General features: G+C 36.4%; 2 protein-coding genes and 1 long non-coding RNA gene across 7 annotated transcripts in view; 2 read left to right on the forward strand and 1 right to left on the reverse strand.

The window, feature by feature from the left end:
* Nucleotides 1-19834: 19834 nt before the first annotated feature.
* On the reverse strand, nucleotides 19835-105973 carry SLC16A7 (solute carrier family 16 member 7). Of its 2 annotated transcripts, none has more exons than XM_042017887.1 (5): nucleotides 105761-105973; nucleotides 57101-57344; nucleotides 35062-35205; nucleotides 32796-33608; nucleotides 19835-30441 (listed from the first exon to the last, which is right to left on the reverse strand). In XM_042017887.1, exons 2-5 carry the CDS (start codon nucleotides 57312-57314, stop codon nucleotides 30170-30172), a joined length of 1443 nt encoding a protein of 480 aa, XP_041873821.1. In that variant the 5' UTR covers nucleotides 57315-57344; nucleotides 105761-105973; the 3' UTR covers nucleotides 19835-30169. The 2 variants fall into 2 exon arrangements, with proteins under 2 accessions (XP_041873821.1, XP_041873822.1); XM_042017888.1 differs by lacking the exon at nucleotides 105761-105973 and adding an exon at nucleotides 85512-85595.
* Nucleotides 105049-113579, forward strand: LOC121659621 (wiskott-Aldrich syndrome protein homolog 1-like). Its single transcript, XM_042017889.1, has 4 exons — nucleotides 105049-105746; nucleotides 107447-107551; nucleotides 109029-109138; nucleotides 110199-113579. Exons 1-3 carry the CDS (start codon nucleotides 105049-105051, stop codon nucleotides 109135-109137), a joined length of 912 nt encoding a protein of 303 aa, XP_041873823.1. The 3' UTR covers nucleotide 109138; nucleotides 110199-113579.
* A 28212-nt stretch (nucleotides 113580-141791) lies between these two features.
* Nucleotides 141792-144179, forward strand: part of LOC121659622 — a 21068-nt gene continuing 18680 nt past the window's right edge. For 3 of the 4 annotated variants that reach the window (XR_006014394.1, XR_006014392.1, XR_006014395.1), the window contains exon 1: nucleotides 141795-141875. This is a non-coding gene — a long non-coding RNA (uncharacterized LOC121659622). Of the gene's footprint in view, nucleotides 141876-144179 lie in introns of all 4 variants that reach the window. The other variant, XR_006014393.1, reaches the window with a different exon arrangement.

The raw sequence follows: 144179 nt of genomic DNA on the forward strand, positions 1-144179 counted from the left end.
TTACCTGCGATTTACCTGCGATTTACCTGTGAGATTGATAGTTATCCCACTGGCATTACAGCATATGCTTTTTGTTCTTTATTTTGTTTGTTCACAAGAATATTTAAGGAAAAAAAATTATCTGCAACTTTTACACATCGCAGTACAAACACTAGTAATGTTCCTCTATACCTGCCTAGGGTGGTCTGAAATGCATGAGTTACAAAAAGAGAAGGAAGTTAGTTTTCCAAGCCACTGAACAACCAATTAAAATGAGTAAGGAGGAGGAATATAAGGAGTGTCCTTTGCACACAAAGGTCTTTTGCTGGAGAGCATTTGTTCATCAAAAAAACAGTCCACCATGTAGCTGGATAATAAGACAATTTGAAAGACTGGATGTTTCTCAACATGAACTCTGTATAACTGCACTCGTGCTGACACAAGGTAATGGGCTTCCTGACTAATTCAACCAGTCAAAGAGTTGATGCAAAGGAGCAATAGCACAAACAGTTCTTTTCTCAGGAAGCACAAAACTAGGAAGAAAAGAAGAAAAGGAGGCATAGAAACAGAATAACACTATTTCTAACTTGTGCAACACCCTTACAGTAATATGAAGGCTGTTGAATACTTCATCATACTGTCCTCCTGTCTTCTGATTAGCATCTCATCTTCTGAAGTGCAGGTCGCTTAATTCCCAAACAGTAATTTTAAAAACAATATTTGTAACTTTTATACAAAGTTTTCAAGTTAGAAATAGAAATAAATTTACAATTTATTTTCAGAGATGTGAATACCCATCACTGCAGGCACAAAAAGGCAAAGTAATACTGTCTTTTCTATTGTCTCCTTAGACGTCTTCAGGCAAACATCTTTTCTATCTGTTAAATCAAAGTTAGATGCAGCCATGAAGTTGAGATGCTATGTATGTCCAGAAATAACCTGTCCAGACAGCTGTCAGAAAAGGAACTAAAAAGAAAACCTTTATTTTCATTTTGCAGTATGAATGAATATATAACCTGGGGCTTTTATTCACTCTTTACTATTACTAACATAGACCATGACAGTATGTGTATGAAAACACACATACATAACCATGCAAAGTAGGAAGAAAGAGCAGACGAAATTGTTACAACCACAAAAAGGATGAAGAAGATGCTGTGGTGGGTGTCACAGAGTTTCCACTGGGCATGGAGCACTGATTTTGAATAACTAAGACTTATGAAATGAGAAGGAGAGAGTGGAAAAAGAGTTCTGACCTAAAACAGGAAAGAAAAAGAGAGAAAGAGAGAAAGAGAGAAAGAAAGAGAGAAAGAGAGAAAGAGAGAATCAAATCAAAAAAGTCTAGAACAAGAATCTGAAAAATAAGCTAACAAAAAACATACCCAGGAATTTTGGATAATTTTATCAGAGAAAAAGAATGTAATGGTGAATTAATAGAGAAAGTCATAAAAAAAATTGCTTTTTATTTATAGCCCTATTAGTAACTGGATAAATTATGCTAAGCTCCCTCAGCCACCACTTTATTGTGGCAATATTTTTATTTAGCATGATTTATTTTATGTTTATCAAATGTTAATGATGGGAACTTGTCTCAGAACTCTCTCTTAAATATTAGTGAGGTTTGGAATTTTAAGCACTCAAAATTGAAGAAAAGAAGACAACTCTTTTCAGATGTTTAAATCTGTGAGATAAACTCAGAAGGTGATTGTTTTCCCCCTTGGTGCTAAATGGAAAAGATTGCATTTATTTTTTCTAGATCTTTAACCTAAGTTTTGCTATGGAATTAAACACCAATGAAATTAATAGGTAAGAAATTCCAGAAGCTTTTGAGGAGGTAAAAAATGAACAGGAAAATATTCCTACATTTTAATTACACTATATTAATACATTATAATTACATTTTATTTATTGCCATGGTGTTAAAAATGTGAGGGAATCCACCAAAAAAAAACCAAAACACCCCAAAAAAACCAACAAAAAACCCACACCAAAACCAAAACCAACAAGATGATAAATGCCACAGAGCTTGTGCTTTATTCTTGCTAACACAATTTTCAGGACATCTCTCTTAGTAGTAGTACTAGTTCTGTCCCTGGGTAAGATTCTAAAGGAGAAACCAACTTCAGTACAGTATATTTCATTAACAGGACCTGTCATTCATAGCTTTACAAAACACTTTTGTCTAGCAGATGCTCTCTCAATGTAAAGTCTCCAGAGAGATTAATTAGCAATTGAATGCGTGATTAATGAATGAAATTCAGCCTTCATCTGCCTCAGTTCATGGATAGATATCAGTACTACAACTTCCTATGGAAATGAACAAGGAAACTTTGTGTCCCCATCATCTTTTCTATTTCTGTTTCCCCTTTATATTTTCATCTGGAACTGCTTAGAAAAAAATGATCGTAACTATGGACACTCATATATAATTGGCTAATCTGAATGGAATGTTATTTTTTATGTTTAGATTTGGAGAGCCTCTTACAAACCTTAGCAGAATCATATATGGGTAAAGTTCCTTTACCTTATAGTAAATAAACTTTTTAAATAAATAGAAAAAAATTAACCACATTTATTGTTCAAACATGTACATCTTTTTTATAAAGAAACATTATCAACACTCAAAGGTAAATCTGAGTTATACTTTCATAAATCATTTCCAGGAACAATGTAAGACATAAATATGACAGTCAAAGGTTATATCTCTATGGGCTTACACAACATTTGATCTACATGCAAGAGAACTCCCTAGGAAAATGTGCTCATTTCACCCCACTCTAAAGCATGGTGTATTAAATAAAAAAAACCCCTGCTAAATCCATGGGAGAGAAAAATTTCTTAAAAATATATAATATTTGTTGTTGTTTTTTTTTTTTTCTTTTACTATTTACCTGTTGGTTTCATAATTCCATATAAATGTGATTTGGTCAAAATCAAAAAGTTTTCTGTAACTGTGAAAACCAGAATAATGTTTACAGAGAAGGAAATTTTCTAACTAATTTCCCAGTAAAACTTCACAAAAGATAGCAGACTTCCATTGTATGCATACAAGTATTTCCAATCTCTCCTAGAGAGCTGCCTTCTCTCTCTGCCTTCAGAAGTGTCATCCCATAGGCAGGAGAAGATTGAACAAGTTTCTTGATAAGAAGCATGTGGAACGCATTGCTTTGCATTAAAAAATCACAAAGGTTCCCTATTATGTCAAATGCAATTTTCTTCTTCAACTCCTAGGAGGTTTTGAAGATGATTCCATTCCTATAAATTTTACAGACATGTCAAGTTACCATTTTTCAATAAAATAACTGTTTATTCAACTTCAATGCAGCAATTTTCAGGGATCTTTGTTTTTGGCATAATCTGCATCTCTTAAAATTCTACAACAATTAATTAAGCCATATTTAATCACACTTAACCAAGAAGTTGCTGATTCTTAATGAAATGAGGTTGCAGGAAAAAGAAGGTTAAGGTAAGAAGGTACTATTTTACTATTATAACTTCTAATGTCAGTGGATTTAAACTGGAATTAAAATTAAATTTCAACAAGTTTGAAAATGCACATTGGCACACAGTGCAAGCATTACTGAAGATAACCACAGGAGTCTGTTTTAGGAACAGGCATGTGATTCATCTTTGGGACACACAGTAAAAGGCTAACATTCACAAATATCTTCTCAGAGTCTTTTCATGTGCCTGTGGGAAATGATTAAGTTGAAAGCACTAATGTCTTTCATTTTCCTTTGTAAACAAAGACAGCCTGTAAACAAAGGCTTTCAGAGATTAAGTGAGATGTATTGACTAAAAGCATCATTAGCTCCTCACATTCCACATGCCTGGACTTGAAGAATATATTTCTGATTATAAAAGTACAGTCTCTTAGAGTAAAAATATGTAAATATAGTTTACTCAAAAGAGTAGCTCAATAGAGTTAGAGCACTGTAGAATCATTGAGCACTTGGCAAACTGACTCAAGGAAGTTTGACTTCCATAACTCTCTGTGACAATGGGAAAGAATTTTGATCTCTATGGGATTTTTCCTGTCACATATTTGTCACAATATTATCACACCCAATTCTGTACTGAGAAGTATGTTCATCTAATTCTGTCCATCCTTATTGTCCCATTAGGTTACATGACAAAAGATGGCCCCACACACAAGGGAATGCAGAGGAAAATCATAGTTGTGGGAATCCCAGCACCTGGATGCATAACCTACTCGTGGAACTTGTGATAGAGGCAGCATAGGAGACACCTGGAGAGAGCAAGGAGCCAGATCCACCTGCTGGACAGGCTGAATACCCATGACTTGGAGATGCATGGTGTGTGACTGACTAGACAAGCAAGATCTCACCAAGCTGGCACACACTGGCAATGTGTACACAACTCATGTTTTTGATATACACCATTGACTCATCTATGGTAATACTAACCAATGAAAGAGAAATTACCAAAATAGGGACTTTTATATTTCAGATTTGAATCTATGTCACAAAATCATAAATGGTGATTAGTGCTGTTTTGCTCTTTTGCCTTTTATAAAGTGATTTCCAACAGTTTAAGAATTATTTGGTAATAGGGAAACTCTTGAAGTAGATTTAGCCTATCTAAGGACTGGATTCAGATAAACCAAACCAGAATATATCTTCTGTTGCTTAAACTTTTAAAAATTCATGGGGAACTTGAAGGTAAAGTGTGGTCACTTGAAAGAGAAGTGATGGGTTACTATGATATGTGTCTTGGAGTGACTTTATGATGTGTATCCCATATCGCTGCCCTATGCCCAGGAATTAATTCTTGTGCCTTTCTATGCCTTTAAACTGAGCCTGAGAGGGGGGAGGAAAACTTGAGCAAAACTTCTTCAAAGCAGTATGCAGCTTGTTCAAGGTCACACAGAGATAGCGACTTTTTTTCCCAGCTGCAGCAGGGGAGCGAGGAAGCACCCGGCTGGCTGCTCCCGGGTCAGTTCCTCACCAGTTGTTCAGTTTCTTCTTCTCTGGAGAGAGACTGAGAGTTGAACTTTTTTTCCTTCCCTGGAATTTCAGATTTTCTCCCTTTTCTGCTGGACTTCTTCAATATTAGAACACATCGGGAGGACTTTCCACCAGGCACAGAGGGCCTGGCCCTGGGCCAAGCCCCAGCTCCGAGGCGACCAAAGGGAGGACTCGAACACTTTCCCAGGTTTTTTTCTCCACAGCGAGAGATTTTATTATCTAGCATTATTTTCCTTTTCCCGTGTGCTTGTTAAATAAATAGTTTTTATCTCTTTCACTTTCCTTTGAGGAAAATTTATTTTTTCCCAAATCTAGTGGGGGAGGGGTGGTTTGTAACCTGCCTTCTCTCAGAGGATATATTTGTAAATTTGGCCAAAACAGCACATATGTCACCTCACTGCTGAGACGACCAGACCTGTTCAGCCTGAGAAGAGAAGGCTTTGAGGGATTCTACCAGCACCCCTTTAGAGCCCATAAGGAGATGATGAAGAAGATGGAACTGAGGTCTTCACAGGGGTGTGTGGCAGGAGAATGAGGGACAATAAACACAAGCTGAAACAGAAGAGCTTGGATCTGGACACAGGAAAACATTTCTCACCATGAGAGCAGGCAGGCAATAGAGCCAGTGGTCCGAGCAGGCTCTGAGGTCTCTGGCCTCGGAAGTTTTCACAGCCTAACTGCATAAAGCCATAAGCAACCTCATCTGATTCCAGAGATGGCAGTCAATGTGCCCCAAAGCCAATGGGACCTGCGGTCTGGCTTTGGTGGGGGAGCAACAGGGGCCCACAGGCTGGGTTGTCCCATTGCCCCAGCCAGGAGCAGGCAGCTGGTATTTAGTAGGAACAATTATGTGTCGTTTCCAGGGTTTATTGAAATTATGAATTAATTTAATAAAAAAAAATCAGATTAGATTTCTATCAATCAGCAGTGAAAAACCTTGAGAAGTTAACTGCTTAATAATTTATCTCAGTTTAAGCACTGTTGTTTTTCATAAGCTATCTTTTCCTTGTTAGAAACTCTATTTTTCCTTGCTTAGTAATCTGTAAGGTTTATCTTGTAACACATTCTGAATAAAAGTGCTAGGCTCTAAGGTCCAACAAAAATAAACCTGGTTATAAAAATAATTTCCATGCTGTGGCCTAATAATAATTTTGAATACCTATACTCTTTCAGAAGCCTGTCAAAATAACAAAAAACTATTTAATTTTCAGTACTGATCTTGACTATCTACACTTTACAATTTGTGACGTTAAATTAAACTAGTGAAGAAATTCGGGATGAATTCTACATAAACATTTTGCAATAAAGACAAAACTGTTCTGTGGTATTGACAATAATTTTTGATCTACAATCTAGCAAGGTAATATTGACCACAGTTTTCTGCAGTATTGAAAACTATACTAACTCAGATAAAAATTCCAGAATTTGCTTTGTTTTGTTCAGCTTTAAAGAGCAACTTTCAAGAAGGTGAATTGCAATTCGTGCATCCAGTACCAGGTCATTTTCTAAAACAAACAAATAAACAAAAAGAAAAGAAAAAAGAAAGGATGATCCTGTGGTTATACCATTATGTCTACTGGACATGTACACAATATTAATCTTTATAGAAAAAGAGCAAAATGATTAATTAGGTGACTTACAAAAGTCCAAGTTACCACTGAAATAAAACTGTATACAGCAGCTGCTTACATGTCAAGGTTTTTTGCAGATATTTTTGATATGAGACTTCCTCTGACTTCTGCACACCTGGTTCTAGTGCACACACCTGGACATGTGAACTTGACTTTTGCCTAAGTATCAGTGAATTCTAAAGACTATAGGAATAACACAAAGGTCACTTGATTTGTACACTGAAATCTTTTCCTCATGTCTAGTGACACTAACAGGAATCAAGCATTCATGAATGGAAGGCACAGGTTCTTGATACTACCTAGTCTACGCACCATAGTGATTAGATTCCCAAAGTATTAAGTATATATTTATTTTCCTACTTTGGAGGGAAATGGAGAGTTCTAAAATTATATTTCTGTAATTTCTGTATCTCTTACAGAATAAGGTTTAGTAGGCTGGATAGCCTCCTACTCAGGAAATTGTATGAAAAACTGCAGTTTAATTGTTAGACTACTGACTGTCTTCAGTGTTACTAGGCACAAATCCTCAAGCACTTCTGCTATTGAATGAAACAAAAACAACAACAGTGTACTGGCAGACCAAAATCTAAGAGTCCCTTTGGCAGGGAATTTTTAATATAAATTAATTAATTATATCTATAATCTATAATTAATTATAGATTTTTTTTCTCATCTACTGCCTGCAGAACAAGGATTCAGCATCTCAGGAATTACACAGGAGAGAGATAAAGCATTCTCAGTCACTAGTCTTTCTGCTGGAAGTTAGGGAGCTTTCTTAACAGGCAGAACTTTGAATTCTAGTTTCCCCTGCAATGCTGAACCAGAGTATCACTCTCATTGACAACCCTTTAAGTTATAAGAAAAGTATAAGGAAAACCCTAGACTTCTTGTACCATTGCCATCAAAAAAACCCCACCAAAACCCAAAAAAAACCCCCAAACAACTCCCCCCCAAAAAACCAAACAAACAAACCCAAACCCCCTCCCAAAAGCCCCCAGATAAATTCCAAGTAGCAGCAAGTAGCAATCCTCTGAATTTCAGGCTCCAGTTTCTAAGCAGTAGTTTTGATACTTGAGGTACAGTACAGAGTAGTACTCAGTAGCCTGATGAGTAGCTCAGAGTCTGATGGTAACTCTGGAAAGGAAGAATTGTTTAAAGGCACAGTAACTGCCTGTTTAACTTGAAGGCACCTAAACATTTAATTTGATCTAGTCTAAGACGATATTTTCAGGACTATCTTCTAACATGTAACCAGCTCTGCTTACATGTAAGGGACAAACACACCAGAACAAAAAATTGGTAGTATCTTAACTGATAGGTTGCTCAAGTTATTATCCCTTGCTATTTTGAGAAAATTGTTTTTCTTTTCCATTCAATTCAGCACCAAGTGGAGATTATTTCATATTTTGACTCAAAAGAAATGTGTTATTTAATAACTGCCAATACTGATTCCTCGATCATGCGTATTTTCCTTGAGAGTCTCCAGATTGAATGCCTGCACCTTTCCTTCCTTCCACACATTAGTTATAAGATCAGACAGGACCACAATTCACCGTAGTATGGCTGCAGGGCACATACATAAATATTCAACACCTACAAAAGAAATTTATTTTTCATGATAATGCTAAATTTTACAAATGCAAGCCAGAAGATTCTGCAGATGCTCCATGGCACAAAAATGAGCTCCTACTCATGTGATGGAACTTACTAATATTTTCTCAAACTGGAAAAACAGTCCTGAGACCAGGACAGGGGCTCCGAGCGTCTGTGATGGGTGCATTGGGATCTGCCCATCATGGCATTTCTATTCTATTTCTTGGTCAAAAAATGGGTCTTTCAGCACTCCATGAGGTCAGACTGTGGTTAACATAAGCAGGGTTTGCAGAAGCACTCAAAGAATGGTGGCACGAAATCTCAATTTTTCTTCCACTCCTCCAAACTGAGGGAAGCACAATTATAGGGTCATTGATAAAGGTTTAGGACTCCCTTTTTTCAGAGATTTGAGATCTCATTATCATTCCACAAATCAGTTTGGCTAACAAGTACAGATGTATCTGTGCCTTATCTTTTACACACAACCTTCTTGGATTAGTTCAAAGAAGAAATATGGTTTGTAAATGTAATACTCTTCTCCTGTCTTCAAAGTGATTTTCTCTATCCCATAAAACACAACTAGTGAGACTGCATTTCTCAAAGTAAATCAAGATTTTATACTTTAGAGCGTATGTGGAACCCTGCTGGGACAGAAAAGAATGCTCCTAGAAATACTTATGTTCTTTCTGCCTCTATTTACATTAGCCCGTTTCCTGAAGTGTCAGATAAGAACAGATATTCTTTATAGATTTTCCAGCTAGGACTCTAAGACTTATTTTCTTTTTTTTTTTTTCTTTCTTTCTTTTTTTTTTTTTTTGATAAACTTTTCACTTCTGGCTTACACATACTTTACCTGTATGCCATGATGTATCCTTAAAGTGTTTTATGTTCTTCCTAATACTTAAAAGCAAAACCTTTCAGATTCCATTATATATGTATATGTCATTACATTGATCAAAAGGTTCAGGGGCTCATTAGAGTCAATAATAATAATTAAGAAGAGAGAAGAGTTAAAAACTCCACAAAAGAAGTAAAAAGAAAAACGATCTTGAAATATAATTATAGAGTTAAGACTGAGCAAATATGTGAGAGAAGATGAAGCATAAAGCAACAACCATTTTCATATAACAATAGTTCACTAAATTAAAGCAATAACCTCATTTCATCTGAGCTGGTTGATCTTTTATTCACTAATTAGCTAATAAAAGGCATTTTATACGAAAAGTATTTTTGTGTAGGAGATGTTGCTTAGGATTTTTTTGAGAGCAACATCCAAGATAATTTCCATTATCCCATTATAATATTAATCATAAACAAATGTCATGTCTCAAGGGGTTATTTAGAAATACTTGTTTCTTTTTAAACAAGCAGTATAGTTCATTCACGTTATTCTGTAATAATTTCAGATTTAATTCTTTCTGATTATTACAAAGGGAAAGCAAACTGTACTTTGTAAACATATATTCCCTTAAGAGACACGAGGATTAATTTATGACTTATATTTTTGTTTTGAATTGGATTAATTATGAGGGATGATGCAAAGACCAATGATGGGAAACACTTTTCAACTCTTAATGTAGAGATTTGAGTTCAGTACATGGATGGCAGTTACCCTTGTTCTATTTTCTCTAACCCCTCAACCCTTGCCCACACTGCAGTCATTATGTGTGCCAGTGACAAGTGAGAAAGAATTAGGAACAAGTGAAAACAAAAGCTTTTTCATTCCCTTTGAATTTGTAAAAGTGGCCAAAGTGAATTCTGTGATTTGTCTCTTATGAAGTCCCATTGAAAAAAGAAAAGAAGAAACACAAACAACAAATAACCACAGTATCTCCATACCCTATAAACATCACTTACTGCTGAGAAAATAATTTCAGTGGTACAGAAGATCTAGAAAGAATTTTGTAGTAGAAGATGCATAAGAATAAACTGAGAAGAAAATTAGGTACTAGAAAAAAACCTTGAAACTAGAAAATTAAAGATCTTGAGTCCGATTTGAAGATGTGTATATGAGTCGATTCCTGTATTATTTTAGATTTATTTGATTATTGTCTTATAATTGGTTCAGCAGAATCTGATTCTTAACAACGACCAGGAGGAAACAATAGTTACCATTACTTCTCTTTCACGTCTGAGATAGTGTAGTAAAAACCAGCACATACTTGTAGAGTATAAAGAAAAAAGAAGTGACAGGAAAGCAAAGCAACATGACTGGGAGAGGAGGAAGAATATTTGCAAATTGGAAAAGATTGAAAAATCACACAGATTTTGGTCATTTCTTTAGTGACAAAGAGACTAGATAGGGTGGCGAGCCATTTTGGTTTTCTTTCTGTTCCTCATCAAGGCTGACCCAATCTTGCACTTAGTAATTATATCTCTTTTATCACAAAACAAAAGTGCATCTTTGAAGTGAGGCTCCAGAAGCCAATTAGGCAGATTAGTTTCAAAACACACAGGATGCAGCAGTTGTCATTTATTGAGCGTTGAATAGCTGTGCTAATGATTTTGTCTCTATATCATCAATGTCTTAGTTCACTTGTGGCTACTTAGGTTTTAAAAATGTTAGGAAGTTGATTAGCTACCCCAGCCTAGCTGGAATATGTGGGCTGACTGTCCAGCTTATCATCTGTTGCTGAGTTTAAAAAAAAGAGGACAAAATCAGTGAAGTGGAGTGTCAGGTCAAAGTCCAGGTCTAAATGTTCCTAACTGTGAGTGCTTTAATTGGCTTTATCAACAGAAATTTCCTCTGTAAACAAAGTATTGTTTATCTAAGATAGAGCCAGCAACACTGTCAGAAAATGTACATATTTATCTCTTACTACATAAAAGTGATGAATGAATTCTAGCTCAGTTTATTTTTTTTTTCAAAGCTTTTAATTTCTCTGGTTTTAATTTCCATATTGTGTTATTTGTAATAAGGTAAGGAATCTACAGTCATCCCTTTCCCTGGTAGCTAGGGACAATAGTAAGCTTGCTAACAAATAGTAGAACTTCAGTTTAACATTTCAACAGGAATAAGTCAGTATATCATCATATCATGTCACATCATATCAGATCATATCACATTTCATATATCATATCTTCTCCTCAGCCTGTTGAATATTAGTATTGAATCTAGTTAAAACTGAGAAAAAACGAAGAACTGAAACATATGATCTTCAATATATACAGAGCAATGTGAAGGTTACTACACCATTTCCATCGTTGTTAATGTTATAGGGAAAAATACCACTAGACCCAGTTTCTGTTATCACATTTGTGTTGGTGATCACTGTACTCTGAAATCCATCAGACAGCTCCTGAAGGGAGTAAAAACAGTTTAGGAAGACTGTCCTTTGCAGAACATCATCAGGGTCAGGGTTCTGTCAAAAATAAATTTATGAACCTAAGCCTGACCTAGCCCTATCCCAGGGATAAACTGTGTTTATAATACTGAATTTTACTGCTTGATAAATAAATAGGTCTTAAAAGACTTTGTACTTTGATAACTTTGTTGATTTTATTTTGTTGATGACTGATGATACCATTTTTTGCATTTAATGAAATCTGAACACTGTGAAGAAAAACTAAAATTCGCAGAAAGAAAATGAGCTAGGGGGAAGGAAAGAGAGAAAAGAGGGTGAAGGAGAGGGAGAGGGAGAGGGAGAGGGAGAGGGAGAGGGAGAGGGAGAGGGAGAGGGAAAGGGAGAGGTATTCCACAGTCACAGTGTGCAGGAAGTGATAGGCATCTTGAAAAGTAAGTAATCTCACCTTACTTAGAGCTCTGAGGACAGCAGAAATCCTCTTCCAGGATTAATGACAACAAAAAGACAAGTGGCTTGATGTGCTAAATGGCTGAGGTATCAAACACAAACAGTATACTAGCAGAGAGATATTTCAAATAGTGTAAAACTAGTTCAATTGTACAATATATCCATAAATAACCATTAGGTTTATTGTTAATAGGATTACAACTTCAGATCTATCATGTAGCCAATGCACTTCTAGTGAAAATGTTCAATTTAGTTACTGAGCTCACAGGGATTAGGCGCTCCATTTATTTTCTTGGAATGTTTTCCACTATGACTTCTTCAACCTTCATAAAGCCTGTCTTGTAAACTTTGCTCTTTTTCTTGCTAGCTGGGTGTAATTATTTTGTAGGAAAAAAAAAAAATTAAAAAGAGATACATTGTGCTGCAGAATTATAGAAGTAGTGTTGATTTCCATCAGAATTATAGAAATAGTGTTGATTTCCATCAGGCAAAGGTCTGAGCTCTCAAATGCCATTACTTAATCAAACTATGAATACAGTTTTACTTGGATCTATTTTTACTTAAAACATGAGTTCATCTTTTCTGTATATATTCAATCACTTTCACAGTTTAGGCATGTGACACATCAAATCTTCTCATTTTTTCCCAAATTATTTGTGTCAAATTGACAGCTCTTAGCACCAGGCTTGTAGTGCTTTATATGATGTATGACTTAAACAGTGAGTTCCTCAAATGGTCAAATATCAGTTGATATAGCTCTTTTATACAGCAGTCAAATCTCATTTAATTCTGGGAAGGTAATCTTAACTATTTCTTGCATTCTGTCAACAATTTATTTTTCCCCCACAGTGTTGAATACAAATACATATGTCAAATACAAATATCTATCAGAAATAAGCCAAGAAATGTCATGGAAACTTCTTTGCCTCTGGAGTGGAAAGAAACTCTTACTAGCTGAGAGCCATGGCTATGATATTTTCCATAATGCTGTGGAAATAAACAGATGATTGCTTCCTTTGCACAGGTATTTACTGCAATGCAGTGGGCAGCACACCGGAAGACCAGGTTAACAGAGAGGGTGAGAAAGCTGTAGATGGACATAAAATTGAAAATTCTCAGATCCTTACATAAAAAGTTGTTTCAGCACATTAACCTGGCCTTTGATTTTTTTTTTTTTTTTAATGCATGCAATTTGTTGTACTTTAGTGCACCTCTTGAAACTACTTTAAAAGATGTAGAAGCCCAACTGGACTTCTTACAAGAAGACTTGCATCACTCTTTAATGATTTAAAACTAAGTTTCTATTCTCCTGAACTCAACTCTAAGCTGCAGTTTTGAAGTTTGAGAAGGCCAAAGATACCTTTCATTTCTTTTGTAAAAGTATGGATTTCATGAACAGAGCAGCAAGTACGCTTTTTGACTTTACACAACTTTGATTGCCAGAACATTTCAGGGCCATTTCTTTAATCTTCTGAGAAGATTCTCTTGATGACTCAGATTATAAAGATAGATCTCATTTACTGATCCGTGCAAGCAGATGAAGTTTCTGACACTTTCATATATGCTTTTTTTTAAATAATCATCCTAACAGAAGAACTTAAGTAGTTGAAATATGAAATAGACAGATAATTATGAATATAGAAAAACTGCCTGAATTTAATGAGGATTGTTCCCTATGAGCAGGAAAGCTTTAAAAGTTGAAACATGAAACTTTCTTAATGATTAATATTTTAAAATTGAAGGGAATCAAATGGAAATTCAACGGAAAGTTACCTGGAGAGCTCCATAGAAAGTGTATGTGTACTATAGCAGATTCATATGGAACTTTGCACATACATACTAGGGAAAATGAAAGTGAAGTGATAAAAGCCGTATTCAGAATGGAGATTTTAAATTATTTGATTGGGATGAGAATTTTTTGTGTTAGTGAGTGAGTGAATTTGACTGACTCTTTTTACAACCCTATTTTCATTAAATGTAAAGAAATCAGGAAAATAGCTCTGTAAAGTATTTGCTTTCTGAAGCAAATGAATTATTTTTCTGTTTATATTCATTTTTTACATATACATATACATAATGTTTCTGGGGATTAATTTAAAAATTGCAATTCCCTGCAGTCACAGTCAGTTTCCAGAACTGCTACCTGCATAACAGCTGATAGATTTCAATCGTAAGATTTACCCAAAGAAATATATGGCTGGTAGTTTCAAAGCTACTCCTGACATCTCCAGCTGACAATCATCCACTCATTTAAATCAGACTGCAATTAAGCAAAAAAACTGTTGGACAAGTCTGAAACTTCCAGAGATCCATGAAGACTCTTGGCTTTCATATGTATTCAGAAATTCAGTAAATCCAATGCTTTGGATAAACATCAGAATTGGCATGTTCATTCTTGCTCTGCATTACAAGGTTAATTGTAGAAGGCCACAAACTATGGTCTTAAAGGTCTATTTGTTTCAGCTCTTCTATAATGTATTGAAAATAGTATTTTAAATAAAAGGTGACATTCAGAACTCTGTCACAGCAGGCATAAACTCTACATTGAACCTGTAAACTGAATGCAGGACACTAATTGTGGTCTTCATTAGCTCATAAAATGTTTCAGAAACACTATTGTTAACTGAATCAGAGACTGCTACACTTTACACTTCGTAAATCACACATTAACTAAGAAACAGAGCTGATCGTGTCCTCTGTGGATTGCACTCACTGTTTCCTTCCTCCCTTCTCCTTTTATTCATGCTATTGAAATCAAGTCTTTGGAGAGCAGCTGATTTCCTAATCCTGAGACGACACCGACATTTTCATTGTAGTGTCCCAACAGGAGACTCATTTATGATTGTCCCACACACACATGCACAGGCATGTGTGGGTTGGAAAAGCTGAAGCCACCACAACATGTGGATCTAGAAGACCTCCCCATTCTCTCTGCTCAGCTCATAGTCTTACTAACAAAGCTTGTTTGAAGTGTTGCTCATCAGTCCATACTCCTCACAGACACACCCTGTTCAGGCCTGCTTTCAGGAAGATGCAAATAGCAAAAATAATGTGGTTTAGAGAGCTATTTGCTTGTTGATATGGATAAGAAAGGTTTAAGAGGAGCAGAACAGAGAGGATGTGAACGATGCCTAAGCAGAGATGTAGGTAATCTGTTTCTTCATCTTGAAGCAAGTGGCTACTGTGACATAAATATTTCACTGAGTGACTACAACATAATATGTGACAACCTGTCATGCGGTAGTAAAATCATGTTGCAATAAGAACACTACTCAGCAGTAATCACATATATTTTCAGTTAGAGACCATTTTGAGAGACACAAAAGTACATTTAGAAAGTGCCTGTGACAGAAAAATATGAGAGAACAGCTAGCCAAGTAAAGACCAGCTCCTAGACTCCACTTACCTGCTTTTAGCTTAGACATTACTCACATATTAATGGGAAAGCAGAGATTTTCCCCTTATTGCATCTTGTCTTGAGACTAGGAACTATGAGAGAGAATGTCCTATCTTTTGAAATGCAGGAAAAGACGGAAAAAAGTCACCAGTTTAGCAGCATATGGCCTTTTCTTCAACCACTGGCAACAAAAAAGGAGTTGTCACAGCAGCTAGGAGTGCTCAAGGGAGTAGGAATCTCTCTGGACCTTTCCTTTGCTCCACATCCTCTGCAGGTCCCCAACACTGCATAATGTTACTGACTGATTCAATGTGGGGGTAACCAGATGGATTTACAGATAGTTGTTTTTGTAGTAGAAAAGGAGATATGGTGACTGTAAGATGACTTTTCAGAAAGATTAGAGGCAGTTCCTGAAATTGGTGCTTGATTTATATTTTTAGCTTCAGAGAGCACAATATGTTCTTTAGCAACTAATCCGTTAGCGCTGTTAGAATGTCCATATCTATGCTTTCCTATGGTAATAAACCCCACTTAGAAAAAAAAAAAAACAGATGAATAGAGAAATGTCTTTAAATTTCTCTGAATTTTGCTGAACTATTAAGTTCTTTTTAGGCCAGAGATGTTAGAAAGTGCGTAGCTGTGTTATACTCTTTCTTCAGGGATGCTAGAAATCTCATGCTGAGAATTTATTGCCTGCAATTCTGTAACAGGGGAAATGGTTCTTCAGCTGCTCAAAGGTGACATGGAAAACAGTATGTGTTCTGAGAACATAAAAATATTAGTAATCACTGGTATTACCCCTTGAATTCATAGGTTTCACCTTTCTTTACTGAGGACTCTAGCCATGACTTCTTGTACACTTAGAAAGGTAGGGAAATAGATCAGGTCCAGAAAACTGCTTGGAAATTGCCTGTAATAATCCACAGTACAGCTGTGAAACAAATTTCAGTTATCTAGCATTTAAATTTCTTTTTATTTATACTGTGACTCTATTCTAAAAGGACAAGTTTCTAAAGGTATAAGCTTTCCCCTAAACTCTGTATAAAAGAAGAAAAGTTTTTCAGGAGTGGAAGAGAGATGTGTGGAGGTGTTCTTCCATAATCTTGTTACAGTTGATACTTGTTTTTTGTTCCTTCCATCCACCCTAAGGTACTTCCAGCATGTGATTACTAAGAATTTTCCCAGTCACATGTGTTAGTCAAAAAATTTTTGACCAAGAATGTATTTTTCCATAAAGTGACTGAACATTTCTTGGCAGAGAAACCCTCCTAGGTACAGGCACCCTAAGGTGCAAAAATCTATTCATAAAGATCTTTGATTGATTCATGTGAGTTTTTTCATGGTTTTGGTAAAATCTATCAGAAAGAGAATTCCCTAATTAAAAACTTTACTTTTTAACTTTTGCCTGTCTATTATGTTCATCCACACTGAAGCTTACAAACAGAAAAGAAAGAACGACACAAACCTTTCAGCCCAAAAGTTTTGTGATCATCCCTCCTCACTCTTGGGGCAGAGTGAGGAAGAATCTGGACTCTAAAACAGATACTTTTTGATATAACCCAGTGAGACAAGCCCCTGACCTGAGCACCTTGCAGCACCGAAGCAAGGCATTGCTTCCTGGTGTATTGTGGATGCTTAGCTGTATTCTGGAGAATGTGCAAAAAGTGTGAGGCCAGCAATTTCCACTTCAGGCTCTACAGTCAGCTCTCTCGTCAGCACTCCAAGGAAGGTGAGAGAAAGGTTGTCGTGGAGGCCTCTCAGTGACTGTTGCTTCAATAAACAGAAAACACATTGCTGAGTCTGAGGACATAGACGTGGGAATAAGTTATTAACAGATACTCAAAACGGGATTGTAAATGGCTCCAGGGTGTTTCATGCTTGTTGTTGATGCCCTACACCAACTGAAGAATTTAAAGCAGTCCTTTGGCTGCAAACTCGTGTTAATGTCATTCTTAAGGACAATTAGCTACGTCACGCTTTCAATACCTAGGACTATATATTTCTGCTAACAGCCCACTTGCAACCCTTTGCCAGATGCACTGAATCTCCAGGTTGCTGCTGCTGCTTTTACATAGACAGAATTTAAGAAGGAGTTTTTAATATCTTTTCTTTGATTAATTTTAAGAGAAAAATCTTGCTTTAATAAACTTGAGTAGAACCCAGAATTAAGATGATTTGATGACACTGTTACTTGTGGGAATAACATTGCCAGAAAAATTAACTCTCTTAGAAAATAATTGCTGCTTTGAAGCATTATTTCTCATTTTCAGTAACCTTTTGCATCCAGACCAAATTTTGTGCCTCTGGGCTTGTGGATGGGAAGAAAACCATCTATTTCTGTAAGGAATCATTTCCAATTAGTGTGGCCTGGCAGCCAGGAGGGCCAACCATGTCCTGCAGTGCATCAGGAACAGCATCGCCATATGGGCAAGTCCTACTTTGCTCTGCACTGGTGTGGCCTCACCTTGAATATTCTGTGCAGTTTTGGGTACCACAATATAAGAAGAATATAAAGCTATTGGAGAGTGCCCAAAGAAGGGCAACAAATATGGGGAAGTGTCTGGGCAGGAAGCCTTATGAGAAGAGGCTGAAGTCACTTGGTCTGTCCAGCCTGGAGAACAGAAGACTGAGGGGAGACCTCATTGCAGTCTGCAACTTCCTCATGAAGGGCAGAGTAGGGGCAGACTCTGACCTCTTCTATGTGGTGACCAGTGACAGGACCCAGAGAAATGGCCTGAAGTTGTCAGGGAATGTTTAGGTTGGATATCAAGAAAAGGTTCTTCACCCAAAGAGTGGCTGGGCACTGGAACAGGCTCCCCAGGGAAGTGGTCATGGCACCAAGCCTGACAGAGTTCAAGAATTGTTTGGATCACGCTCTCAGGCACATGGTGCTGGATTCTTTTCCAGGGCCAAAGCTCAATGAGTTGGACTTGATGATCCTTGTGGGTCCCTTTGAGAAATTGTACCTCAAACAAATACAATAAATCCAATGTCAGTGTAAACACAAAACAAATAGCTATGGATTTTATTAATACCCAACAACAAAGCCTTTTATTATTTGCAGTGGACATCAGCTGAGTAAAAAGAAATAGGAGACTATCAATGTCAATCTACTTTTTTTTTCAGTGTTTCAAAAGCTGTGGTTCTTGTAACTTTCAAACCAATGCATTTGCTGTGATATGCCCTAAACACTATTTCATAGGGTTTTTTTAGTGTGCAGGTACTAGCAATTAATTTTACTGGTGTTCCTTCACCTTGCATAAAATATTTGATGCTGGAAGACATATAGTCCAGATAGTATAGTATCACTATGTAAAATGGAACAAAAGATTGCTCTCTTCCGTGGCAGTAAAAGATATGACCAGGAGAGAAATTCAGTCCTGAATCCCCAGCCGCTTTAGAAGAGGGAATCATGGGGTCATTCACGTCAGGCAGAAGAACTGAATCTGTCTCTCAATATGTCTGGTGAATAATGTAATCATTGCTAAATTCTGTTGTTTTAAAAATTATATCCAATTTTCCCTTTATCTCCATTTAGAAAGTTCAAAATGGAATTGAAAAGCTTTGTTTTGCAATTAAGGCAAATAAGCACTTTTTCTGTGAGGGAAAAGAACCTCTTCATTTCAACCTCAACCATTTTCCTCCAATTATTCAGTTCAGTGATTGAACTGAATAATTATAGTGCCTAACTGTTACTCATTTATCATTCAGGCCAAACTGGAATTGCAGTTATTAATCAAAGTATATTATGATGGTTGGCAAAATGAATCACTGTTCCTCCAAAATAAACTCTTTGTCAGTGAAAACTGATACATGTATGATACATCAGAAAATGTTGTCATTTCTTTAGGTAGCTAGCTACAGCTTTAGGGTTCTACAGGACCATTTCCGAAAATATTTATTTTGTGGATAATAGAAGTACTAACAAGTTAGGGATATCCAAACTAGATTACATAAAATAGATGTTTTCTTTTAGTACTCAGTTAAAACTTATTTTAAAAGAAAGTTTTGAGAGTTTTAGTATGTTCGCATAACACATTTTCCTAAATATTTCACATGAATTTTTTGCTGAGAATTTAATGACATATAAAAGTTTAATTAAATGCTCATGTAGTTTGTAGGTCTTCACAAACTTTGATGAGCATAATAAAACAAAAACAGATTGTGCTGATGAACTTCTGCTTGTCTTAAATTAAGAAACAAGTAAAGCAGCATTAGCAAAATTTTCCATTCCAACTTCACAGACATTAAAAGTGTTTGAATAGATTGCACATATTTCCAGCTTATGAAAAATGGTATGAAGGGGAAGTAGGAACAGCAGTAAGAATTGACTTGAACTCTATATAATTGATATAGAAGGCATGAAAACTATTATGCTGTCACAGTTATTATATATATAAAAACATATATTGCTTGATTAACTATGGTTACACAATTTCCAGGGGAAAATATTGTAATTGAACTCTGGAAAAAAAAAGAGACATAGCAAAGAAAGAAAATTAATAGGTGTTTTTAATGAAACAACATAAATGTTAGCTACTACTCTTAAAAGCACTCAAATTTAAATTGACAATTTCCAACAATAAAATCTAATTCAATCTTAAATGGAAATATGTGCAGGACTTCAGGATGATATCTGCAAATGCTGAGCAGTATCTCCTCCAGGCATGCATTTTGATTCATTTTTTCTTTATGGAAACTTCACCATTTCGAAGAAATTTCTCAGAGGTGCTTTCTGTCATGTAAGGTCCAAACAGTTGGAAAAGAAGTTATGAAGTTTTTTTACTTACTGTTGTTGTTGGGAGGTTTTACAACTGAGACAGTTTGTGTATGGGTGTTCATTCCTTCTGTCACACCCCCAAACACTCTCCTCCTCTCCCTCAGCTGCAGGGGGAGTGTGCGCAAACCTGGCCTCAGCAAATGAGCCTGTGGGCTGTGGCCTCTCCCACCCTGAACTCAGCCAGAGATGATTTGTATCACAGCTGCTGAGTTTGGCTTTCCTTGTGGATACACTCTTCTCCCTCAGCCTTGTTTACTTCTCCTTAGACCTGAGATATTTGGACAAAAGTACCACCTTTATGTTATCTCAAGTTTCCGTCAGAGTCCAAATTCCTGTCAGGAGGCATATTTGGGAAGGGATGGGCTTCAGTGGTCAGTAGTCGCTACAATGGACAAAAGTCCTTCGGTGATCTTAACAATGTTTAAGCCAGTAGCCATTTTTAATCTCTCACACTTGCATGACCAGTACCAGTGAAAAAGTTAGGAGAAGAACACATGAAAGAAGGGAAGTAACATAATTACCTTCCAGGCCCATTTACTCTAAATTTTGACAAAATCCTAAAAAAGAAAATAATCTAAGATTAATATTAGTTTTGACAAATTTCTTTATATTCTCATATATTAATGTGAAATATTGGTTTGAGGCAATTTTCACACAATACATGAAATCTACAATTATAAAATTTTAAACTGAATTCAAGACAGTACAGTTCAAGATGTTTTAAGATCCATTTGTGCTAATGGATAAAAAGTGGGTAAAATGTCCTTAAAATATCAATCTGACTCAGTGTTTTTGGATTTTCTCCGGGTGTATCATCTGTTTTTTTATACCTTGTGAGAAAAAACAGTGGAACTTTGGATTAGGTCAAGAGTTCCTTTGTACAGACAAACCATCAAGATTGAAGTCTCATGCTAGTCAAAAAAAGAACAGAATCATATTGTCACATACAAGTTTTGAGGTAAGAACATCATTATGTTATACAATAGGATTCTGTAGGAAGTTTCCATGAGAAAACCAGTTGTTCAAGAAGTGGATATTTTTTAAACAAGACTGACTTTCAGTTTGGTGTCACTGGGCACTGGTAATTAGAGGTCACCTTATGAAATGGAACTACTTATTCAACCAGTGAATCAAAATCATCAATTTTATATATATATAATTTACTATTACTATATATTTAATTTACTATTCACTATATATATAATTTAATTTTCTTTGACCTATGATTCAGACTTCATATTTAAAAAATATTGTTGGTATCTCTGATCTCTAGGGCACTGTCTTATCTGTAATATAAGAAGATAGAGCAAGACATAATGTGCTATGGCAAGCACAGATGTTTGTCAGCTTCCAGTCAGCTGGGTCCTCTTCAGATTCCCAAGACTTTTGAAACATAATTGATAGAGGTCTTGGATTGACATCAGCCAGCACTTTGAGTATTCTCAGAGTAATCCCATCAGGTCCCATAGACTTTTAGGGAACCGGCTGGCACAGCAGATCCCACACAAGTTCAAGGTTGAGTGCATTTTATAGATTAGGATCTTCAATGAATCACAATGTTTTTAAAGTCCTGATCAGAGGAATAAAACAGTGGAAGCTATTAATGTTGAGTTGCAATGGCAAATGCAATCTATTTACTCGACCTGGAATAACCAGCAGTTAAAAGGGTTCATTATTAGAATAAAATAACATTTGTTGGAAACAGTAACAGCTGTTACTACAGCTGTAACTACAGACTGAGGTCTCCATTTATGTTGCCACTACACTATCAAAGCACAAAACCTCAGTAACAGGAATGATTTTTCTCAATTCAGTATCCATTTCTTAGCAATATATTTTAGTCACGCAATCAGATTCAGTGACACAACATATCCTTAGGCACAAAAGTGATACCAGCTATGTATTTGAGCAGGGTTAAATATCATATCTTGTTTGTTGTTCCAAAGGGACAACTTCACCACTAGATATTTTTAGCTTTATTTTTATTCTTTTGCTTGGTCAATGCCTGAAAATGGATTTTTATTAATATTAAAATAGTCAGATACGCAACTATTATGAGGGTTCATAATCTAAACAAAATCTAAACATATTTTGGTAGCTGAATCAAAACTTCTGTATCACAAAGATTGTAGGCATAATTCTTTGAAAATAGATTTTACAGTTATTAGAATTATAACAATCATTTGCTTTGAAAAAATTCTTTCTCACTCAATAGTTCATCTTTTACATCTTTGTTTCCTAGTAGCTTACTATGCATCTGTATGAAAGGTGTGTAGACAGTATCCTAATACTGTCTTTAACACCCCCATAATATCTTAATTTTAAATATCAAATCACATTCTGTAAAAAACAACAATTTAACTGGGGCAAGCAATCATAGACTGAAGTCAATTGACAGAAACACAGGAACAGATAAGATTTATAAGGATGATACAAAGTAAGGCTTATCTACATGCACTATTTCAAGCCTCTTCTGTAGCAAAATGAGTATTGGTGATCAAGCAGTAACATTGCATATACATGGAATATAGAAATATCCCAGTTCGAGTAATGAGGAAAAAAAATCTCTGGTGTCCAGATGATATTTGAGTTATGTATGAGAATAAATCCTAATTATGCTGAAATTAGGAATAGCAAGGGGTTGGTACAATGTTCTGCTACTAGTAGTATCTTTTGTCCACAGGAAATCTTTAAGTTGTGTTTCTGTATGCAACAAGAAGTGATTTTGAGATCTTTGCTACAACTGAATAGTGAATCAATCTATGTATCTATGAATATTTGCACACTCTGAAGGTGTAAATAATTTACTATTAAGGAGCCTAAGAAAACAGAATTTACATCCTTTCAGAAACTTTACATGGAAATTTTATTTTCATTTTTCTTTTTTTTTCTCCCAATTGCTTATTTTACACAATTTTCACTGTAATTTCCCATAAATATATATGGACAAACTTGACATATTACACAGTAGTACAAGCCTGGAATAGAAGTTAATGAACAAAAATGCATTTAAATACAATTTAATGCAATGCATAAGCATTTTACAAGGTTAATATATGTTAGGAACAATGAATTTTGTCAGGTCAAAAAAGGGATTTGGCATCTAGAAAGAGGATGTTATCATTCACTCTTATATCTTTGGAACATAAATAGCACCTCTATCTAATAAATGGTTGTCAAAAAAAAAAAAAATCTAGCCAATATATTCAAGTAAAAACCATACAGTATTGCAAAGTACAGAAAGGAAGAAACAACTTTATTAGTCAAAAACAATGGTTACTGCATATTTAATTATTAATTATTGCATAGCAATACCAGGTTCTGTTGATAAACTGCAGATACGGTGAACTTTCCAAGTAGGCTGTAAGTGGAAAATGCAGCTATATCACTTTTCAAGGAAGGGAATTTATGTAAGTGATTTATGTACCACTGTGGAAAAAATCTCCCAGTAATTTCATGGTATAACTTTTTTAAAGAGTGAGAGCCAAATGTAGACTTTTCATGGGCTTGCCTACTTGCAGACAAATTAAAGCCACCAAAACCTGTAAAAGGTATGATAAATTGTCAGTGGTTTTAGTGACTAGTGTTCTGGACAGTTTCACATATTAATCTAACAGGATTATTGTTTGCAGACGCCTGAGTATCCTCATTTTCCATACTTGTTACATAAATATCATGTCCACCAATACTTTGTATGAGCTTGTCATACATACCACAGTAGATGAAAACTCAGTCTGTTGGTTGCAGCCTATTCAGAGATCATTTAGTTAATATTTCCACAGCAACAACACCCCACCACCAAGCTCACCAACAATGTAGATTTTGCTGTCTACATCAATGAACATTCTCAGTGATCTTAGGCTGCTTTGAACTGAGTCATAGCTGGAAACCAGTGTTATGTAATACTGCAGCTTTTTGAATGAATTTCTACTATAAATAAATCTAGCAGAAACTGAAAAATAACATATGCCCTTACAGAAAAGCTTCAAATTTTTCTGTCATTTGTGGAAGTTTTTTATTTGCTTACAATTATGTTTCATTTATCAGGCACAATATGCAACTTACTCTAAAACCTTATATATATTTTATATATACATGAATATATATAATATATATAAATTAGAGTTTTATATATAGGGGAATACGTATATACACACATACCACATCTGCATATATATTCCCTTATATATGTCCATATATACATTCACAGAAGACATAAACCATTTTCTCTGGAAATAAGAAAAATGAAGGTTATAAACTGCTCAAAGAAGGCTTGAAAGGAAATAGATAATTTCCTTTGGGGTTAACAGATGTGTTTGGATATTTATTTAAATATATCCTCTGTATTTTATAATTTACATTCAGAGTGTATGGTGGGATTTTTTTAAAAATTTATTTACATATACTGTTAAAATAATACATACTGTGCGTTAATTTAGGGACTGATTCATTAGGAATATTATGCAGGCATAGCAAATTTGCCAGTTGTAACAAATCCTGCATTTGCTGTGTTATATCTGACAGTCCTGAGATTTGGAATGGAGAAAATAAGGCTGAAACCTCCACTGAAGCCAGATCACCTCCAGTGTCTGATAAAGCTCTTTGATTGGTATTTTTATGTTGGCTTTAGTGGTCTTTGTACTAGGTCCTAGAAGGCAAGAATGATTTGAAGAATATCTTTGAAGGAACAATCATCTCTGTTTTTGTAAAGAGCATGTGAAGAACAGTCATTATTCCTTGGCCCCAACCTAATATTTTGTGAATACCTACTTCAACTGCCCCATGAAGGAAAAGCAAGCTAAAATTTGGTATTATTTCTAAATCAGAAACACAATTTTTTTTCAGGGATGTAGAATGTTCTGTAATACTTTTAAAAGCTGTTTCGACATATGAACTTTGTTAATTTCCCTAACTCAGAAATTGTAAGAAAACAAAAAAGAAAGGAGGGCCAGCATCTCACAGAAAGAGAGCAGACTTTGGATATCTAAATGACACGCTGAGATTTTATAGAAGATCAGTGATACAAAAACTTTACAAGTATGGGTTAAGTGTTCAGACTTAATAAAGATATGCCAACTGGTACAAAGATGTGGTTAGACATATGCACTGTCTTAAAAGCAGAAGCGTAAGCAGCTTTAAATATTTGGGAGACTTTCTAATACTCTGTACAGGTTTTACCATTATGCATTTTGTTAACTCTATTCTTCCAGGGTTGTGCAAGTCTCCAAACTTCAACTGAGAGGTAGATGATGAGGAAAATTTGAACTGAAAAACTACAGCATGCAAATTATGTTGAAATCACACAGCAATGCTTATGCAAATTCTGACCAAAAATATGATAGTACATGCAAGCACTTTAATTATATATATATTTGCACAAATATCAGAAGTTCACCCACCCCCAAAAAATCCAAACAGCCTTATTAAAACTGGCATGCCATCTCTGAAAATAATTATTTTAAAATTCCCTTTATATTCCTCTCTGTGAGTAGAAAAATAGTCATCTATAGAGAAACTAACAAAAATTGCCTGATTCCATTTTGTTATAGGCAAAATTGTCAGTGTCATTTATAGCATGTTCATCTATAAAAGTGGTGATTGGCTTTGTTTAGTGAAATCCTGATAGCAGCCCAAAATCTGACTGCATGTGGTATCTGTAACTTATGTATCCCAGTAATACCTCTCCACTAATATTCACAACCAGACATGAAAGAAGCAAGTGAAAAATGTTGCTTTTGGCAACATGGCTAATGTGGCATTTCAGGAAAAACAACAACAAGAAAGAATTAAAAATAAGTCCCTACATACCCAGTCCAAATTTTTTGTGTTACATCAAAATGAAGTATGGCATGGTGGAGATGGGGAACTTTTAAGAGAATTCTCTGGGAGGAACAATCATGTACACATTGCCAAATGTTTTTTTAAGCACAATGGATACTGATATGCAACACTACCATTAAAATGCATGTGAATTTTGAAAAAAAAATCAGTAAAATTGCTGCACTTCACTTCAGCAGTAAGTAAAGCTGAACTTCCTCTCATAAGGACAGCATGACTTAAAAAAATCTATTCAAAGATGAAGTCAGATTTCCCCTAGCTCTGTCAAAACAGCTCACAAATCATGTTCCTGAAATCATTGTAGTCTTCCATATAAAAATATGCTTTTCTGAACTTCATGGAAATACAGAATAAACTGCAATCACAGTTAAATGGGGAGAGATGGGAGGGTGTGAAATTTCGATACGTTCTTGAAATAGTACTGAGAATTATTAGTGATGAATCTTTCTCTGGAGTTGGAAAGGGCAATACAGGATAACTTCCCAGCTAATAAAGTGTATGACATAAAAAACCCAAAAGAGAGACGATGTGTACTTTAAAACAACTTTAAATTTAACCTTGATATTAAATAGGCAAAAATATTATTGATGCTATCCCACCTTGCTACTAATTTTCAAATTTTGGCATTATTTTTTCTAGAAGAGAAAGAGGATAATTAGGCTTAGTGATACTATGGCAGAGAAATTGAAAGAATGAAGCATACATGAGTATAAATAAGAATAAGACCAATTAAGGATTTGCTTGCACTGACAGAGACTACAGATTCTTATCGTGCATAAGAGACTCATGTGCTATGAAGTTTGAGAACATTTCTTCATCACTTATCAGAGGAATGTCTTAGTCCTTACCCTTCAGTGTTTCAGACTGAGGGTGAGGTAATTAAGAGAAACCAGAAGAATTTAGAGAGATGATGTATATATATACCCAGGTCTAATCTTGAAAGCAGAAATGTAATCTTGAAATGATTTACAGTACAAATTACAGGTCAGTGCAAGTAAGAATGATATTCAGGAGTTTGAAGGCAAGGTATACTCATTTTGCTACTTTGATGCTCAGAATAAAGATGATTCAAGGCAATTTGTTTCCATCATTACTTTTAGAAATAAGAGCTACCTATACTAGGCAATTGCCCCTTTAGGACCTGTTATTTGGAAGACACAGGTTTTTAATTTGAGGCAGTTTTTGCATAGATATGGTTCCAATTTTCTTCCCTCATCTCTGGATTTTAACTTATTTAATATTCAGTAGTATCAAGAGTATGCTGATGGGTTTTATTTTGTTGCTATTATTAAGAGGAAGAGTAATGAAAGAGGTGTAAGTAAATGTTTCACTTGACTCTTCCTACTTTATATTGCTCCATTTGCCTGCCACATAATTTTGCCTTATGGGATTAGAAATTGCACGTTGGTGAGTGGTGGTAAAACAGCTCTTGCACTCCTATTATCTTTTAACATAATTTACCAGAGAAGAAAGAGTAGCATCTCTGTAGAGTGTTTATAGAAATTTTTATCTCTTCTGAGATAGTAACATAATTTTTGCTACTGGTGGTCAGGTGTGTCTATGGCTCGAGGAACCTTGTTTTTCCCTTATTTCCTATGCCACGTTGTTTTGTATTCTGAGATCCTGCATAGAACAGGCAAGTTGCCTGCATATTTCCTGAGAGACTTTTTTTTATCATCATTTTTCTGAATCCTTTATTTACTCAACAGCAACTTTTAACAGCCTTCAGTCAAAAGTTGACCCTTGTTTTCTTCTACCCTGTATTCTTAATCATGCTGCTTTTTTGCAAAGAAATAATAAGCACCTACAGTGTTGCCTCAGACATTTTGGTTCAGCTCCTGTACTAATCTCTTTTCAAATAATCTCTGCCTTTCTATCAGTGGCTGTCAAGAGCAGAGTGATGTTCCTGATGACTACTCTTCAGCTAAAATTTCAGTTCATCTTTCACAATCCGGTATTTATAACTGATATTCCCCACTGCATGAAAGCTTAGTGTCTGTGAAACTCATCACTTTCTGGCTATGGGTGTGCAGGGCCTTCACAGATCCTGGAATTCACTCAGTATATTTGTACAGCCAAAAAGAGAGCAATGCTTTCATGTCATGGGGTGCTAGCAAGGCTAAGGTTCAGAGGGAGGTGCAATGTATTTATTTCCTCTCTGAAGCTGGGGGTTGGGAGAGGAGCTGTAATTTTACTGGGACTGAATCATTCCCCTTTACACAGTACACTATTCAAATCTGAACATGTAACCAGTATTTTCTCCCAAAACCCTGAAATGCATATATTTTGTTTCTGTTTCTCTTAAAAAACTACAGGATTTGTTGGAGAAGCTTGGTTTTCCTGAATGTAATTAGGTAAAAAGCAGGTATTAAATTCTGTACCATGCTGAGAGTAGATTCATGATGTTTTTCCCCAAAACAGTGATGAGAACATTAAAGAATTCAGCACTAATGTGGAACTTTATAAGATGATAAACCAGCAAAACAAAAGCAAGTACTACCAACAATTTTAAAAGAAAAATTAAAATAATATTGAACATGATAATATTAAGAAACAACTTTCTTAAAAGCCCTCTCATATCTACTAGATTTTACCATTAATTTTTAAATTTTGTTATTGGTACTTCAGAGTGCATTTATCACAGCTCTCTGTCCAATGTATTTCCAACTTTTTTGAGATTTAGAAGACTAAAATGAATGATATACTTTTCCTGGAATTGAGTGTAGGTGTATCCTGCATAAACAGTGTCTAAATGTTTTATGAATCAGACCCTTAATTTTCACAATTTCTAAAGGCATTAATAAGCATCCCTCCAAAATGAATAGCACTTTTCCTTACCTAGAAATAGAACAGAAATAATTTCACATATTTCCTTCAGAAGCTTGCACTTTTAACTTTCAAATGCAATACTAAATGATTTCTGTAAAGTCAGATTTGTAGATTTATGCTTTCTTTTGTCTAAAGGAAGCGGAACAAATGTGTACATTTTAATTTATATGAGTGTCTGCATGAAATTGTAGACACAAGACTAAACATCCTGCATGAAGCAGATATGTCAATACAAAGCTTCCAGACTGCCATTGTCAAGGTGCTTTACAGCATTTTTGCTCAAAGCAGCATTACAAAAAAAGAAGTAGCTTTTTACTAAATTCCTGGGAAAGGGAAGTGAGCAGTGGTATGAAGCTACCTATCTGCAAAGATCTGAAGTTAGATCTTAAATCTCCTCTCAGGAAACCATCAAACAACTAACGACTTGTCAATAAAGCCAAGCATCTACTTTGAAGTCATTGTCATGAAGCTGATTAAGGCCACAAAAGCCAAGGGTTAGTATCCTTTTGACATCAGCACATTCTGAATCTAGTCCCTTTAGGAAAATGGCTTCACAGTCCGATCCAGATCCTTCAGCTACACAGGAATACATAATCAAACAAACTAATTGCCACTCTTGTTAGAAATGTAAATCTTGGGTTTAAATCTTCTATGTACAGGCAGATTTTAGCTTGAATTAGCAAGGTCTGAACGTACTTTGTATTCAAATGTATATATTGAAGTACAACGTAATCAGCTATCACTGGAGGAAACTACTTCTAGAATATATTATAAATCAGCTTTTTGATGTATTTTAGAGATATGCTCACCAATTATTTATCTCCTAACCTTAACTTTTATATCCATAAATGGTTGTGGCTTATGCAGCCATATTTTTTATCCAGTGGGCATACAAAAGAGTACTGAATGTTTCAGTGTGTTTCAGTCAGGTATTATGTCTCTTTGACTTTATGTTCTCTTTAATATCAGTGGTAAGTAGAGTTTGGGCAGATTATTTCAATAGCCTTTAACCACATCCTAAAGAGGAATGCAAGCATCTTCCCAAATAAGAGTAGGAAATACTTTTGCATTAGATATACTTTTGAAACAAAACTGTTTGTCATTGGAAGGCTTTATAGCCTGGTTTACCTGTCTCTTGATTGTCCAGAGATAAAAATTAATGGACTAATTTGCATTGAGTCACTACCTCTGTAATTGTAATTTTGTATCACTGAAATAAATAAACTATAGATAGTAATTTAGCTTAGAGTCTTGCCATAGGGCAAAAATCTGTTCCCATCCAATATTGTGACTGATCATTATTACCACAAAACCTGGCCTGTGTCTTGAAGACAGATTCCTAATGGAAGTCATAAACGTTGCCTTCTGAGCTATATTTCAGATTAAATATTGGTTTCTCTTTCTGATGGATCTTCAAGAGCTTTATCAGCTCTGCTGGAAGCATCTTCATTCTCATTGTTTGTTAATGGTTCTGCTTCCTTTGGGTCAGCATTCTTCTGTGCTTTCTGCTTCTCATCTTCTAACTTCTTTTCTTTTGCCAAAAGCCTGTAGTTGATGGCATTGCCAATGAACAACCAGATACTGGCCACAGTCACAATTACTCCGCAGACAAAATACATGTACTGATATTCACCAGTAACATCTACTAGCCAACCTGAAAGACAAGAGGAGAGAAAAAGAGTATTTAGATTAGGATACCAAATATAATCCACATATTTCCTTTGGAGAAATATCTATATATTTCTTGGTTTTGAAGTTGGAGCAGAAACACATTTTCAACATGTTAAAGTTGTCTAACAGTGGAACTCCTAAAAAAACCCTGTATTAGTCAGGATAGCAGTTGTCATTGAAGACACTGACAATAAAAAAATATTGAAGAACAAAGCAAGTAAAGCTTAATGAATAATGACAGACAGTTTTTCAGCTCTTTCATTTTCATTCTTTCATTGCCGTATTATTTTATTCACCTCCTAATTGTGTTTCCTATTGTTTGGAGTGACAGTCTGCCACTCACTGAGGCTGCATAAAGACAGTAGGATGAAGAGGTATGTGCCTTTTTCAGCTGCTGTCTCCTTGCATCAGCTGCCTGCTTTTTACATGTGCTTTCCTGTGACTGGTGAAAGAGATAGAAAGGTTTTTCCCTTCAGCCATCACGCTCAACTGCTGAGTTTTAAACTCTGAGCCTTCTACCTAAAACTTACATTCAGACCTCTGAGATTAATTTCTTCAGGACAGGGAGAATAAAGATAACAGTTCTTCCAATTCATGAGCCATTCCTTTTAAATTTTCCCAACTCCCAAATTAACATTTACACATATCCAAGTATTTAGCTCTGAACTTTCCTACAGTATAATTGAAACTCACAGGGTAACATGCACACTTCAATTTAGTACCTATTTAGATGCTTTTACTGAGTTGAAACCATAATGCCAGCCTATTCACCTGATACACATTTACAAGCCAGCAAATTATTCCAGACTTTTCTTTTTTTTCACAAACCTCATATTAGGAAAAGCTTGAATAGCACTGCCAGTGTACAATTCACCTATTAGTGTAAATAGTGCAGTCTGCTGATTTTTATCAATAAGCAGTCTCATAAAAAATGTTTAAAAAACAAAATTCTGAATTAGCATTGCTTCAGCATACTAGTTTAAAGGATATGAAGTAGTCAAAACTGGAGCTTAGCTTTTCCATGTTTTCATCCCCTTTGTTGCCTCTGTTTAACAAGTTAAATCAATTATTCATAGTGTTATAGCACAAACAAATGTTTTCCAAAACTCCAGAAAACCTAATATACTGAAAAATAAATAACTGTGGAAGCTACTGCTCCATAAATATTAGATTTGAGTTGATGCTGAACCTGACTGAAAAGGTTGGACTCCAGTGGTTACAGGCTCAGACCCCCCACTAGGTGGCATAGAAAGAGTCTGTGTGAGAATATATTTTGCTCTACCAGAGTGGATTTGTCTGTTAAATGATGAGAAAATTATGGAATGCCTTTAGAAGTATTAAAAATTTATTTGCAAAAATATTATTGTACTGAAGTGAGTGGAATTGTTTTGGCATATTTAGAATTGCACACAAAAATGTTATTTTTTGTAGAAATACTGAGAGTAATTTGAAGTACTTCTGTATGTATAAATGCTTTTAGGCACACATAATTTTGCTGACTTCTGAGGCAGTGCTAATGTGAGTATGGTATATGTTCATAAGGCTGCCAATCTCACTATCTTTATATTCTTGTATTGTTGGGCTTATACTGCAACACACACACACCAAGATACACACCAATGCTTCTCAATAAAATTTGAGCATCTATTTTAATATCTTATATCAGCAGAAATCTCAATAATACAAAGCTTACTATCAGCTGAATACTGACTAAAAAGCTAGCAAACAGAAAACACTTTCTGTACTTCATCATTTTTGTTGCTAGAAGCCCAAGTGTTATGAATATAGCCTAAGCTGTACAGCTAGGCTCCCTTTAAGCTCCCTTTAAGCTCCCTTTACACTTGAAAGAGAGAGGCTGGCAACACTGATCTTTCAGCCAGTTCACACTCTGAATTGCCTTGCCTGTATCTTTTGGCTAGAGAAACAGGCTAAAGGACTGGCTGTGAGCAGAGATAGGGTGGGAAATCATGCCAGGGCGCAATGCTCCACAGCACCATGATGGAATCCCACTGTGTGCGCACCCTGCCTGAACAACTGAGCATGCCTGTGTTCCTTCTGACACCTTCCTGCTATTTTTTTTTCTCTGGAAATGGCGATTCTCTCTGTTTAGACAAATTAAAGTTGTTTAAGCAAGCGTAAGTGAGCACTCTTCAAGCTGCCCCTAGGTTGGAGAAAAGTAACTGATGCAGTTACGTTTTACTATCAGGCTGTTACAGTACATTTCTAGTCACAGTGAAACCATTAAATAACATAAAGAACAATGTTTATATTAATTCAATGTTACATTGCAAGTTTATGCTGTAATGTCTGAAAAAATAGGAAGAAATAGATTCTTACCTCCTAGAGGAGGGCCTATGAGCACAGGACAACATTCCACAATGGTGACGAGTCCCACTGCACTGGAAAATCTGGCAGCTCCAACAAGGTCCATCAATGTCTCAAAAAGAACACTGCTAACCATTCCAAATGCAAACCCAAAAAACACAGCATATATCACCAAGCCAGTGTAATTTTTTGCCAGAGGGCACAAGATATGACAGACACCATTGTACAAGACAGCAAAACTAAAAAAATACTGAATCTTTGGCCGGATAAACCTGGAGTTTGCTACAAGTCCCATGGAAGGCCTAGCAAACATGTCTACAAAGGCTAAGATCGAGAGCAAAAATGCAGCAGAATATTCATCAATTCCTTTGTGCTTGGCATAAGGAGCCAAGAATACTATTGGAGCAAAGAAACCAATAAACATAATGACATTTCCTGACAAATATATCAGAAACCCTCTGTGTTTGAAGAGGGACAGATCTAGATACTTATTCATAGTTTGCCAACAAGACTTCTTGTTGTTTTTGTGCAAGGCAGAATCTCCTGTGCCTTTTTCAACATCTTTTTTCATAGGAGGGACTTTTTTTGGTCCAACAGGTCTCATAAGTGACCCAGCCACACAGCAGTTCAAAAGAAGTCCTCCCAGAATAAGAAAGCTTCCTTTCCAGCCAAAAGCATTAAAGAGGAATTGATTGAGAGGTGCCAATGTGCTCAGAAACACTGGACTTCCAGCCATCGCCAATCCATTAGCGATGGGACGCTTCTTATAGAAATACTTGCCAATCATGGTCAAGGCAGGCTGTAAGTTGAATGCTAAACCCAGACCTAAACAACACATAAAAGACAATATTATTGCAGGTCATGCAGTGAAAAGCATACCCCACCTCTTTCAAATTATTTTTAAAATGACCAATATCCAATCCAGTGATTCTCAGTACAGAAACCAACTAGCATCAGAGAATGAAATACAGCCTCATTGCTGTCTGCGAGGGTTAAAACCAAGACTGTGTCAGGGTGGCATTTGGTCATTTTCCCCCTGTAGCACTGCATTGAAAGCCAAAACTCCTTGCTCTGTTTCAGCAGTAATAGAGACAGAGGAATCACATACAGAAGAATGATGGTATCAGTGCCTTGACTCACCATTTTTATATTTGCTAAGGTATAATACAATTCTCTCTTGGCTCATTTGACAAAAGCTATTAAATGTCACCTCAGCTACAATGAATGCAGGGTTTATTTAAATGCATAAATCTCCTAATTTCTTATTTCCAACTCTAATTAAGAGCCAACTTGTCTGCAAAACTGGAACATAAAATGGCAAATTATTTTCCAGCACATTCAGTTCCCCTTCCCCAGGTCATTATAAAGGAATTGTAAAGGACATACATGGGAGCAGGCCACCCATCCACATCAGCTGAGTGTATAAACAACCCTAAGCTGAACCTCTAGGCCTTCTCTCTGTATTAAGACATCTAAGCTATAAGCTCTGATATGGATCTGCTTGATGGTACAGGAGAGATGCTTTCTTCCCTAATAGGCCCATTCCTGGACTCTGACTCTACTCTTTCAGTAGGTACAAGGTTTAGGATGTCAAAAATAAGAGATTTAAGGACTAATCACTGAAGAAAGAAGGACTCCTTTAGTTCCAGCATAAAGGAAGATGAGCCCAAATATTCAAGTATTATCTCATTCATTTATTACCGGCCAATATGCACCTCTCCTTCCTTATTCAGAGATGGGAATTTTAAAAAATCCACAACTTTTGATAAGGAGATTCTTTAATTTACTGGCATGACAATAATTTTACTTCATTACTTCAGACCTTTGATAGATGATTATGAATAATTTTATTTGGTGATTGACCCTGGGTGATTTTAAACAGAAAACTATTGAACTGAAAGTTGTAATACTTTTCTGTGATGGTATGTGTATGTACAGACCTACAGGAAGCTGGTACAAGCTTTCACAATTCTACTAGAATTTGGCTAGCCTCTGCCACCCTGTTTGCAGTGCAACATGATTGAAAGCTAAAACAATGAATGTGAATTCATATATGCAGTATTTATTGAATAAATTCATCAGTTTTTTCTGTATTATCCTAGAAAAAATTCAACATCATACCAGTTAATTTCAGGTAGCTGAAATTAACAGATCTTACTGCCTTCTTGGATTGCATCTGTACACAAAAAACTCTTGATCAGTGAGGCTTATTTGTAGAACAATATTAGAAATAGTTCAATATAACATAACATAATATAACCTTATACAGGACTCTTACCTCCAACCACACCGATACATATGTAGAGTTCAAGGACACTATTGCAGAAAGAGGATGCAATCATTCCAAATGAACACAGGATACCCCCTGCTATCATCACAGGCCGGCTACCATACTTATTCACCAAAATGCTGCTTATGGGACCTGTTGGTAGAAAGAAAATGCAATTTCAGGTAACAGGTAACTCTATCTTTGTATTTACAACATGTTGAAATGCTTTACTCTTCCATCTGGAAAAATGTTAAATTGTTTCTATACCAATCTGTCTTATAAACAAACTCTGTGAGTTTGCAGACACAAGACTCGATGTGGATATACTGCCTCCATGACAATATAAATATTGATTAGTTATGGAGATGGATAAAAAGATTAAAGACATCAGACAAGCAAGAGGGATTGTTACAGCTCACGAACAATCAATACCGAGATTGGTCAATGGAAGTTTTGAAAGTGCAAGGACTGAAGAATTTCACGTATGAGACTGGTATCAAAACTCCACAGAGCAGGAGGAAGCTTCTGGCAAGCAGACTAAAATTACTTAATACTGCAGCATGTCGTGCACCCCCACTTAGAACCACACACGGGCTTAAAAATATTGTCAAACCAGAACATAAATCTCTGGCCCCTGAGACTTGTTTTCCCTTGCCTCATCAAAAGGGGAGTGTTAATGGCAGTAAGATGACTATAGGCTGTCCGGGAAAATCTAAAATGTGGTTTAGCATAAAGACCTATAAACTTTTAAAATATTGCTGCAGGTTCATTTTTCAGTTTCAATTGCAATTCAGTTTATGGCATAATTACATTCATACTAACCAAACAGCTAACGTGCAATTTAGCATGACATACATTATATGTTTTTGAACAACCATGGCTAGAATAGATGGTGTGCTACATATCAAGATTAAGAGGTTGTCAAAGCTCTTTAGGTAAACCTGCATAGCATCTGATTACACTATATTTGGCCCAAATCATTACGAATAGTCTTACTTTTGCAATAATGAAACTTATCCAATACAAAAATTTTAAAAAATAAAACAAAACAAACAAAAAAAAACAACCAAAAAAAAAACCCCAAAACCCCAACATCATAAAAAGCAAAGCATTTCAAACTTAAGATAGAGCTGGCACCTAACATGAAGTTGAACACCTTGATTTGCATCTGAGTCCACTGCAAGTTATTCACTGTACTGGTGACAGTTTTAAGTGTCTGTTTTTATAAATATCTAAAGGAATAAACTTCACGCTGTGAAAAGCCAAATCCAATGAAATTTAAGTGTGCTTTCATAGGCACAGTTATATTTTGGACTTCACTCTTCGAATTACCTTAAATGTATTACAGTATTATTATTGATAGATTTCAAATGTTAATTACTATTTGCATATCCACAACAGAAGTCTTAAGGATATGCCAAATGATCAATTTTTAGCTTCCTTCCTTAAGGAAATAAGCTTCTACAATAGAACTGGCCTGTGCTTGTCTGTCTTTTCTAACAGCTCATGAATACAGAGATCAACTTGAAATTAACTTGACTGGAAAGCAAAGATTTGAGTGATGTTTGGATCTCAGTTTGTATATTCATCAAATAGCTTGAGTCCCCAGGAGTCTTAAGCATAACTGTATATTGAAGCCAACAGATTTAAATATCCACAGCATGGAATGGACACCCAAACAGACAACAGCCCTGTGATTTATTAAAAGACTTTGGAACACTTATGAAGCACTAAAACATTAACTGACAGCTTATATGGTGACATACCTAACATTTCTTCATTTCCATTTGAGGGGAATCACTAAGCAGAACTGTGACAAGCAAGGCTTTCCCCTTTGAGACCATATGAAGAAAGCAGTGAAACACAATTATTTTTATTTATAGAGCTACGTTTGGAAAATCAGTGGTTGGGCTCATGTTTGCGTTAGAAAGCAAGCCCTTTTGCAATATGTAAACAATATAAATAATTCCTCTGACTCAAAAGAAAAAAAATCCCTTTTAACTGGAAATCTCTTTTTAACTCAAAGTTTCATTCCAAGATCAAGTAACAGCTATAATTTTGAAAATAAATTAAATCTAAGGCAATTAAAAAAAAATAATTTTTGTTGCTAAACACAGTAACAGTATTCACTTAAGAGATATCAAAATAATCATTTTTAAAATTATTTTTAAAATGATTTTCCAGTTCTTCTTCCTGTGATGAGATGGAAGTATTTGCAAAATTGAAAATGAAAAATTTGTTTAGTGTTTGTTAACAGACAGTTCCTCATCAGGAACAAGAAAACTGCATCTCTGCAGATCTTCACTGTGGCAGTTAGACCGGCACTGTAAGTTACAGCTTTCCAGATGAAAGCACCTAATGTTAGCTTCACCTACAAGACCCAATAGCTGAGCTCAAACATGGATGTATTAATGTAGGTAGGTAGTAGATACAGACACCAGAGGAAAGGCAAAGACGTCTGAGACTGACTCTATACTTCCAAATGACATAAATCTGGAATGTATGATGAATTAAAAAACCCTTAAACACAATACTGTCTTTGAGATATTTTCTTTAAGTTAATTATGTGTATTTACAACGAAATTAATCTCCACTTAATTTGAGGTTTTCTTTATGGCTATTCCAGTATTTTGATTTAAAATTTGTGCATGTGAGAAATATTAATTGTTCTATAAGCCAGAAAGCAAGTTTAAGTTCCCTGAGTGTCTAGGAACTCTTCCAATGTGATAAGTAGGTTAAACATTTTATTCTGACATCTGTGCATACACTTGGTTATGAAGTCTCATAAAATAATGCATATTCATACCTTAACATAGAATCTACATAAATTCCAGCTGTTTGCCTGCCATCATATGTTTTATAGCCTTATACAAATTTCAGTCACATTTAACATCTCGTACTATTATTTAAGCAATGCTCAAGTGCCAGCATGGGTCTATATTCCTTGTGTATTTTTTCTTTTTAGACGAAGGAAGATTAAACTGTTTAAATACTATTAAACTGCCAAAATCTTGCTATACATTAATGTATGTTAATGCACTAAAGGATCTCTGTATCTGCTTTCCTGAAGCCTGAAGTAACTGCATAACAGATGTTAAGTCAGGAGACCCACAAGAATATTTATTCTGATCTCTCCCTTAACACCTACAAACCATCAGCCACAAAAGATTATATACTCCCTAAACCAAATTTAAGACCATTATCATAATATGCTAACACTCTCACAGCTGTATTTTTGTTTTCTATCTTTTTGTTTCAGGCAAATGACCAGGCTGTGAGAAGGTATAAGACAGCAACTGTGACCAGTACCACTGAAAAACAGTCTCAGGAAGGGCTGAGCTTCAGAAGAAAAGAAAAAATAGCCACTTTTCACATTGTTTGTCATTATGCCAAGGGAAAGATGGCAAAAGTCATTTCAGCTGTGTAAGCAGAGATGGGAACATGCATTTTGGAGCTGTTTATGATGTTTCATACAAAATCTATAATAGTGTGACACCTAAGTTCTATCTCAATGGCTCAAGAGAGCATTTACTTGCACTTGTGCACAGAGAAATTGTGGATGCAGAGAGTACATTTAGATTAGATGTAGGGAAGAAAATCTTCCCTGTGAGGCTGGTGAGGCACTGGAAGGAGTTGCCCAGAGAAGCTGTGGATGCCCCCTCCCCATGAGTATTCTAGGCCAGGTTGGATGCGGCTCTGAACAATCTGGTCTACTGGCAGGCGTCCTGCCCGTGGCAGGGGGGCTGGAACTAAATCATACCATCACAGTCATAGAATGGCCTGGGTTGGAAGGGACTTTAAAAGTCATCTTGTTTCTGACCCTTTAAGGTCATTTGCAAAAGGTATCTCCCAATCTTTCTTGTAGGTTCCCTTCAGGCACTGGAAGGCCACAATTAGGCCACCCACAGCCCTCTTTTCCCTATTCTCTCAGTCTTTCCTCACAGGAGAGATCCTCCAACCATCTAATCATCTTGGTGGCCTCCTCTGGACTTGATCCAACAGGTCGATGTCCTTCCTGTGCTGGGGGCCCCAGAGCTGGATGCAGCACTGCAGGTTGCAGAGTATAGGGGCAGAACAGAGCAGAGCAGAGGGGCAGAAGGGCAGAATCCCCTTCCTCGCCATGCTGGCCGCACTTCTTCTGATGCAGCCCAGGACACAAGTGACTTTCTGTGCTGCAAGCACACAGGGCTGGCTTGTGTCCAGCCTCTCCTCCACCAGCACCCCCGAGTCCTTCTCAGCAGGGGTGCTCTGATCTGTTCATCCCCAGCCTGTGTTGATACCAGGGGTTGCCCTGACCCAGGTGCAGCACCTGGCACTTGGCCTTGTCAAACCACATGAGATTCCCTTGGGCCCACTGCTCCAGCTTGTCCAGGTCCGTCTGGATGACATCCTGTGCTTCAGGTGTGTCAACTGCACCACTCAGCTCAGTGTCATCTGCAAACTTGCTGAGGGTGCACTTGATCCCTTCATCCCTGTCATTAATGAAGATATTAAATATTATAATTTACTATAATATTAAATAAGGCCCCAGTGCAGACACCTGAGGGACAGCATGTGTCACAGTTGTCCATCAGGACTCTGAGCCATTGACCCTGAGCCCTCTGGATGTGGCTGTCCAACCAATTCCTTATCTATCTAAGAGTCCACTCATCAAGTCCATCTCTCTCCAGTTTAGAGACAAGGATGTTGTGGGGGATCGGGTCAAAGAATTTACAGAAATCCAGGGAGATGACATCTGTAAACCTTCCCTTGTCCACAGATAAAGTCACTCCTTCATAGAAGGCCAATAGGTTGGTCAGGCAGGACTTGCCTTTGTGCAGCCATGCTGGCTGTCCTGAATCACCTCCCTGTTCTCCATGTGCCTTAGCTTCTAGGAGGAGCTGCTCCATTTGTCCTAGCTTGATTTCTCACTGTCGTAATACAGTGATATAATTAAAGATCATTCTGTTGCTCGTTTTGCATATTGCCAGAGCATTTATGCTTTTTATTTTGCTACCTCCATGAATTTTAGTATGGAACTAGAGATAAACTTTCCTGATAAAAAGGTAATTTTTTTTAACATATATTGACAATGTCATTGCAGTGTTCATAGTGTCATCAACCCAAAGCAACATGGGATGACTCAGTCTGAACACTATGACATTTATTTAAATGAATTGCTGAAAGAAGTTGCAAATAAATGTAATAATACCTCAAATTGCACTAATGTTACATTGTAGATTGCATCCTGTCAAGTCAAGTGGTTTAAACACATTTTCAGCCATCTGCTCTGCAGAGTCAATGCAGCTGTCTTTCCAGTCAAGGTTTATCTTTTATTTCTGTTTCCTAGAAGGCTAGAAAAGCCCAAGGAGCTCCAAGAATTAATATTAGTATAAACTATTTGATAAGATCAGCCCAACTTTCTTTTTCTCTTTCCTTTTTTTTTTTTTAATAAAATATGAAGCCTTCTAACAAAAACTCCTCCAATCACAAAGGCTTTAAGCAAGTACTTAGTACTACTATTGGAATCCTATCTCTGGTATTCAGAGGAAAAGGAACTCAAAATGCTTAAAACCCGTTCATTAACTTGGAAAATACTTACAAAATATGCTGTTTTTCTCAAGGAGGACCAAGTCAAAATATTACGCATTCTGTGACAATACTATCTCTCATTCAAAAACCTTTGGCTAAATTCTTTCAGTACTCTTGGACAGGCTTTAGGCAGAAAAAAAATATTAAAATGTCATTCAACTATTTTTGTATTATTTTGTATATTTGTATTTGTCATGTTTCTGGGAATGGTAACCTGCATTTCTGACACATCCTATGTATTTGTGTAACAGCAATGAAGGTAAATTAGTTCAAGAATTGTTGGAAAGTTTTCTCTGTAGTTCCTCTGCGCATTTGGCTGTATTTTTTTTTTTCCATTTCATATAACATTTACAACTGGCTGCACCGATTCCATAAACCTAGATAACACAGAAACCCTGGCAAAGTAACACTGACAATGAGAAAAAATGCACTTGCAGCAAATACCACCAAACAGAAATGTGTAACACTGAGTTAGGGTTGTTAATCTATGAGTTGGGAGAGCTCAGCAGCTAAAAGCTCAAGCTGCCAGGGACAATGCACTCACTCGTTCAACTATCCATCAAACCTTGCTCTCCACTTCCCCTGCTCTCAGTGTCATTACCCTAAATGCTCACGTTCTCACTTGTGTCCTGAAGAGGCCTTGTATTCTATCAAGTTTTTATCTTTTAATCGCTAATGAAGATTAATTTGACCTTCATCTATTCCTTAGGAGATATATAAGAAATGCAGTAATTGTGTGTGTGGTTACACATAGGAGCTTGACTGATGGAAGAGTGCTAAGCACTCCAGCTGCTTCCTCGTGGTTCCTCCTCCCAAAAAGGTTATGTCTCCAAGTTTTGAAATGAAGTGCTCAAGTCAGAAACACATATGTCTGACTACAAATATAAGCTGTTTTTTTCCTGAAATGTTCAGGAGAAACAAAATTAGCAATCAGTGGTGCTGGTACTTGCTCTGCATGTATTGCTTTTATGGAGGAATCACAAACCCTTGATCTGCTTTGGTATTTTGTTTTTTTCTAGCAATACATCAGAGACATGAATCAAGGGCTTTACATATTTTGATTAAAGCTCTTGTTTGGCTGGCAGGTTTTTTTCTTGTTCATTAGGGCGCAAATGTGTATGGAGTTATGGGCCACGTAATTTAGAAAATGTCTTCAAGTTAGCAAATTACTCTATAACTGTGAATTTTAAAAAGTTGGAAAAATGCCCACTTTTTAATCAAGGAGTAGCCATGCTGATTATTATTTACATGGATATGCATCAATGCTTTATATTAATTATGTTTTGCATGCTGTGCTGCAGAATTTTTTTCATGAAAGACTAAAACACTTGGTCAAAATGCAGAAGACTTTAAGATAAATTATGACTTTTTTTGAAACGAGAAGTATAAAACTTCATCATATTTAGTAGGAAATAAGTGTAATTCTATGAGCTACTGAACACTCAGCAGATTTCAGAAACATATATGGTCATTGACTAAAAAAGTACTGTCACAAAATTAACTGCCCAAATTTCACATTGACATCTTTATTATTAACAGAAATCAGATGCAGAAAGACCTTTCAGTATTTTTAAAGCTTTTCTTGTATTTGGTTTCCTGTTACCTTCAATATCACTGAGTAGAGAGTGAAGCCCATGCATACATATTTTCAAAAACTAGTCTTTCAACTTAGAAAAGGGTAAGAAACAAGAAAGAAGAAAGGAGAGAACAAGCTAATGATGAGATGGAACAAAAGCACCTATAAGAGAGTTGTAAACAGAGACACTGTAACACCAAGTACATATTATTCCAACAATGGCCTGCATGCCTCTGTAAAGGGGATAGCTGGAAATAGCATCAGTGCATGATATGTGCATTGCAAATAATCTTCTCAGAAAAATGCTAATTTCTCCACAGAAAACCAAAGCAACCAGCTTGTAACTTGAGCATGTAATGTATCAACAAGAACATTAGAAAACTGGCAAGTGGCAAGTAATGAGGTACTGGGAAAAATTAATGAAAGTTTTCTGCAGAAGAAAAGACAATGAATTTTAAAGCTTAGTATTTAACAGCAATTAAGTCCTCAGGATGTCATAGGCTTGCATGATTCTAAATTTAAAATAGCTTTTCTGACTCAAAAAATGTGTGGGCATTTCACTTAAATAATATTACTGTTAAATGCACAATGAACCTGTGCCATTAAAAGCAACTTCTCCTTCAAATGAAAAACCAAACAAGGACTTATTCACTATTCCCTCCTGGAAATACAGAAAAGATAATAATACTAATATATAAATATTAGTAAATGTAATTATCTACAGCAGTATACACTATAGAAGGTAATAATAAATTAAATTTCCCTTTCTTTCAGGGATTCATTAGGAATGTCATGAGGCATAACTCTAAGGTATTTCATGAGTCATAACGCAAATGTTCTCATGAAAATGTGTAGTCGGGTCTTTTTAGAGATATCATCTTTGGAGTGTTATCATTCTTTCTCTATGGACGGCTGATATGAAAGCCTAAGTTCAATTCTGTGTTTGAGCACATGAACAGAAAGCATCCCATTTCTGAATATTTAAAAAAAAACCCTACTAGGTCTACTTTCAGGGAACAAAGGGAAATTAGCACTAATCAGAAATTAGAGGTTTACTTATAGCTAACCAGTATTTCTATCTAATAGTTTTTCTGTCTCTGTTAAAGAGCTGTTATGGTCAGACATGGAGACTACATGCTCACACAAAGACACTCATAAAACCAAAAATACCCAATGCTTTCCCTCATCTGATTGATGGACTCAATGATAAAAATGGGTTGTTTTTTTCCAGGGATAATAGAAGGCACTTAGCCCATATATAAGTATTTTTCACCTGAAACCTTCTGAACTCATTCTTTCACTTTAAAAGAACTTGGAAATTTCTCATTGAAGACTTAGTTTTCAGTACTTTGTGCCTTTCCAAAGCAGGTTACAATTTTTAGCTATCAAACTTGTCTTTACAGCTTGCTAACTGTGAACCAGATTGCCTAACAAGTTCTGTATATTCTGCTGTTACAAAGGCGGGGTGATTTTCTGAAGATTATGAAACTGAAAAAAAAAGGCAGAGGTTACACTCTACCACTGTAACAATTATAAATATAGCAACTTGAAAATAAGAGATATGTAGTTAATCTAAGAGACAACTGTTGGGAATCAGTTGTCTGAATCAAAGAATCAAAATAAAACAAAAAAAAGACAGAATAACCAAACTGAAGAGTTCATGCAAATATTTATTTTAATTCCTCATAGACACTTTTCGTAAACCATGTTATTGCATAGTTACAAAGGTTTTCATTTTCTTCTTACTTCCTTCCTCTTTGAGGAATGACTGTCTTCTAAAAATCCGTGTATGCACATGTGAACACAATATTTGTAAATGTTCATTAATTGCCACTTCCTATTTAGTATTCCCTATTATCAGTCATTATTTTTATACCCCTACTTAAAAATCCCTGGCTACTTTTCCTGGAAGCAGAACAATTAACTTTGTCAATTCTGCCTAGCAGAATTTTAGAGAGCAAAAAGTCGTAACAAATACAATAGCCCAGGCTATTGAATAGTTCTTTGGAATATAGGGTATATTGTCTCCAACTCAAATCAGTACATTTTTCAGATAATGCATTCATTATCTGAACTGAAAAGTTCGGCCAACTTCAGTTAAGATTAATATTGTCATTTGGATTTCTCTGTCTTCTACAAGTTGCTCATCATAATAAAGTTCATACAATATCTCATTTTCATCTTGCACCTCATCCTACAGTTTATTTGTTTTCTTCTAGAATAATATTATAACTAACTCAACTTGGAAATGATTCCTTATATACTGTTACAGACAATAATATGTAATTTCAGAGAAAGCACAAAACACTTGTTTTTTTTCAGTTGTTCTTCTATCATATTCCTTTCTGGTCCCAATTTTGCCCTGTATAATTAAACTTCAAGTTGAAAATACTGAATCTACTACCTATGATGTTTCTGTGGACCACTTACTGTGACTTATGGATCATGAGTGGATCATTAAATCTCATCTACATACTTAGAATAAATGTGATGAGAAGTATAAATCTGGATGTATTCATAACTTGGAAGTGTCCAGAGAAGTAATCAAATTTAGGCCATTGTCAATAACATTGTAAGATTATTTCCAGATGCATTTAACACATTAGTATCATCAGGCTTAAACACTATTTTTTAGAAAAAAAAGGTAAATCATTATTTAATCTTTTAAATTACATTCTTTTAATAATATCCAATGAAATTTGGTTGCTTTCAGTGCTAACATTTAGAAGCCTAAGTGAGACAATTTCCCAAATTCCTTTACAAACCATAAATTAGAACATTTCTAAATATTTTGATAATAAAATATTATATTTAGTAATATAATAAATATTTAATAATATGTATTTCCCTATGTGCTGAGGGAATGGGAACAGGGAGGGAAAGGGGAAAAGGCAAGAGTGAGGGGAAGAGAAATGACAAAAAAAACCAGAAGGGAGAAGGGAATTTATTTGTGTTTTTGGCACCTATTTAGAGTGTAAGTGCAGACAGTAGTAGTGTATTAATGGGATCATAATAGACACAGAAATTACATTTTTCCCACTATTTTTCAAAATACATTCAGTTGCCAATTAAAACTGAGAATCTTTGTGAAGCTTCATTTACTTTGTTTTTTCCCCTGTTTCCAAACAAGTGAAAAAATAACGTGTTCATATTGAGAAAAATCTGTTAAACTATACAATAATATGTAAACTAACGCTGAATAATTGTCTTCCTGGTCAAAAAGACTAAAAGCAATATAAACTTTTAAATGCCTAGAAACATGATAAAAAAAAAAAATCAAAATTAGAATAATGAACAGCCAAAAGTTGTCAAAATAACTCTTGATCCAAAACAGTAACAAGATTTATGTGATGTTTTTCATTTTTCAATGCATTTTCATTGCAAATGTGCTCAAATTAGTAGCCTTTATTACATGCTAAAAGAAGTGGAAACTTTGAGGACAACTAAGTCAACACATACAAAATTCTCAAAGACTTCCAACCCAACCATTTTATGAGCCTGCTATTTCCAATTTGCTTAAATTTAAGACAACCCAAATTTAACTGCTTTCTAAAAATAATATTCAGGAAAATATTTACTGATTAATCAATAATTTAAGAGTGGCTTCTAATTTCTTCTCTCCTCATTCTATTTTCCTTGCATCTCTCTAGCCTTCTACAGCCAAATACATGACTCAGAATAACTCTATCCAGTAAAACTGAAGGAGAAATCAGATACATTTTTAAAATCTTTACATCTGAGTAGTTCAGTTTATCTCTGCGTATTCCCATATCCACCTCATATATTTTTTTCTCATCAGAGTTGAATTTGCCATTGAGCTGTCACTTCTAGATTTCCTACATTAGAATCTACATTAGAAAGAGCTTTACTTGATGATCTTTCAAATTTTTAGTGTTCTCCGTGTATTGTCACTTGTCATTTACTTTGTAGACTCAACCAAAATTATCATAAATTATGACCAAGTTAGGAGTCAAAGAGTCATGAAAAACTAGTAGAAGAAGCCTGGGGCTTGGACAATGGAAAAGAAATATATTATGAGGGACTTGAACAAAGGCCTTTATGGCATTTGCATTTTGGCTGGACTAGAGAGGAAACAATGTTTATAACATTCTCTACATGGTCCTTTCCCTTGTAGCAGCAGAGGATACACCTCCATAGACAAGGTTTTCTGAAAATGTGTGGGTGGGCAAGTCTAGGTTGGGTCTGCTTACATGAACAAGGAGTATTTTAGCTCTGCTTCAAAAAGCAATATGAAGTGGCTTGGTGACCTAGTCCCACCCTGTTGCACTTGAAGATAGTATTTGCATGGCTTTCGAACAAGGGAGGGGTTTTTTACCTGCTGTGAAGAAATAAAACAACCTGCCACTGGCAGAAACTTCATTCTCCACCTAGTAATGTGAAGCATCTTCCTTCTAATGATTGTGATACATCATAAATTCAGAATAAATTAGTGCCCATTAAAATACAGGCTTCTCATGATTTGTATTACAGATACTGCCTAAGCATCGTGCATTTCTGGAGCCACCTTTCAACTAAAGAAATATCTTGACATTCTTCAGCAAGAACACATTAAAATAATCCAGTGAAATATACCTACTTCTGCAAAGATTTACCTTGTGTGCCTGTGAGGAGAATATTACTTAGGTTTACTGAGGAAAGTAATACTTTCTTCCTACAGGAGGAACTATGTTTCTTTAGTAATTTTTAATACATCTTACTGGAAAGCAATTAGCCAGAACTTTGATCTAGGCAATGTGTATATCTGAACACCTTGTCAGGTAATTTTTTTATGACATCAGGTGAAATAATCTGGAAGAAATTCCATGATACAAATTTGTTCTTGTCTTAATCCCATTTGCCACTTCAGCTCTGTTTCTCTGAGCGCAGGGTCAAGTGCTTTGCACTCAAGTTACTGTTTACATTTGAGTAAGTAAATATGAAGAGCTTCTAAATCAGAATGGCAAATGTAGCCTTGCAAACTCTTTGCACAGGTATAAACTCTGATGCTGTGTGAAAGACAAGAGAAGCACTCCCACATATAGTATGTGGCATGTTAGCTGATTTTTAAGGAATAATACAGAAAATTAAAACAATCATTGCATGAACCAACTTTATGCTTTAACATCCATTTTATTCCCAAGCTGAAATAAAAATTTCAAGCCTCAAAATTTCCAGTTAAATTAAAACTCTTCAAAAAAGTCACTCTGAAATATCTCAAATGTCTTCTGCCATATAAATAAACAAATTAAAAATATAACCGTGGGGCATTACCATGAACTAATTCTCCCTCTTAGCTCAAAATAATTACAAACATTTTGTTCAAGGTTATTAGGTATCATATTGCATTTCATTACCAAACAGTCTTAGAAAACTTGCAACTCTACACTTTCTTATTTTAGTATAAGCCCAATTTCTGGACTGTGCTTTTCATTACTGTATATGCAGTCGCCTAATACACACTGAACCTTTCTCTGAGATGAACTGCAACATCTCATTCTGTGAGGTGTAGTCCTCCAAGTCTAGCCCATAGGACACAGTGGCTTGTGGGCATTTTTTGTTGGGTTTTTGTTTGTCTATTGTTTTGTCAAACATTTTTTTTTTTTTTTGCTTTTCTGTACCTTTCTATTCGAACAGAAACATGTTAAGCCAAAGTGATTGTTCATGCAAGGGGACATGAGCTCCTTAGAATCATCTCCCATGTTAGAGTCATACAATTTAAGATCCCTATCTGGAAGTGTTTTGTTACAGAATCTGTTGCTTCAATGAATAATCAGAATAATCCTCATAGTCACAAGTGTCTGATTCTTGACTCCACAGTGCACTTTGCAGCACCAGAACTCTATGGAATCCAATAAAATAAAACTGAATTTAGGAGACTCATACTTAAGGTCAAATTGTACTGTGTCCTTAGATTTTTGTTTTCCATTTACAAAGCAGAGATAAGCTTACTAACAAATAAGTCAAAAGTTTTATCAATTACTTCAATAAAGCGAATACCACCAGCTTTGCTTAAATGCTGTAAGTTTTCAAAGCTAGTATTCTATATTTTATTTATATTTTACTTGGGGAAAAAGATATGAATCATTTATGGATCATGTCTTTTTAAGGTGAATATAAAGAAAAATGACATTTTAATGAATGCCTCTGTGATCACTTAAGTAATTGAAGGTACACTGTCAAGAAATCTTGATGGTGCAAACACCTAAGGATGAACATATTTGCATAAATATATTAACATACTTATATGTTGACTTAGGTAGGTAAAAAAAAAATTGAATTTTATGAAATAGCTAAGGTATTTAAAATGAAGTATTTCTTGCAGGATAAGCACCAATGCCCATACTTGGAATGGAGTTCCAGTCAGTTGTTTTAGATGTCCCCGATAAGAGTGTAACATCATCAGTGAAAATGTTCCTTCTCACCATCTTTAAACCTTTATGTTCCTTAATTAAATGTTTCATGGTAACAGTTATGGATTCTTGGCTTCTTATGGATTTTATAGTTCCTCTAAAGACAGTCTTTAAGTTAAATATCCAGAAGGAAAACCTCCTGCACTTTGTTCATTTACTTGCTGCTCTGAAAATTACAACTATTCTGATGAGGCAAGTAATAGCAGATTCATACACTCTATTACATACAGTTAGCAATGCCACAATATGGAGAGATTAATTCTGCCAGTTGGTTATATGCCAATAATTCAAACAATTTAGACCAGAACTGCTCTAGAAGCTTTTCTGAGTGAAATTTTACTTCCAAGAACATAAGATAACTCCACCTTCTAGGGAAGGCCAAATAGGACATCTGCTGCCTTCTCTTGTGCCAGTCTTATCTTGAAAGCTGGTGCAGAGTTCTTAGGAAATCCTGCAAATCTGGAAGAAATATGTGTGGGACAGAGAATCTTATCCTTGTAAAAGAACTAAAAATTTCAGTCAAGTAAGTTCTGTTCCAGGAAGAGCAAAGGATTCCTCCATAGGAGAGCAGTATAAGCAAGGTTTGTATAATGACAAAATTGGTGCTGCCAATTTTACCAGCTGATACTGGTAAGTGTTTGGGGATCTTGTTACAAAGAGATTGAACTGTATTTAACTTTTAAATCATTCACAGAACATAAGAAAATATAACAGATCCATAGATTTCTATCAGCTTATAATCAGCTACAGAAGAATGCAAACCTGGCCAATTATTAGACAAGCCAGTTATTCTCCTAGTAGTGTTTTTTCTTAGCTGGTTATGGAAGAAAGTGAATTACAGGTATGAGGAAAGTCATTGCAAGATAAGAGAAGATTTACAAGCTAAAAAGGTGGTCTTAAAATTACCAGGTATTTTTAAGCGCATCAAAACTAATGCAACTGAGTCGGTGTCACTGGAACTTGGGAGAATTGCAACAACCTAAGCAACACACAAGAAGAAGATAAAAGAAGAAAATCAAACCTTAAACACAACAAGCTCAAAATCACTAACCATGGGTGTTTATCTCTAATAAGAATGTTCTTAGATTTCAAGGTCTCGAGGTAGCAAAATATAATGTATTAGTATAGGGCAACAACCATGTAGGATGGCATCAGCTCAGATTTGTGCAACATGGACATCTGAACTTGACCTCTAGATTCTTTTAGCTCTCAAATACAAAGACGTCTTTAAAATACAGTTTATTTGATGTGTTTTGGACATTTAACTTAGGAAGGAATGAATTAGAAATTCCCATCTTTATTGACTGACAACAGAAGCTGTCTAGACAACTGGATCAGACATAGGTGCCTATGCTGAGGAAGACTAAACACACGAATCCTGTTCATCTTATCTGCAGCTACTATTGATAAAAGCCTGTAAGGATACCACTGCTTTCTTCAAAGTTTTCTAAAAGCTAAAGCTCTTAATGGTATTTCAAAGCATTACACATAGAAAACCAAACAGGGCACACGTTCCCATCATCAGTGAGAATGTTGCAGGAAGTGTTTGGATGATATGAGGAAATCAACATCTTAGTTCATAACACAGTTCCTGTATTTAATTGTATTATTATAATACAGTTCCTGTATTTTAATCACATTCTTTCATTTGGATGCCTAGTCATAGTAGATATTTCCCCAAATATAATCAGGCAGAACTGCAATGCAAATACTTAACTGTTTCTTGACAATGAAAAAACACCTGCCAAAATTTGTGGAAAAGAAAGCTAGGCTTTTCTTTGGCTTGTATACACCAATAAAACATGTATAACCTACTAAAGCTGCATTGTTTGTATTCTTTGACATACAGAATCTTAATAGAATATCACTATTAGATTAAAAGCTTCTGACTCCTCAAAAACTCTTCATATTGTTTATACATTTAAATACATGGTCTTTGCAAAAATCTTCAGAACCAATAAATCAATTAAAAGATTGCTTAATACAATCATAGAATACATTCTAAACCACCTAAGTTTTTGATTTCTGTCGTTCCTCTGGCATCACCATAAACCTGTCACTAAGTCCCTGGCCCACTTACCTCTTCTAATGACTACAGAACTACATATCTTTATGAATCATGGTACGTCTCAGCTGTTGCCATTTGATACTGGCTTAGAATATCTTCTAAACATATCAGTACAACTCTGTTTTCCTTGAATATACTCTCCAAAATAAACAAGGGAATAGTTCTTAGACATTCCAAAACAATGGACCAGCAAAATTCTATAATAAGTTCTTTGTAAAATGTTGGGTTTATTATTTCATTTGAAGTGCTGAGTGACTACAATGGTATACACAGACTTTTCCTTCCCCAAAGTTCTCTGGTATCTGCTTAAATATCTCATGATTCCCAGTTGCGCTAGACCATTGTTTCATTACCTTTGAATTACCCAACACACATCAGGAACACAACCATTGTATGACCCAGTGAAAAACTATATGGGAACTAATCCAACATTTGCAGTACACACAAAATAAGCATTCTTTCGTCAAAGTTTTACAAGCTCAATGAACATATCAAAGGCCTCAGTTTGTCCCTTGATACCTTTTTTAAACAAACCCGAAGTTTTAGCCCCTTAGAAAGTGATGCATGTTATTTATTATTGTTAGACTTTGACCTATTACTTGAAACTAAGTGGGAATCAAAAAAAGAATCATCTTTGCAGATAAAAAAATCTGTCAATATTGATTTAGTTATAGAAATCCCTGTCTATAAAACCAAATTAAGATCAAGACAAATATAAAGTCTTACAAAGGGAAGGAGGGATTAATAAATGTTCATCATGTAATCCACATTTCCTACTTGTATGTAAATGAGACCTGTTTCAGAAAAAGGCTCAAGTTAATTAAACTTAAGTTACCACAAATATTTCTACAGAATCATGGAATTTTTAAGTTTGGAAAAGACCTTTAATATCATCAAGTACAACCATTAACCCAGCACTGCCATGTTCACCACTAAACCATGTCCCCAGGGGATCATATGTATCAAACCATTACTAAAACCTTATGGCTGGAACACTAAAAGAGGTTCGTAGAGGCACAGTGGGAACTCTGTATCATGTAATGTCTTTCTGACAATTACTCAAAATTAACACAAGCATACAATAAAAGACAAAAAACTCCTTATTTCTCTCAGTGGAAGCATGTCCTTAATTTTGAGACTGGCTTCCTGAGTATATCTCAGTAGATCCCAGCGAAACTTTTGTTTCATAAAAACTTGACAAAATCAGATCCCCAAAAGGCACTGAATATTTAGCAATTAGATCTTTTCTGTTCAGCCAAATGTAACAAATTGCAGAGTGAAAAACCAGCTTGTTCCTGTACTAGGATGACAAACCTGTTTGAAAAGAAAATGTATAATACCATCTACAACAGATATGCTTTTTTTTCCCCACCTTTCTTCCCATGACCATTTTAAAGAGTGTTTTCTAAATATCTAGGATGGTCTCTGTTTAAAACATTCATTGCTACTGCAGAAGACTACTCCACAAAGTCCAGTTTTACTAAAACTCAAAGCCTTCCAAGAAATGTAAGACCTGGCTCTATTACCTTTCACAGGCTTTAGCATTCCGGTCTTGTTTTTTAAGAACTGAACTAGTTTACTAGTTACTCTTACCTCCATTTGCTAGTAAGATTCAAAATGCTCTGTTCTTGTGAAACCTCATTATGAATCCTTTTTCTTTCTCTATGAGTCTCAAATTAACTTGACATAGATGTTTTACATGTATCTTAGGCTAAAAGTGAAGTATTCCCTTATGCCCATGAGGTACTCAGAAAGTTGGTAAGTTCTGTTTTCAAGGACACTCTAAATGAGGTTATTAAAATTCAACACTTGCATATTTTGATGGAGAAAAACACTTGCCCCTGACAACAAAGGAGATAGGTCAATTCAAGAAAGCTTCTCAATCTCCATATGGATAGCCACTGAATTCCTTGTGCCAGTATGTGGAAAACCAAAATTAGAAAATGTTTTCAGGGAGGAAGAAAAGTGTAGGAAACCAGGTCCTGCCCAAAAGTAAAAATCCATAACCATCTGTTGTTTGTGTTACATGGATTTCACAACTGTCATCTCCACTGTGCACGCCATTTCATCTTCACAGCAATATCACCAAAACACCCACTGAGATAAAATCACAAATATTTTGAACATACCGTATGACACATTATTTTCCAAATTAATATTAGACAAAGTCAAAATGAGGACTTGTCTATAGATTACTTTTGTGCTGTCACATGAAAAATCCTTTAAGGGTTTGCTACTGTTTGGAAATACTTAACTTCAACCTTGACTAACTTAACCAGTACAGAAGAGAAAGGAAGATATTAAATGCTGCATTTTTAAAGTATAAGCGTGTTTTGAAAAATTATATTGGCCACTCCATGCATTTATATAGCATCTTTCTTCAAAAGCAGTCTAAAGATGACTTTTAAATTATTTACTTAGAAATATCCAGAATTTAAATTTATGTTTTCTGAACTCCAGACCAGCAAGACTGTCCCACATTTCAATCCTGGGTATGGCTTGAAGGATTTATCAGCTCTCAAGGTAATCTTTATAACCCAATGTTATACCCAAGAAGTTCTTTTTGAGAAAAAACAGACAAACAAAAGAAACAAAAACCCCGAACTGAAACTGTCCTTGGAAAAATGACAGAAAATGAGTTAAGGACCAGTGAGTAAACAATCTACTTTTTCCCTGAGGAAATCTAATACTCAAGGTCAGCTCTGTCTGAAATCACCGGACCTGTCACATGGCTTTCATAGCTGCCACTATGGCTCCTATCAAACCCACACTGAAAGCAATGGAAACATTTTTACTGGAAACAGATTGAGGTCTGATAAGAAGTTCCCTAATCACCTTTGGCTGATAACGTTGCACAAAGCAAGAGGTGAAGTTTGGAAAAAGTGAAGAATGAACTAAGAGAACTTGAGGTCAAATGTATTTGATCTTTTTCTTTAATTCCTTAATGTCTCTGTGTGTTGGAGCAGAAATATGACTCTGCAGGTGTATGGATACATATATAGTTTGTATACATAAGAATACATACATGCATATGCACTTTATATACATATCTGTTCACACATGTACAGGAACACAGATTGCGCTGTCAGGATAACTCAACTAATTCAATTTTATCCCAGATTCTGTCCTCCAGTAACAAAAGTCTGATGGTCCCAATCTCAGCCCCTTGGGTGTAGGAATCTAGCACAAAACCATCACCCTTAATTTAATGCAATTGACAGTCTCTGCTCAAGAGAGGCAGAAGAATGAGTTACCATGGAGACTGAACTACTGCCCTTCTCCAGAGGATGCTTTTATCAAGCATGGCCTGAACAGTAGAGACTGTGCAATACTTATAGCCTTAATCACATCACTGGATCTTGCTTTTTGGGATGCCTTCTTAGTAAACTCTAACAAACATCAAAAGGTTGGGGGGTAGGGGAAGAAGGAAGAGAGAGCTTAACAAAACAAACAAACTAACCCCCTAAAACACAACAAAAACCAGTATGAAACTGCACGTTGTGCCAGATTGAGAGAGAAAGGAGTTTCATATTGATTTGATTTATCAGATTTGTCACCTCTGCCTGGTGTTTCTTAACGTGGTGAATGCTGTGCTTGACCTATTTGCTGGAATTAACCAGGACTGCAGGAGACCATATGGATTGCCAGATGGTCTGCTATAATTTAATGCCATTTATTCTAAGTATGAAGTAAGTGATAAATATAATTAACATTCTTTTAGCTCCTTACTGGAGCTTTTTTCTCAGGCATTGAAAGGTAAGTTAATACCTTGTTGCAGAAACACAGATGCCAGCTAATTACTGCAAGAGGCTGCAGCCTCCAAAGCAAAAAGTGTCTGGGCAGATTCTAACTTATTCACTGACCCCACTGTGATGATTAATAGGTCGAATGCTAAGCTGTAATGAGGATGACAGATCTTAGATGTTTTCAGGTTACCGTGATTAGTAGTATGATGAACATCATTTATTGCAGATATATGTATCACACTTCATAGTAAACAATACACCTTGTACTTGCAGGCTGAACGTGTATTTCACATGACAGTACATCAAATATGAAGGAAGAATCAAACCACCGTCAGACAGTAAAAACAACGAAGCGATTTCCTTCAGAAATGTTTTTCCAGATTGCTATTTCATATTCTGCCAGTGATTGTCTAAATGGCCTATTTTTTAGGAAGTGGTCCTAGAGAAGCTTTGGCTTCAAAGAGTGTTTATATCAGGCAGGGTCGTCATTCTCAGCATTTTAAGACTATGAGTCTGTAACAAGATATCCAAACAACTTTGGCCACTGTTCCTGTGCTGATAATCTTTGTAGTAAATGGGGTAGGTGTTGGCAGAATGAATTGCAAACAATTTTGTAGCTTTTAATGTCAATATACAAGTGGACTTAGTATCTGGTAATCAGAACAGTCAAAGAAGTATTAGAGAAAGGGAAGAAATATGGAATCTTTTGTATTTAACATGAAAAGTTGTGCATGTTGAACCTTGCAGATAAAAATGACCACAGCTAAATGTCCTGAGATTTTCATGTGTACCATTAATAAAACCTGGGGGAACTTTGACCTGATAGAAATGGCATAAATTAAATGCTGTGCAGAGAATACAACATAACAGCACCCGCACTACAGAGCAAACCTTCTTCACATTGTTAAAGGAGCCCAGTGTCAGCAAGTCACAACATATGGAAAGCAGAAAAAATCCAGCTTTTCAGCACCTGTGTTCTTCCCATGCTCCAGATGGGTTCAACACTCGTTCAGAGACCTCCACAGTTACTCAGGTACACTCCACAGTGCAGGTGCTGATGCACCTTTAAGGAAGCACTACTTTAGAGGGGACCTGAACATGATGAGACACATCCTCTTTCACTTCACTCTTGATTGCATCAAGTTATTTCTTCACCTGGTGAATTTTGGCGAATCACTTGACTACTGTCGCTGGTCCTATGAAATCCTTTATACTTCTCCACTGACATATGAATAACTTATGATTTTCTATTTGTACATGGATTAAAAAAGTATCAAAATGTCTGAACAGTATGCTTCTGTTGATATTGATACCATTTGTCAAGATGTCTTCATAAGGTCTCTGTAACTCCCAGTACTGGAAAAAAACCCCATTTTTCCCTCCCATCAGCTGAAAAATATTTACCTGAGGTGCTAAAGCTAATGCTATGATGGCTCCAGCTTCCTTATTATACTCAGAGGGGAAAAAGAGGTAGTTGGAGAGAGCAATCCAGGTAGCCTGATTTTCTTTGTAGACAAGCTCCTCACTTCCCTGACTGCTAAATAAGCTATGGCCATTCATGTGTCAAAATTCACGGAGACTGAAATAAGAGATAAAAAAACTACCATGCTAAAAATGAGACTTCATGCATCCTTCAATAGATCATTTGTTGGACCTGATAACACTGTACTTTACTATTGCACAGATGCCACTTCTGAAAAATTCTGGAGTGATACTCTTCAGTGACTAAAGAGTTTCAGTATCAGTACACTATCGGCACAATGTTTTCAGTCTCTATATATATACACTCACACACATGTACATATTCATAAACACACACATGTTTATAAATCTATGCATTTAATTGCTCCATCAGTGCAAATAGTCAGATGTTCCAGGTGGTCACCTCTTAATACTAAAAGAAAGGGAAATACCAGATGTGTTGCCTGAATTAATGTAATTCACACCTCTGAACTGTCTAAGTGTTTTGCCTAAGCAGCATCTAGCTCTCACCAATAGTTAAAAAAGAAAAAAATTCTGAAAAAAGAAGAAACCATGCAGAATTTAACAAGTTAGTCCTTTGGGGTTGATAGACACAAAGCCTGTCAAAGCAGATTTGACACTTAGTTCTTAAACACAGTTTTATACTTTAAAATCCTTTTTCATCTGTCTTGTTCTTTACTTGCTTGCTTACAAGAGAAAAGGTATCAGAGAATATATGTTCACTGTTCAGTCCCAAGAATAAGATTGTCTGCATCTCAGCTGTCATACAGATGGCATGTTTGAAACATCACTCTTGACCTAAATGGAAAATATGAATTTAGGACAAATAAGGACAGGATATAAACCCCCCGTCTACAGAGGAATACCTGTGTCTCGCTAATGAACTCTCATTGCCATAAAAATTTTCTGTGATTAAGCTTCATCATTGGATTTGCTGAGAGATCTCACCAAGGCAGTGGAAACTGACTAAATTTACCCCTAGACCCAGAAGAAATTATTTGGGCACTGATTTGTTGGAAAATTGTACTCTCAAAAATTGTGACTTTAGGGAAAGATTGCAAAATCTTTTTTTACCTAAATTACCTAAATCTTAGGTAGAGGAACAAAGAAAAGGCCATAAGGGGAAAATTGCTTTAGGATCATATGAAAAAAACCAACCAACCAATGTTATTTGCTAATTTCACAAATGTCTTACCTCCTGCATACATGACAGCCAACATTATCGATGATATCCAAGCTATCTCACTATATGATGTGTGGAAGATCTCTTGTATTTCTTTGAAGAATACTGTGATGGCTTTGGGGAAGGCATAGGAAAATCCAATGGAGATAAAAGCCCCAAAGACCACAACCCATCCCCAGCCTCCATCAGGAGGTGGGTAATCTGGCGCTCCTGCTGCAGGTGGCATTTTTTGGTCTCTGTCTCTTCTCCAACTAGACTGAAAAACAAGGAAAGAAAAAGGATGTTAATTTTTTTCCCCTTTTTCTCCATATCAAACTACAGTATTCAAAAGTCATCTGCAGGGATCATAAAGAATCCTCAGAGCAAAGACCAATTTCCAGCTTTCATGGGACCACAGAATGAGAGTAGCTGTTTCTAGAAGCAAAAGCTGTTCTGCAAAAAAACTTGTGGCAAGAATATTTCCAAGAGCCTAGTCAATATGTGGCAACTGTTACAAATCACTGATCTCAGTCACTGAAGCTGTATTTGCAATTAGTCACTTATTGCAAAGTGACTAGTTTGTGTGGGTTGATTTACGTAGCTCTACCATCTACAGTGTGGAGAAAAAACAATGGAAAAAAGTTACACCTAAATTATAACTAAATGCTATAAATAAGTGTTAGTGAGATTTATTGGTACCACAGCAAAATCATCAGCAACAACAGAAAGGAACAAATTGCAAATATCTGAAAAGCATGTTCTAAGGAGAGATTTCTAAGCTAAAATTCCCTGTGTACCCATAAAATAAATACACAATATTAAAATTCCATGTTGTACTCTTAAGATTTTGGTATTTTAATGATGATAGTACTTGCAGGAACAAGGTGGAGCTTGATGGTACTAATTTTGCTCTTTCCACGGCAGAAGACATCAGGAAGCCTTTCAGTAATAAACCTCACAAGCTTTCCACAGCTCTTCTCTAATTTAGAACTGGCCATAAGAGCTGCCACCAGAATGATACCTTACAGAGGTTCTGAGAGGTGTAGCCAACACATTCAGGCAGCTCAAGAAATCATAGGAAATTCACATAAAAGGCCTGAAATAAATTTTGTATTGCTAATATCATCCTCATATCTAAAACTCTAAGTTTTTTACATTCTGCATTGCCTTTTTAGAAAATATGTAGATGTGAAAATGCATTATTTTATTTCTGAGATTTTTTTCCACTATCAAATCCCTTTATTATTAAATGCTGAACTGGAGTCTGCTGTGGTTTTTTCTGTGTAATCCAGCCTACACAGACAGTATGAACTGCAAATTCTCCTTTCCTCCCTGTTTCTTTCTTGGGCATTTAGGCAACTTATTACTCTATTGGTCTCCTGCCATACTAGTATTGAAAACTGTGGATGATAACAGTGAGTAGGTTACTGTTATGCTTATGATTACCAGCAAGTCTCTACATGATTTCTTCTGTGCCACTTACAGCATATTCCAATTTCTCACAGTAAACTGCATTAGCAGTGGGAGTGAGATGATTACCTTAAAAAAAACAAAAAAACCAACTGTGTCAGCTTATACTTATCTCTTGGGATACTGCCTGGAGTACTTTCAGGGTAAATGCTGTGTATCACTGCATGCAATATATTCCACAAAACAAGAAAAATGTTGTTTTTAACATAACCTATCACTAGGTTAGCCCTGTAATAGAAACCCAGTGTACTTATGATTCTCCACTTCACTGAAGCTGACTGTAGACATCAGCTACAATCTCATGTAGCTGCCACACCTCTAGGGAAAGCTAAATCAATGACTAAAACATCTGGCTTTTAGGCAAAATTTTAAAAACCCAGGTAGTTTGGCTTCTGCACATATAACAGAGATTTCCTGCAGGCAGAATTAGGCATCTATTGCTCTGTACACAGAGCATACAAATCTTTTTACATGCATGTCCAGAAAGAACTTCTGTTATGTACTTTGTTTCTGCTTATTCTAGTCTCAGTTTAATATTAGTTTACAGAGAAAACAGAGAGGAAAACCTGGGCCTGCCACTAGAACAAGTTGGACAAACAGAAACAATTCTGGTCGCTGAGACTTAACTTTGTCAAAAGTGTTAAATGCTACTTTGTTTTTGATAATCAGGATCCATTAGAAGAAAAGAGTATCTCAGAAAGCCCACGATCACACGGAGCACAAATAAAAATGATCAATTGCATGTTCAAGAGCACAAACCCTCAAATTTGCCATAAAAAGCAGAATTCTGTTTCTGTGAGTTAAGTGGAAGTAAACAACAAAGTTTGCTATCTATCCCAGAAAAGCTGTTTTTCCGCTCATCTGAGAATACTTTTGGTTGTTTCATGAACAAAAGGTTAACTATTGTTTTCTTACACTTCAAGGGCTTGAGCATATTTGTTTTCATACTTAATATTCACATGACAACACTTCTATCGCTATTACAAATTTTCGTAATGGCAAACAACATCAACATATTGCTCTTCATAAAAATGGAAGGGGTTTATCAATTTGCTGAGGAAGCACTCCTTTTCCTAAAAATAATACAAAAGCACTTCGAAAAATCACAGCCACCACATTAGTCAAAAGAATGTTGAAGGTTCCTGAATGTCACTAATGAATGGTTTGGAGAGATCCCGCTATATCCATCCCTTTAGGGTAGAAGAACAGGCTCTGACAGTTCAGTGCTTTCCTCCCTTCAAAAGCTTCACAGTAAATTACAGGAGCATTAAGGAGAGAAGCAAAGGGACATAGGCTGCTCCTGTGCCTTAGCCTAGAGGCAAACTGGTGCAAAGGCCACTGCATGGTCCTGTCTGCCAACCTACACTGGGCATTACGCTGTCACAAAGGGACTGGATCATTGTATCTCACACCTCCTGTTTATCCCATGAAGTAGAGCTAAGAATAGTTTCCCTGATATTCCTTTATGATCATCATGGCAAATATTAGCTTCAGTTAATAAAAGGTGAAGAGGAAAAAAATGATAAATATAAGTTTGTACCAAGATGAAAATAAGTATTAATTTTCTCACAAACATTAAATCCAACATCTCAAACATTCCATATATGCTATGGAGCTAAAGCAGTATTCTCCTGTAAAATCTGCACTTAATATCCTTGGAACTGAATCCCCTAAAGAAGTCTAACCCATTAATAAACCCAGCTCTAACCTAAGCCTAACTAGTAAGATTTGGGTAGTATAGGTAGTATTAAGACAAGTGTAAAATCCACTAGCAACCAAAAAAACCCCAGGATTTTACATGAGTAGATACAAATGTTGATAAAGGAAGAAGCAAAAGATGAAGGAATGAAGCAATGACAAGCAAAATGCCTTTTCAGAACTTTTAGAGGTTATTATGGGCTGTGAAGAATAAAAAAAAATATGGTAGAAATCATAAAAATAAATATGTGTGATGATGTTCACGTGAAGGACACAGTACCAGACCAAGATAAGAAAAAAAGAAACAGCACTTGAGTAAATAAAGGTCACCACCAGTGTTTTTAGTCAGTCACATGAATTCCATCATGTGCCTAAAACTAGCAAGGCAGCATTGCTTGTACCTATGCCTTTCAAGGCAAGCAGCGGCCTTCCCTCTCCCAGGGAAGCAGCAGGGGAATAGTGACTGGAGTGGGTCCTGAGTGAAGCCATCAGTCTCACCTCTTGCTGTCAAATATACAGAGATTGCTCAGCCCTTACATACCCTGAGTCAGATGTGCACAAGGATTTTCTAAGCTCCCTCTAGTTCCCATGTATAAATCCCATTTATGTAAGCAGTGAACAAGAATGCAGCTTACTGTAATAAGAGCTGCATGTGTCTGCTAACAAATAGGGGAGAAACAAGACAGGGGCACTTTTATAACATCTGATACACAACATTTTTATTGCAGTTTTCAGCACATTTGAACTTAATTAGGCATATGAGAACTAGTGAACAAAAGAAAGAAAGAGAAAAAAGGAAGGAAGGAAGGAGGAAGGAAGGGAGAAAGGAAAGGAGTGAAAGGAAGGAAAAAAAGGAGAAAGAAAAAAGGAAAAAAGCAGCAAGCAAGCAATAAGGTTAAACTAAGAGCAAATGCTACAAACAAATAATGTATCTTGATATTATGCATTGCAGACTTCAGTCAGGTATAATCAACCTGTTCAAACTGCTCATGCACCTACCAATACCTCATTAATATTCTGCCATTGCCAGCTGCCTGAATCAGCTATCAACACAACAGCTTGTCAAAGACCCTTCTGAGAAGGGTTTATATTGTTCTCTTTTTTACTGAGACTCTCATTTTACTGTGAGTTTTAGTTTTGTTTTTCTGCAACATTAGAGTAACTTTGTTTTTCTGCTTGCATTTTGCCTGCCTTGTCCTCAATGTGCCCCATCATCAGTTGATTCAGCAGCCACTTGTCCCAGAGTAACAGAACTGGCATGTGAAAAATCTGTCCCCAGTTGCTGTAGGATAGTAGGAATAGTTGGCATTTGTGTACTGCCCTCCAGTTCCACTCAGTAAGCCAGGAACTGCAAAAAGCTTTGCAAACTTGAGCACAGTTATAACACCCCTGTGAGGTGACTGAGAAATGACTTTTAGACATGAGAAACAAATGTGATAACAGACTGAGTAACCCTAAGTCTTGTCCCAGATCAGAGCTGGCATATGGACTAATGTCCAAATAAGATGTGAGTTATGACTGAGATTTTTAACTGTGTTTTTTAGAAACTCATTAAGTAGCAAATGCAGATTATTTGTACCTCTTAATACTACAACTAGGAGCTCAGGTGGGGTACAATGTTTGTTTTATAGGTTTGAATAGTCTGCTGCTCCAACTTAGCCTTAACACATGTTAATTACACTGCTGTATTTGAAATAAACGCATTAGAAAATAATGAGTTAAATAAGAATTATAGTCTTATAAAAGGTCCTTGCTTAAATGCTGCAAGTTTTTCAATTTTCATGAACCGCTATTTTAATGAGTTCTAAGCAGGATGGCAGAACAGCAGGTACCATCTCATCAAATGGCATGGCCTCACCAACATTTTATAAGCTATTGTCATGATTCTGGGAACAACTTTCAGACTTTGAAGAAAAACGTATCTTGTTAGTTTTGTGAGAAGGCTTTGCTCCTACTTGTGACTTTTTTTCTTTTGGAGAAAGGGAGGATGCGTAAAGACTCTTGATTGTAAGGTAACAAGAGAGTCTGTTCTCTGCTTTTAGCTCTAACTACTCAAATCTGGAGGCAGTGTAGATCCTAAGGAGGTCTGGTACCTAGCCTTAAAGAACAGGCTAATTGTTCTGAAAGGGGAAAATAGTTTCCTTTTTGTCTATATTCAGAGACTAAGGGTTGTGTGATAAATAAAACCCAGGTAGATGAAAGATGCACTCACAGTCTGATTTCACTTCCTTTTTTCCACTAGGGTCTAATCTTCAGGACAAATACACCCTGTGTGAGACAAAAACAACTAAAAATGCCCAGGCTAGTTAGCATTTTAGAAAGATGCTGGGTTTTGTAAAGTATCTTCAACAGGCTTGGATCTAAGGGTCATGTCTGTAAATGCTTTCCAGACCACTGTATGACAATAACTTACATATAATATATTAAATTGCATTTACGGGGCTTATATTAGGATTTGCTACTCTTGCTAAAAGTCTAAACAAAAATAATCCCAAAAATCACCATTCTTACTTAAAGCCTATTTCACTTCATTCTTTAACAGCACAATATCCAACATTATAAAAAATATATCTACAGGTATTTTAAGTCTAAAGCTCCAGCTTATTGACAAAAAAACCTTTTTTTTTTTCTTGAAGAAAAGATGACGGAACTAGTTCTAAATATTCATATTTATGAAACAAATATGGAGTTATTTACAGTTAAGAATCAGTGCAGTGCAGTGTACTTGTCATCCCACTGCAGCAGTAACAAAACAAGTGTTTGAAGCAGTGTGGGAAAGTAAGAGCCCCTCACACATCCAGGGCAGACATATTCATATCACTGTTCCAATTGTCTAGGAGGTTGGCAGAGGCAGGCTTCATGGAGGGAAGCAGAGAAGAGTGAGAGGCTCATGATGTAAGATAAAATTAAATGAACAATCCCCATAACTCTTTTTTCTTAGGGTCTAGCATTTTAATGGACTGATTCTTAGGGACAGCATCAACTGGGCAGATAATTGGATGTTAAATCAAAAACTGTTTGCTGAGCTATACAAGGATGATTACAGATGTGAGTTCCTGAGGGCTGTGGGAATATTCACAGAATCACAGAATATGCTGAGTTGGAAGGGACCCACAAGGATCACTGAGTCCAACTCTTACCCCTGCACGGGATACTCCAAGAGTCACACCATGCACCTTAGAGAATTGTGCAAACGTTTCTTGAACTCTGTCAGGCTGGTGCTGCAACCACTTCCCCGGGGAGTCTGTTCCAGTGCCCAACCACCATGAGGGTGAAGAATGTTTTTTCTAATATCCAACCAAAACATCTCCTGAAACAACTTCAGGCCCTTCCCTCTGTCTGTCACTGAGCACCACAGAGAAGAGATCAGTGCCTGCCCCTCCTCTTCCTCACAAGGAAGTTGTAACTGCAATGAGGTCACTCCTCAGTCTCCTCTTCTCCAGGCTGAACAGACCAAGTGACCTCGGCCACTCCTCACACAGCTTGCCCTCAAGGCCCTTCACCATCTTTGTTACCCTCCTTTGGCTCTCTAATAGTTTAATGTCTTTTTTATATTGTGATGATCAAAACTTCACACAATATTCCAGCTGAGGCCACACCAGTGCAGAGTGTATGTAGAGGTCTAGTTCACTTTTACAAAGAAGACTGAAATAAAGGCACATAATCTAATTTCTTTCTTCCTCTTAGAGGACTCAAAATACAGTTACTAACACAGAAGTGAGTCTTATAAGATACAGCCCTATAAAAAGCAAAAACATATAAATTATGCTGTTAGTGTAATTAAAATTCCATTTGCACTAAGGCCAAAGCTATTACTAAGTCAGTAACTAAAGTGAGTTTTTTGCAGTACTGGAACCCCCATCTGAGAGAATTATATTCTAAATATATTGGAATTGTTACATCACTGAAATCAGATCTGCAGCATTGCTGAGTCAGTAGTGAGATGACTAATGTAATTTGTCAAAACTAATATTAATGCAGTATTTATAATTAATTTGATTTTTGTTGGTGGGTTTGGTTTTTCAGTTGTTTTTTATTTTAAACTTCTTTTGTTGTGCTGCCACATTCTCCTGGGAAACCATTATCTGTATTCACAGTCACAGTCACGAGTTGGACTTCCATTCATCATGTCTTCTTTTATTACCTTTTTTCATTGATTTTAAGGGAAACCTATATGACTGGCTTACTCTGGATAACTCAATACCTAGACGACTAGAGTTAAGTGGAATGAATTCCAACTGAAGTGATTACAGTTCTGTTTTAATTACTGGGAAAACACAGTCAATAGAATATCTAACCTAAAGAGGTTGTCACTCCACTCAAATTGAAGCACACTGAAATGAACTGTTGATGGCTAAATTTAAAATGCCAGTGATCCAGTCTGAAGAATTAATCAGATATAACAATAAGTTGATTGAAGTTGATAAAAAATTCTGCAGACCTGAAAAAAAAACAAACCACCAAACTAATCAACCTTTCAACAAAATGCAACCCAGAACTTTCTTCTGCCATTAAAGAACTAGTTTTAATAAGCTTAGCTAAACTTTCCTTTATAAGTCAAAGTCTTAGCTCCCTACACTGCAACAGTATTGATAAACTTATTAATTAATTTCTAACCACTTGTACCATCTCTCAAATTCTAGCACTACTCTCTCATATTTAAGTATGGTAGTTACCAGCTTTAAAACTTACAGATCCTTGGTATTTTAACTCTTTTTACACCAGTATTGAACATTTTTTTGGTAATATTAGCCTTTCAACTACATCAGCACACTCATCTTCCCCAAAACTCACACTGAATAAATGTTTTAAAAAGAAGACTTCCCAGAATAACAGAAGTCATGTAAATTTGGAATGGTATGCTTGATATATATTTTGAAGAGTTCTGATGTTTGGAAGCAAGGTTATATATTCATGCATTTGTAATATTTTATAAATGGAAGAACTAAGGTTTCAAGTCAGTGTTAATGGAGTTGTCTGCACAGCTGTTGCACATTTTTTTGATAAATAAACAGCAAAATCTTTCTAAAGCAGCAGATTTTCCATTATCAATAATAACAGATACTCATTTTAATACCATTCTCTCAATACTAAGTTGCAGGAAAAAATATCAGTTATGGGAAAAGCTAACCTATACTTAGGCTGCACCTAATATTTTCAAAATCTAAATTTGCATCTTTTTACATAAACATGTAATTTGGAGGTGGAAATATTTAATTCATTTATTGCTGAAGATAATATTCACATTCATCTGTGAGCTGAATATTTGACATTAGGAAGATTCAATAGATTCCAATTGAAATTCTGCTGACATTAATTCCTGTAAATTTTATGAAAGTTACTCTGGACTCTTGCACTTAGAATCCAACCCTTGGCTGTCTTCTCTGCTCCAGCATTATGGCCCAGTGGGTTTTTTGTATATGTCCCACCACTTGTCTAAATCCTGGCCTGAAAGAATCATCTCACACATACTGGGAAAATATTTTTCTTCTATTCTCGTGCAACACATGACTCCCATGGGTGGAAATAGTTACTAATGCTTAAGCCTCAGTGACAACTACTTAGATTATATAATAGGAAGTAAACTGATCTGGATTTTTTTCCTAAGAGCATATGACGGGGAATATATAACAGGCCAAGGCTGGAAAACAACTCCAGATTGCAAAAGTTTATACAGGGGTCACATTTCATTTATTCCGGCCAGTGTGGAAATTGTTACTAGTTTAAGAAATTTTTCTCTATTACTAGTAAAATGGGCAAACTTAGGAATGCTTCTGATGACATAGTCTTTTAGAAGTGTGAACTGGGAAAGCTAATGAATTATAAATCATCTTTTAGCAAAGCTACAGTTATCTTATGTACTTTATAGAAATATAAGTAAATCAGGCAAAAATGAAAAGGGCAGAACTACCAAAATTTACAATGAGGAAAATATCTTTTAAAAAAGAAATTACTTGGGGACCACTGCATCTTGAAAAAGCAGCAAAATTTCTGCTATTCTGAGTACCCAGTTTAAAAACCTCCCCAGGAGTTAGGTCATAAGAAGCTGTTCAGTTAATACAGATTTTAAAAGTTGTATTAGAGTAGAGGAAGTATGCCATCTATTTGTATAAAATAAAACTAAAAACATACAGATAATTGAAACTGAAAAATCCAATTGATTCAGCTGTGCCTGTAAAGGTTTAATGTGTGACCTCTTTCTGCCAGTGAAAGTTAAAATGTGAGCCACTGATTCCAAACAAAACATAGCCAAAAAGTAGATTAATCCAAAAGTTGTTCTGGAATTACTAAAACATATTAGGTTACATATTTGGTTAGCAGCAAGAGAGGAAGGAAGGCAGGAAGAAGCAAGAAAGCAAGGAAAGCAAGGAAAGCAAGGAAGGAAAGGAAGGAAAGGAAGAAAGAAAAAGAAAGAAAGAAAGAAAGAAAGAAAGAAAGAAAGAAAGAAAGAAAGAAAGAAAGAAAGAAAGAAAGAAAGAAAAGAAACAAAGAAAGAAGGAAAGAAAAAAGAAAGAAAGAAAAGAAAGAAAAGAAAGAAAAAGAAAAAGAAAGAAAAAAGAAAAAGAAAGAAAAAAAGAAAGAAAGAAAGAAAGAAAGAAAGAAAGAAAGAAAGAAAGAAAAGAAAGAAAGAAAAAGAAAGAAGAAAAGGAGGAAAGAAGGAAATAAGGAAAGAAAGAAAGAAAAAGAGGAAAGAAAGAAAAGCATTTTTAGTACTAAATCAATGTGGCTTTGCAAATCAAAGTGGAAGAATTGTACAACGTCAACATTTTCCTCACAGAGATGTCTAACTGAAAGTTTTTTCAAGCCAGAGACACTAATTTTCATTAATTTTCGTTTCATGACCAGTGATAGCCATGGCTCTGAAAAAGCAACACGTGACAGCAAGGTAAGTTCTCCTCTCCAACTGTTTCCAGTTCCTGGAAAATAGATAATCACACAGGTATGCTAACATGGTGCTCATGCTTGGGACCAACTGGGAGCCATCCCTGAAGATGCAGTTGCCATTTCTTCAGCGCAGAAATCAGATGGTAACAGCACCTTGAGGACTGTGCAGGGGAATCTAACTTCTCTAACCACCTATCATCGAAGTTAACAGCTATGTCCAGCCCACTCAACTTTCAGCCTGTCTTATGCTGACATTTATGCTGGTAAGAGATCATAAAAGAAAGTCTACTCCTATTTAATAACCGACAACTTTGAGCAAACTGCTACACAAATGGGGAGGCATACATTTACATGGGACAGTGTAGTATACACAGATACCAGATACACTTGCCGTCTCTTGATGACTGAATACGGCTAGTAGAAACAGAAAAGCTGTGTTAGCTCAGTATCCCATTGATGCAACTTGGCTCTGTTTGAGTATCATGGCATGGTGCTACACAAAATAAGTACACATATGATGTTTATTTGTCCAGTCTGCAACACGATGATAAAAATATTCATTTGAAGTATGTACCAAAACTAATATAATTTAGGTAGTGGCAATATTATAACATAAATAAATACAGGGAAGGAAGAAGCTATGATTGTATTTGATTTCCATGGGAAGGAAGAGGATGTTTAATTACAAACTTACTATGTACTTTGTCCAAGTGTTAATGAGATGACCTGCTGATATATATACAAAACAACTTTAAAGACCAAGATGGTTTGATCAAATTCTGACACGTACTCCTCCACCCATTGTAAGAAATTGAACATGGGGAGATCAAAAAACCTCTCTTGATTATTAAAGAGGACACTTTTTCCTAACACAGAAAGTACACAACACCCAAAGAGTACAACACACTGCTGCACCTCTTAGAGAACAGTTCTACAATGCTACAGCAAAAACAACCTTCAACTAATTTTCAACAGGCTTTAGAATTTATCAAGGATTTTATGTAAATCATATTGTTTATACATGTATAATTTGCAATGTTTTTACTCTGCCATTTACTAACTCCTCATAGAATACCCAGAACATATGCATGAAAGCCATGGTTCTGCTCTGGCACAATGGCACTGAAAAGTTGTTTGGTGCTTGTCAATACACTCAAAGAGATGACCAACCACTGAAGGATGTATGAGAAGTGCTAGATCTTTCTGAAAACCCTCCCTTTTCATGCTGACATCAAGAATTTCTGAAGAACCTAGAAATCGATTTTTTCCTGATTTTTTGGTCATATTTTCCATATTCAAATTTCCCATTATAGATTTTCCATTTATTCCCAGCACCATTGATTTAAGTTGATACCATCTATTTTCCATTTCATTTACAATGAGAAACATAAGCCTTTTGGAACATAAGCTTTTTGACCAGCTATCTCAGGCTGGTAGGAAAGTGCTCCTTTCAAACGTTAAGAGGAACTCTTTTTCTTACTATGCACAATCAAAACAGGCTACTGCCTGGGTTGCAGACCCAAAAGGTAGACCTGAAAGATGAAGCCCTGAAGTGCAACAGCCTGTTAGTTACAGGATATGAACTTGCTAATGCATTAGCTGTGTTTTAGCTAGCAAATTTCTCATTTTGCTTGACAGAGAATATGGGGTAGCATTGCTTCATTGCTCAAAAGCAACCTGATAAATCCACTACAAGATTCATTGTTGTTGAGTTATGCTGGACTCTTAACTGTGAAACTTCTCCCATGTACCAAAATGGTTTGCTCTACATAACCCCTCTTTGCCAAAGTCATACCTATGTAAACAGACTCACAAGCATCAGCTTTTACATTTCTGCATCATCACAAGAAAAGCTTTACACTTCAGATTATTTTTCTGCAAACTGAGATAACATAACACTCCTTATTCTCATTCTTGAGTATCTAGAATAGAATTAAAATCCTCAAAAATTGACTATAATAGCTATGTAGAAACAGTAGTAGAGTTTACAAAAATATATATCAAATGAGACAAGAAATAAAAAGATCTCTGTGGCATTTGCATCCTCCCAATTAGCAAAAGGGCACAGGAAAAAATGTTCACAGAAGACACTAGTTAAGCTACATTTATCTGGAAGCCTAATAAATCAAGAGCAAACCATATCCACTGTAGGGCAATGAGCACATCAATATAAGAAATGAGTCTACTGTCCCTTTCAGGACAGAAGTTTCATCAGTTCAGAGGCAAAACACTGAGTTGTGTTTTTCCTTGTAAAAAGCAGATATATATACACGTTTGGTTGTTCATGATACACGTTTGGTTGTTCATGAGTTCTACTGAAGGCCAATGGACTCATAAGAGTTTAGCCAAACTTTCTATATACAAAATTATTTGTAACGCATAAAAACACGTACAGCACACTCCACACACCTATTCATTTTGTCTTGATAACAAGAAAAAGAAGTGGCAGTGGAGTTGTGTAAATCTCGAGGTTTTTCCTTGAGAAAGCAATACAATGCTGGGATTCAGAGCCTAAGCATTATAGTCCCCTGAAGACCACTTTCAGTCTTCAAGACAATAATATTCTTCTTTGTGTACAAAACAACTCTGGAGTTTATGTGTTTTGCTAAAGTCTTTAAAGACATCTCTTTTACTTATTTTCACGGAAGTCTTAAACTATTATCTGCCTATGCATAAGTATGCATAGACTATGCATACACTTCCTATACATAAACTTTCACATACAGCCCAACTGACTTCAAAGGGGAATAAATGGATTTGAACTCCATTCAAGTTTTATTTAGCTAGATCCTTTCTCAGTCAATAGCTGCAGATGAAACAATCACTACCTTCTGGGATGACTGGGTTTAACTACAACTTTGTTTCTTTGCAGATTCTTCTCCAAACAGATTTTTCAATACTTCTCTTACCTCTCAAAATATTACTAGATACACTATGAGGTGTTCCTGTGGGGAAGTTGTTATTGTTGTAATCTGATTCAAGCATAATACCTATTTGCTATTCAATCTTAGCATTATTATTCCATTTTCGTGACATTTTACAATTTGAATATTAAACATGGAATTTGTGTCTGTCCTTTTTCTTTTCTTCCCTTGAAGTTAAGCATTGTGAGATTCATCAGTCAACAAAATGTTTATATGAGAAAAGAACCATTGTGTAAAACAAACTCTGCCCGAATGAGGCCCAAATAAATCTGTATGGCTTTTATGTGTAGAAAAAGCATGGGTTGTTTCTTTCCTTTTTCCCTAATATAACTTAGTCATCCAAAAACCATGTCTGTAAAACACCACATGCATTTATTACACCCTTTATATGATGAAAGAAGCATGTGATGGAAAAACATATTTGAGGGTTTCTGCCTGTGCATCTCAGGAAATGGTAAAAAGCATGTAGATGATAGCACCTATGGAATGAAATTTCAATGCACAGAGTTTTTCATTTGGCTTTTGTAGGAAAAAGTGTGATTGGCCCCTGCATAATAAAGATGTCTGTTAAAAGATGAAGCACTGATAAATCTTGAATTTTTAGGAAGTGAAAAAGGACAGTAACAGAATGCACCTGTTCAGATTTCCAGAGAAAATGTCAGAGAGCAAAAAGATGAAGTAAAGAGTGTTGTTTTCACCTTCAAAATGTGAGTAAAGCAGTAACTCCTCTGCAAAACAAAACAGGATTTTGAGGTGGGAGTGCATGAGATGTCATCTAGCTCTGGCTATTTATGAGTCTTTCAATTGGCTCTAGCTTCTATCTGTTCTGCATCAGACCCAAACCTGCTTTGTAGGGTTAGCTGTATTCTTGCATACATTCCCAGTCAATATGCATAACAAAATAGGTATTATTACTACCCATGATAGCTGAGAATATTTTAAATGGTAAATTAACACAAAGTACTGTTTAATTTCCACCAATCAAAAGAAAACCATCACCTTTTTCTAGCACCATCCCTAAATAAAACTATTTTTTCATATGCCAGTTCATAGATTTTTTTATAACTATTAAAAGGAAAAAAAATAGAAATGCAAACATGATGTACAAATTCTGAATGTAAGTAATAAAATGTTTTCTAATACAGACTTCTTCAGTGTTATTTCTAGAAAAGACAGAGTGGGGATTCCATACCTTACACACCAGTACAAGCAGAGCAGAAGAGCAATAAGATGTAATGCAAAAATCTGATTTTGAATGATGGTGAACTTTTAAGTACTGTTGACACTTTTCACACCCCACATTTGAACATGCAGGTAGGTGGTGGTTTCTAACAAGTGGATGTTTATGTATCTACCTCCTTCAAAATAAAACATGAGTGCTCACTGAAGTTAAAAAAAAAGCTCCCTTGAACTTCATTTGGATTTGAAAATTACTTCTGATCTGGAAGGTTGTCCCACAAAAACAAAGATTAAACGTTTTTAAACAGAAGAAGTACTCTAATAATTGAATTGTTCTTAGATATAAAATAGAATGCACTTAGAATATTTGTTCTGTTATACTGAATTTGTACTATTAGAAAAGCCAAAACCAGACCTACAATATAGTTCTTAGTAAGAGTACTTGACCAAAATTGTGACCAGAAGCCCTGTAAGAAAACATAAATACAAAACCAATCAAACCAGCACTCCTGTCATCTGAAGTTGCATGCCTTCTGTGATCCAGGAAAATATATAAAACAAAGCAGTCACCTCCTTTGAGGCACATAGGATAAAATTTCATGTAAAGCTAAAGCAATGCTTCAGTAGATTCAAGGTTAAGACTGAGTGATTACTCATTAACTCATGCTAAGCAGACGTGTTTCAGACCAGTGGCATGATCACCTAATATAAATTGGTTTTTTTAAAAAAGCTCTCGTTTCTCCTTGTTGTTGTGACCCATCCCACTGCGGGGCTGGGGCAGCATGATGCCAATCAATCCCAGCCCCTCCCCTGGATCAAGTTTCCCAAAGAGCAGACTCAGAGGGTGGGTCGAGGGGCGGCTCAGAAGCCTAAGCCGCACCCCCTGGGCAGTGCCCAAGTCCAAGCCGCCTCCCCCGGTTCGGGAAAATTCCCGGTTCCTCGGTTGTTCACTGGTTCTCTGTTATAACTCCCGCCTCTCCGTTTCCCTCAGTGGTTCTTGTTAAATTGTATCCTCCCCCTGGCTTGTAACTCATTGGTTGTTTTCCCCTTTCACCACGGTTTTCAAACGCTCTATAAAACTGAGGACAAGCCTCGGGGGAGGATCCCATCGCATTCCATCCCTTCCGAGCTTGTTCGGGTTGTGAAACTTCTAGTAACAAACCTGTTAGGAGTCAGACCAGAACAGCCTCTCTCTTCTTTGTCTCTGAGCTAATGTGAGCCGATCCCATCGGCTCCTGCCGTGTTCCCTCTGCAGAGAAGCCAGTGAGCTAGCCCAGCCAGCAGCTCTTTTCCTGATGCCGAAGTCGCTTCAGCGACGCACAGAAGAAACGCAGCTGGGCTCTCTCTGACCTGGGGCACGGCAGAGCTCGTGCCTCGAGCACAAGTACTGCGTTATATCCTGATTTCTTAAATATCAAGAAAAAAACACCTTCTAGAAGAAAATACTACATCTGTCTGCATTTCTCATTGCTATGGGTTGCTTCTAAGTCAGTGTTGTAAAAGGCTATTCTGTCCATTATCTGAGCCTTGAATCACCCATGGTCAACCTCGTCAACACTTTTATATCATTCACTGAAATTCACTGTATTTTGGTTTCTGCATGAGGAATGCCTCCAAGGTTCATTGGAAAATAAGTTAATGCAAATACTGTGGAATTATTTAGTGTCATGTTTTTTTGATGATTATGATAAAAACATATTTACAAGTTAACGCAGTTTGAAAGAAAATCTTTATAAACAGTATCTTTCTCTAAAAACCTAAGACAGTGAAATAGGACAATATCCTTTGTCAATAATGATTATATAATGTCAAAAATCATTCAAAATTGTGAAAATTACTTAGCCATAGTAATGATGTTGACATAAGCTAAACAAAAAGGATGTACTCAGGCCTCTCACAATCACATAAGAAAAAACCCCCAAACTTATCATTATGTATTTCACATACCCAATATATCTACAAGTCTTTATGATGAAGTTATGCATAGCTACACCTTACTTTAAGAATTTTTTTCGTCTGTTAACAGAGCAAAGTGATGGTTTATTCACTATAATATATCCTACATACCTGCTCTGATGTAAAATAATGCAGTATCACACTGCCATTTGCTGCCAAGTAACTACAGAATCATTGGTAATTGCCAATAAAGCACTTGAAATAAAGTGCTTATTTAAGCACAGCAAAGATGGCTCTAGGGCATATTTGCATCATGGGACTGACATAAAATGGCTCCCATACAATTTGAGATGGAGTCTTTATCCATATCAATGACAAAGAAAGATGTATTTTACTAACAAATCATTATCCAAAATAGAATTATTACCTCCATTCCAGAATATTACACCTCACAGAAGAATGTGCATAAAGATAAATTTAAATATAATAATTGGTCGTAGATTTTTGTTTTATCTGGATATCAATGCTGAGTAGCTGAAAGTGAAAAATATGCAGCCTTTCTGAAAAACAATGTTTATTTTATTAATAGGCTGATGTACCCAGCACAGGAAACACGGAGCAGAGAGATGTACTGAGTCTTTGAAGGTGTACATCAGCTCTTTCTTTCTGTTTGTAACATAATTACACTCCGGTATGAGTTGATTAGTTTGTATCAAGTTGACTGACACATTTAATTCCTCCTTTTTTGAAAATTCTTGCTTTTTCATAAATTTCACTTCATTTTTTCTTTCATCTTAATATGAATTTCTCATCATCTGTACTTGTGAGTGTACCAATAATATTAAGTATACACCTGACTATTTTTAACTGTACCTAACATATAAGCACAGTCTTCCAGTCAAGGCAATGACTTAGGTTTCTGGTGACCTGGACCCATTCTCTCATTCTGCATCAAACTTTTCTTGTACTTTTAGGCAAGACTTTCATGTATCAATTTAACAAAGACCTTAATAACATGTATACATCCATTTGTATTCCAAACAAAACATTTAGGCTTAAGACCTTTGCAAGCTTGTTGGCTGCAGTTGTCTAACACCTGTAGAGGAAAGGCAGTCCCTTCAAGAAAACTTAAAGTCTACATATCCTCCAAAGCGGCAATTTTTCCTGCTCAGGGTACATTTTGCTAGTACTTGTATTTTCAGCAGCCAAGGAATATGAGAGTATTTTCTTCAAAATAGAACAATTTTATCAAGATCAACTGAGAATGTCCTCCTGAATAGTCTCAGAATTAAAATTCTCTCCTGAAAGGTGTTGCGAAGTCCTCTTTTTTCCCATACATGATTTGTCCCAAATTAAAATGTTGTCAATCAGATTGTTGTTTCCCCTCCCCTTTTAGCATTGTATATGCCCTGCTCAGTTTGTCAATCCTCCGTGTATACCACCCCTTTCTCCTCCCCTTTTCTAGAAAGCTCTTCACCCCTCAATGTCCCATTGGTCCCTTTGAATTTCTCCCCTCCCCAAGCTTGCTCTCATTGGGTAGCTGTGTACAGCCCCGCCTGTGACCCCTCCCCTTCACTTCTTCTATTGGCCCTGAAGTTGTTCCTGCCCCTTGCCCCACCTTCCTTTAAAATCCTGTGTAACTGCCTGTTTGGAGCTTTTCAGTCCCTGGTTCCCCTGAGGGCAATAAACGGCCTTGGATGCTATACTGGAGCCTCCTCTTCCTTCTTGCCTCTGCCTTTGTGCACAGACCACCTAGTGGGTCAAGAGCTTTGCCCAGCGCAGTGAGACCTGTACCATCCAGATCTTAGGAAGCTGACGCTGTGGGCTACCGGGCAGCTCCCACTGCTACAGAAAGGGAAAAGATACTGGCTAGAATCTTCTTGCATAGAAAGCAAACATTAAGAAATGTCCTAATTATTGTGCAAGTGCCTAAAAAAGAAGTACCAGTGTCTTAAAAAATCCAACAGTGTCTTGGCTCCCTATTAGGCAGGTAGTCTCTAAAATGCAGAACAGTCCCGACTTAAACAATGACCTCATTCTTTATGTAATAGACCCAACAGGAGCAAGACATCCAGTATAATTAAAGCTGGGGCATTTCTGACCATGCTAGAAGCAGAACTTTAGCCCTGTAAGTCAACTAGGAAAAAAAATTTAAGGACCCTCACAGCAATTTTTTGAAGTTTTGATTACTAGAGTTTACATGTATTTTTATTTTTATTACCATGTATGTATGAAACATATACCAAGCTTACATATAAAACTTATACTCCTTTCTGTATCCAAACTTTATTGTAGTGAATTAAAGGATGATGAGATTATGAGATCTGGTTAAATACACGTCTCCAATGCAAGTAACAAAAAAGACCATTTTCCCCAACTGTGAAAACCTCACAGTTTAAGTGTATATATATATTGTATATATATATATATGTAATTGGTGGTGTTATCTTTGTTTTGGCCATTGTGGGAATTCAGTGATGAGGGGGGCTGTTATAGAATGTATTGTCTATCAGCTTCTTCTTTCCTCATTCAGTTTTAGGTGTGGGAGCCTATGTATTCTACTCAATGCAAGGTCTGTATTATTTTTTGCCCTTTGAAGCTGCCTTTTGCACAGATCACTGTCAAAGCTTACTTAATTTATCTGCATTTTTAAAGCATTTATTGCTGTGGCACTGCCACCAGAGTGGTGTCAAAGATTAAAAAACAACAGGCAGGCTGTCTGCAGGTAGGCAGGGGAATCTATGTGTTCTGAATGCTGTAAGACAATGAAGTTTCTCTTGAACAATCAAGGGAAACATAAAAAAAATAGTATCTGCAGAAAACTTTCCAAAATGAGAGTGGTAGTGGGGAATCCCAAAATTCACATTTTTGTAATGTATTTATTTTCCCTTATTCATGAAAAGCCATCAATGGTTTGTTTATACAAATAACCTTACCTCAATGGAGAAAAGGTTATTTCAGAAACTGCTTTCTCTCTTCCAAATGAAATCAGAATAAAATAAAATAAAATAAAAGCTACAAAAAGCATACAAACTTCACCCCCAGCCGCCCCAAAATCATAAAACTCCTGTATTTTTTAATGCAACTTTCTTATTTGGTCTAGTACACTCAATTCAAGATTTATAGATGCATATACTTTGCAGGGTAAACAAGTCTGGGTTTAGCTGAAAAAGAGACAAAAAGCATTAAAGCCAACATTTTAGGTGAGAACTTTTAGTGATATGTGAAACCATTACAGATTAAAGCCAGTACTTTAGTCTTTGAAAAAATATTCCCCTTTGTCTTCAGTAAAAACTTGGTAATTTCAATGCCAATCACACTTTTAATTGCAAGTGAGTGAAGCCTAGTAGCGGTGTTAATTTGATTGTATGCTAGCAACAGTCACTCTGCAGTTCATCCCACGTTATTTTTCCTAGGCAAAGAAATATATATTCTTGATTATTCTGAACAAAACAGATTTCATCTTCAGTGGGTCATGTGGAAATCCAATATTCAAGTTGTTCTACTGGAAAAATATGACATCTTGATTTTGAAAATCTGGAATGGTAACATAGCAAGCACCTTTTCCTTTTATTTATTGCAAATGAAAGAAGAAATCTGTAAAAAAAGTCCAGTTTCACATTCATCCTGAAATGTACTGAATGACTGGAAAAATTGAAATCAATGCTGGCTTTCATGTTACACATCACTTAGCTGAAACCATACATGCAAAGTCCACATATTCAGCACTAGTCAAGCTAGTGCCTGTTTGCATTCTGCAGCTTGAGCAAGTCCTTGTTTGAAGGACACATACAGAAAGAGGAGCAGATTAGCATTTTTCTGTGCAAAGTTTAATCTACTCATAAAAAAGAAAAAAAACTGCCATGAACAAAACAGGAAAGCATTCTGAGGTATTAGCAACACATACATAACATTTTTTGAAGGCTTGATTTCATCATCACATTTTTCTTATTTAAACAGTCTCTTATTTCTCTAATATTTTAGTATTTGTGCTCACATCTCAAGGATCTCTCAGGAGGCCTCAGCTGAGATTTGACATCATAGCATAACAAGGTCACCTTTTAGCCTCATGACCAGAGCTTTTGGTTCACCCTCATTGACCCTGCCTGTACTATATTCTGAGTTAAGTCATGCAAGGAGGCGGAAAGTATTATGCAAGAAAATGTGGGCAGGCTCAGTAACATGTATAAGCTTACACACTTCATAGAAAAGAAGTACTCGACTCTCCCCTCTCAGCAGGGTTTGCATCTCTCTGTGGTGTTCAGTTGCCTTTTTCATTCTGTGCTTTTCTAGTCAAGCCAGGTATAAATTCTGTGCTTTCACACAAAATTAAAGGCATCTTTCTTTTGCACGCTATGGCACAGTCATAGGTATTTTAGAAAACTATTTGTGGCTTGCTGACACCCTGAAGCACTTTTTCCAGTAGCCATTCTCACCTCAGCTGACCAGCACAGAACAACATGCCATTTCTGGAGAAGAACTGCCATGCCGAAAAGCTTTCAACTGTGAAATCATTCAACAGGTTTAGGAAACAATATAGCCAACTGGGCAAAACTGCTGGGTTTTATGTGAAAAAATTTATCAACACAGAATTTCAGGGATATTTAATAGCTGATACTTTCTTCATCAAGCAGTCTAATTAAACACTAGATTTAGGAGCAAATATAAACTAAGTTTTATTCTCTGTAATGGTTTTCCTACTCTTTAGTTTGTTTCCTGGCATCCAGCATAAACCCAGTTCCTTCTCTGCAATTATCAGATTCCTTATTGCCTGCGAGATATACAGATGCATGGGCATCTCCAAAATACTGATGGGCAACAGACTAGTATGAGCACAGCCACAGATCAGCTACAATGAAGGAAACACAGCAGCAAAGTTGGATTTTACCTTGAACAATCAGATCCTGAACCAAATTAGGGAGGAATATCAGAGGAATTAATAACTAGGGTCAGAGCATAGGAATACCTACCATAAACCCTTTTGTCTTTCCCCAATTTCAGAAGTGTTACACATGGCAGAGGGAGACGAAGGTAAAAAAACAACCAGTCTTTATTATTGGAACAAAATTATGCAAAACTTTTCACAGATTCTTTTAACAGCAGTTTCCAGCAATTAAATCTGTATGAAACTTGGGCATTGGATTTGTTTTTTCCCCAACATTTTTGTCTGAGACAAAAGTCATATGAAATATTAATGTTGATGTCAAAGTTGTTGAAGAAAAAATACTGCTTGAAACAGGTAAACAAACAAAATCAATATGATTTTAAAACCTGTTGAATTAATTCTCCAGATTAATTCTCTCTTTGAAGCATGCCTGTCTCATCTGTGCATGCAAATGTTTAAAGAAGGTTCTGTAGAAAAAAAAATGCTTAACAACTGTTGAGCTTTCAGTGAGGACTCAGAAATTATTTTTTAAATTAACTAGTTATTTAATGAATCTCGGTATCTGAGTGTTCAACTCATGTCATGACAAAAAAAAGACTTATTTTCAGAAACTGTAGAAAACACATTCTGCAAAGTAACATGGTGTAGTTAGGATGTAAGGCAATAGAAACGTGATTCCATGTATGCAAGACACTGACCAAGTATTTAAAAATTATCTCTTAAATCAGAAATTGTTAAGTAGCCATGATGTTCATTTCACTTTTCAATTTCAAAACTGAAATTTTCCTTTCAAGTAAATATATGAAACTTCACCTTGATAATGCAAATGAAGAATAGGATCAGAGTATTTGATACCCAAGGCACTGGTTTACTTGTAGCAAAACCAATTTAAGCATGTCACACATGGTATGTAGTATTTTATGAAACATGAGCAACAAGGCAAATAAAGCACAGTGAGAAACATTGAAAATTATGTTAAAAGGTATAAAAGCAAGCCAAAACCAGACTTATTTTCGTTCTATTCCACATAAGCTCAGCAATAACTCTACATCCTACAAAACCTGTTGCAGGACTTACACTACAAAACCATTTGCTTCTACCTGACAAGAGTAATTAATGATCCATCAAACGTGACACGGAAGTAAATTTTATACTAACAGAAAACATGCTGAACCACCCTCAGCTACCTGAATCCAGATAAATGAACCAAGGCATGCTGTACTACAGCACGGCTTAAGTACAATTTTCCTACTTGCATGGTGTGCCTGTGACAAATACAGCCTGAGGTTTCCAACAACATACATGCTGTTATTATGGCAACTGCACAAAAAGAAACCTTGTGAAAACCACACATGACAAAAGTTGAAAGGAAAGTCACAGTAAATAATTGCTTCCCTGAAGCTGGGCCTACTGCTTTTCTTTTAATTATTTTCACGACTGTTTGTTATTCTGTAGATTACAGTAATTCAGCAATGAAATTATTTTTATTAGTAATACAGGTATGCACATCATGTTAAATGCTAAAACGAGGAATTTGTAAAGCAAGCTTGAGGCTTGAAAAATGTATTGATATTTGATTATTATATCATGATAGCATCAATCCATTATCCTTAATGGACTTCATCCTCACAGGGCATAGGAAAGAAAAAAAGTTGGTTGTCTATTCATAAATATGTTAGGATGATCATAAACTGAAAAAGTTGTATATGCCTTTGAGACTTCCATGAAACACTTTATCCCAATACCTGTTTAAACAGATAAGGCATTTCTGATTTTTATATAGAAATGTGCAAATTTGATGAAAGAGAAGTCAAGGTGAAAATAAATCAGTAAAGAATAGGAGATAAAAAGATTAAAATAAGTACAAAGAATTTTGAGGACATGTGCTGATATAGCAACAGGTAACTTTGCAGCAATATTAAAGTAATGCAAATTATTTTTATAACTTGTAATGCTGTCAAGACTTCTTCCTGACATCTCTTCCCAGAAATACTGTCTATGAAAATCTAGCACTTCTAATGTTGGACATACCTTTTCAGTTCTGAGCAGGCAGAATCACATTTGTACTGTTCATACTGTACAACAAAAGATTAACAAGTGGCTAAATGTCAGTACTTAGGCACTTCTAAATCAGGCTACAGGTTAAGAAAAATCCTCTTTCCAGTTCATTATAGAGTCAAACATACTTCAGAAATTGTAGTACTCACCATGAAAAAATAAACAAGCAGTGCTTTCAAAGCAAGTTCTGACACCGGCCTCGTAAGAAATGAGGAAATAGTGGAAGTAAGCCTCTGTGCAAAAGAACACCTCTTGCTTGCCTGCCATTTTGAGATACCACAGCAAGGTATCTCAGAAGCCAAGAGCTAACTCTGTAGCTTAAAATTACCCTCAGATCCATCAACAATGTTTTTTCATCTGTTTTTCCTGGCCCGTACATGTAGCCATCATGATACAGACATGAGGACAGTTATTTACAAGGAAAAACATTTTCAACTTCTTAAATATTATGGGTAGCAGGGAAAGAAGGATGAGGAATTTATATTTAGCTAAAAAATACATTTCCCTAGTATCATAAGGAAATTAATGCATATGTACTTTTCTGTGAACTTATAAATTGCCCTTCAGCAACCTGCTAGAAATTAAATGTTCCCCAAGAATAGATATCAACTGTTACCCCAGGTTTTAGAAGCAATTTGGTGACTCATCTGATATAGATGCAATAACTGATGAAGCTGCACTTCTGTCATTGTTCTATTTCTATGTTCTGTGGTATGTAGAATGCTTCTATTTGTGAAGGACTTGCTTCTGTAATTTCTCTTCAAATCTTCTATTTCAATCCTACAATACCCAAATCATGAGCCTTACAGCATGATTTGATTGCACACAGGGCTTGCAGCACTATTTTCCTCTGTTTGCACCAACTGCTTGAATTACAGTAACTTTTATTTTGGAACTAATGGTATTTTTCCCATACCTAAAATGTTTCTGCTTTGTCAGTCTGTTTAATCAGCATTACACAAGAATACTGGGCCCTTGAGCCTAAAATTATGTATATTTCTATGCCATTTTCTTCTCTTACTGCTATCACACAACTAATTCAGCTGCACTATGTGGCCAGATGTTAGTACATACTGTTGATCTATATCATTCTTGCCAAATCAAAAATTAATATCATGGGATCATTTGGAACAAATAAAATACTTACTAAGGGACAGAAAACAATGTGTTCTATGTGAAGGATGCAATGCATCCCACAATGCTTTTTTTTATAGACTGTAATTAACTTTAATATTTTCATACATTATAAAAAGTCTTCCTCATAAGTCAGAGATAAAATATTAAACAAAAAACTTCACTGTTTTTTTCCAATGGTGCATTTCATACTGTGTCCTAATAATACATGAAGAGCATACCTTGCTAAAGCAAAAATTTCTAGTCTACAGAATTACATCCCTGTTCACCTCTTCTCTTATTTACATGTTAAAAATTACTCATTTTAAAATGAGTAATTTACCTCAATTTAAAACTGAGGACATACCAGTAATTTTATATATTGCAGTGATACTAAAATTCAGTTCCTAATCTCTGAAAAGTGAAAAGAAAAAAGAAAAGAGAAAAGAAAAGAAAAGAAAAGAAAAGAAAAGAAAAGAAAAGAAAAGAAAAGAAAAAAGAAAAGAGAAAAGAATGAATTCAAGCCATTTAACATACAGAAGTAGACACCCAAAAGCCCAAACAGCCCTAAAAGGTTGTTTTGTTATATCCCTATTTTAGTACAGCAATGGTCTGCTTGTGATTAGTGATTTAAACTGTCTGCAATGCCATCTTTGGTTAAAATACTTTTGAAAGATTCCCAATTCCATTAGATGGGATTTCTTCTCTCTTTTCCATTTTTCTTTATTTCTCAATTCAATATCTTAAAGTGCCTCTTTTGTGGGCATGAAGGTGCATTAAAAAAAAAAATTGCTTCCTCCTCATACTATGCTTATTCTTCTGATTTGCAGAAAGTGTAATTTTGCCCTCCTTCAAATAAATTTTATCAAGTGTTGGTTTTCAGTCTTTAGTGATTTTAATAACGGGGAGAAGGGTGATGGCTTTCCCTCTTGCAGCTTAAGGACTTCTGCATTGAAGTAGATAAACTTAGCTAACCATGACCCAAAACAGCTGATTTTTTATCTCGTAGTCCCATCCCTTTGTCCTAATCCAGAAAACACCAAAAGGAAGGGGATTTTGGCTGCTTCTCATGGAGAATTCTTCATAACACATAATGTAATTCATATCAGATACTTCCCCAGTTCTTTTGCCTTTCAACTGCATCTTTCAAGATTCCGCCTGGCTTTACATCTGCCATCATTACCTTTATGCAAAAGAGCCGATCCTAAGGGGCTCAAGAAGACTTTCTTTCCCAGATCAGCTGCTCTAGTTTTGTTTTTCTACCTCATTCTCTTGACCTAATGCACTCTCAGCACATACTGCTTGAGTTGCACACCACCATCAGGCTGTCAGCTGAAGTTACAATGACCTCAGGCTGAAGTTATATCAACCTGCCATTTCCAGTTTAGATTAAGTTTTTCTGGTGCCCAAATTCAGACGTCTTCAGGCAAGGGCTAGCCAGCAGCAGAGACATGTGTGTGAGTTACCTCCTAAGTTCTAGAAGTGCTGGCTGCAGTGCACAGCCTGCCAGGAGCTTCCCTTCCACCACAAGCCTTGGTACCCAGGCTGCACCAGCACGTTTCCATCTCTTCATTCCCAAGGAAGTGTAGGCTCCAAAGCAAACACACAAGACAAACCCACTATGTTATCTAATGAGTGTCCTTTTTTTTTGCAGTATCTATTTATGTCATACTCTTCTTTCACACATACCTGGCTTTTACTGTCAACCAGGGAAAGCGCTTCAGCTTTAATGAATCTGACAGCAGTGAGGGAGGGTGGAAAAATGAATTAACACTTGATACAGCCACCACAGATAGACACCCAGAATGAAGTGAAATACATGAAAAGGCTCCTCACACTCAATCTAAAGATGATGTAATGACATCAATCACATATTCTTGCTGCTCTGTGTCTGCGACACAGTAAAAACAAAATGATGTACAGAAGGATAGTAGGTGACAGCTACGTGCTACTTCTCTCAATACAGGGATGATGAGCTACTCAAATAAATGATAAAGCAAATTCTTTAATGATGCATGTTTTTAGGCAAATCTACAAGGAGTGAATTGTATTTCATTATACTTCCCTAAATAAACTTTGAACCTTGTTTGAAACCTGAGGTGGGGGCACGGGGGGTGAAATAACAAACACAAAACTATCCTTTCTTTAGAAATCCTACTCTTCAAATAATCCTTACAGCCATGTCACCATCCCTTTATCTCAAAACAAACATTAAAGAGGTATTTCTTGGCATTTTATCCTGCTTGCACAGGTTTAGATTTCAGAAGACACTGTGAATTGCCACATTTTCACTGTCAGAGCATTTCCTAATTACATTGCAAAATTAATAATTTTGAAAAAGGGAGAGTAATTATTATTTGTGAATGTGGGAATAAGTCCTTAGAGAGAGTGATGAGAGCTCTCTTGACACAAGACAATGGCATATTTGATGAAATATAAAACAGTTGGTTAGTTACCAAGCATTGTAAACCAGTGGTTACCTGGAAAGCACTTTCTTCCAACAATATTCCCCATAACAAACCTCAATAAAAAATCTCATTATCAAGTCCTAACAAGGCTTTTAATCTTCTCTCCAGGAAAAGACTTCTCAGTTATTTAGTGACACAAACAAACGCTAAATATTTTTCTGGGTCAAAGCTAGAAAGCCCAACGCACCCAAGAACTAAATTTTAGACAGGAAAGTGACTGTGAAGTGCACCTACCCCTTGTGATTCATGTTTGCAGCTCAGCTGCATGACGGCTCAAGAGCATAACTACTGCTGTCAGGCTGATCTCATGAAAAGGAGGGGGATGTACAGGACAGCTGGCCAGCAACAGATGGGAATATGCTGCTCCATCTCACAGGTTGGTAGACTTCCTGTTGCAGCACATGCTATCCAGAAGGAATTCTAATTCTAATGCAGCACCCGTCTTCCAAAGGAGGCCTGGCTTTAAGCCACAGTCAAGTCCTAGAATTCAAAGAACTTCTTAAATTGTCTATCAACTCCTTAAACAGTTCAGTCATTTATAGCTCAGATCTGTTATTTGTGTTGAGAATTAATTAGTCGGTCCTTTAAATTCTTTTTGTTTGTTTATTTAAGATAAGGTGAAAGGTTTTATGAGCAGAACTTGATATACCTGTTGACAGCTTAAAATGTTTTGTCCTTGAAGAAGAAAATTATTTAATTTTCTAATAACATGATAGATGCAAAAAGGTCATCATCAGTTGCAGTCACCACAAGGATTATTGCTTTCACTCGTTCTTCTTTAGGGTAACATTAGCTTTGATTATCAATTGACTTCTAAAACAGGTAAGCTGCATTAAAATTAGACTGTTGTTTTTGCAATTTACTATGAAATCGATTTACCTTTTATTCATTCTCTTAACTTTGTATAGACACTAAGAATTTAATTTTATTCTTTTGATTTTTCAAATTAAGTATTACTTAAAAGTGAAAAGGTAAAACTCATTTGAAAACTTAGAGAAACAGAAATTAAAACTTAGAGAAACAGTTCATTTTGACCTTCTGAGTGGAAAGAAATGAATAAATGAAACATTCACCTCATTATCAAGGTGTCTGGACACAACTGTAGGGAGCTCATTCCACTATGCAAACTCACCCTGACCCAACTAGTCATTGTGTGTCAATATAAAGAATTATCATCTCATCTCCTAAAAATAGAGATAGTGTTGTGGATAAGGTTATCTATACAAAGGCAGTATTCATTTGTAGTGCTAGATTCACACCAGGGGTTAAATTACAAGACGCTAATATAAATTAATGGAAAAGCAGGTTAAAGGGGATTACAAAATAGGATTTGGCTGAGAAATATTGCTTTTTTGCATTATCATCTGTAACACTGTGTACAAAGAGTGTTACGACTTCACAGGATACAACAAGACACCTTGAGCTCATACTTGGCAGATAATTAGAATTTCTGTGTAAACAATGCCTGTACAATTCTATACATACACATAATTGTTCAATAGGACGATTTTTTCCTTTATGCATTTTTTTCTCTTTTCAAAAGTCTTTCAAGTAAAATTTGTAATATATTAACAGTGATTTATAAAGACAACTCAGTAATAAATCCTTTTTAAGCACACGAATTACAAATTAGAAAAATTGATATGGTCTAATAGTCATTAAATACCATTTTTGTATTATGTATTTCCCTTCTTTTAAACTCAAAGATCATTTCACAGAAATACATATACAGTCTGACATTCTGAAATGTCTCCTGACATCAAAGAATATCTGCCTAAGAACAAGAACCTATGTTTTACAGCTTCTTCCTCATTATCAACAAGTATTTCAGTATTCAAACTAAAGGAGCAAGTCTTGTGAATACTTACAGCATTTTAGTAATTGTGCATATTCTTACTAGACCCCACAGCATTATATTTCACTCTGATGAGCTTTTTAAAGAGGGTTTTGATGAAAAAGACCCATAACTTTGTATAATACGCCCTACAAAAAAAAAAAAAGCAACTGGATAGTCTGAGTACTCACACAAATAAAACTAATATTCAGTCTAAATGTTTACAAATATGAACCTTAAAGAAATGCAGCAAGCTAGAATTGAGTTTACCTCACTCTCTAAGCCACTAATTCATCCTCACCACAAACCAGAACATTAATATGATACAGTTCTACTCAGAAAAAGAAGTTGAACTTGCCGAATGAAATAATGCTAGTTTAATGTTTTCTCATTTTCTGCAACCTCAGAGCCAACCCTTTTCCTTTTTTATGGTCTACCTGCTCTTAAATTTGAGACCTATAGAGCACCTTCAGCTTATCAACTGTCACATATTTTTAAATTATTATTAAAAGAGTTAAAATTATTCTAACCTGTTATTTTCTCTAGTTTCTTCACACATCAGATGTTATTGGTATTGTTTTACACCCAAGAGCTAAAATATGACAAATAATGTATCAGAGTTCAAAATCTCATGTAAAAGGACAAACATGCATAACTTCCATAATTCATATAATTGGTATACTGCTTTTGTGTCAGCAGACATCATACACACTGACATTTCTGTGGTTACTGTAATGCATTAATTATGATTTACTGTTGCTAGATATATAATATAAATTTGCTGCAGTATAATGAAAGAATAAAAATTTAAATGGCAATCCGAAGATGGAGATAGTGGAGTGTTTTGTCAGTTTTAAGGATCTTCAGGACCAAACATCACATACGGCAATTTTATCTGAGGTTGATGACCACTTCCATTTGTCATGTCCTAGAAGCTGATTCCATCAATTCTGTATTGTTTTGAATCACCAGATGGCTCTTCTGCCTGTTCTGAAGATTTACCATCTGAGCATGAAGGAGTTAGATCTGAGACAAACATTTCCAGCTGAACTGAGATGCTGTATAGATGTCGAGATCCTTACCAGTAAAGAAGCACTTGTCTTGTTCCAATCCCTCTCTTTAACTGAAAATATCTTTTCTCAAATTAGTTGCTGTAGACAAGCTATGTCTACAGAAGTGAAAAAAAAAAAGTATTAAACCCACACACACACTTTTGTCAACACATATGCACTGCCCAGGGACATTTTTAAAAGCATTCTTTCACATTCTCCACAAGATTATATTTAAAGCTGCACTTCTAGCTTGAATAAAATAATATTGACAACACAAAATGAAACTGTGTTGAAAAGTTTGTCCATTTCTAAGCAGCATTGTAATTTTGTGGCTTCTATTCTGGTAATGTTCTTCAAATAATTTCTCTCCCTTGTTTCCATGTGCAATCCACAGGAGAAGAAAAAAATCAGAAAAGTATGCAGTCATGGCAAGAGCTCTCAGTGAACTACAACCATGATTCATTATCATCACATACTAATGGAATATCTCGGTGGAAACACCATAAAACAATGTTTAAACATCATGCAGTGATTGTTTTATAATGTCTGTAACTACACTGCACACACATCTTTCACTCTCCTGCTTTCCTCTGTTACGTGGGTCAGGCACAGTTCTTCCTTTTCTCTGGGACTTTGGACAGGCTGATTTAGATTCCCCCCCCCGCCCCCCCATTCCTTTCCTTCTTGTAGCTTTTTAAGGGGATAGGGAGGTGTACCAGTAAATAAATTTTGTGTGAAAATCTGAAAAAAACCCCCAGGATTTTAGGAGCTAAGTTAAAGGAATTTTCCTCATATTGAAATTTCACTAAAGTTGCATGCAGCATCATGAAAAGTTGTTTGTTCAAGCACAACTCCTTTACATAAGGACTTGGGGACCTCTCTACTATTACCTTGTAGAAATACCTTTCTGTTATCTCCTATGTCTCCTATGTTGTTAGTCAAGGCAACATTTTTAGTGTTGGAGAGCTAGAATACATCAGTTCTTCATGAGACTGAGACTTTGAGAATATACACTGAAGTTTCAATCACTGGTGAAAAACAAAGTATTACATATTTTTTGAACTTCCAACTACTTTATTTTTAGAAACAATTTATGAATAATATTTCATGTAGATTTATTGAGAATCATATCATAATCAAATACAAATGAAAAACTATAAAGAAAGGTATAAAATATCCATTGGAAATGTTTGAAGACTCCATTGAGGAGTTTTGTCTTTTTTTCTTTTTTAGAGTTTGACCCACTTAAGTCTACAACCTTACTGTGTGATAAGCCCCTACAGTGCTTCTGACATCAGAAGAATTGTGAAGATGACAGCCAAAACTCTGGCCTCTAAGCCACGAGCCTACTCTGGTGAAGTCAAAGACAGCTTTAAACTCAGTTTTGAGCTCAGTAAACAAAGATTTAGACCTTTAAGCTTTAATGACAGGGATGACAAAATCACCAGGTTATCTCCATGAAATAAACTTGGCAAACTTTTCTCCAAAATTATGTTTCATCAGCCATTTTAAAACTGCTAGTAGACTAACTATTTGCAAAACTGTTTAGGTTGGCTGGAGATTTTAGAGGGGTTGTTATAATGAAAAAAAAAAAAACTAATTGGAACTTTTGCACTTGATTCTAAGGAATTTAGTAATATTTAAGTGCCTATATCTGAAATGGGGCATAGGACACTAAGTTCTGACATTGCAAAAGACTGACAGTTACTTGTGTCAGTAAAATACACCCCCATGTTGCTTGCTTTAAAGCAACCCCTCATCCTTTGTTATAGAAATCTCTGGTGTTGCAGAAGAACTGTCTGTGTAAGTGCTCAGCAAGGATGAATAACCTTCATTCCAACACTTGGTTTCATGCAGGGGAATTATGCTATTGCTTCCCTCCCAAATCCTTATGAAAATAATATGTTTATCATGAAGACTTCCCTTGTAAATAAAATTGATGTTGCATTTATAAATTATATGTTACTTCAGAACACGTGGCATTAATTCTTCCTATCTGACCTGAGCTACACTGATGCTTCCCTTTCTTTAAAGTTTCTCTTTAGAAGACTCATTTTTGAGGTCTTTATTTTCTCAGAAATTTTGACAACCTATATGAACAAAATATGTCCATCAAATCCATGGAGTGTGGTTAGACTGGGAATTGTCACCAAACAGTTGTTAATCCTTGTTAAAACTTTTTAGGACTTGACAGAGTATAATAATATTTAAAGTACTTCACACTGTTTCAGCAATACATGTTAGATAATCATTAAAAAGCCAACAGCAAATACTGTGCAACATGTGCTGGTGCACTGACTTGTCTTGCATTTAATTAGTCAATTAGTTTTGCATGGATTACCACAGTAATCTGAAACTACCTATTGCTACTAAATAAAGCTAAAAGGAAATAGAAAAACAGCACATTACCTGGCAGAGAGCTGCTGTCCAAGACAATAATCGGAACTTGAGAGATACAGAGCCTTTGTTCAATGTGAACATTTAAAGACTCTTTGGAGACCTGATTGGCTGATTATCACACATGATGTTTGGACAGTTTATTTTGTGTGACCAATTGCCAAACCAACAAGCATCTCAAATTACTGAGGCACAAGAGGTTGTGGTGAAGCTCAATATTCAGAACACAATCCCACAGAAGGACATTCTTGGTTTATGAACATTACATCACCTGTTTAGACTTTCTTTCACAGCTTCTTTGTCTGGCATGCAGGATTTTTCCTTATCATCCTCTGTTCACTTTCAAAATTTTATTTAGATGCTATAGCCTTTAAAATGAGTGCTAATATCTGGGGACATCTGAACATAGTTTGTGTCTAATGCTCTAGGAGTTCACCCTACATGGTGAGGCTGGTTGGGAAACTGCCTTTCATAACATACACTAAGATCAACATTAATATTATTTCGTTGAGTAAATAAAAAGTATAATAAAAATGCTCTTAAGATCATCAGTAAAAGCTTAAAAGGAAAATTAGAGGCACTCAATGCAACTAACATGTTGCAAAAGTCCAATTTTTTTCTCATTTGGACAAAATTGTCCAGCAATTAACAGTAACTGTGCAATTAACTTAGATGTTTTTAGACTGCTCAATTAACAATCTAAGTATAAAATACTGCATTAGGCTTTATAGAGTAATTAGAAACTTTCTATTAATAAGCAATGTTAGCCATGAGAATATCTAAAAAGCCCTGTTTTGCTGGAGATAATGCAGAATTTGCTACAGAGCTCCAAAAATTATTTTCCATTATTTCTTAAATTTTACAAAAACTCACTATTTTTGTATAGGAAAAAAAAATTGAATCATCTGCAAAAGTGATGACAGAATAAATATATTAGAACCAAACCACTACATATACTTAGAAGGTATGTTGTGCCTAAGACCAGATCATACCTTCACTCAAAAATTTTGAGTAAAATGCTTTTTTAATTTCACATCAAAAGCCTTTTCTTTTTAATTGCAAAAATGATCTTAACTATTTTGCTGGAAAACCAAGCAACAAGGTGTGTATGTCCTCACAACTGTTATTTTTTATCAGTCTCACACACCATACTTGCCTTGACCCAAAAATTGCTGGAAAGGATGAAACTGCCTGGCCAAAAGAAACAGAAAGACATTGTGACGACTCAGGCTGGAAAAATATTAAAAATTTCTCTTGTCCTACATATTAACTAAGCTACTGATATTAAAGCCTCAAAGCTCTTAGAAATGCTTTGTTTGGGAATTTTAGGCCGTCTCTGGGACAGATTTTATGGGCAAACTGCTGTTACTTTCACTTCTCACTTCTTTGAATGTTCATAGGCAAGAAAGCGATTCTCGGAATAAATTTCTTAATTTATCTGAAAATAATGATGCTAATGATGATCTGCATTTCTAAGACGTGTGGCATTCTCACATGAAAAGTGAGACAAGGTCTAGAATTACTGGAAACTAACCCAATAGGAGACTTGCTTAAAGAAAAAGACCAGCCTAATAATGAGAAAGTATTATCATTTAATTGATCTCTGTATTGTCTAAAAGTTTAATTTGAATCTGAAATAGTTCTTTCAGGAAGTATGAAATATACTGGAGATAATGCATGGCAGTGATGGGTGAGGCGCTGATGCCAAACTGTGAGGAGGGTACTTGCAAGGGGTGCTCATCTCAGCACTGAGGACAACAGCAGGAAGGGAATGTGTTTGCTGACACAAGCACACAAGACAAGGACAACAAAGGAAATAAACATGGGTTGCTGAACTCTGACAAAGACCCTGCAGTGACAACAATACCACATTTCCTATTATTGGAGAGAAGTAGGAAGGGAGGTATTGTTGTTGCTGGACACATTCTGTTACATTTTGACAACTTGTGTTTAGTCCCAGGTACAGCTTCTCACTTGTGTCAGCAAAGCTGCTCTCCCCCACTGTGCCCTTCGGTGGCAGGCCCTTCCTTCCAGAGGATCCCCATCCCACCCCAGATGGGGGAAGAGAAAATCACCACTGGCCCCAAGATTTCTGTATCCGTGAGAAATAGCCACAGAAAGATGGATTAACAGCAGGTACCACTGCAGTGTCTCTAGGGATGATGACCACAAAGTCCAAATGAGCAAGCACAGCCCAGCATCACGGTGGGGGACCACAGCTGCCTTTTGCCCACTGACTTTAGAGAGCAATGAGAACTAAAATCTGTGCCTATCCTGTGTCTGAGCTTCTAAATTCAGGGAACTGAGCATGAGGTAGAAGGTCAGAACTAACACTAAAGTGTACTTCTAAGTGACAGAGCTAATTGGCACGGGCATGCCAATGGCAGGCAGCTGGCCTGCAGTCTACCATCAGCTTGAACTTGACAAAAACAGAAGTTAATACAGTCTTGGACCACTGTCTATAAAAACATATCAATACCAAGAGGGCTATTGCTCAACTCACCATATGAGACTGTATCTGGCAGTGTATTTTGTGAATAGTAACGGCAGTGGAGTTTTACATAAAATATTCAGCTACTCAAGAGCACCTCTGAGACAGGGTGCCTAGATCTGGCTCATTTATTGCACCTTGCTGCCCCCTCACACATAGGCACATATTAGATGTAACTATTCCTCCCTGGAAGAAAGCCAGACACCAGGAGGAGACTGAGAATTTCTTTTGGGATCATAAGATTAAACTGTTAAAATTGAAGTAAACTCATCACAACCATTTAGTCTGGCTGCTGATCTGAACTTCAGCTCAGGTTTCCTACACACAAACATCTGTTTCACTATGTCTTTTTATTAATAGACACTTGAAAAGAAAAAATCTTTGCTGCATACAGTCGAGTGCTACCATTAATATTGCAGCATAATTTTTTCTTCTGTCTCAGTCCAAGTCTTCTTGAGAGAATGCCCTATGTTAGCAGAGGCAATAATACCTAAAGCTTATAGCAGTTTGTTCTAATAATGGAGGTTTGATCACAGACTATTTTCTTTTGGTGTGAATTTTTACTTTTTTTTTTTGGTATAACTCCCTGCAAGACCTCAGGTATTGGGTGATAATCTTCTTCTCTCCTACTAGTATATACTCTAGATTTACACACTTTAGAGAAGATTTAAAATTTTAATACAGATCTGCAGGTATTCTTTGACTTACACACAGTTTGACTTTTTCTCAAGTAAGGGAGCAATCCATCACAAGCATATTTTGACATTGAGAGTGCTGACATCTGCATGTGATTAAGGTTTCACTTATAATCAATGGGCAGAAACAAAGTTCTGAGACATCTCTCCCCAACTTGTTTTAGACATCTGAGCTATAATGTAATGATATGTGGGCTACCAGTGCCTATATCTCTCCAGTAATTAAAGAAATATGGTACATCTGGAAAAGCTGTTCAATTATAGATGCATATGCTACTGAACTCTGTGTTTGGATGAACCCAGCCATATATATAGCTGTAATACAGTTTCTTGGTACTGCAGTGGACTGAAAATAGTGACCCAGTCCTTTTTTCCAGTTCAATGCTCTTGAATCTTAAGTGTTTTGGGGAGGGTAGGACAAGGGTTATCCTGTTGGCTTATTTAGCTCTTACAAAATAAGAAAGTGAAAAACGTATGCTCTAGATTCTAAAAATGTTCTTTTTGTCTTCTTTGAAACAGATCCACAGCTTAACATGATGTCGAAATCTGAAATTCTGCAATCTTTTCTGTACTGTTGAGAAAACTATGTCCAGTTTAGCTGAGTATTGTCTCTGAAAAGCATGTGCTGCAATACCTATATTTTGTCTCTGTTTGCAAAATGTGAAACTCAGAACTGTTGCATCACAAACATTTTTGCGGTTATCATGGCTTCATAGAAGAAAATTTATGGAAGGTGCAGATAAACTATCTTGTGCTTTGCATACCACAGACAACTACCTTTTTGAAAGTAAATATTCAAGTCAAGTCTTATGCAAAAAAGCATAAGAAAGAAAATCACTGCTATGTTAAACAAAAAGGTGAAGAATTTTATATGTGCAATTTTAATTGACAATTTACTCAACTAAGTCACTGAATAAACCATTCCATTAAAACTTGAAACGATGTTCAGTGCCTTATAGAAAAACATAGAGGACAGCTTACCTTATGTAAAGGCTGGGTACTTGCCCTGAGCTGCAGAATTGGAGAGGCAGCATTTTTAGAGGCAATTTGTGACAGCACTGATTAAATTTCTAACAAGACATCAATTTTTATAATGCATAAATACTTTGTCTCATATTTTTATGTAATTTTGTGAGATTGTATTTCATAAGATCTGAATATGTGGCATTCTACAATTCTATAAAAGTACCTGGTATTAAATACAATTTCTTCCAAATGTGGAATAGAGGCAGCAGAAAATATTTTATTCAGGCAACAAAATAGCTAGGGCTGTCTCTGATGATGTGGATACTGAATATGCATCAAGGACTGCTCAAAACTTAACAAAAAACCCAGTAACTTTGCCCAAGATACTGCCAAGTCTTTTTGAATAAGCACAGGAAGTCCATAGCAGATCCATCTGCAGAACAAAAAAAACCAAAAAACCCCCAAAAACCCCCTCCCCCAAAAAAACACAAAAGAAAAAAAGGCTATGCTAATTTCAAAACTACTCTCTGTGAATTATTTGAAAAGTATTATCATACAGCTTGAAGTTTTGTAGGCTTAGCTAACTGCAGATACACAAGAGTTTGAGTAATAAGATATGCCAGAGTACAGTTTGAATGTGTTAGGTATGAAGGAAGTACAAATCTGAAAGCTATGTCATGAGTCACATTGCCCAACATCCCAGCCTTTGGGTTGCTTCTTGTCTGCTTCTGTGTAAGCATTCTTTTTCAGTGGGTAGATTCAAGGGATATTAAGGAGTGAATGGAGAATACAGTCAGGAACCATGAACAGAGAACAGCAGGACAAGACCTGCTGTAGCTGGGCAATGTGAAACAGATTTTCTCATCAGTCTCCAAAATGGCAGTAACTCTCACCTCTTGTACACCACCCTTTAGAATGAGCCACACACACTGATGGGTTAAAAATCACCTGTCCAAAATGTATGAACACAGAGGTTAAAGAGAAGTATCGGTGGTTTCCTCCTCATCAAGCAGTACATAAACACTCATTGCAATGGTATGGTAATGAAAACACGCTCCCCACCAGCTCCTTATTCTGCCAGCCCTCTCCAGTCTGTCAGCCCTCTCCAGTGGCAGACATTGCTTCAGTCTGCTCCACAGATGGTCCACTGCCCTCCCTCCACTCTTCCTCCCTAATCCCCCAGCTTCACCTGGCTGTCTCACCCCTCCTTGCTCTAACAGCTCTATGCTAGCATACAAAGTCCAAGGTAAGGAGAAACTACTCCACAAATGGCTTACAGCTTCTTCATCACAAAACTGGTATTTTAGGTTTCCCCTGGTTTCTTGATTTCCCTTCAGTTGTCCTCACTATCTTGTCTTTAAATGTATCTGTATGAATGCATAGATAATATACACAAAATAAAAGAATGCAATACCTTAGAAGTAACTTTTAAGGCTACTCTATCAGGGCAAAGTTTAGCTGTGATTATTTGAATATCACTTTCTGCCTTAAATAAAGAAGTACAAACTTGGCCACTAACATTCTTACTTTTTTAAAACACTGCAGTAGCTCATGAAGACCAAATATGTTCAAGTTATTAATATATGATGGTAATTTTTCTCTTTTGTTCAGATCACTTTAGATGCTTATATGAAATCCATTTCTTTGTGTTTTATAAATCACTTGTGGGCCAGTGTATTTTTTTGGGTATAAAATCTTTTTCTAGTCAGATTAGATAATGTATGTGAGCCTAATTCAGTGGAACTGAGTGTGTACGAGACTGAGTATTAAAAACTAAAGGATTTTTTCAGAGGTGAGAGGGTGATATGAGGGCATTGCAAAAAGAGGATAAAGAGCTTGAATGCAATAGTCCTACTGCCTTTACTAGCATCTTAATTTTAATGGTATATGTCTTGTGAAAGCTTGTGCCTCTTAACTTATCAATCTTTGTCATTGCACAATTATGTTGTTAGGCAAAAAATACTTGTTTCTCACCTGTAAGAAAATGCAAGATCTTATCCAGCTTGAAATTTTATGATTTACATACAGATATATAAGTTGCTAAATATGTGTTATATTTGTTGGAGGTACACTCAGATTTTCATCTGGGTTTGGACCATGATTAAACAGGCATTTAAAACAAGTAAGCAGTAAGTATAGGTGTATGCTACAGTGTGAAAATGACAGTTTTCCTTGGGTATGTACTACTTAAATAGACAAGCATAGTGATAAAAATATTCAGCAATTGATGAAGTAATTTTGTTTAAAGACAAGAAGGAGACACAACCCAAACTGATTAAAGGGTGTAGTATTTAATGTATTTCTACTTTGCCTCAAAGGGCAGCTATGCTGGCAGAAGTTTTCAGCCCTGCAGGATCAGCTCTTGACTGTAGCAGCTACAAGGCTAAAGCAGGTTTCTTTTTACAGGAAGAAATGCACACAAATCCTGCCAGCTGAGGGTCCTTGGAAGTCAGATACGTTTTATGCAACTCCCTGCAGGCCTGAATACTGCAACAACAGCACCTTTCCCTTGCAGCTTACTGGTTTTGCCTCTGGACTGATCAGTTTCTTCCAAGCCACCCTGAGTAGGTCTATTTGAGAAAAATACAACATTTTTAGCTGCCACAGGTGAAAGATGCAGATCAATGTACAGTTTCACTGTAGCTCTACAGCAGCAGGCTATTTTAGAGATGGTAACCTTATCAGTAACACAAACCACCTCTCACAGGCCAGCCCAATGTCCGCAGCAGAACTGCTCCATCTATTCTACCTATGCTGCTGCATTTTAGGATTGAAACTAAAGCCAGTGCTTTGACAGCCTCCATTCTGAGGTACAGTGGGCTTTTTAGGTAGCTCATGCTTTCCTCAAAAGTAGGGCAGTGCATTGCTGGACTGCCCAAGGATTAAAGATCAGTAGCCTGATAGTTTATATCATGTACCCTTCCTTCCTTCTTCCTCTACCTTCAAGACCCTCTGTCTTCTCACTGCTGTCACCAGCCTTCCTACTCCTGCTTAAAGAATCACTGCAACACCCTCTGGATATTATCTGTTCTCTGAAGGAGAAAAAAAAATAATTAGAAAACCTCTTGGATACGCTTTTCTCTCTTTAGGACAAGAGTCTCTCATGGTTCCTGTTTGCAGCAGAAAGTAGGCAGCCCATTTCTATCCTCAGCAGGGCCCAGATAAATAGTTCTATCAAACCAAGAAACAAACAGGGATTCCCTCTGTCAAAGTCACAAAAGCAGAATAAAATGCGCCTGGGAGCATGAGTTCAACCAAATATAAAAGGTTCTGTGCTCAGTGGGGTTTGGTTAAATAAATCAGGTCTAAACTTTTAGGAACACAAACACAAACCATTCTCTTCTCAATGGGGTAACAGAAACAAACACACCAAGTTAATGAACGCAGCAGGGATTGACCAAACAGTTCAAACTTTTGCCCTTTGGAGCAATGCGAATAGCTGTGAAGCTAACAGCCTTAGCCACTTGGCACAGGAAAACAGAACCTGCTCTGCTTTGGTTGGATGAGTAAAAACTTCCTTGATTACACGAAGTCCTTCATTCTAAAATGAGGGGCTAAATTTACTATTAACTGCTGACTAAAGAATCATCCGTTCAACTCTGACAGTTCACATGCCAAGTCAAAGTATTGGCACTGATATGCCTCCTCCAAGCATTTGATTCTGCTGTGTTCATAGCTGGCCCAAATTCTCCATCTCCTCACATTCCTGTACTGCCAACATCACCCATCAGTACCCACTACTCCTTCCACTCACCTGGTCATAGAACTGTTCTGAAGAGGTCAACAGGATCATGTGGAAAATACATACACATGTGCATATGGTATTTATGGTTGCTCACTACAGGCTATAAATACCATACTGCAACGCTAGAACTTCCCAAAACATCAAAGCAATATATCTGCACTCTTCCAGGGCTCTCTTCATTTCCCCACTTCACCTCCTAGTAAGCACTACGTTACATATTTTTTCCTATTTTCATATCACCTTGTGTATTTGTATATACACATACAATTATTACTATTAGAAAACTATCTGCTCACTTATGTATAGTCAGCTGCCATATTGAAAAGTAAATGCTTCCAAGAATGCAAGATTCTCTGCATATGAAACAGCTATAACTGCTGTTCAAAGTACTTATAAAATAGGCTGTTCAGCATACAGTTATAACTTCTCATTTCAACCAGTACATGTTTGTTAGTAGAGGGGATTGATTTAAAAGTAGGATTTAAGCTTCAGTTATTAACAGACAACAACCTACTTGTTACCTACTTGTTGATCCTACAGGATCCAGTAACAGAAATTAGAGGTTGTAATTTAGGTGGCTAATTTAGGTATCACAAGAGTATAGCCCTGCATACAAAAATTCTTGCATTTATACATCTGGGATAAAACTGGTAAATGGGGAGAAAGACAAAAAACAATAAGGAAGAAATTTGTAACTAACTCATTAAAGTTAAAAACATATCTTGCATACTTAATAAAACATTATTATTCAGTGCAATTAAGCTATCAATTTAATAATTCCAAAGTAAGCTTGGATATAACAGCTACAATAGCTTTGCTAAATTTTCAGGAAATACATACAAGAAAAAAAAATCATGGCTTCATAGCTAAAATACATTTGCATTGAGAACAATACAATTTAAGTCACCATTTTATGTATACAATATTTCAGCAATGTTAAAGTGTATCCAGAAATGCAAGCTCATTACCCAATTAAGCAACAACATCTTGTTTCATTAACACCTGTCTATGCTACTATATTCAGAAGAAGAATCTATTTCAATTGCGGAAAGGACAGGCTTTTGTATCCTATTATGGTACTATTCATCAACAACAAAAACCTTCCTATGGCCTACAATTAGAATAAAGAAATCATAAAAGCAAAGGCCAATATCCTCTGTACTCCTTTCTCAAAAAAAAAAAAAAAATCAGAAGACAACTAAAACCTGCTTTGACTGAAAATATGACATGTAATTCCACTTCTGCTAGGTTGAAGATATCTTCCTCTGTGATGCTCCTCAAAACAATATTTCCTCAGGTTAATGTGTTCTTCCATCTACTCTGTTTTCACCTTCTACATGTGTCACTCTTCCAAGGCTACATTTTTTTCTGTACCCTAATAATGACACTTTAAAGGCAGAATTAAAAGTCAGAAGGATAAAGAATGTAAACATTTGTAACTCTAAATATAAAAATTATATCAGTACTTGTTGCTATGGAGGAGCATAATCTGTGCCATATAAAAGCTGCCCTACAAGTGACAACTGCCTCTGACAGTTTCCAATTTTAGTGTGGAAAACCCATTATGCCAGTAGGATGAGCAGAGCAGAATACTAACTTGCTACTGTATCTTGAGGTTTTTTGTTCTAATAAATGGGGAGAAGGACAAAGTTCTCACCAAAATAAAGAGGGGAATGGCAAAGAAGATGGACACATTAAAGCATTTATTTGGAAATAGAGACATCATTTTGATAATTATTATATCATTAGGAGAAATAATTTCCATTTAACTAATCAGGAAAGTCAAAGCATGCAATCCAAAAGACTAAGTAATGGAGTCTTAAGAAGCAGTCAAAGACTCTCCATTACTGGGTGTAAACCATGAGTAATCCCTAATAACCCAGTAGAACTACACCACAGGAAGGGAGCTCAAGTGTGGACCTGGAGTCACAGAAAGAGAGGAAATGCCAATCGAGCAACAGGGACGTATTAACTGACTGAGAGAAAACACCATAGTGCTTCTAGGTGTCACTTAAAAATGCCCTTCCTTGATTTCTCTACCTCATGTGAGCTTGGCACTTACATTCATTAGCTTATAAACCACTTCCATTATTTCATAGAGATAAAACTGAAACAGACCACAGGCCATGCATGGCACTCAAAATGTTCTAGTGTTGTTATGTATGAATGAGGAAATAAACTAAATTGAAATAATTCACCCCTATTTCCAGCATAACTACATCAAAACATCTCTTTTTGAATAACTACATAAGAAAAACATGAGAAAAAACCCTTACCTCTAGCCAACCTTATTATATCTGCACAAGAACAAGAAAACAGGTTCTCTTTTTTTTATTCTTCACAAATATAAAGCATACTTCATGCTTTGTAAATACAGGCTATTATGGCATATTCTTTTCTACCTATTTTCTTTATATATATGACTCAGAGGTCAAAAAATACAAAAGCTTTTTTCATTCCTTGCTAAAATATGTTGCTGTGGTTTCTAATCATGGGCTATTGAGTCCCCCGATTTGCCTTTTGTAATGTTGGTGAGAAGGGAAAGAGGCTGCCTAATGGAAGATAAGGAGTTAGGATCCCTGTGTGATAAAATGAGTAGAGATCTTACAAATTCCTCAGGGCAGAAAGGAATCTTTTAGTTTGGCACTATATACAAATTATTATAAAGATGCACATCCTAAAAAGGGGCTGGTAATAGGATGATAGGCCCATTGCCGCCTTCAGCTTCCAGCAGCGATTTCCTTCTTAGTCTATTTGGTTCTCTCCACCTGTTCCCACATGCAACTCCCTTGCTCAGCCTGCTAGAGTCTGTCCTAGGCACACTTTCTTCTGTTTTTGAAACCAGTCTTCAGTTCTAGTTTGCAGTATATCTCAACAATTTTCATTTCTAACATCAGCAGGCGCCACTGCTGAGAGCACAGGGTCCACTATCCAGATTCAGACCCAAATCCATCTCTAGCAGAGCATGCAAAAGCAATTAAATTCTAGAAAGGATCTGTTCAGTGGAAAGTATACTCAGCAAAGGCTGAATTGTCAAGGAATTTAGCACATAAAATTTCAACTGTTGAGAAATCGGACACCTACATTACCAAGGGGAGTTGATTTGTATCATTATGTTGTTCTTTTCTTGGTATCTTTTGTGAACCTATCCTGAGGGCCATATTAAGAATGCAAACTATAGGAGCTCATTCTAGTAATGACAACTCCAATGGCATTTTAATTCAGTAGCACAGGTAACTGTTGAAACATTCCATATTTTTAGGTTCTAACTTCCATCTCTCAATAAGGTTAGCAGAGAAAAGCAGGTATGTCTCTCAGAAGCCAAATTGTTAAAGCTGGTAGATTGAACATAGTCTTGTATCACTTCAAAAATCCTCATCTTCCCTGCCAAATATTTATATTGTTATCCCAGTGATTTGGAAAGAATACTTCACAGCATCTAATTTTAATGTTTGAAAAACCACTCTAATACAATTAATTACAAAAGCATATGCTGGAAGGGAGTACATTGCTCTGTCTGAAATACTAATCAAATACGTTGCAGTAGGAACTAGTTATATTTTTAAAAAATCAAATACGCATTTTGCATATATGCTTTCTCCATTTTTGTCAGCACAAAAATGGGGAGTTCTTTTTCGCTTCTTTCTTCACATGTTTTTAGTACTTTAAAATACATACTTGTTCTCAGTATTTCTTGATTTCATAACACAAGCACTGAAAAGTACAGTTCTGATGACACTATGAGGTCGAAACTCACACAAGAGACAAACTGAGATTTCATCTCTTTTTGTCTCTTTTTTGCTTGTACCATAGACTCCAAGAGATTCTAAGTGCTGGGTGGCAAGTATGAATGTTAAAACCTTAATTAACCTATTTCTAAGGAAAAAAAATTCTATCTTTTGGGATGATGTACTGCTGTTTTGTGACTGATTTTACTCATTTTTATTAGGAAAACTGTAGAACATATGGAAGAGGCAATGTACCTCATTGCACTTCACAAACAGAAAGCATACTTCATGCTTTGCAAATACAGACTATTATGGCATATTCTTTTCTACCTATTTTCTTTATATATACGACTCAGAGGTCAAAAAATACAAAAGCTTTTTTCATTACCACCACTGCAGTGACAGCAAATGCTAAAGTTCTTTGATGCCAAACACATTTTGAACACCATTACAACTCTTTGTTTTATATGCTATCCCTAGGTGCCAAACTTGGGAGTGTTGCCAACAGCTTGCTAATCCTGAGGCCACATGATGGAAGGGCACTACACAATGGTCATGCCTGAAGCTGCAGTAGGAGTCTGCTTGCAGGTGTGGGAAGATCAGCTACTCTAAAGGACCAGAACTTTTAAAATATATAAATAAGAAAAGCTATGAAATACAGTTGTTCTGAGCTGCCTTCTGTGCAACATGCTTTCTGAACCTTGATCATCACCTACACCTGAGTCTTCCACTGGAAAACCTTAAAGAAAGACAAAAGTGAAATAACTACCAAGCTTGCTATCAAAAAAACTGGGAAGTGTTCTTTTGGAGGATACAAACATTCACACTGAAAGAGAACAAACACTGTTTAAACAATCTTGCATGTTTGGGCAACTCTAGTCTGCAGAGTTGTATACTTTGACTGGTTTTTGTGGAATTTGATGCTTTCTTTATCTTTCATAGTAACCATATGAAAATAATGTCAAATCCACCTATTCTCAAATATTCCAACTTCTCCAATGTTTGGGCATCCTGTGGTTTGTTGACAGGTGACTTAAAAGTACAAGTTTCCTACAGTCTAAAGTTCTTAGCCAATTTTATATGATTTACACTATTATTCAAAGCACTGCTTTCTTGTTGGGTGGAACTGAAATACATTCAATAGTTAACATTCAATAATCATGACACCAACTTGAAAGAAAATGCATCAGCACTAAAAAATAAACTGGCTTAAGTTTGTTCTCTAGTGCTTCCTGCTTTTATGAATTAACATTAATTCAATTTCTTAAGATCTTAAGTATTACAACTACAAAGGAGAAGAGTATATTGTGATAAGGCTCAATTCTTTCCCATTATTTTCCTCCTTCACTTTTGGGAACCTTTTAAAGTGGCCTAGTCATGTTCATATTCTCTTGGAAATGCTTATTCATTTTTATTAGCAAATGCTTTTTATGGAAACCTCAGATGACATATTACTATAAGTGTCATAAGACAGAAAAGCACTGTGGCCCAAAAATAAAAAAAATATTAGCATGGAACTGGAAGCTTGACCTTGAAAAGGCACAAATAAAATAACTACTTAAAAACAATACATAAACCAAAACTAAGATCTATGAAAGGAGCTGAGGATGATCAATCTGCCCCCTCACCACCACCTCTCCCCAGCTCCCCAAAACTAATATTATGAATTAAAAATCTTTCTAGTTTGTCAGCCACTGTGACCTAGTTAGATAGCCCTTTGCTCTTCAATAAGAGTTTAGCAATATTTTGATTGCTTGACCTTAAGACCAAAAAATATAAAAAACATTGGATAGATTGTAAAGCCAAATAGAGCTCTGCAGTCAGTTTGTCCAACATCTTCTACTCCTTAAGTCATGGAATATTGTCTTCTTACTCCTGTAGCCAAATTACTTTTGTTTGAATGCTGCAAACTTTTCTTCAAATATTCCAAGATTCACAATAAAATCAGGAAAGTTGGCCCAACAAATCACAAATACATGCAAGTCAAGGAATGCAGGTCTGGACTGAGATGCGTATGTGGGACTCGACCAGTTTCTCGTACTCATTTGACACATAAAACAGTTGGTCAATGACATCATGTTTTCCTATCTAACCTCCTCCTTGGTGCTGTGCAAACATTATGCCATATATACATTACATAAACAGACACAGAAACTGGTAACATTCCCTATCAATGATTTATAGCTATGACCTAACCATTTTAATAAAACTCAAAAGATAATTACATTTGTGCAATTATACCAACTTTGAAACATAAAATTCATTTAACAACACAGATTATTAGCATGGATCTCCTTCTTGATTCTCACACAAGAGAACTGACAGCTTTAATTTTGGCGATGATGTTAAGGGATACAATTAATTGAGAATTATATTCAGACACCATCTTTGCAAAAGCAAACTTCTCCTCAAGAAAAAGGCAACTCTTCAAAAGCCTCATGTAATTCTGCAATGGGAAATAATATAAAATGAGGCATAGCCTCTTTCCTTGAAATAAAATGGGTCCAATGGTAACCATATTTACTGGAAATAAGACCACCTGCTCATTGCAAAAAGAGGAAAAGATAATTTACTTAAGAATCAAAGGGTACCAGAGAGGACTTTTTTCTAAAATGAAGAAAAAAGAAAAGCAATGTGTGCCAGAAGAAAAGATATATAAAGAAATACAAGTATGATGTAGTGAACCACATCCAAGAAAGAAGAGTAATGAAAGAAATATCTTTTTAAAAACACCAGCTAATGATTCAAGAAATGTTCTTTTCTCTCATTTAACTTGCCTGACCATAAATTTAGGCTGCCCAAAGATCTCCTGCACTGATAAAACTTGGATTCTAGAATGAGAATTCTGTCATAGCAAGAACTGATTGAGCTTAAATGTATACTACAGAGAAATGACAGATAGAATTATGTTAAAGACCTGGAAAGAAATTTTTAAATATACTATTAACAATGCATTTATTTACAATGAAAATTGCTGAAAAGGAATTCCTTCACTCCTTACTGTAGCTTAGTAGTAAAATAGCTTAGTTAATTACTGTAGTATTTAACTACACTCTGGGGGCTTTTTGATATTTCCTTTTGTAATATTTCAAAGTCTCCCCCTTTACATGTAACATACCTGTTCAGATCAGTATATCACTACACAATCCAAAGAGTTTTCCTATCTATAAAATGTGTGAATTTGGTTTTCCACCATTCATGAAGACCTTCCATGAAGACCACAGTTTGTATTTAGGCTATTCTACATCTCCATCATATTGATAAAATTAGCCTGCCTTTATTAACCAAAATTATTTAAATCTGCAATAAAATAAAACCCATAACCTCCAGCCACCCCTCTGCCTATTCAAAATGATCAGCTGTTTTGCTTTGAAGCCACTTACACTGTAAACACTATGCTGCAAACTAAGCTAGCTGGGCCCTTCCACATACATGGACTTACAGTTCTGTAACAAATTGCATAAATAATAGAAACATCTGGAGTATAATCTCTTCTCTTAATTTATTCCATCATGGAGAAGTTCAGCACTCAGGCTCGAGTACAATACTCAAAGTTAGCAGACAATAATGCAAGAAGAGAGAGCTGATTTAAAAATAAGAAAGTAATCACTTATGTATTATTCCCATATTTAATACTTGTACATAAAAGTATATATCACTTTTATTGAATTATTGGTCTGTTTTCTCTTTTTAAATATAAGTCTACATCCCTCTGTGTCAATGACTAACTTTTCTGTCATGATTCATCTAGACAGAGCTAAGGCTCTCGAGTTGTTGGCTCAATTGGTGTGTGATTAAGTTTATGGCCCCATTCCTGCAGTGGAAGCTGCAAGCACCTATTTCATTACTATTTGAACAGTAACTTGAGAGCCACAGATGGGTGCCACTATAGAAACACGAGCGATTATTATGGAGATCAACAAAACAAGAATGGACACCTTCATGAGGCATCAGCTTTCTTTAGTTTCTCTCTTTTTCCCAAAACAGCTTTCAACAACAATTTCAGTAAGACTCCTTTACCGAAAGCTCAGGCTGGCACTGGAAAATCCAGGTATTGGCAAATGTTCTTCTGTTTTGTTTTGTTTTCCTACCGACCTCACTGGAAAAGCAGTGGAGAACTTGTGCCAGTTCTGCGACCCTGCAGGACTGAAAGGTAATGTGCTTTCCCGGGAGTACCAGGGGACACTTTGGTCTCTGAAATGTGAACAGGGCCAACTTCTTGGCCTCTCCTAGGACTTACTGCCTTTTAGGGGCCACTTCAACAATGATGAACCCTGGACGATTGCTGCTTGCCAGGGAGACTCTTCAGACCATTCCCTTCAAGGACTGTGTACTAGCAGAGGTCAAGTAAAGAGAATGATGGAGGACTGTTTTCCTGGCTCTGGTACTACTTACACCAGAACCATTAACTAATTCCAGCAGTGTTTCGAGATAATAATGCAAGAATTGTGGTACTCGGAGCAGCCCAGAGCACGGAACTGCAGCTGGCATGGAGCAATGGTGGCTCCATCCAGATCCACCTTCCCCAAGGTCACCTCGACCGCAGAGTTTCTTGCAGGCCCGTGTCTGATGACGGCAAGCGCGGCGGCACGGTTCGCGCTCCGCTGCTCTCCGCCCACGTTTCCCGGAGGAGCTCCGCGGGGCGGGGGCCCCGGCCCGCGGCTCCGCTCCGAGTGGGCGCTGCCTCAGGGCGCGGTGGCAGGCTCGCCGCCCCGCGGGGATGCGCGTAGCGGCGCGGGGGCGGGATCGCGCCTCGCTCCCCCCAGAGCTGCGGCCTCAGCCCGGCCCCGCCGCCCGCCTCCCTCCCTGCCCCGCTGTCAGAGCCAGCCGCCCGCCCGCGTGGCAGCGGGGCACGGAGCGGCGTGCGGCGTCTCCCTGCGGTGGCTGCTTTGGTGCCGGGGGACGACAGCTGCGTCCCACGCGGCGTCTGTCCATTCGTCCGTCCGTCCATCCATCCATCCATCCGTCCATCCATCCATCCACCCATCCATCCATCCCTGCGTGGGCGGCGGCTCGTGTGTGTGTGTGACTGATAGTGAGGCGCGCACAGCGCGGGGGCAGCCGCTCGCACGCTGCCCGCCGGGCCACGCCGGCGCGCCCCGGCTGCGGCAGCCACTTCTCCATCCCCCGGAGCCCTCCCCGGTGGGGACAACCTCAGCGGTCTCGCTGCTCGTCCTCCTCCTCCCTCCTGGCGGGTAGGTTACATTACCTGGTCTCTAGCTCGGACTGGATCTAATGCCGCGGCCGCCGCCGGCTCCTCTCCCGGCCGCGGGAGTGAGTGGGGGAATTAATTTATTTATTTTCCATGAGGTGTCCTCGGCAGCGGCGGGAGAGCCCGGGCCAGGCGGCAGGGTGGGAGGCCCGGGTGCTGCTGTCCCGGGGGTGCTGCCGGGGAGCGGCCGAAGCGCTTCAGCACCGGCGCGGGGGGGCGGGGGCTGCGGCGGAGACGCCTCCCGGGCTGCCCAACCCGGCTCCGCGGGGCTGGCGGGGGCGCGGCGCCCGGCCCGGGGAGAAGGGGATGGAGCCAGCGCCAGCGCGGGAGGTGTGACAGGACGGGATGTACCGCGCCGTACAGGGCTGGGGCGGGCAGTGCCGGGCCCCCGAGGCCCCTGGGGCCAGGCGTGAGCGCTCCCCGCCCGCGGCTCCCCGCCCACCTTGCCGCCCCGCCGCACCCGGAGCCCCCTTGAGCGGAGCTGCGGCCGGGGGACAGAAGGGCACCGGGAGCCCTGATGGCCGCGTGTAGCGCGTTTCACCTCACTTCTGGCAGCGCAAAACGTGTCCATCCCCGCGTTCCACCCGGATCGCCTCCTCTTCAGGACTGAGGGGGCCAAGTATTTCACACTAAAGGCAGTTTGCACTCTCTGGTCCACCAAAAGGTTAGAAAACGGTGTATCAGTTTCCTCGTGTTAGGGGAAAAATAAAAGTAAATTAACAGAATTCGTTTCGTGCTCAACGCAGGACCTTCGTCTTCTGAAACAGTAACTGAAATTTGGCCAGTCAGCAATGAGTTGCTGATGAAAATCTTGGTTAGTCACCTCAGCATTTGCTGCCTTTTTGTCTCCTTAAGGAAAAAAGTTATGAGAACATATGATGAACATATTTATGAAAATGACGCTAAATTATCCAGAAATCCTGTCCTTAGGGCTAAAATCCTGTAGGGAAAGAGATAAACATAATCATATAATTGCATAATTAAAGCCTTTACCATCATGCCTATTCTTGTGTAAAGGTTTCACATTATGTGCAATACTTAAGTACTGGGAGGAGACTGGATTAATTCTAGTTGTTGACATTGTGTTGCAAGACGTACAAAAGGAAATGTTAATATCAAAAATTTTAAAAAACTTGATTGCAAGCACTTTGTTAGAGCCTTATGAACAGGATCTTTACAGGCATGTTAGGAACTGACACTGCCTGTGTATGGACAGGAGGAGAACTTGGGTTGTAGTTGGGAGTGTTCTAGTGTGCTGACCTGCTAGTAAAGGAAGGAAAGACTTGCAGTTTATTTTTGTCTGTTTATTTTCCATTAATAACATATGAATCCCTTAGCTAGCATCAGCCACAATGAATAAAAAGTTTTGAAAAATAATCTGGAAAGGAGCATATCAGCCCTCAAAAAACCAGCAGCATGAATGGCAATACCTATTACATTGAAGAATCCATTCATGGAGGATTGCTGTCTGAAGCACAAATTAATAGAAACCAGCTTTCTTTGTTTCCTTTTATTATGAATTGATTTGCTTTTATGTGAGAAGTATTAGGAACTTTTCTGTGTTTTAAACTGTAACCATAAAATCAGAAGACACAGACCTGGCAATATCAGTAATGTAACATTTTAGTATTCCTTCATTCTTTAGGATGTTATTGTTATTATTTATGTATCATCCATTTCCAGGGCAAGTTTTCCAGATTCAGGAGGGAATACTTTGTCACGTGTTTGTAAAGCAGCCAGGTCTCTAGAGTCTCTGGGCAGATTCTGTCACTGTACTCATAAGGAACAGTAAGTAGTTCACTGGTAGAGACAGCAAACACTCTTCTTCCTGAAACAAACTCAACAGTGTGGAGTCATTTTTGTGGCATTGCATAAGCTAAGTAGTACTTGAGTTATGTATCTTGAATCCAGGGGCATGTTTAGGAACAAACATGGTGACTGCCAGGGCGGGTAGTGGAAGTCACAGTTGCATTAATTTAGGCAGCAATATCTTGTGCAAGTTTGTCAAAGGAGCCTGTGCCCAGCATCCTCACAATCACAGTGTCTATCCTGGCAGCAGATTGCACTACAGGCTTTGGAAGGAAAAGGACCCATGAGGGGCCCACTAAGGCTATTGGAGGGAAGAACAAACACTAAGCCGTGACTCTTGGGCATGCAAGCAAACAAAGCGTGGGTACTGATGCCCATGGTCAAACTCTTCTAGGCAGGCCCACAATAACAGGGTTAAAAATGTTGAAATTAGGATGAAATCTGATGTAAAATCTTTTGTAATAAAAGCTACTAGTGCTGAAATCAAAGTTGTACACTTGGCATTACTGTAGTCTAAAGCTCTCTTCACTATTCAAACACTTTTCATGCCTTAAAGAAAATTGTAGGCCATATAGGACCTCAGACAGTTCCTGTAAAATGCAAAGCATGTCTATGTTGCTCTTTACAGTGAAATAGTACAGTTTACGTGCTGTCTTATATAGTGTTAGAAAAGTCATTTTCTAAGGAAACTGAAAATTGAATACATGAAGATAGAAATGCTACCTTTTTCATTGCATAGTTCTGTTTCCTCCACTGATATGCCCTAACTAAAATAAATATGTATTTATATAGATACAAATATATATTTTTGATTTATAAACGTATCCTATATATTAGACACAATAAATTGTACACAGCTATATATGTGATAAGGTATATCACTTACACAGTATTTGCTGTACTATATAGTACATGCTGCAAGCTGTATGTAACATAGTGCTACATACAGTACAAGTTGATGTACTCTGTGCTTATAAATAAATTTGTATATTTGCATATAGTAACATCCATATAGAAATAGCATATTATATTATCCTATGTTAACCATTACAGGCATATACATCTTCTGTATATACCTATGTGCCTCATTCAGCTTCTTTCAATACCTCTTTTCAGAGCACCCTCTGTAGGAAAGGTGATCTTAATTGACTTACTGTTGCTGTGTGCTTCATTGCATTGGTGTTTTCTAGTCCAAGGCAGAGGCAGATCATAAACTAGCTGCAGTTGTAACAGTGTGGGATTCTGGCCTGCAGTCTGCACAAGTTCACACACAGGCTGTTAAGTGCCTGTCACCTGCTTAAAGACACAAAAATTGCCATGAGCCCTCAGACTAGAAGTTGATATATGAATTAATTTTTTATTCTGACTTTTATTGCAGTGATATCATGTTTTTCAGTGAATACACTCCTCTGTGAGTGTCTGTAGAATGAAGGCACTGAAATAATTTGGTTCTCAGTTGCAGATTGAAAAAAACCCTGTTGTCATTCTGCATCTTTCCAGTCTTGGTGCACCTTTGCTGTAGGAAGCCCATTACTCAAAGTAAAAATATCTATACCTACCTCTAAGGCTAAGAATTAAAAACGTTTGAGTGATAGCAATTAATACTTTCTGAGTGAGTTTTAAGAAGCTACTAAAGGTTCAGAGCTCTGTGTGCACATCCATGTGTCTGTGTATGGGAGTGAGGCATTCTGTATTTTTCTGTGAACTAATTGTTAAAAAGAAATTAAATCAACTTATCTACCATATGTGTATGAGAAGAGTGACCTGTGTGGTTGTCAGTTTTGTGTCCAGTTGATAGATAGATTTTTGTGAGGTTGCATGTTAAACACTATCCTGTTTTGGTTGTAACAGATTGACATTTTTTAGTGATATTAACATAAAAGATTTTTAAGTATTATTTTTTACTAGAGAAAAAGAAAATGCTACAAATGTTGAACACCTGATGGTATTTTCTGTAAGTCTCTACAGTAACTGTTTGGGTAAGTCCCCTACCGGAACAGTCCCTTTTTCCCACATGCCGCTTGTCACAGTTTTAGCTGAATCCGGAATTTTGCAGGTCCTCTTCTAAGCTTAGATCTTTTCTGCTACATCACAGGTTGTGTCTTCTTGTCACAGAGTCTGAATCTAAAGGGTGCATGTTTATGACCATGTGTCGTTCTGGCCTACGTTGGATTACATTCTGATTATGTTCTATTTTTCCTGGACTGATTTCAGTTCCATAAATACACAACTCAAACTTCTCTCATGTCCATAAGCAGGCTGGTGCGGTGCGCATTCTTCTCATCTCCAAGTGATACACAGGATAATATAATGAATGCTATATTGGCAAATCATCTAGGCCACCTTCTGTAAGCTTTATATCAACAGCTAGTAATTGTTAGCCTCTCACTCCACCCTCATTCATACACACAAATAGCTCTGTCACTAGCATAAAATTTAATCCTACTCCTGTTAGTGAAAGAGATACATGTACTTCAAGTTTTGTGATAAAATTTGTATAAATATGATTAGAATGTAGAATTCTATGATAATATATAGACAAATCATGTCTTTCCATTGAGGTTGGTTTTTACTGTAACCATCAATAATGTCTATTCTAGGCCAAATAAAATTCTTTTCTTTTACAGCTCACGGTGACACAGAACACAGCACGTTGTAACTACAGGAACAGACTCAACTGTGAAAGATCTCTATCAGGCATCACAGAGAATTTGAAGCAGCTGGCAGTTATCAGCTGAAGCAGTTAGTCAGTAGAACTGTACAAGATAAATAGATAATTGCAAAGCCATCTGGAAACCTAAGAGAGATAATAAGCCTCTCTTCTGGAAGGGGGGTAACAACTCAGGTAGGTCACTGATGAACTCAACTCCCAGATCAGTGCTAATATCACTTAAAATACAGTGGTGATTCATGCCTGTCAGCTCTGAGGTAATATTCAAGTTGTTGTTGGAAATGCAGTTTGGCACGTTCAGTTATACAAATCATGATTGCAACAGAGTGAAGAAGGATTGTACTGCTGAAAGACGAGTGACCAATATCCCAGGAGCAACACGGCCCTTTGTTAAATTACAGTTGCCAAAATAGAAAACTAGTAACATTCCCTTTTTACCTTCCATGCTACTTTGTTTATATTGCCATGTAACCAGTAGTATTCCTGCCACATTGACCACGGTTGTCTGTGGGGTGAGTTCTTTTTTGTGTAATTTATTTTTGTATTCAAATAACGGAACTATTCTGGTTTCTCTACCATGAGCACAGAGAAGGGAGGGAAAAGGCCAATGTCTATAAGTAAAAGAATGTGTTGATCCAAGTAGCTTCATTTTAAAAGAGTCCTAAAATCATCTTCCTGTTCAAGTCAGTCTCATGATTCTCAAATTTCTGACTACAGAAAGTGTGAAATCTTGCATGAACATGCAAGGAAACTGATACCGTTTGGTAACTCTTCTTGCTGGGTTCTGATTTCTCGTAGATCTATATTGGTTGTAGGGAGATAGCATGAGATATTTTTGTGAGAGTGGGCATAGAAAAGAAGTTTCTGGCCTTTTTCAAAAAAGGAAGTGGCATCTTTCCACCAGAGAAGTGCTTGAATTGATCCACTGACATCTGTCTACTTTGTTAAACCACTCAGTTGGACCACAGGAATAACTGATGCCAGTGTAATATTAATTCTTGTGAAGCTGAACAAAACAGAAAAAAACCCATAAAAAAAACAACAAAACAAAAACCAATAAATACTTTGCTGCTCAACTTACTTTGAAAGATGCTTTTAAAAATCTGTCTACAAGAATTCTGTCTAAAAATTCTCTGCATTTACACTGAAAGAACATAAAGAAAAACACATGTATCAAATATTTTTAAGAGTATTAATTGCTACAGTTATAGTACTAACTAGGCAAGCAACATATTACATTCACAAAATCCATTAAGAAAATTTGCATGTGTTCGTGTTCCTGGTTGCAGAAATAATGTGAGTCATTTGAACAGTCTCTGTAAATCTTAAAAAGTAACTGCTGTTTTTATTTTTTATGTATTGTTTTAAAATTTGTTTTACTATGATACTGGACATGAATTAGTTGTGTGCCTCTGTAAATTCTGCTTTTAAGTAGTGACTGTTGAGTATGTCTTTTCTTTGATATCTCATTCTATGACTGCCAGAACAAAAAGAGGCAAAGTTTTAAAGCTTAGAAATGCACCAAAAGTCTTAAATTACCGTTTGCTATTTTGAAGCCTGATTCATCTTTCCATTATAGTCCTGGTGATAGAATTCAGGTGAGTCTAGATCCATTTTTTATATCAGTTTCTCAGTTTACATGCAATTGTACAATTATAAATTACCATTGTGTTATAAGATATGCCTAACTTCATTAGATTACAAAATTTCTTAGGTAGCAGGAGAATTTTATTTCTGACTTATGTATTTTTATTTGTTTTTAAAAGAAGATGAAATGAAGTAGCCAAAAAGATTGCTTTCTAAATAAAATTCCAGAGTCTGCCTAAATATTCTATAAGAATCCAGTATATCAATAATTATAATTTAAAAAGATGTTGACAACATGCTGTTGTAAACAGTGCAAATAATACTTAGAATAATATACCCAGCCAGAAGTGAAAAAGCATCACTCCCAGGGAAACATCCTTATAATTAGGATAGACACAAATCTATTTTACTTTTTTCTCCCCCTTATGAATCCTTTGAGTATTTCAGTCTTTTTCTGTGCTGTGATCCAGATTCAACAGGAAAAGTGGAGAATAAATAGTTCAGCTCAGGCTCATGCGATATAACTCTCTGAGATTTAGGTACTGCTACAAGAGGTCTGAACAGAGGAAGTACTTAGACACTCTTTGTGGTCAAGTTCACTAATTGTGTGTGAAGGGAGACATCCCTCATTATCTTTTGTGTTCTATGTGTGTGGTTCTAAAGTGAAGTGTGAGGAAGGACAAGTCAACTTTCTATTTGGGGAAGGTCTCAGACTGCTAATCCAAACCCCAAAAATTTTCCCCAAAAATTATGTAGCATGGCAATGTGTTTGCAGGTGTTCACATGTCCTCTTACTTTTTGGTGACTTTCTTATACTTTAACAATTAGGCCTGATGGAGCTTCTGCTGGTGCCCCAGGATCACACTATTCTGTTTTGTTTATTCCACAAAATTAGTAATAATAATTTCTTTTTTAAAGTTTCCATTTTATTGTCAGTCATTGTCTCATTATCAGTAATGTCTTTGGGGACACAGGTCTGATACTGAAGTGGTATTCAAATATCTACTTCTTGTCAAATAACTTGAATTCTGTAGAAATTTATTGTGGTCTAGGGTGAGACTTAGGTGGGGATTGAGACATCTAAGGAATCTATATGGAAGGGCTCAGGCATAAACTATGTGTGTAACCTCTTGCTCTAGACAACAGAGTCAATATGTGGACCCTTCTCTGTGCCTTGTCTGCTGATGAACTGCTTTGCATATGTTTCAGAGGGAGCTGAGTTGCTCTCTAAGCTCCACCTGAACACAGAGAAAAATTATGGCATTGTGTGAAATGTACTGTCAGTTTCTGTCTTGTAGCTCTCCACAGGATGAAATTCCCAGAAACTGGAAAAACACTATAATGTTATCACTAAGTTCCTGAAAAAACAGTGAAAAGAACTTTCTTGAGCTTCTCCCAAAGACGAATCAGGATTCCGTAAAATTGTTGGATCTTTGCTTGTCATTTGCTGTCACTCATGGACATCGTACAACAGTACTTGAAGCTATTGGCCAGGTAAAGCCATCTTGGATATCTTCATGTGCTTTTATTCTGAAAATCTGTATCAAAGTAATGACAGTTCTTGGACCTCTCAGGCTTATTCAATGCATTTAAGATACTAACAGGATTGTTTGAGTTGGTAACCTGAAATAATCTGACACTGCATTTATTGATGCAGAAGGTTATTCTGAATTTTGTGTCGAAAGGTCTTACTTACTTACTTACTTTGCTTACAGTTCCATGTGAATAAAATACTTTGCTTTAAACATAGTTTTTCATTTCCTTTGTAGTGATTCTGTCTACTGTGGAAAGTCATTTGTCCCTTATCCTAGAGACTTTTGCTTCTCATAGCACCAACACCACAGGGTTTTTTAGAGCATTGGGTTAATCTGAAGATCTCCAGCTAATATACAACAAAGCAGGTTGGAATCCAACCATAAAATAAGATCAGAAAGCAATAGCAAAGGACACAATCCAAGTTGTGGTCAAACTAAGGTTACACAGTGTGGCTACTGCCCCAGCTACAGAGACACAGCCTCAACAGCTGCAGAGCAGTGGCAGCCAGCCAGCATGCCTGAATAGATGAAGATGAGGCCAAAAGGAGGAGAACTTAAATCTCAGATATTAGCTGCTCTAATATAGAACTAACAAGCTATATAAGAACCTCACATACCCAAAAAAGAACTAGAACAGCTAGTTGAAAACAAAGTCCTTGAAGTTTCTTGTGCAACTTTTCAAATAGAAATTATCACAGCCAAAGTATTTAAAAAATATTAGCTTTTAAGATGATTTAGTTCTAAAAAATTGTTTATACTAAGTACATCATAAACAATCTTTGCCTTCAAATACATCATATACCCCATAATTTTATTTTTCTTGAAAATGTGAGGCCATTAAATTGAGGCCATGTCTTCACAGGTGTATTACAGTTTATGCAAAGGTAATCCTGGATTACCTTCGTTGGCTGGAAATTAGAAGCTGTTTTCCTAATTATACTGTTTTTAGTATCCAAAACAATCCACTCTTCATGTGGGCTAGTTAGGATACTCTGCTGTGTCTTCTGAACTTTAATTGTTTTTGAACAAACAAAAACTATTTATGAAAGCCCTGTTTCTCTCTGAAAACTGTGTTTTTCAGATGTAATGTGTAAACTGTGTTTCAGCCAGTTCCGCTGGCTGAAAAGATTATTTTCCCCATTCTCTTTATAAAGGATATTAATGCTTTACAGAATAGTTGCAGACTGTGACACAAAGATCTGGCAGTTGAAAAACAGTCAATTAAATAGCTCAAAAAGGAGGAAAAGAAATGCAATACAAAAAGACCTATGCAGAGAACCCATAGCTGTTTGCAACCCTTCCCATTATTCTGTGTAGGACGTACTCGGGATTAGCTATGGATACAGATGATGTCAGAACCAGTCCTCTAAACATTTTCAATTTTCCAATATGAAAATATGCTGTAGAAAATATGTGGTGTGGTATCAGATATGAAACAAACACGTTGGGATTTTTTTTATGTCAATAGAATTTCTTTTCATTAATTTTTAGTTCATCTGTGCTATATACTTTTTTCCTATTGAATAAAAAATCTTTCCTGATAAGGACATCCTTTCTGCAAGCACTTCTTAAAATAGACTAGCTTGATGCTGTGGATAGTGCTTTGACATTGAAAAAAACCAGTGAGATGCAAACAAATTCTTGCAAGTCTGGAACTGATGCCTGTATACTTTAGAAATGGTTTGACTTATTAGTAGATTAATAGGCTGCACAGAGAGCTGGATCTTTGAAAGAAGTCAGTGAATTAAGAGCAGACTATTACCCTGTAGCTCCCATTAACCTGCACATTAACCATCTAGATCTACAGATATTTCTGTCCCATACAAATCACTGGAATGATGGATATAGGTTTTATATAAAATCTTTGTGGCCATAAAATGGAATGTAGGAACACTTTTACAACTACTGCAGTTAGAATGGCCAAAGCGTTTGAATACAGCTTTGTCAGGGTTTTTATTCTCAAGAGCCCATGTAATTCACAAATCTGGGGTAGCTGAATATCACAGAGTTAGGTTTCCTAGTATGGTTATTTTTTTCTCTGTAATAAGTCATAAAATCATTTAACTACTGTCATGGAAAAATAAAATTTGACAAATCTGATAGAAAATATACCTGCTCTTGGCTGAGGGCAAAGGAATGGCTAAGAGGACCTGTCATCTCTGATTGCAAGCTACTGTTCCCATCCTTTATCTTTCAAACAGTGATGAGTTTTGGTGACAGACACAGTGAAATATAGCAGTCCCTTCCAAAGGGCTTATAGTGCTCTGTGTGTGCAGGAAGGTCATAGGAAAGGTGAGCAAGGTCACAAACACTCCACATTAAAGAGTTCCTTCATGGGCAGGAGCCTTTGCCAGTTCCATTTTAAATTTCAGTTACTTTATGTGAGATTCATAAAAGCAAACGAAGGTTGCAAAGTAGTAGCTGCATTGGAGCTAAGCATCTTGGCTAATTCTCAGTGGTTAGAAATAGGCATCAGAAGGACACAGTTAATTTCATCAAAAAGGTCTGAAGTGGGTCAACGGAATTGTGTTCTGGGACTACCCATTTGTCTCTATTGACTACAAAGATAAGCCAGTGTGCTAGTATAAGCATGAACAGTGGCAGTTTAAAAATCTAAAGGCAAATGAAATTGCTTTATGTGTAACTTTTCCCTCATTTGCATATCACCATCCTCTTTCATGTAAAAAGGGATAAGTGGACTCAAAACAGATATATCATACTTCCTTTAGCTGATTTTTGACTGCTCAATAGTTCGTTATATTCACTCTGTGTTCCTATAGTACAATAACTTACCAGAGACTTCAAATTTTGGGTGATATTTCTGCACTGGATAAGCACATTATTAGTTAAACTGAAGAAAATAAAATCAAAAAGCCATGTTATGTGTGCACACTAATGAATTTCCAGAGTAATAGACTTCCTTCTACAGTCTCCAACATTGAACAATGACAAAAATGGAGAAGACAAGGATTGCGATGTCTTTCCTGATTTTATTTTTGATGCAATAAGAGAAATTTCAGCCTGATCCTGCCTACCCACCAATGTGTGCACCTAAACATAAAGACTTAAAAATTTGTTGCTAAGTTCACTTAACTGCAGGTTGCTAAAGTACTCCAAAGTTGCTAATATATGCCATTTGAAAAGTGTGCTGTGAAAGGATCCTGTAGTGTGGATATAATATCCAAGAGAAGCGAAAAAAATGGCACAATTTTTCTGCACTCGTATTTTTTATAAGTTGTAAAGAATCTTCTTACAGATGGTGTGAACCCCCATAAAGCTCTGCAGGAACAGGAGTGTTTTACTCATTGACAAGCCCAAAGCTACGGCTAATGAACCCAGGCCAGCAATGCAGCTACCACAGATCTGCCCTCAGCTGGCAGCTGATATGTGATATTCATGGAGAAGATATTTTTCCGATGTGTGCAACATCTATTTCCTGATTGTGTTCAGACTTGGCACAGGTAGGAATATTCTGTTTTCAGCTATTTTCTTTTTGATAGGAAACAGTGATCTTTTGTGAGTTTTTTCTCCCACATGTGACAGCTATATTCTCTCTTTCTTTTAGACCTCATCAAAAACTTAGCTAACCATAATTACAAAAACACAGTAAAAGAAGTAATATTCATTTAAAAATCCTGTCTACCATTCTTCTTGTAGTAATATGGATCATTTAGAATTATCAAATAAAATAAGGCGATGGAACTCAAAGGGGAGAAAATTGGATGTATATATAAGGAATTCAATTTCCATTCATTTTTCAGTGAGAATTTTTAAAGACAAGAAGGTTGTAAAATTATAGTCATATTTTGAGTGAACACGAGACTGATTTCTTGTTTATAAACCAACACTCATGTTTTGTTATGCATATATGACTACAGTTAATTTTTTATCTTTATGTTTATTTTTAACTTTATTATTTTTATCTTTATGTTTATTTAGTGCTTTTGTCATGCATTTCTGTCATTATCCTGAACAAAAGAGGTGAAGATAGAGTGGCTTAAAAAGTAAAGAAAAAACCATCCAGACAAACAGCTCACCCTCCAAAAAAAATCCCAAACCAAAATAAAAGTTTGGATGGAGAAAATCCCTCTCTATTATTTGGGGTAATTTATTGGTCTTTGTCTGAGTATTTCATTTTGATTGTGGTATGGTAATTATTTTTATTGTGAATTAACTCAGAAGGGCTCAGATTAGCAAATGAGTGCTTTTCTAAATCTTACTAAGAAAGATCAATAAGTGATTCTAAAATTACTTGTGACAGATCTCAGCAATAACAGAGGAATATAGTTTTCAATTCACTTGTGTACTTCAGTGCATTTATGTAAATGAGACTGATTATATGTTATGGCTGTGCAAAGAATTGATTTTTTAATTTAGCTTCTGAATTAAGCAATAGAAATAATTTTTGTTCTGCGAAACCCGTGGTTTGTGGTTGGGTTTGGTTTTTTTTTCACTTTAAGTTCCAGAATGATTAAAATAAAATCACTTAGTTTGAGACTAAAGTGTTTTGTGGCCTGTATAAACAATTTTCCTTAAGCACAGGTAAGAAAAGGCAAAGAAGGAGTTGGACCAGGTCCAGACAAAGCTGCTGGAGAAAGCCGAATCTTTCTTTCTGTTTGAGTATTATAACATCCATCTGCACTATGCAGCTTAGGTTTAGTTTTCAGTTCATCTTATGGGAATTAAATCTTAAACGTCTCTAATCCTAAATGCTGAGCTTTGAATGGTTTTGAAAAGAGGACAATTCTAGCACAATTAAGAGAAACCTAATTTCCTCTTTTCTCTGCATTATTGTCAGAATATCTGTAGCCTCAGGAGAAATTAATAATTTAAACTATGAAATAAACTGTCTCAGATTCCTACCCACAATGAGAAAGAGAACACAACTGAGTTCATATAAGTACCAATAACAGGTTGGATGTGGAGCTTGTGAAGGCTGGGAAATTTGTGGATAAGATATCCACATGTTGGGGATACTCTATTATATATGAGACATCGTCACTGGCTCAGAGAGAGCAATAGCTTGATAATATGGGGTTCAGAAAACTTTTCAAGAACCACTGGATTTGAAAGCACTAATAAAATACAGCAGAGTTGAAACTAAACATGCTCTCCCATTTCTTCTCTGTACCCTGGAGTTAGGATGCTAACCTAGGATCTGTGAGAAACCTGGGAATTTATTCATTGGACTGCCATATTTTGCATGAATCTCAGGAGCACTAGATTAAACAGGCCTAATGATAGTCCTACATTTGCATGTATGTAACAAAAATTTGAAAATTCTGGTAATGAGCACATTTGGCTTGCACTCATATCATTTTGAAGTGACTGAAAAGACTTTTGTGAAAGAATTTATACTTTGTCAAATTATCATCAACATCATCATCATCATCTCTACTCATGTCTCCTCATCTGTCACCAGCCTTAGTTGCAGTCCTTCAATGGATGAAGATGGAGCAGAAATAAAAGATATCATTGGGAAGACTTAGCACAATTAAGGGTGTTTGATATGGAGTATGTTTCATTTTGCATCCTGTTACTAAATTACTACAGTTACAGGAAAGGGGAGAACTATTTCTAGTTTGTCAAATGTACCAAGTTTTGGTCTTACAGAATAAAAACATTTGACTTTAAGAATTGAAGAGCTTAAATGCAGATTCAGGAAAAAAATTAAGATACTGATGCATTTCAAATTTGGAACATGACTGTATGAAAAAGGGCAATGGGCAAACAGAGCAGTAGCTCCCTCTGTTCCTCTGCTTATGGGGTGTAGTGACTTCCTTGACTGTTTTGGACTGATTTTAGTTTCTTTGTCACGTATTTCAGTATTTTGCAGACTGAACAAAGGAACATCAATCAGAATTACAACAGATGCTGTTTCCTGCTGTGTTATTACATCCTAAATACAAAAGTCTTCTTTCTCTCTGTCCCGCCTTCACACATACACTTAGACACAGAAAATTTAGAATAAGTGAGTTTTCATAACCTGATGGTTTAAGTTTGTGGACGAGATTAGAGCCTAAATTAAATCCAAATTAGTAAGAGAAAACAAGAGGCTGTTTTAACCTAATATACAGTGTTATAGAAACTTGTTTTTGAAAGAAGAAACATGAATTATGTAAATTATATCTGTTTAAACTAAAGTTACCCTTGATTATGCAATTTCGAAGTTTCTAGCGAAGTCATGAAAGTGTCTTACTGCGAACCTAAAATTTTTTGTAGAGGAAGTGTGCATGCACAGTACTATCATAGGTTTGTTTTCTGAAAGTGTCAGAAAGAGGATTTCAAAGGACATTTTTGGCAATCAAGTTCAATTTTCTGCTATTTCTGGCTATGTTGTTACAATCATTTTTAAGATTTGGACATCTACATTAAAATAAACTTTTTTTCCCAGAGTTCCTCAATATTTTCTTCCCAAACTCCTCACTCTAGATGGATGGATTTTAGAGCTTCTCTTAGATGATAAGTGTTACCATCTCTTTCTACTGAAATGGGATACAGTATTAGCCACATCCAAGGTTTCTGTTTACTCTCCTTACTCACATATTTATCTTTACCCTATTTTGAAATTGCTTTAAAATTAAGTTCTGAATTATCTTTTTGAATATATGTCTTCTTTGGTTTTTATTCAAGCTTCAAGCTGCTCCCTGTAATTATTGATCTGTTAGCTATGTATTGACTCAAGAAAGGATAAAACTTATTCATTCAAAGAACTCATGATGTAAATTTATGAGTGAAATATTTTCCTTCACTGCACTATGTAGTTAGATAAAGCTGTCCATTAAGAAGTGTATTAATACAAACATTTTCATCAATCTGTGGAGTTTACCCTGGTTCTTAATTGAGGCCATTCACAACAGTAGGCAGTCATTGATTTAACAATAGTCTTGGGATGACTCATACACAAAACTATTTTTGAAATACACCATAAAAATTTTGCCAAAAGGCAAGTAGTTATTCTCTCCAAAGCTGATAATATTTTGCTGCATCTGCAGAGACCAGGCAGATTCTCCCCGAGCACTCTTTTTTCCCCTTCAGCTTCCTACTCAAACTAAGAATATAATTCTTAACTCCTTCAGCACTGAATTCCCTATTCCCTGCAACTGTTCTAATTCAGATAATAGCCTTTATATTATTTTTATGGAGCAATGTCTTTTGCCAAGTGTTTTTAAAAGTGATTTTCTGTGATGCACATAGATTGAATTTTCAGTTCTATGCTTTCCATGCCTGAAACTGATCAAAATATTTCAGAAGGCACATATTGCTATACTGAATCTGGTGATGTCTGTATGTCATGAGCCCCTCCTTTTCTGTCTAAAGCTTTGTAGTAATGTATATGATTGCAGAATTATTTGGTCTTGCAAAGCACTGCCTTCTCTACATCTGAACTCCATTATGTTTTAGAAGCCTAAAGACTGTTTCCCAAAATATCCAATCCAGAAACTGCTTGTTGGACAGTCTCATGAACTGGGAAGAGAGAGTTCAATCTATGACAAGACACAACTGCTTCCTTCACAAACCATTGTTTGGAAAAAGATGTGATTACTAGGGTGCATTCACTTGTCACACTGCTTAGAGGTTGGAGCATCCTGGTGGAAGGCAATATACATAGGTTTAATCATCTCTCCCTAGATAATTTATGCCCATTACATTTAGTGTGGGATTAAAACAAAATAGTAATGCCAACAATGTTATTCACCCACTATGGAGCCTATCCAAAACTAATATTTCTAGCTGGGTGCTCTGGATATCACTGTCAGCCCCAAGCTAAGCTATAGCTTTATTGGGAGGCAGTTTGCTTGGGATATGAAAGCTGTGCATTTAAGCTTGTTGGAGTTGAAGGGAAAGATATAATTCTCTGCAACATTCTACATTCAAAGGGTAGGTAGCATCAGACATGCTTTAAAAAAGTTGAGCCCTTCTTGATTGTTTATATGTTTAGCCTAAGGAAAGAATTTAGCGCCTGAGTCCAAATCGCTTAGTGAAGTCTCTTTAGATTAAAAAAAACCCCAAAAACTGTAAACTCTGTATCCCTCCAGATGTCCTCACTGAGAATGTGGAATAGCTAAGCCTTGACAAGTTTAGTGAATTTCTGTATCAGCAGTAGCATTGACCTGCATCTTCATCCTGCAACAGCTGGTGATACTTGTACTTCTAACAGCCAGGGAACAAACACTCTTCAGCTCTAAGGACAACTGACACAGACTGGCCACAGCCACATAATATTCTTAGCCTTGGGCCTGTGCCTGGGACAGTATCCCTGGATCCAAAGATACAGTAATGACTTCATTTTCTTTATTTTTCAGTTAATATGTTTGAAATAATGAAAGAATGTTGAAGCCCAAAATGTTGTTTGCAAAGCTTGTTACTGAGGCCATCTGCTACAGATTCTGAGGTGTCATAGACAGGACTTGGGGGTGTATTCAAGGTGGAAGACTTGCTGGAATAGTGCTGGAGGTGGTAGTAGGTTAGTAGGGGATAGCAGGGTAGAGAGAGCTCTGGGTGGGGCAATGGCCCTTGGTTCTTGCAATGCCAAGTGTTTTCCAGAAGACTGTTAGAGGGTACAGGTGAAAACCATGCCAGAGATTATGTTAATTATTAAGCAGTATGAATGGTTGAGCTCAGGGTTTGAGCTTGCTATCTAGTCCCACTTTATTCAGCAGTGTAGACATAGACAAATGAGATAAGGTTTTACTGCTGGGGTCATTTTCCCCTAATCCAAAAAATGTGCAAACATGAGTAGATAAGGAGACGGAAGCAGGTAACATCCAGCTGGTTTCAATAACAAGGACTGGGCAAAGGTAGCGCAAAACACTTGGTTTTCCCCTTCAAAGCTGAAGTAAACTATTCTTTTACCCTCTACTACACATACATATTTACTGGATTTTGTTAGAATGGGAATGCTAGAGACACCAGAGCAGAAATGGAAAGTAAAAGAGGAAACCAGATCACAGAGGTGCAAAGAAAGAAATATGAATGTGTTATAAACTCAGAACTACAGAAATGAGTATAAACAGGACTTTCATAAATACAACAGATTGCAATGACACCTTCATCCCAGGCCCACAATAGATCTTTGGAAGGACTATTGACGTCACTTCTATGGTATCACCTTTTTTTCAGGTATTGGTTTTAAATAGCAGTTTCAAGTAATAAATTAGTCTAGAAGTATGTCAGTAAAACAAAACAGCTTCCTGAATTTTAAAAAGGAACTGTTACATCTTTGGACAACCCTGGTATCCAAATCTATTTCTCTTAAAAGTTTTTAAAGTAGACGTCATCCTTTGAAACATTTTGAGACAGTATGTCTATAAATTACAATAAAATAAGAAATATGCAGATACATTCAAAATATAAACACAAAAATATGGCAGTTTATTTCATTCTTTATAGATTTTTATATTATCACTTAATTCTAAATTTTGATTTTGTAGCTTTCCAAATTACTCAAATTCCTACCTTTAGTATAATTTGTCAGTCTTTGGCTGAAAATTACTCTAGTAAATTCCTTAAGGTCAACAGAAATGACAAGAGATTTTGCAGTTGACCGGTTTCTGAAACAAATATATAAAGAAAAAACTTCTAATTATATTAATTTCAATTAATTGTAATTATATTACAATTCAGTTGTAATAGTGTTTTTAAAATGCAGAACACTGTTGCTGTTTCTTGAAAAAATCCCTTTTAGTATAGTTTTCCTCACAACATTCCATGCTGTAGGTTTTGTGATGTAGTTATTTAAAGGGATGTTAAATCACTTTTTAAAACATTATAGGTGAGCATCAGTTACATGCTTATACTATTTATTTCAATAAGACAAATTAAATGCTGTGACTCCATCCTCAACCAAGTGCTTTGACTGCAGTAGAAATGTGGATCTGTAAAGGGATGAAATGGCAGGTCATTCTCCACATAGTGCTTTTACCTTTCAGTTACAGTATGATTTTTGAGACTTAGAGTGAGAGGTACTTCACAGAAAAATGGCCTGAAGTGAAGAAGAGCTGATCAAGCCTTTTGTCATTGAAAAGTAAATCAACAGCCGGCTGGTTTTAGAATCTCATGGACATGGCTTTATAGTGTCTCTCTGAGAAATATTATTTCTAATTTTTTGAGGGGATAAGCAAATCTGTAAGAAATGTTTGCTGAGAAGTCAAGATCCCAAGCTGGGAAGGAGGGATAAGATATAACTGTAACACCTTTGATTCCTTTGATGATCCCCACACTATAACTCTCTCTTACTCTGGGCAGGAGCACTAGCCTACTATTTTTTAGTGCATTGACAGCTATATAAAGCTGCAAAGGTACTGAATCAAGTACATTATTTACTAGCAAAGATGACAGTGGGAAAAGCTTGAATGACAGCTCTATGCTCTGCATTACCATCTAAAGATGAAGATCTGAGAACAAATCTATCATAAGGGCTTTGTACCGTAAGGACTTCTTTGAGGACAAAGCCCAAAGGGCTGCAATCACGTACTCATGAGCCTGAGAAATCCAGGTCTCCTTTATGAGTAGGAGAAAAGATGCTGTACTGCTTCTTTCAATGGCCAGTTACAAGCACAAATCCCAATAAACTTCATTTAAGTACTCTGTGTGTGTACTGTATTAAAAGGTTTTTCAACTGTCTTGCTTAAAAAGATCTCTGATCTGCATAGATGAGATGATGATGATCAGCCTTAGCCACCCAGTCAAGTAATTTATTAAGAGCATGGATTTTGTCCAGATTCTGCTTGCTCTGTTTTGTGAGTTGCTGTTCTGGACAGCCTAAATCCTGAGGAAACTAAATTAATTTCCTCACCTGTGTACAGTTCTCCACCTCATTCACCAATGACACATATTGGCCCTATACGACTATAAAAGCATCTTTTTATTTTCTTATATAAAAGAAATCTGTCATGGAACTAAACAAGTTGCCACCAGGTTCGGTTTTTTTGTTGGGCTGATGTGATATTTTCTGATAGCAAGAGAGACTGTAATCAGGCAGTCTCTATCTCTACAGGTGGTATTATTTGACAGTGAAACTGGGAAAAACTTTCTGTCCTTGTACCCTAAAAGGCAGGGAACATGTTCAGATGAAGTATATAAATATCATTGTGAATGAAGCGAGAAGGCCAAAATACACTGACAAGGACTGGAAGGGGTTGCTGTAAGCTTTAGTGATGACGTTTGCTTTGCATTAGTCCTCTTCATCAAGGAAAGAATGCACTTCATACAACAGGCTGATTCAGGGTGTTTGGGAGACTCTGAGAATCCCTCATCAAGACAAGTGTGAATCATTTCTGTGAGAGAGAAAAATCAGATTAATAAAAAGGAAGGGGACAGCTCAGCATCAGAGAGATGATTCTCTGAGAGGCAGAGAGTCATATTCAACATTGTCCTCCATGTGATTTAGAGCAGAAATTAAAACACAGGTTTAATCCTGCATTTTAAGAGCAGAAATCCCATTTTGAGAAACACCAATGAGGTGAAATTGGTATTATGTGTAATTGTGTAAATAAGCCTAGTTATGCAGTAGCTGTAGTTTATTTAAGTAACTGCCATATTTCCAAGTTACTGGGAATGAATATCTGAATGCAGATATTCTCCAGGATGACGTAAATGTTTCATGCCTAATTTTCAAGTAGTTGTGGTAAAATAATCAGCACCTGCTGATATGGCTGGATTTTTGTAGCATTCTTTTGGTAGCTAGTAAATCAGCTGAACTATCTATCACACATCACAGGTTTTTTCATAGTTTATGGTCATACCCAAGGAAAGCATTTCAATGGATGTCTCTCAGTAAATAAAGGAATGGCCATCTTGACTTCAGAAACGTAAGGCAAAGCTTTTGTTTGTTTCTTCAGTAAGATAACTAGATTCTACAAATAGCCTTGATCTTTCCCCTCAGAGATAATAAATTTACCATTATCTTCTAGAATTTTCCTATTTTGTAATTTAAATTTGAATTTCATCTTTAAAGAAAAAATGTACAGGATCAGTAACAGACGAACCCACATTTATTGAATAAATTTTGAAAAATATAGAAACAGTAATTTATATCCAAGAAGTGCCTGATTTTTCTGATTAACAAGTTAACAATGTCTATTCCCAAGGCTGTAATTTCTATCACTATAAGATATATTAATGAAATAATTATATATTGTAAAATTGGTGAATGTATAGCTTCATGTTAAGCTCTATATTTCATGGTACAGCTTTTTATCAGTATATTTTGTAATATGGTAATGGAGCTTGGTAATCATAAAAAGACCATTATGCCAGATGGGTACATAAATAAGTAAACAAATAAGCAAAACAAAAAAACCCAACCAACATAACAAAAAACCCCAGCAAACCAAGGGCAGGTACTTGGATAGAAACATCTATGAAATAAATGTTTACATAGTATTGAATTTGAATAAAAAATTCAAAACTTTTTTTTGTGAAGTATTTCCACACAATAAAAACTCACATGTGTAGGTGAATGAATGCTAAAAACTGCCAATGAAATTCAACACTGATAATAGCACAGAAATGCACATAGAAAGAACAATCTGAGCTGTAGATACAATCACATGCATCAGTGTAACTGTTTCCACATGAAAAGAGATCTTGGGAGGCTTTTTGTGGTCAGTTCCCTGGCAATCTGAGTTTGATACAGAGCAGAGCAGGGAACATAAATATCCTAATGTGTAAACGTGGAATGTGCAAATAATAAATATTTTATTAATTTCTGAAAATACAAACACATAGAAACCTCCAAAACTGTAAAAAGCATGGAGAAGGGTGTATGGCATAATAAGAGGTAAAAACCTGCTTAGGACAAGTGGAAAATAAATTTAAGATTTTTTGTGTTTCAAATTCTGATTGCTTTCGCTTCAGATATATAATTTCCAGAGCATGTGCTTGGCATGTTTTTATCAAAAGGACAAATAATTTAGTATATTCCAGGATGCTCTTTAGGATTGATGGTTTTTCTTCTAAATTAAGTGCTTGAAAATTAGACACTAAATTTAGTCTTAGCTATCTCCCTTATAGATGCTACAGAAAAGTTTCAGCTCACCTTAATACAGTGATCCAAAATTGCTCCAATGAGTTGCCCTTGAGGTGTCTAGTTTCATCCATCAATTCTAAATATGGCTTAGAGTGTCTAACTCAGCTACAGTAACGTGCTGCTGTTATTTCTGCCATACGTATTTCTGCCACCTCTTTGGTCTACAACACTGTCCTGAAGAAATCCTTTATCGTGATGGAAGGTTGATCAGCTTTCACTTCACTTCTGAGATACCTAACTTGTCACAGACTGTTGGCCATTATTTTATCATACAAACCTTTAACTGAGGACAAATCAACTAGTTAGCAGTATATAAAAGAAAAGTCAAAAAGAGCCCCAAAACAATCAGTTGGGCATGCAAAACTACATCTAGTGCTAGCACTGGCAAGGAATGAGGAGAGTTTGCATATTGTATACACTGCTTACCTCTCTGCAATGTATGCTTATTTCAAAGCTTCTACTGTTTCAAGAGATGTTAGTAATTACAGAAGAAAACAAATTTTTGATGGAGTATGATGATTTGAATGGAATGGGAACACATGAAATATTAATAATAACTTGCAGGTCATGAGTTAGTGAAATACTTTTTCAGTTTTCTTGCAAACCATCATGGTTTCCTACCCTTGAAAAAATCAGAGTGGTTAAATCTCACTGCAAAGAATTGTTCTTGAAGATTGTAATTAAGGTTCAAATCCAGTTGTAGCCAAAATATTGCATTGTATATGTGCACAGCATTTTTCTGTACGGTTTTATCAGTTAAGGCTGTAGTATTTCCAGTTTTATTGTTACCTGAGAAATCCATTTCCAGCATATTTTGTTCATGACACTGTTCACCCATTGTAAGCACATAAGATTTGTCCTTCAGACACCGCATAACCTTCCTGTCAGTTTTTGGGATGATTTAATAAAATTGTTGTTGACTCTAGCATGCTTAATGGTCTGGAACATTTTTGTATTAACAATTTGCATATTACTAATGAAAACACTGAGGTATTTCACTGTCAGCTGTTTGCCAGTCATAAATTTCACCTTGCAACATTTGGACTGAAAAGCGTTTTTTTCTCCCTGTGCCTTTATTACATGTTTTTGCTTCTTGCTATTCTTTGCTTAGCATTGAAGCTGATGTGAAATGAAGTGTATAAATATGCCTTTTCTTGTATATTTTTGCACAAGACAGTAAGGTGGAAAATCTGAACTTTCTATGTTTAGCAGGACAAGTCCAACTTAAAAATGCAGGAGTTTGATGTGGTTCAGTGAAAGCACAGTCATATATTAGAGGAAAATAAAGGTAGCAGGACTAAGTGCGGATTTAGATACAGAAGACTATTCAGTAGAATTAATGAACATTATCCTTTTATTCTTAAGCAATGAATGTAAGAGTTATTTTATTCCAGGGCATTATTATTATCTGTATCCAGCATGAACTGCGGAAAATGTACAGTGATTTGCATTGCATAAAAGAGAAGTTATGTTTGGGTTAGAATTAGAAGTATGAAATATGTAGTAATTTTACTCTTGGAGTGTCCCTGTTGATATGGGAAGTATTATATTTGGTTTTTATTAAGTAGGAGATTGTCTTTCATCTTAACAAATGTCTTGCACTTTTACTTTCTAATGAGACAAAATGCCTTCCACAGCAAATTTGGTTGTAAGTTTTGTCAGTAGAAGTTTGCCCTATTTAACATTGTTCTTTTCAGAACTTCTCTGTCTTGAGGTCATTACAGAATGCTATTGTTTAGGAGGTTTTTTTTGTGAAATTATTAGCACAATGTCTCTACATAGGACATCAACACTGGAGTCAGAGAAAATGAAAAAAAGAAATAAAAATGCTTTTCTCTTCCAAGAAGTTTGTGATCTGTCATGAATTCAGAATTAAACTTTTGGGCACTCAGCAAAACAGAAGATCCTTCTGATGAAAAAGTTTATTGCCAAGTTCAAATCAATCAAAATAATTCAAAATAACATACATTCCAGATTTTTCCTTATGAAAATATTTTTCTTTTCCAAGGTGAGACCTGTTCATGCTTCATTACTAATATTTTTTTAACTTATTGCCTCTTCTTTGAAATTAATACCCAAAACATGAGACAACTGTACAAGCAGAAAAGGTCTGTCTTCACATCTCCTGTTGCAATTAATTTTCCACTTAGATATAAATAATAACTGAAGCAGAGAATTCACCTTTACTGTGGTTCTTCACAGGAGTGAATTTAATTTCAAAACAGTTACTTTCCTTCTCTCAACCAAGAATATTTAGTCATTTATATGAAGAGAAGCAACTGCATGGAGATATTTATGTTTAATACAATCACCTGGCATGTACAAAGGGCAGGAGAGTTCCAAAAAGTCTCCAAATTTTCAGTAAATATCGGATATATTCTTTAATCTAATGATCCCTTTCAGTCTGTTTATCCACAACCTCCCAATATTCAGTGCTTTGTCAAGAGGCCATCACATGGTTGGGTGGTATAGCTTATGCTGAGTTTCTTCATCTTATAAGTTCAGGATAGTTAAACCTTTTCCAGAACGTTTTTTTTTTTTTTTTTTTAAGTTTTCTCTGAACACCTGACATTCCCACTTATTTTTCAAGCATTTCTTTTCGTACCCATATAACCTATGCGTGGCCACCATTCTTCAACTTCCTATCATGCAAATTAGCCTAACATTCCCATTAAAAAACCAGGTTGAACCAAAACAGTTTTCTCCCAGGTCCTATGTTAGACAATTACCCTTACAAATTGAATTCTAATAATTTCTTTCTGTCCTTGACAGATTGCTCCATCTCTACAACATAATGAAATACACGTGCTTCACAAGAATGGCAACGAACAAACGCTGGTTCATAGATGTTCTCTTCTCCTTCCAAGGAAAAGTACAGGCAAGGGAGGAGCATAATTTGCAATGACTCTTTTCAGGAGGGAGTTTACAGCTCTAGTCTTGAGTTAAACAGCCAGTTAAACAGCTGAAAGACATGCAGTCCAGAGCTCTGCCTGTTGTCTTGGGGTGTAGGGGTGTGTGGGAGGGTGTGTGTGTGGGGAAGGATGGCGGGAGTGTGTGTGTGTTCCTGCTACAAAAGAAAGGTGCCTGCTTTAAAAACCTTTGCTTCTGTCACATATTCCTAAATCAGACACACAGGGAGTTTCAATAGGACATAATCGCTGTCTTTAAAATATTCAGGTCCCTAGCTTTTGACAAACTACAATATCAATTCAACAATTTTTCCTCTGTTTTTCTGAAAATTATTATAACCAAAATTAAAAGTGAAAAATGAGTCTGTGACAAATAAGGTCAGATTTTGCTCCTAAATATAGTTTTCTCTTAGCATGCTGGTATTACTGTTATGTCTATTATGACATTTCTATGAATAAATAGTTAATATTATAAGAAGATCTATTTCTATTCCAAGTGATGCTTTTCCATTTTTTCCCTAGAAATATTCAACCAGAATGTGATTTACAAGTATTACCTAGTTTTTATGTTGCAGGGTCTTTCTTTCTGTAAGATACTTACATACACAAATTCATAATATATAAGCGTACATATATTCAAATATACTTTTCTACAGTTTTGAATCTGCCAATTTGAATCATGAAATCATATAACTGCTGCAAATAGAGCAAGCAATTTTTGTTGCATCAAAAGACTCAATGTACAAACTTATGATGATTATAAGAACATTTCTTTACAGTGAAAATATTACTATTTCAAATATTAAGTTACAGTGACAAGGTCCCCATTGCAATGTGATTTTATATACTTCTTCAATCTTTCATAATCCCTCCTTTCTGTGAAAAGGCTGTCAAAGAAATGCATGCAGTATGTTTTTAGGTAACCCTGGAATCATTATATGTGGAGCTCAGAAGCACACCAAAGGAGAGACACAGAAGTAAAATAGAAAGGATATCCTTATGTTCCTTCCACACATGAAACTCTAGGAAGCATAGGCTTGAATGAGGAAGAAAATCAAGCTGCAGGGATTAGACATCAATGTAATTTTAGAGCAGTTACTGCAGATGAACAGAATTTCTGGAAACCAAGACAGGCAACCACTTTAAACATGCAGGTATAGTCTCAGAGGATAAACTGTGCCTCGTAGAATATTTAGCCTTTTGCCATCATGAAAGTCATTACTCTGTTTTCCAGTTCTGGATGGTGAATGCCATATTCTCATAGAGATTACATGGAATTGCAAAATTTCTAAGCAACTGGGTTTTGTGTCTACCTGCTCTCATAGAGAAATGTGTACATTCCTCTAAAAAGGTTTGGTGGCATTTTCTTTCACAGGAAAGCATTGCAATTGACAGGATAAACATTACATGTTTACACAGTTGAATAAATATTTTACAGGGAAAATATTAAATCAGTTTTCCATTTAGATGGTCTGGGACAGTTGGAAGACATTTACATTTGTAGCATCCTCTCTCTTAGTGAGTGGAAGGGATTGTAATAGTGTAAAATTACTGCTAATAAAGCTAAAGTATTCTTTGACAGAACTCCATATACTGTATTAGGAGTGTAAGTACAGAGGAAAAAAGTGGCTCCAGAGAAACCTGTTTTAGACAATGAAGTTTTCTTTTGTGGGTTTTTTTTCTGTTTTGTAGTGGGTTATTTGTTGGGATTTTTTTCCCTCACGGAAATTCCTTAGCAATAGAAAGAGTAACTCTGACGCTGATGATGATTTCTACACTGGCAACAGACAATATAGTGGTGTCAGAGTGTCTGTTTCCATCATGACATTCCCAGGGGACCAGTATGAAACTAACCTAGTTAGCAGTCACAGCCAGTGATATCAGACTTCCCTAAAATTCCCTTTTCAACAAAACCAGCCTCATCTGTTGGCAATATCACTGGGTTCCTTAGGCGATATGGAAGCCAAAGGCATTGGGAATTTTTTAAAATAATTTTTATCAAAATACTGTTATTGTTGTTATTGTTATCTCGCATACGTGAAGACTAGGCCATCTTTCAAGTAGTAAAATATTCTATTACATCTCGCATTCTATTAATTTTTATGATAATAATTTAAAATTAAGAATTACACCAAGAGTTTGACATAGAATGAATTTGCTAATTCGTTTTTTCTTGTTCTTAATTTCTGTCCTCAGGCAAAAGTAAATAATACAGTTCAACACTGTGTTTCCCACTGGATTATTGCATTATACTTTTAAAATATAAGAAAGATCTTAGGGTTCAGAAAGGCTCCACAAAACTTTTCTATGTAGACATCATAGTGTAACATATTTTGATATATCTTCTTATTTAAATTCCAGTCTGGGTAACTGGATTCAGATTCAGAATAACAAATTCCTCTGTGTTTCAACTGAGTATTTCAAGGTTGTCTGTGAGGTGAAGTGTGAGTCTCCTGTCGACAGCACTGGAGACTACAGGGACTTCATTAGATACAGTATCTGTAGAAAAACAGGCAGGTTTATAGATGATATCTAGAGGAACGGTACAACAGGGAAAGATTTGAGTTATGCAATGATCAAGGCCATCAGGATTAGCAGGATAACAGGGTGCAAAGAGAAATGCAGTTTGATGGGTTTTTTTCTCAACTGAAGAATTCTTTCAAGAAACTCAAAGTATTGCAATAAGTCATTCATTAATCAACACCTACAATCAACAGCCTTATCTGAGGAAAGGGAGCAAATCAGAAAGCAAAACTGTCCAAAATCTGGACATCATAGTAATTGAAGGAAGTGACCAATGGTTTTGATCTTTTGAACATTGTGCTTTCAATTTAAGTATGTTCCTTGATCCTGGGTGGTAGAACTCGGATTAATAGTAATGAAATAGTGATGGCATCTCTGCCATTATAATCCAACTTTATAAATTGAGGGGAAATGTTGTTAAAGTTTATCACTTGGCAGTTTCTAATTCATAGTTGAATATTCTGCCTAAAAATAATCTGGGAGATGAAAAAGCTAAACTTCCAAGCTTTTGAATTGCATCTAAAAGCATTACATCATGTTGCTTGGAGCTTCTCATATAGAGAGAGATTTCGGTGTTAAACAGGGAAAAGTGTGATTAATTTCCAGAAACAGTGTAAAAGTTGTTGCAATGGTCAGTTTGTGTGAGCACAGTTTGCATCATTCACTAACTATGCCTTGATCCAAGTTGAATTGCATATGTATGAATTTTGGATTAATTTTGCTATAAGGTTTTGAAAACTAATCTCTTGTTTACTTGATAATACAGTTGAAATAAAAAAGATTCAAAGCATCTTCAACATAGTGCAAGAGGCTAGACTGACAAGATACGAATGAAAGAGAGACTGGCCAAAGGTTGCATGTGGATTTGAGTGACAAGAGTAATAGAAGTTTCAGGGTTTTGTCAGGTCAGCACCTTTAGCAGCATGAAGCTTACTTATCCCTTCAGTCTTGCACTGCCTGCAGCTTGTTAATCACTTGCAGTTCCTGTACATCAATATTTTTCATCTCTATGAAAAAACCCAAAACATGGTGGAAAAATAGAAGCATTGTGAATAAAACAAGGATATTTGCCAAGCTTATTTTTTAATTTTTCCCTGGGTCCTTTTCACAGTTGAAAGACTAGAGGCATAATTCATCTGATATTTTACGAGAAACTCAATATAATACTTTTTTTTTTATTATTTTTTATTTTTCTGTTTTTTACATCTAAATGTGGTCAGACATGACTGACAACCCATTTTCTAGAACCACTGGAAATATGCCATAGAGCATCCATAAAGATGCTTTCTCCCCTGAAAACACTTTGATAGATTTATGTGCATGATACAATACCATGCAAGAATATCCAAAGGTGTTTTGAGAGATCTAGTTTGGTTACTTGCTTATCTGACCATTGTTTAACCCATACTAACATATCTTATTACTTAAATCCTTGGACTTTCTCCTGCTTTGCGTGTCAGTGGATCAGCCATCAAAGTGCAAGGTTTCACATGTTATATTCAGTTGTATTTTGACCAAAAAATTCAGATGGGGACATTGTAGCACTGAAGTCCACAATTTAGGAAAATATTGTTTTACAAAGGTCTCGGGTAGTATTTTTCTGGTTATTTTTGCAGATTTTGGCTTATGCAAAAAATGTGCTTGCAATACCTTAAAAATTAGAAGCTGACCCCTGAAACAAACTGATAAGAGCTGATTCGGAGACAGATGATCTAGATGACAAGATTGTAAAATATTTCCAAGGGTTCTGCTCAAATGTTGGTATCAGAGACCCCTTGACTTCAAGCAAAAAGAACATTCCACTAATGGGATCTTCTCTCTTGGACAAACTGTGAAATCCCATGGTTTTTCCATCTTATATTCTTAGTGCAAAAGATAGGTTACTATTATCTGGGAATTTGGATAGACTTTGTGTATTGTAAGTTAATCCCTTTTGATATTTTTCCTGAAAATGTTAATTAATGTCTGTATAAAATATGCCACAGGAATAGAGGTGATTCCTGTCACACAGCCCTTCTGGTACTATCCAAATTTCCCATTACTGTACATCTGTATCTTTTAAGTACGCAGATGCAATAATAAGATGAGCATAAATAATTATGAAATTTATCAATAATAGTATTGGGTGATGACTAGAAATCTGAAATCTACTCACAGTTCTGCTCATAAGTTTTCACAGCTCTCTGCCCCATCTTCCTCTCTTCATAAAAAAACAACAATCTGTTTCCATTGTAAATTTGTGGTGAGGTTTCCTAATGGAAATATTTGTATGAATGATGGAAAGAATGGCAAGAGTTACCTAACCACATTTTTGTTGCAAATGCATTTATATGCAGGTGCAACTTCAGTTATTATTAAATAGGTGTTATGTTTGTCTTTTAAAAGGACACTCAATTCAATGTAGACCTTCTCTGACAAAAGAAAGTGTTTCATTAAATCTGAGTTAAAGTTGCCCTTGTATTTGTGCCTTACCTCAGAATTAGGGTCAGTGAAATGTAACATTTTAAAATCAGAAAATTCTGAATTGTAGGACACGGAGTTGTTAATCTGCCACCTTTGAGCAACGTCTTTAAAAGTCCGCAATTATACAGATTCACACCTGGTCTTAGCCACCAAAGTCACATATGAGAGCAAACAAAATGATATCTAACTCTTTTTTTACCTTTTCAAAGGTAAATGTGTGGCTAAATGAACTAGTTCAATATATCCCCTAGAGCTGTAACAGTGGGTTACAAATATGAAGTAACCCCAAATAGGCAATGTTCTACAATCCCTTTATATATCTGCATAAATTAAGTTGATTTTTCTGCAGGATTTTCACTCTCACAGCACTGAAAGATCAGTGTCAAGAGATGGCTTGAATTTTTTTTCACTGATATTGGATTAAGACACACAGAAATATCTCTTTCCTTGAATAAAGCCAGTACAGGCTCAGACCCAGATCTCCTTACACTGCCAAGTTTCTCCAGCTAATCCCTTCACCATTCAATACCACTGCACTTAGCATAGTGAATCCAGCTGAAATTCATGTGGATTTTTGCCAGCAAGGGAGGAACAGTACAGTCAATATTTCACTCTCATATTTTCACATTCTTTTTCTAGATATTCACAAGTTTAAGTTACATATGCATCAACTCCTTGTTTCCTGGCTTTCAGATATCTGAAAGTCACTGGATTAAACATTCTGGAAAGAAACATGACTGTACTGATATTTTAGATCCTGGTAAAAGACATTTTTGTCAGACATTTGTTATGTAGCACACACTTCAGATCCAAACAAACACGATTTTACTGCATGCCAAGGTAAGTTGCCAAGAAATGTTTTACACAGTGTGGAGAAACAGGGAGGGGGATTATGTAGCTGTTAGGAGATGCTGTAAATTCTTGAGGTCATGAAAAAGTTTGTGGAATAGAGCAAAGTAAAAAGAATGCGCAGGATTCAGTAAGAAAAATAAGGTAAGGTCAGAAGACGTTTTCTTGATTTAAAGCCCTGGAGTTGGGATCTGAAGTAGATGACAGAAAAAAAGGTTTTTCTGTAGTGCTTGCTGCTGGCAGTGATTATAGGTGTCCTGGGACTAAGCAGTAGGAAACAGAGACATTGTGAATACCAAAGGGAACAAGATCAAGAATAGAATCTGCAAGAATTTCAGCAGACAGTTTAGCCCAAAAGTAAAATATAGTTTAATGGATTCCTTTTGAACTGGGGGATGTCTGTGGCATTGTTTTGTATAGGAAAAGTGACTAGCTTTGTTCTGTGTTTGTCCTACAAGTCTGGGACTCTGGAGAGAAAAATATTGCCAAACCACCAGTCACCCAGAAAATATGAAAAGAGACTAGGATAACTCATCAAGGATCCAGTAGGGCCTGTGGAAGCAAAACCAGAATAAATGTTAGAGAAAATGCATCATTCATCTCTGGAGCAGCTACACTCATGCAATGACATTGTACAAGAGATGATTACTGATGAGGTGATAAAAAGCAGTAGGGAGCCATGAATAAATATATCCAAGGAAAGTCACAAACACATGATTCATCAAAATGGGGTATCTTTAGAAACACTTCACAGTTCAAATTTTTATGCAAGGTTTCCTTTAGGAAAAAATTTCTAAGCATGAAATCAAATCAGTTCCTTGTTCCTTTCTCTTAACAAAATAATGCTCTAATTTTTACCTTGGAAAGAGACTCCATAGTGAAAAACAAGAAAAGGAAAAAAAAAACAAAACCAAGCTGTTAAAAAAAAAAAAATCCAACTATGAATTTGCAAAAGTTTTGAAACTTTTTAACATTATGAAAATGAAATGCCAGATTGCCACACAGTTTGGATCATAAGATACAAGGTAGGTGTTTTCATGCTGCAGGATAAGTACTAATAAATCTTAAGTTTCTACCTACAGGGACAGTTACTGAACTTGCACAACTATGATTAACAATAACTAATAAATAATAAAGGTAAATAGTTGAGAATAGCTCTTGCTGATAAAACATTTGACTGTTAGAAGGAGGGAAAAAAGGGAAAATCAAAGGATAAAACAAAAAATACACATATTTAGACATTAATTTGACTCTATACAAAACCTTCAGAGTTCCAGATCTTACCCAATAACCCTTTAAATCACATTTTGTCTCAACATTTTTAGAAGTGCATGGTGAATAAGAGCGTGAATCTGAAATAGTAATAAAATCCACCAATATCAGATTTTTAAATACTGCTTTTGTAACTGTACCACAGAGACTGCATGTGAATACAATATTTCTACATCTGTACTTAGGGAGCTGACTGTAGAGCTAGATTGGTGTTATCAGTGTTTAACTGTGTGATTGGAATACCGGTGCTACACAGGAAAACTATTAGCAACTCCCAGTGTCTGGGGATATTCAGGATTTCTGGATAGTGCCATAATTTCAGATCTGGATAATACTGCATATACACCACAATATGTAGTCCACTGTCCCAGATGAACTCATGACGATTGCATCCTCAACAACTTATATCTTTGCAATAAAATGTTCATAACACAGTCTATGTGTTTATCCTTTCTCATGTGAAATATCCTTCACATACTATCATTCATTATTTAGTAGGACATTATCAACATCAGTATTTAAATAACAACTTTCTCACTCACAAGAAAAGGAGGTCAGATTAATCCTAATATTGAGATCTTTTTTGTCTTGATGAATGGCTACTCATCAAATGTACTTTACTAAAATATAAAAAATATATTATATTTTTCTAGTTTGTAACATCATCTCTCCTTTAAATTCTGAGTGAAGCAAAAGCACACTCAGAAGAATATGCACACCCTAAATTTGTAAACTCCTGAGTTCACAGTATCCATTGTTAATACGGATGGATACTTTGTGCTTATACTTTGTGTTGCATGTTGATCTTGAAGTTTTATTTGTTCTTCACTATCTTTAAATCTGAGATAACTCCTTAATGGAATTTTTCAGTGTTGATAATAAAGAAAAATCTGTTTTATTTTTAGATAACATGGATGTGTTCAAAGTTTCCTATCGGAATAAAGTCTTTGAATTCATATTGCTTACATTATCTTTAGTTAATGTTCCATTTAGAAAGTTCAGCCAGTACTTAAGCTTCATTAAAGTATACAACAGATATGACTCACTATAAAGCCATTAATAAATAATTTTCCTAACCATTAGCAAGTATGAGCAGAAGGAAGTGGGTTTTGACATCATACAGTTTATGAAACATTTCTGTCTTAGGTTCTAAATTATGCGCTTAAAAAGATGCACTTTTTTCCCGTTAAGACCTTTGTTTACATTGTATATGTATCACAATAGCACCTAAGGAATAAGAACATAATATTAAAACTAGGGAGTATTCTTAAACTCCAAAATAGTACATTTTATTGCTTAAAAAAAAATAAAAAACAAAACCAAAAGAAAACTCAGCAGAATTAAACATTTATTGGTTGGAATTTAAAAATCTTTTAACGATGACAAGTATTATTTATTATTCATGACAGAGAAAGAATCCTAAAGGTCTTAAATCATAGAAGCAAAAACAGAAACTAAAATGCAGGAACCTGCTGAGCTTAGATTACTTTTCACGATTACCCACAGCCTAGCAGTCTTCAGAATTGAGTGTGTCATCATGGACAATAGGGTGATAACAGCTGCTAAAATAAAATGGATCATGATTGTATAGGGATTTGTAAATAATCAAGAGTACTATAAAGAGAGTTAGTCTCAGCAAACTGAAACTCATTGCTGGCACCTCCAGGGAAAGCATGAATGCTGAGAGAATGTGTAAGTTGCTCCTTTGAATTAGCTTTTCCTTGTGTAGTGTAGGAGTTATTTCTAGAGGTTATCAAAGATTAGGTGATCCATTTGGTCTGATTGTGCATCATGTGTGATCAGAATCAAATAATCAAAGTAAAATGGAACCAGCAGTGCATTAAAGAGGAGAATAGAAAGCACAGCCTGTGTGGTGAATCTCATTTATCTGTTTTGAGCAATGAAGGCTTTCTTCTGAAAAGCCCTTTCAGGAAATGAAGGACTTGACAAAGTCAGGGGTCTATGTTTTAGCACTTATCTACGTTAAAGCAAACTCTTAATCAAGATATGCTACACCATTATAAAACTGAGCTTGCATACACCGTACACTGTAGTTCAGCGAACCTCTTCATATTTATGAACTCAGCCTGTTCAGGCAACAGATCTATAAAACGCAAAATTCTTTTGGAAATATCATCTTTTCAGCAGTCACTCATTTTCAGAAGATTAACTATAATGAATATGAACTGGCCACACCCCTCTTCAAAGCAATACGTAGGTTTTTAAATTTATTATATCTCAGGATCCCCCACTCTTACCCACTCTTTTCTCACATATGACAGCAACTATTTCTCCTTTGGGCAAATGGCTGTGAGGGGAGGAGAGAAACATGGGCTCTACTGACTTTTCTTGCACACTGCTTTTTGTGCCCTGAAAGAACAAACCCAACATGTTCCAGATTCTAATTCCTTATCTACACAGCTGTTTGTGCACGTATACTAATTTAGGCAAATTTTCTAGCTGATTACAACTATTCTAACCTGGTGAGGGGTGCCATGGATAAATCATTCATAGAATCATGGAATATCCTGGGTTGGAAGGTACCCACTAGTGTAGGGACTTCTGGTGGGTTCGGGAGATCTCTATAAGCAGATCTTGGAACATGCGGTTTATTGCAAAGGGCGTGGGTATAGGGGCACTGCTCAGAGCTGCCAGACTCAGCTCTGAGCAGGCCCAAGAGAGCAAGAGAGTAAGCGAGTAAGTAAGGAGAGAGAGAGAGAGAGAGAGAGTGTAAGAGTGTGCGAAGAGTAAGAGAGGAATGGAATAGAATAGAATAGAATAGAATGCTGAAGTTCTGGTTACAATACAATAAATCATCTTCTGTACTGAATATTCTAATTGTCACTAACCAATCTAATACAAGATACAAATCCTATAGCATTTACATACAGCCTATAAGAGTTCTTATATTACCATAGAGTGTTACATCTTAACTTCTAAAAACTACTCTTTGGACCCCTTCTGCTGAGCTAGTAGGGTCTGCTCTGACCCTTGGACCTGCCTGCAAGCAGAGGGTATTGTTCAATCAAGAGGGGATTACCTTCAGTCGGCCATACCATTGTTTTCCAGTTGTTCAGTAACTAAGACTTGGTATTTCAAAAGTGGCTTTCATTTCGATGTTGCCTGTAGTTTTCATATTCCCAAAATCTTTTGTCAAGCAATCATATTTATAAGGCTTTCCTGTTTCATCTTCCCCAACACACTAGTATAACTAAATTTGAGCTCCTGGCCCTGCACAGGACCACCCTAAGAATCACACCATGTGCCTGACAGTGTTGTCCATATGTTTCTTGAACTCTGTCAGCCTCAGTGCTCTCACCTCTTCCCTGGGGAGCCTGTTTGAGTGCCCAAACACCCTCTGGGCAAAGGGCCTTTTTCTAATGTCTAATCTAACTGCCCCTCCCATCCCCACCCTTCTACCCAACACAGCTTCAAGCCATTCCCTTGGGTCCTACCCTGGTCAGCAGAGAGAAGATTAGCAGTGTCTAATACATTAGCAGTAACTAATCCTCCTTGAGAGGGATGTTCACAACTACAATGTAAATTAGTCTCCAGGGATCTGCTGAAGCAAATGTGGAATGCCAGAAGCGGAGATGCAAGAGGCAATGTCAGAAATAGAAGTGGTAGTGGAGCAAAAACCAAGACTTCATCATGAAAATGAAAAGAATTAGACAAATAGGTTTTATCCAAAATTGACTATTAACATGTAAAGCTTTTAGATTCAATATCTCTGTCCACTCAGGGGCAGCTTACTGTCCTTCTTTCTTCTGCAGTGCTCTTCAAGGTAACTTTACTTGTATTTTAACTAAATCAAATAAGTAACAGGCATCTTAAACATCTAAGACAGCCCACAATAATTTTATTTATCTTTTAGTGTTTGAAATAACTTTTTTTTCAAAATTCCTTGAGAGATTCCAGGCATCAGACTGATAATTACTGAAGAGAATGTTTTGAAGATTGTAAAGCTGGCCACTCAAAAAATTGATGGATGTCAGTTCTGTTTGTCTGTTTAACCTTATTTAGATTATACATTGATTTTGAGATAGTGTTTAATGATAAAATTGCTATCCAGTTTTCTGCCTTCCTAATAAAAACAGCATGTTGTGCAAAGGCTCCGGTATATACTGATGTAGTGATAAAGCAATAATTTAAATTCCATATTAAGCAAACAGAGGGAGAAACACATCTGCAGAAAAGGTCTAGTTTACTGAGGATAGGGTCTGATATTGTAGATAAGTTTATCTAACTCCTGTTTCCTGATCTTAGACTGTATGTCCCATCTGCATCATGGTGCTGGCTTATTGGCTTTTTTGTTTGTTTTATTGATTGCTTTTTAACCCCAACTGTACATGGAATGAATGTGTGAGAAAGATTTTTACATGTATATGGGTCAGATTACTTTTTCCTGCTATTTTTATCTTTAAATAGGGCCTTAAAAACTGCAGAGTTAGCAGAAGATATGCAGCAGAACTGGGAGTTACATGCTTGAAACTACTGAATCAGTTTCGCTTCAGACACACTTTGAATTTTCATTTCTTGTTTTGTTTTCTCTTTCAAACGCAGAAAATTTAGCCTTCCCAGAGAAGGGTCCAGTCTTAAACTAGATATCTACCTCCTGTTTCCAGGAGGTAAAGAAAAATAGGAAATAGGAGTAGGAAATAATAAGAAGTGTCCAATGTTTAGATTCGCTTGGTATTTGGTCCATCTAAGGAACTAATTATTGATGGTCATATGAGATGAAACACAGAATGTATGAACTTTGTAACAGATTCTAAGATTTCCTGGGTGAATAGGCTCTTCAACCCTTTCCTTAAAATTCAGCCATTCTTGTTATTCCTGTGGACATAAAAGAGAAAAGAGAAGAGAAAGTCAGACTGTAATGGATTATTTAGACACACAGCTGGGAGTGAGTGACATGTTTCTAATTCTGCCTGATAGGCACGATAAGGCCTGATAGGCATGATAAGCATGATAGGCAACTGGAGAGCCAGCTGAGATGTGCTTAAATTCTCACAGAATCATGGAATAAGCTGAGTCGGAAGGGACCAACAAGGATCATCAAGTCCAACACCTGGTGCTACACAGCACCATGCCCAAGAGTTCAGTGGAACTCACCGCCTATTTAAAAGGTAGTGGAATGCTCCTGTTCTGCACAGAAGGAGCATCAGCAGGATAAAACACAAATTTACAGACAGAGACTACTCAAGAGAGCTACATCTCCAAAACTGAGCATTACATCGAGCGCACGTAGATACTGGAAAGCAGCCTATTGTTCTGTCTCTAGACACAGTAAGAACTGGGAAGAGTAACCCTGGTCTTGATCAATATGTAAAGATTCAAAAACCTGGGGAATCATTCCTGCTTTGGGTGATTTTTTTCTAGATGTGAAGATAAATCAGATCTTGATAAGATATATTTCATAATTGTTTGGGAACAAGAAATACCAAGGCCAGCAGATCAGGTATGTATGTTTTGGTTGTGGTTTTGGGTGATTGGGGGGGAGGGGCATGTTTTGTTTTGGATTTTGTGTTTCCTTTAAAAAGCTCCTATACTGTAGGACAAAAATCCTTAGAGATATAAAAATATATTTCCAAGACATCATTAATAGAAGAGGTAATGTATCAGCAGATTATGAAACAGAGAAGAGACTGGAACACAAGTAATAAAAATAGTCCTGCCATGCTCAAAAAATACCTCTCAATATTAATTTAGGTAGATCGGTGGCATTTAGTATTCTAGGAAGTTCAGTAGCTAGATTTCACTGGGAGGAGATGGTCACAAAGTATTTGTCCAACTATGGCAAAAAAAATCATCCCCTAGCTATTGAAGAGGAGATTTTGTGGCAAAAATATATGTGTTTGATATTCTGTATTTATTGAGAATTTTTTTTCTTTAAAAAGAAGTTTGTTTGGCTTGGAGAACTGTGGCTTTGCTGGCTTACATTTGGACTTAGCTCTGTACCTGAAGTACAATCCCAAATAATATAAATAGTTGAAGCTGTTCAGGTTATTAAGGTATAACACAGAGGATAGTATAAGGTAGGATGAAATTATATAGGAACATAACTAGACACTGGTAAGTTCTGAAATCAGTTCATGTAGCAGATTTAAAGTACAACAACAAATAAAAGACTAAAGAAAGCATATAATAAAGTAAGCATATAATTAAGAAGTGTCTTGTGGGATGTGTCAATATGATAGAAGTGATTCCTTGACCTATAGAAATAAAATTATGTACAAAAATTTGTGAAAAGATATGTTTTGGGGAAAGTTTTTGCCTATTCACTTGCTTTCTTAAGGGCCTTTCTTAATAAGCAAAATTCAGAACAGGGAACAGATACCATCAAAACAAAGAGTTTGACATTCTTACACAATTCCAGCAGAAGACAACTGTCCTGACATTCAAGCACAGTTAGTGCCAGACAAAGCTGTCACCTGATGCTTGTAAGCAGGCCCTCGGGAGCACACTTGCACAGAGGCAGAATGATCACTTGAGACTCGAGCATAGGTTTCCAAACCATGGACTGACTGAGCAGTGGTGTGCAAAAGCAGAAAAAGGATGTCTAGTTTTACTGCATGCAAGGAAGGATATATGTTGCTTTTTTTTCCTGAGGGAGACCAGGTTTGATAGAAAAAGTTCATGAGTTTTGAAAGATGACTGCAAAAAATAAGTTAAAAAAGGCTTCTGAATTTTAGAAACTTTCAGTTTCAGCTGTATGATTTACAAGCAGAGATGGAAGAGGAAAAGACTTTGTGGGAACAGGAAGCTTGTTTTAAGCTTGGGATAGAAATGAAGTAGGAAGACATTCAGGTCCCATACTGGAGCTGGGTGAGCCTGTTCAGAAAAAATTCTTCACGAGGTGTGACCTCTCTCAGAGGATATGATCTGTCACTGCAGAAGCCACAACATAAAATCAAACTGCCAAAGATAGTGATGGTAATTAATATCTTGCCCTTATGACAATGTTGAAGATCTTTCTGACACATATTATACTGTGTTTAAGAACAACAGATTTCATCCTGTGTTGATTTCTGGTTGCAATTTTCTACATATGGTAGTGCCAGAAACACAAATGTTAAACACAAACTTAGGTCAGCTAAGTCTGTGGTTAAGTTACAGGGTAGTATCCTTGAATCTGATCCTTTCACCTGTTCCAGTGTTGTTCAAGTGAAATCAGAAATCAGATCATTAAACTCTTTAGCCAAAACTCTTTAGCTGCTGTATGCTGTTGTAAATACCGTAAGAGATTGGGTGTGGAGTGCTGTATAGATATATATGCATATATATGGAGGGAGGATAAAGCTAGGCCCAATATATAATTTTTTTTAACAACATAGAACTGGTTTTATGTGTATGTTATTGAAATTCAAATAAAACATAAGAATATGGGCAAAAACACAGGAATCTTTGAGGAATTTTGCCTTATTCTGGGGATGTGGTAGGTAAGCAAAAACAACTGTGTAAAGAATAGAAAACATTTTCAGAGCCTTCATCAAGAGAAGACAGGAAAGAGGTGGATCCTGTGTGCCTGTCTTCTAAAAAAGAAAAAGCTGGATACCAAAAAGGATCAGAGGAGGTTCTGAGCAACAAGACACAGAGGAAATATATAGTAGTGTGCACTGTCTCTTTGTAAAGGGTTGTTGAAGGGCAAGTAATGTGTAACTTAGTGTTGTGAGGCAGCACCTCTGGAACATTCTTGTAAAACTGGTTTGACGTCTGTACACAAGGAGAGCCAATATGGACATAAGGACAAATGTAGGCCTTT

This window comes from Corvus kubaryi, unplaced genomic scaffold (assembly GCF_017639235.1).
Source record: "Corvus kubaryi isolate FWS band 111438036 unplaced genomic scaffold, C.kubaryi_AGA036_p1.0 137, whole genome shotgun sequence".
NCBI classification, from domain to species: Eukaryota; Metazoa; Chordata; class Aves; order Passeriformes; family Corvidae; genus Corvus; species Corvus kubaryi.

Excerpts from the sequence above, each read along its gene's own strand:
- SLC16A7 (XM_042017887.1), bottom strand. The coding sequence starts at position 57,314 with ATGCCACCTGCAGCAGGAGCGCCAGATTACCCACCTCCTGATGGAGGC. Across the intron at positions 33,609-35,061 it reads ATGTATCGGTGTGGTTGGAG|GTCTGGGTTTAGCATTCAAC; the intron begins GTAAGAGTCCTG and ends TGTGTTGTTTAG. Across the intron at positions 30,442-32,795 it reads CATAGGCCCTCCTCTAGGAG|GTTGGCTAGTAGATGTTACT; the intron begins GTAAGAATCTAT and ends CTTGTCTTTCAG.
- LOC121659621 (XM_042017889.1), top strand. The coding sequence starts at position 105,049 with ATGGTGGCTCCATCCAGATCCACCTTCCCCAAGGTCACCTCGACCGCA. Across the intron at positions 105,747-107,446 it reads CTCCTCCTCCCTCCTGGCGG|GGCAAGTTTTCCAGATTCAG; the intron begins GTAGGTTACATT and ends ATCCATTTCCAG. Across the intron at positions 107,552-109,028 it reads CACTGTACTCATAAGGAACA|TTGCAGATTGAAAAAAACCC; the intron begins GTAAGTAGTTCA and ends TTTGGTTCTCAG.